The following is a 142,572-nucleotide window of genomic DNA, read 5'->3' as shown; positions in this document are numbered from 1 at the left end:
AAGATAAGGTACAGGAAATAGTATAAGGGCAGACTAGATGGATCATGAGGTCTTTTTCTGCCGTCAGACTTCTATGTTTCTATGTTTCTATTGTTTTTCTCTGCGAAGAAGAATGTTTTCCAAGCCCTAAGTGTTGCAGGCTTTTTAAAATTGCTCTACTTGCTCCAAATGTTTCTTTCCAGGTGCTAACGATGTTCCCAGCTCTTACTGACTTGCAAGCTCTTTCATTGTTACTCTCTCTGAAATTTTTTAAAAAACCTGTTTTATCCCCTAAAATAATATTTTCTCACATTACTTCTAACCGTCCCCTTGTGTCCCCTTGTTCTTGTGTTCACCTTCCTATTAAAAACACTTCTCTCCTGAACCTTATTTAACCCTTTTTTTGTAGCCTGTCTTTGGACCAATGTTCCCTCTATTTTTTTTTCGGTCTGGGATGAAAAGTATCATGTCTGAGCGGCAAATTTTCATGCCTGGGTGTGGATCGGTTAGAAACCCGGTAGTTAAGCGAATCTGGCTTCTCCGCCCCCCCTCCCCCATTGTCTTTGCTTGTTAGATGGTCGCAAAAGGGAGTCACGTGACTTCAAGACATAGAAATAGGAACACGGCGGCCAAGTTTTGATCCTGCAATCTGGGGCTGCTGCAAAGGTCATAAGTGTGAAAAAGGGGCATAAGTAAATGAACCGTTGTAAGTCGAGGACAACCTGCCTTCCCCCCTAGATGTTTTCTGTGGAGCTTCAAACTGGACTCCTGATCTGCTTCTAAAAGAGGGCACTGGACTGACAGATCATCCTCGACTTCTGTTCTGACCCCAATGGAGGCCCACGTTTCTATCTCCAGAGTAAGACAGTTACTAAGTGAGTTCTGCCTCACTTTACCACCTTTCTTGCCACGGTTGTTAAGTGAATCCCTGCAGCTGCTTGTAAGAAGATCCCAAAAGAGGCTCACATAACACTGGGACATGGCCACCATCATAACTACGTTGTCAAGTGTCCAAGGTTTGATCCAATAACCCCTTTATATTTCTAACAAAGTCCTTCCTTCCTAGAAGGAAGAATAGAAAGAATAAAATGGAAAAGAGGATTAAAAGGGGATACAAAATAAATGAAAAAGAAAAGGGTTCGGTTCAAAGTTCTGCTCAGATGAAAGAAATTGGAGTTTGAGAAGGGCTGATTAAGCTTGGAGTATTGTTTTTTTGCTCTTTTCTTAACTTTAATTACTTTTTCTATTTAGATATATGAATTTAGGAATTTGTGATCTGTTTTGAACAAGTTAGCAGTATTGATTATAATAAGATATGTAGTAGGTGATACTGATTTGGATTAATGCATAAATGGAATTGAATTTAGAATTATTGGGAAGATTAATGATGTTAATGATTTTTAATTGATTGAAAATAGAGAATATTTAGTCCCTCCCCTTTTTTTCTTTTCTCAAATTGACTGAAATGTAAGATGAATCATTAAGTAAGAAATGTAGATAAGTATTAATTGGCTAAATGTTAGATGGGCTGAAATAATTTTTAAATTTGGGATTAGGTACATGTGCTATTTAGAGGGGGGAAGAAGTCTGAAATTTGTATATGTTTATATTTTGTTTTTAATTTTCTTTTGTTAACATCTGATGGGCTATACAAGGTTTTCTTGGTTTATAGAAAAATGTATAAAGAAAAAAGGAAGCACTTTGGCATAATGGTTAATAAGCTAGAAATATAATTTGTGTACTTTTTGAAGGAACATCAAGGAGGGAATTTAATTAAAAGAAAACGTATGTAACTGGATGACAAAATTATATAAAAAAAACTTTTGCAACTGTTTTGATGATTGATATTAGTTGCTAACAAAATACTGCATTTTATTCATGGAAAATTAGATGGTACACTGTATTGTTTGAATATATGTTGAGAGGAAAAAATATTAACACCCCCCCAAAAAAGTGTTTCCTTCCTTTGTTCCTCTACTCATTTCATTCTTCCTTGTTCCTTCCATTTTCCCTCCTTCCTTCCTCACTTCTCTCTTTCCCTCCCTCTTTTCCCCTTTTCTTTCTTTCTCTCAAGTTCTCTCTCTCTCTCTTTTCCCTTTCTCTCATTCTTTCCCTCCAGGTCTCTCTCCTTTCTCTGTGTTTCTCCCTCTCTCCCCCTTTCTCTCTCTCATTTGTTTCTCCTCCCTTTTTGCTCTCATTTCTCTCACTTTCGTTTCTGTTTCTCTCTCTCTTTCCTCTCTCTTTTTCTTTCTCTCATCACAATCCAGAAGCAGGGGCTCCAGGATTGGGGTGGGGGCTGATGGAACCGAGCCCCCTCGCCTGCTTTTCCTCAGCTGCCACCGCGCGCCCCGGGTCACTTGCCCGTATCACACTCCCGTTTCGGATGCCCGTGGCGACTAGCTGCCCCCATGCAAACTGAGGGTGGTGCTGGCAGGGACCCCGCAAGAAACGCCCACTGCAAGTGACACGGGGCGCGAAGCGGCAGCTGAGGAAAAGTAGGCGTCCCTCGGCACTCTGTGTATCCAGACTCTGGAGAAAGCCCACAGGGCAGCCTTGATCGGCACAAGGGGGCTCGGCTCCATAAGCCCCCACCCCAATCTTCTCCCTTTGTGGGTGCCTTTGGGAGGTCATATGTGAGGTTGGTGCACGCGACGGCAGCTGCACGATGACAGCGCACAACGGCAGCCCCAGACAGAGCCGGAGAAGCTGGGCGGGGCTCAGAGCCCACGGGAGTTTCCCCCTGGCTGACAGTTTGGGGGGGCAGATCAGTGTTGGGCAGGTAGAAACGGCACCAGGCGTTTGGTTTTTGTGTGCACGCCTCCGGAACCAAGCCCGTTAGAGGGAACAGTGCTTTGGACCCATTCAATTTTATCAATATCTTTTTGTAGATGAGGTTTCCAGAACTGAACCAGTATTATTCCAAATGTGGTCTCACCAGCTTTCTATACAGTGGTATCACCATCTCCTTCTTCCTGCTTGTTATATCTCTAGCTATGTAGCCAAGCATTCTACTAGCTTTTCCTACCACCCGACCACACTGCTCACCCATTTTGAGACTGTCAGAAATCACTACCCCTAAATCCTTTTCTTCTGAAGTTTTTGCTAACACAGAACTGCCAATGCAATACTCAGATTGAGGATTCCTTTTCCCCAAGTGCATTATTTTACATTTGGAAACATTAAACCTCAGTTTCCGTTGCTTTGACCACTTATCTAGAAAAGCTAAATCCTTTATCCTCTTTTTGATTAGAGTCTCCATCATTTTAACTATAACTGATGTCAACCTACCTGGCCTGTAGTTACCAGCTTCTTCTCTACTGCCCTTCTTGTGGATAGGCACAACACTGGCCATTCTCCAATCCTCAGGAACATCTCCTGTTAACAGGGATTGTTTAAACAAATCAGTCAGGGCGGTAGCAATGACAGATCTGAATTCTTTAAGAACTCTGGCGTGGATGCCATCTGGACCCATTGCCTTATTTGTCTTTAATCGTTCAAGTTCTTCTAAGACATCGGCCTCCGAGATCACTGGAGCTGAATCCATACAGCTGGAAGCAATGTTATATCCACCCTTAGTATTACTGTATATTGTAAGCTGCCTTCTGAGAAAACTGAACAGAAGTAGCTATTCAAATGGTCAGCAACCTCCTTGTTGCCATCAATGTATGTATCATCCCCAGTACTAAGTTTTGTGATGCTGCAGTTTTTCTTCTTCCTATCACTAATATACAGTGATACCTCATCTTACAAACGCCTCGTCATACAAACTTTTTGAGATACAAACCCGGGGTTTAAGATTTTTTTTGCCTCTTCTTACAAACTATTTTCACCTTACAAACCCACCACCGACGCTGGGATGCCCCGCCTCTGGACTTCCATTGCCAGTGAAGCACCCCTTTTTGTGCTGCTGGGATTCCCCTGAGGCTTCCCTCCATGGAAAACCCCACTTCTGGACTTCAGTGTTTTTGTGATGCTGCAGGGGAATCCCAGCAGGGGAATCCAGCAGTGCAAAAACAGCTGCTTCGCTGGCAATGGAAGTCCCGAGGTGGGGTTTCCCATGGAGGGGAGCCTCAGGGGAATCCCAGCAGTGCAAAAAACAACGCTTCAGCTGGCAAAAGGGGTGAATTTTGGGCTTGCACGCATTATTCGTTTTTCCATTGATTCCTATGGGAAACATTGTTTCGTCTTACAAACTTTTCACCTTAAGAACCTCGTCCCGGAACCAATTAAGTTTGTAAGACAAGGTATCACTGTATCTGAAAAAGGTTTTATCCCCCTTCTTTACAGATTTGGCAATTTCTTCCTCTTTTGAGGCTTTAGCATCATATATTATCTGTTTCGCCTCCTTCTGTCTCATTTTATACACCTCTCTATCAGCTATACTTCCAGACTCTTTATACCTCCTATAGGCAGCCTTTTTTTCATTGACTATAGTGCTTACATCATTGCTAAACCATATTTGCCTTACATACAGTCCAGTGGCTTTTAAGGTGGCCTTTTTTAATACAGTCCATGCAAATTTATTGATTTATCATTTATTTATTAATTCAATTTCTATGCCGCCCTTCTCCTGAGACTCATTCATTCACTGGGGTGGGAGGGAGAGTTATTAAAATTTAAATGGCCCAAGGCCTGTCAGCATGGGTAGGTCTTTAATACTTTAGGGAAGGCAGGGAGAGTGGGGGCAGTGTGGATCTACAGGGGGCTGGGGCCACCACAGAGAAGGCCCTTCCCCTAGGCCCCGCAAGACGACATTGTCTGGCTGATGGGACCTGGAGAAGGCTGACTCTGTGGGACCTGACCAGCCACTGGGACTCATGCGGCAGAAGGCGGTCCCATGCCATGTAGGGCTTTGCGGGTGAATCAATATTATCCAACCAAATATTATCTAAATGTTTTGAATAAATAGATTTAGCCCTCGGGATTTGAGTGTCTTGTATTTTGCCAAGAGCACCGAGAAGAGCCAGAAAGAGGATTAGGGGACTGAAGGCTAAAACATACAAAGAAAGGTTGCAGGAACTTGGCATGGCTCGTTTGATGAAAAGAAGGACCAGGGGAGACAGTATAGCAGCCTTCCAGTATCTCAGGGGCTGCCCCAAAGAAGAGGGAGTCAGGCTATTTGGGTAGAACAAGAGGCAATGGGTGGGAAATGATCAAGGATTCTGGAAATAAGGAGAAATTTCCTAACAGTGAGGAAAATTAACCAGTGGAATGGCATGCCACCAGAAGTTGTGGGTGCTCCACCCTTGGAGGTTTTTAAAAGAGGTGGTCTGAAGTGGTCTAGGGCAGTGATGACAAACCTATGGCATGTGTGCCACAGGTGCCATGAGGAGCCATATGTGAGGACACACAAGATGTTGCCCTGTGTCACCTCCAGCCTGCCAAGCTGGTTTTTGGCCTTCCAGATGTTCTGCCGGTGTGTCCCAACCGCCTGTAATTACAGGGTAATTAGTCCAAAAAGACACACACCACACGATAGAAGGAAAACCAAAAGTCTTTATCAACAGAAAAGCAGAAAAAACTCCCTTTTTAAATGTCAAAGGGATTTTCTGGTACACACAAGGCACAGGTTAAATGCAATCCAATTTCTCACCCAGTAACTGGGAAATTGAGTCCAATTCCAAAGTCCAGAAGGCCACACACAGTCTTGAACATGGAAACAGCAAAACCACGATCTTGACGAAACAATGAATCAGATAAATTTCCACAAGGCTAAACCAGCATGCTGCTCTTTTTATCTGTAGCACTAATTATAGCAGCCCCACCCAACCACAGGTGGCCTCACTTATCTCCTATAGTAATCCTTCAGTTGTTCTCTCCTATGCATCCCTCTATGCATGCATTTGTCCGTCATACGTTCTTGTTCAGAATCCAGGGATGATAAGAATGATTGATCTCCTCCTGGGCTGTCTACCAAACTCCCCTCTTCCCTGCTACTCATGCTTCCTTCATCAGAAGAGCCTTCATAGGAAGATTCTATTGGGAGCAAAACAGGCCTATGGCATGTGGATGTTTCCCCCACATCCACCTCCACATTCCTTGGGGCAGGAGCTGGGTCAGAGCCAACCACAACACCGGAGGGCTGGGGAGGCTGTTTTTCACCCTCCCAGGCTTCAGGGAAAACTCCGGAGCCTGGGGAGGCCAGAAAATGGTCCAACGGGTCTCCTGGAAGTCTGGAGGCTTCAACAAGACCTGCGTGCATGGTGGGAAGTGTGGGTGTGTTTGCACATACGTGGGGGAGGGCATGTGGGCCGGTGCATGTGTGCTATTGTCCACATACAGGCCCTTTTGGCACCTGGCCATCACTGGTCTAGGGTCTCCTGCTTGAGCAGGAGGTTGGACCAGAAGGCCTAATCTTCTCATGGACCGGAGGCTAAATCGTGTGAAGAACGTTTGCACGAAGTGGACATGGCTAGTTTGATGATGAGAAGGACCAGGGGGGACAGGAGAGCACCTTCCACTATCTCAGGGGTTGCCCAAAGAAGAGGGAGTCAGACTATTCTCCAAAGCACCTGAGGGTAGAACAAGAAGCAATGGGTGGAAACTAAACAAGGAGAGAAGCAACTTAGATCTCCAAGGCAGGGCCCCGATGTAGCCGGACTAGATGGCCGTCTATTGGATCAGTCTATCTGGCTGGGGTGGTATAGAATTCCTGCTTGAGGAGAGTGTTGGACTAGATGCCCTGCAGGGTCCCTTTCAACTCGAATGAATGAATGAATGAATGAATACCTTCTGCTGTCACTTTGAACCCCCAGGTTACAGCCTCTTCCTGGTTGCGGCACATGAGTTCGGCCATGCGCTCGGCCTGGAGAATTCCAGCATCCGGGAAGCCCTGATGTTCCCCATGTACACCTACCTGGCCGACTTCCAGCTGCATGTGGACGACATCAATGGAAGGTGTGGGGGGGCTGCTGGGGGGGCAGATATGCAGCTGATGGCCCAGAGATATGAGTAGTGGTGCTGATAACCAGATACATGAAGTGTGTAAATATTACTTACAGTTAAATCAGTCAACACATATACAATACTATATCTTACATGTTCAGAGAGAGGGAGGGAGGGAGGGAGGGAGAGAGAGTTCGTTCTGTCTCCCTCTTATGGCTAACTGTGGTGCTACCTCTTAAAGCTATAGCATTATAATTCATTTAAACATACATTGATAGTTTTTTTCTATATTGCCAAACCCAACCAGTGATGTACATAGTACTCATAGGCTCCTCCCTCTCTCCCCCACCACTAGGCGAAGGATCGGGCCCACAGCCCACAGTGCCCATCCCCCCTTCTCAGGCCCCCACCAAAGCCGAGGACGATGATGACTCTTCCGTGACCGAGACACCTGCAGTGGATGGCCGGAGCAGGGCCTGCCAGGTGGAGAGCTTCAACGGGGTGGGCAAGATCCATAAGGCGCTGCACTTCGTCAAGGATGGGTGAGAGGCAAGGCAGGAGGGGGGGCTGGGCCTGGGTCTGCCTGCACCCACGGGCACCGCAGGGGAAACTGAGGCCAGGCTGAGCTGCCTTTCCTGCGCAGGCAATACTGGAAAATGTAGGGCACAGGACTGGGCCCCAGGAAGGTTGACCTCCTGGAGGGCCCCCTGCGGATCCAGAGCACCTGGCCAGCCCTCCCAGATATGATTGACGCGGCTTTCCAGGACCCTCTGACCAAGAGGCTCATCTTCTTCTCAGGTGAATCCCCCCATCCCACACAAAGGGCCCTTATGGGGGCAGCCCTCTGGCTCTCTCTACGTGGAGGGCCCTCAAAGCCGGCTCCTCTTCCCAGGGAGTGGCCCCTGCTCAGCCAACCCACTTTCCTTTGGCAGGCCAGAGCTTCTGGGTGTACCAGGGGGCCCGGGTCATTGGCCCTCGGAGCCTTGAGAAGCTGGGCATCGGGAGAGACGTGCACAAGATTGTGGGGAGCCTGATGCGGAAGGGGGGGAAGGCCCTGCTCTTCAGCGGAGATCAGTTCTGGAGGTACGTGGCCCAGGAGGGGGCCACAACATGGGAGCCAAAGGCTGGGTGAGGGGACGGAGCTGCTCAGCCTCCAGGAGCCCCAGGCAGCGGCCTCCCCAGGGAACGACTGCACCCTTAGCCAGCCCCCAGCCCCTTTCGCCTGAGCTCAACTCCCATGGCTACTTTGCCTGGTTTGTCCTGGCTCTCTGCGCTGGGGGGAGAAAGAAAGCAGAGCTTGGATGACCCATCTCTGCACAGGTAGAGGTGCCCTCGGGGGCATCTGGAGGGCACCTGGTGGGTCCTTGCTAGCTTTTCTTCCCTCCCCCCAACTAGGCTGGATGTGAAGAAGGAGCAGGTGGACAAGGAGTACCCCCACTACATTGACAGCCTCTTTCCTGGGGTCCCCACTGATGCTAACCTGGTCTTCCAGCACAAAGGTAAGAGGGGCAGGAGGGGGGACATACCCCCCTTTATGGGTCCTCTACAGGGGGCCTCTGTCGTGCAAGCGGGCAGCCTCGGACGTTCCTCCCTGGTCCCACAAGCAGCAGTGGGTGGGTGGGGTTCCTCTTTTGGGGCTGCAGAAGACAGATTCATTTATCTATTTATCTATTTATTTATTGGACTTTTCTACCGTCCATCTCTGAGGACTCAGGGAGGCTCACAACATACAATAAAACAATACATAACATTTTGGGTCCAATTAATTAAATATATACAGTGGTACTTCATGATACGAACCCCTTACCATACGAACAACCCGAGATACGAACCCGGGGTTCGGAAATTTTTTGCCTCTTCTTACAAACTTTTTCCGTCTTACAAACCCGCCGCTGTTGCCGAGAAGCCCCCCCGCCCGGCTGTCGCTTTTTGAAACAGCCAGGGGGATCTCAGCATCCACCTGAACCCAAAAGCCAAACCTAAACCTCTGGGTTTGGCATTTGGGAGGCCGCCAAGAAGCCCCCCGGTTGTTTCAAAAGATGACAGCCGGGCGGGGGGACTTCTCGATGGCCTCCCGAACGCCGAACTTGGAAGTTCGGCAAAGGTTCGGGTTGGGGAGGCCGCTGAGAAGCCCCGCCACCCGGGTGCCACCTTTTGAAACAGCTGGGGGGCTTCTCGGCGTCCTCCTAAACCCGAGCACCAAACCTGAACTTCTGGGTTTGGGAGAAAGCTGAGAAACGCCCGGCTGTTTCAAAAGGTAACAGCTGGGCGGCGGTGGTTTTTTGCGGGTTTTTTTCGTTGTACGCATTAATTCATTTTACATTGTTTCCTATGGGAAACAATGTTTCGTCTTACGAACTTTTCACCTTACGAACCTCCCCCGGGAACCAATTAGGTTCGTAAGACGAGGTATTACTGTAATCTAAAACTACAACCCCTAAAAAACCCAGTCCTTCTGATTCAATCAGTTTCTCTCAGTCCATTCATCGGCCAGGGGGCAAGAACCTAATGGCCCCAGGCCTGGCAACATTAATGAGTCCTGAGACTCTTGCAGAAGGCAAGAAGGGTGGGGGCAATACGGATCTCCCGGGAAAGCTAATTCCAGAGGACCGGGCCCCCCACAGAGAAGGCTCTTCCCGTAGGCCCCGCCAACCGGCATTGTCTAGTTGATGGGAGGTGGAGAAGGCCGACTCTGTGGGACCTAACTGGTCACTGGGATTCATGAGGCAGGAGGTGGTCCCGTAGGTATTCTGGCCTGATGCCATGTAGGGTTTTATAGGTCATAACCAATACTTTGAATTGCATCTGGAAACCAATTGGCAGCCACTGAAGGCCACGGAGTTTTGGAGAGACAGGTACATATCTGGGGAAGCTCAGACTGCTCGCGCGGCTGCATTCTGCACAATTTGCAGCTTCCGAACACTCTTCAGAGGTAGCCCCATGTAGAGAGCATTGCAGAAGTCGAACCTTGAGGTGATAAGGGCATGAGTGACCGTGAGCAAAGTCTCCCTGTCCAAATAGGGCCGCAACTGGTGCACCAGGCAGACCTGGGTGGACATCCCTCTCGCCACAGCCAAAAGATGGTGTTCTAAAGTCAGCTGTGAATTGAGGAGGATGCTCAAGTTGTGAACCCTCTCTGAGGGGGTCAATGATCCCCCCCGAGTGGTGGATGGACAGATGGACGTGTCCTTGGGGGGGGCAGTACTCACAGCCACTCCGTCTTGCCAGGATTGAGTTTGAGCCTGTTGGCACCCCATCCAGACCCTGACAGCCTCCAGACACTGGCACATCACTTCCACTGATTTACTGAGTGGACACGGTGTGGAGATGTATAGCTGACTATCATCAGTATATTGATGGTAACCGACCCCGTGCCCTCGGATGATCTCACCTAGTGGTTTCATGTAGATATTAAACAGCAGGGGGGAGAGGACCAACCCCTGATGTACCCCACAAGGCAGGGACCTAGGAAGCGACCTCTAAACCCCCCCCCCCACTAACACCACAGTGCCCTCCGCTCACCTTAACCATCATCCGTTTCCCCTCTTCCAGGGAGGTTCCACTTCTGCCGTCACCCCTTCTGCTGGCAAATGAGCCCCCGCTACCAGGTGACCCGGGTGGGCTACTTCAAGCAGGACATCCTGAAGTGCCCTGAACAGTGAGAGATGACCACGCCCCACTTGGACTCTGCTTCGGAATGCCTCTGGATGCAGCTTCAGCCTCTCCTTGGCTGGCCAGCCGATGGGGCAGCCTCTCTGCTTAGTGGGCCAAATGCTGCCCTGGCCCTTCGGCCTCCTATGGGTCCCAGAAGACTTGTCAGGGAGAGGGAGGGACTGAAGTGAGGGGGAGAGTTCTCAGCTGTGCCCCCCAGATCCACTGAATGGAGTGGAAAGCTCCGGCCACAAGCCCTCCCCCCATGCACTTCTATTTATCAATTTTTTTTTAATTTTATTTTATCAAATTGCTCAGGATCGCTTGCTATCACTTGCTCAGGAAGCAGAGAGGGGAGGAGGAGGGTGACTTTGGGGGGGAGGGGGGTCTTCACAGCTTTGCATCTATTTGTGATTGGAGTGGGGGCTGTCATCTGACACCCCCACTTTGCTTCCTCTTGTCTGTGAGAGCTGGATATTTTAAAAATTAAAGTTTTGTACATAAAACTGTGTGACCATTGTGTGAACTCTCCTTTGGTGATTGATTAGTAGTTTCATGAAGAAGGAAACATGATTTATAAAGCGGCTCAGGAAAAATATGATAAAGACCATCCTCCACAGCAATTGGGGAGACATAGTCCCGGAAGTCAAACCCATCTGGGACCTTAACGTGTCATCAGATAGACAGGAAATGACTCAAGTGAGAGAATGCCTAATGGCTGGAATGAACATAGGGGTTCCCAAACCCCATAATATAAAGGGAGCTCATCAGGTTACTCAGGATAAAGGTGAGGGTCCCATAGAATTTCTTAGAAGACACAAGGAGGCTTTCTGTAAATATGGAGGGATAGATTCAGATGCAGAGGAACATGAGAGGGTTCATAAACTACTTTCGTAAACTACTCAAGACTCATTTATACCACCAGGCATGGGGGAGTTGAGATATTCCTTCCCCCTAGGCCATTACAAGTTATGCATGGTATGTTTGTGTGTAGGTTTGGTTTTATAATAAGGGTTTTTAGTTGTTTTATTATTGGATTGTCACATGCTGTTTTTATCATTGTTGTTAGCTGCCCCGCGTCTACGGAGAGGGGCGGCATACATATCCAATAAATTATTATTATTATGAGGGAAATGTGAAGGTGCAATTTGTAGTAAATTCAAGTCCTGGCATATAGGCGAAACTTCAGAAAATGAATTGGGAAACCCTAAGTTTGGATGCCCTTCTTAAAAGGGCTCAAGAGGTTTCTGTGAATTGGGAAGCTGAGGTCCAGAAGAAGAAGATGGGGGTTCGGACAGCCCTGCTGTAGGAAACAAAGAAACAGAATGAGGCTATGACAAAATTGGTGGAGGAAATGAAGACGGCAGTGACAGGGATTCCTAATAAGGTTCTTACAGGAACCAGAGGAGGAGGACGTGGAGGGAATTTTGGCTAGAGAGGTAGAGGGAATTGGGGGGGGGGGGGAAATTCCTGAAGAGGTTTTCCGAGTACTTTCTGGAGACAACGAGGTGGTATGGGATCCAATTATGGACTCACTCGAAGAGATTGTTTTAAGTGTAGAGAGTTGGGACATTTCACAAGAGAATGCCTGAACCAAAGGAAGATTGAGCAGGTGAATAGGATGATGGAGGGAGATGGATGTAATAGATCAGCCCAATATTAGGGGTGTCAGGGATCTCTGATTATAATGGCCTGCCAGGAACCCTTGATGAATCTAAAGGTGGGTGAAGAGATTTTACCTTTCCTAGCGGATATCAGAGATTCACACTCCTCCATGAGTCATCTAACCCCCTCTCTTCAAATTGACCCTAATAGAATAGGGCCACAAGTAACTGGAGTGGGTGGAACTGGAGTAGGAGTGCAACAATTATTACCTATTGAAGTACAATATGAAGATCAGAAAATAGCCAGAGTGGTTTTCTTATACATCCCTTCAGCAGGAATTAACATATTAGGATGAGACATGATGACCAGGTTACAAATATCCATTCAATTTCAACCTGAATACACACGAGTGTATGTTTAAACTGAAGAAGTAGAAGAACAGATTGACCGTATAGCCTGGACAGCTAAAGGAAATGGGGGGGGGGGAGAGAGATATCCCTCCCATTGAGATTAAATTAAAACCAAATGAGGAACCAGTTCATGTAAAACAATATAATATTTCTCAAGAGGAGAGGCTAAGGTTACAGCCAGTCATTGCTCACAGTAGCTCATGCCCTCATCACCTCAAGGTTCGACTACTGCAATGGTCTCTACATGGGACTACCTTTGAAGAGTGTTCGGAAACTTCAGATTGTGCAGGATGCAGCCACGGGAGCTATCGTAGGGTTACCTAGGTTTGCCCATGTCTCTCCAACACGCCGTAGCAGGCTATCAGTTTCTGGTCGCAATTCAAAGTGTCGGTAATGACCTTTAAAGTCCTGCATGGCATCATGCTTGTGGGTGATTCGACCGTTAGAGGTGTTGATTTGGGACAGAGCAAGGATGTGGTTAAGGTGCTGAGCTGTCTCCCAGGGGCCATTGCCAGCAGGGACAGGAGGCGGATTACAAACATTGTTAAGACTGTGAGTAAAGGTAATAACGTTGATGTGGTGGTGCATCTTGGCACAAATGATTTGTCCCAGAGAAATGTTTTTTTTTTTAATTTTTTTTATTATTTTTCATAAAAACAAACAAATACATACAAACAATAAACATAAAGTGGGGGTATATTTCCCCCGCTTCTTATGAAAGTATACATTCAAATATAGAAAAAGAATACATAATTAAATATATGTTAACTATTATAATAAAAAAAGTTAATAAATTTGAGTTAAAGTTTTACAGATCTTGATGTGAGTGTTAAGTAGGGTTAGTATAACATAATTACCAAAAAATACCTTTAATATAATCCTAATTACTATAGTAAAATAGTGTCAAACCTTCAATCCAAACAATAAAACTAAATTCAACTATTATACATCGAGGATCTTGGTATGTTGCTTATACTTATACATACATAGACTACTATATCATAATCGTCAAAAAATCCTTTTAAACTAATATTAATATTATTATCACCTAGGTAAAAACTACTACAAAAAAAACAACTAAAGATATATCTTATTTTTTCTTATCTATCCATTTATAAACATTGTTCCATGTTTCATAAAATTTAGTATCCTCTTGATCGTTTAATCTTCTTGTCATCATATCCATTTCAGCGCAATCTAATATTTTAGCTATGACCTCTTCTTCCTTGGGGATTTCCTCCCCTTTCCAATTTTGCGCATATATTATTCTAGCCGCAGTTAATATGTGTATAATTAAATAAAAAATTTCTTTCTTGTAGGTCAGATTTGTGACACCTAGTAAGTAAAATTCCGGGGTATTATCTATATCTTGCTTTATTATTTCTTTTAATATTTTTTCAATCATTTTCCAATATATTTTTGCTTTACCACATGTCCACCATTGATGATAATAAGTTCCTATATCCTTCTTACATTTCCAGCATATTGGGGATGTTTTGGGAAACATTTTTGCTATCCTATTTGGTGGGAGATGCCATCTATAAAACATTTTAATTTGATTTTCTTTTAGGGAAACTGATTTAGTCATTTTCCAATTGTTAATCCATACTTTCTCCCATGTGTCTATATCTATTTCCTTGCCAATATTTCTACACCATCTTATCATAGTATCTTTTAAAGTCAACTCTATATTTTTATGAGCGATAAGTAATTTATATATTTTCCCTATCATTTTTGTTGAATTAGTGGTAATTAAAGTAGTTAAAGGATTCTTACTTTTATTAAAAATGTAAAGAGTTTTATCCTTCTGATATCTAGATCGGATCTGGGCGTAGTGCCACCAATCTATTATTATCCCTTCTTCTTGTAATTCAATTCTAGATTTAAGCTTCATCTGATCATTTAATAGTTCTTTATATCTATAAGTTATTTTCTTATCCTTTATAGACTTTGGATGTGTTATTGCTTCTAAAGGAGCTAGCCAGTCTGGGATACTTAAAAAATGATTTTTCTTTATGTCTTTCCATACTTCTAATAAGTATTTCCTTAATGTATGCCTTTTAAAATATGAATGGTTTTTGTCCTTATCATACCATAAAAATGCGTGCCATCCAAGCATTAAATCATGTCCTTCTAGGTCAAGTATTCTTTTATTATCTAAAATTATCCAATCTCTAAGCCATGTTAGTGCAGCGGCCTGATAATATAGTTTCCAATTTGGAAGGCCAAATCCTCCTCTTTCTTTAATATCTTCTAAACAATTCATTTTTATCCTTGCTTTTTTACCTTGCCATATAAATTTTTTAACTAAGTTTGTTAAAGTTTTTAAAAAGATACCCCCTGGGTTTATTGGTATTGTCTGAAAAAGAAATAAGACCTTGGGTAAAATGTTCATCTTGATTGTTGCAATTCTTCCTAAGAAAGATATTTTCAAATTATTCCACATTGCTAAGTCTTTTTAAATTTCTGCTAGTAATTTCATATAATTATCATTTTTTAATGTTATTGTTTTCGCTGTTAAATTTATTCCTAAATATTTTACCTTTTTTACAGTCTTTATTCCAGAAATACTTTCTAATTTAGTTTCTAGTGTTTTGTTCATATTTTTGGTCAAGTAATGTGTTTTACTTTTGTTTATCTTTAAACCTGCTACGTTTCCATATTGTTCAATGGTTTGTAGTAAGGTAGGAACTGTTGTAGTCGGTTCTTCTATTATAAACATTAGATCGTCTGCAAAGGCCTGAAGTTTGTAGGTTTCATCTCCTACGGTTAAACCTTTTATTTTGGGGTCCGCTCTTATTTTAATTAATAAGGTTTCAAGGGTCATAATAAATAACAATGGTGATATAGGACATCCTTGGCGAACTCCCTTATTTATGTCAAGTATTGGTAATTGGCTGTTATTCAATATTATATTCGTTGTTTGTTTTGAATATATGGTATCTATTAGGTTAACAAATTTTGGGCCAAATCTCATTTTATTTAATTGCATTTTTATAAATATCCAATTAACGTTGTCGAAGGCTTTTTGAGCGTCCAAAAACATTAAAGATGCCGTCTTGTCTGGGTGTTGTTCATAGTACTCTAGTATATTTATTACAGTTCTAATATTATTTTTAATTTGTCTCCCTGGAAGAAACCCATTTTGGTCTTGGTGTATTATTCCATTTATAACTCTTTTGAGTCTCTCTGCATAAATGGCAATAAAGATCTTATAATCTACATTTAATAATGATATAGGCCTATAATTTTTAATTTTTTCTGGTTCTGTACCCTGTTTATGTATTAAGGTTGTCAGTGATTCTGACCAAGATTTGGGGATTTTTCCCTCAAGTCTACATAAATTAAAAATTTCTAACATATGGTTTCTTATTGTTTCGTTGTCTATCTTATACCATTCTGCAGGTATGGCATCTGGGCCTGTGGCCTTGTTGCTTTTCTGTTTTTTAATTGTTATTAGGAGTTCCTCCATTGTTATTGGTCCATCCATGGTGGCCTGTTGGTCTTCTGTTATTTGTGGTAAATTTGAAGCCTCTAAATAGTTAAAAACTTCATCTTCAATAACATGATCTTTAGCATATAATTCTTTATAAAAATTATACACAATGTCTGCCTTACCTTCTGTGTCATATTTTATTTTGCCATCTTTATCTTCTAATTTTTGGATTAATTTTGATTGACTCTGTTTTCTAAGTTTATATGCTAGCCATCTGCCAGGTTTATTTGCATGTTCAAAATATTGTTGCTTTGCTCTTTTGATCTTTTCGGTTAGTTGGTTTTGTTCTATAACTCTAATTTTATGTTTAATTACATTTATTTCTGTCTTTAGATCTCTGTTCTTAATGTGTTGCTGCGATAAGGATTCTAATTGTTTTAGTTCATTTGTTACTTGTAAGTACTCTAATTTCTTTTCCTTATTGTGTTTTGCTGTATAGGATATTGTTAAACCTCTTATATACGCTTTAACTGTATCCCATAAATTCTGTGGAGTAGTGTCTGATGTTTTATTAATTTCAAAAAATATTTTTAATTCCTTTTCAATCCAATCCTTATATTTCTTATCATTTAATATATACCTATTCATCCGCCAGTTGTTCTGTTTATTATTCATCGTAATATAGACCACTATTGGGTTATGATCAGCCCATGTATTAACGTCTATCTCGACTTCTCTTATTTGTTCTGCCACCGTTTTTGGTGCCCATAACATGTCAATTCTCGTCCAAATTTTGTGAGGATTGGAGTAAAAGGTAAATTGCCTTTTGTGAGGGTGTCTTTCCCTCCAAATGTCGCTTAGTAATAATTCCGCTTTCATTTTTTGAAAAGTACTAGGTAGCAAATTTCTTCTTGTTTTTTTGCCTTTTCCCCTATTTTTATTACCTCCCCCTCCTGAGTGGTCTAATTGTCTATTCGCGATAGCATTGAAATCACCTATTATCAATAAATTATCAATAGCTAAATCTATTATTGTTTGGTGTAAATTTTTATAAAATGTCATTTGGTCTTCATTGGGAGCATAAATAGAAACAACCACTAGAGGTCTAGGTTCAATATCTACTTGTACAATCAATATCCTACCCTCTTTATCCTTATATATTTGTTTGGAATTTATAGAATTCTTGACATACATCACTACACCTCTTTTTTTTTGGTCTGCTAATGCAGCATACATTTTTCCAATTTTGGGATTCAACAGTAATTTTTGGTTATCTTTTTTAATATGAACTTCTTGTAGTATTGCAATCTGAACATTTTGGTTTCTAATTTTAGAAAAAATTTGCTTCCTTTTTCTTGGTTCGTTAAGTCCATTAACATTTACGGAAAAGATTTTTAAGTCTTTATTCGTTGTCATTTAATGGGTTTTTTGGTTTCTCGCTGAGGTTGAACTCTTCTAGCACCTTGGTCCTGCTCTATTACTTGGGCAGTTGCCCCCAAGTTTTCTTCTTGCTGAGTTGGTAATTTTTCCCCTGGTTGCTGTTGAACTAGTTGTAATTGGACCACTTGTTGGTTACTTGCGTAGTCGGAGTGGCCCAAACCGCTCTGTTCAAGAAAGTACATGGCTTGTTCTACGTTTTCCAGTTTGTACCTTGTAGAACGCCATGTCAGAGAAAGTCCTTGTGGAATAAGCCAACGATAAGTAATGTTTTCTTTGATCAAAATTTTAGTTAGAAAGTGATAATCTCTTCTGTTTTCTCTGACACTTCTTGGAACTTGCTTTAGTATCTTTATTTCTACTCCCTGACGTTGGGGCGGGGAGTTTCTTGAATGATGAAGTATCTCATCTCGCAACGCCTTTCTTGTAAACTTAATATGTATCTCTCTTGGGAGGTTGTGCCGACGGATATAGCTATTCGAGATTCTGTAAACTTCATCGATTTCTCTCTGTAAAGCTATGGGGTCCTCTTGAAGTATAGCTCCAATAATTTCCGCCATAGTCGCTTTTAAGTCTTCATCTTTTTCCTCTTTTATATTCTGAAATCGAAGTCCGTACGAAGCTCGTTGCATCTCCAGCTGGATAATAGATTCATCATATCTTCTGTATCTCTCATCGGCTCTCCCTTCAAGATAATCCATTCTTTTCTCATTTTTATCAGATTGTTCTTCAACTTTTTTAACTCGGTCGTCACTTTCTTGAAGTGTTTGTTGGATCTGCTTTATCTGGTCTTTCATCTCACCCATATCAGCTTTCATTTGGGCCATCTCCACTTTAAATTCTGCCAAGTCAGCTTTTATGGCTTCTCTTTGTTGTGTTGCCTCCTCCTTTATGGCTTCTCTTTGTTGTGTTGCCTCCTCCTTTATGGCCTCTCTTTGTTGAGTGGCGTCTTCTTGTGATTTGACCATGAAGTCCTTCAAAGTGTTCAAAGTCTCATGTATAGTTGCAAGATTGGACTGCATTGTTTTGTCTTTGTCTTTGTCTTTGGTAGACATGGTTAACACTTGATGCGAAGGAGAAGAATGCGGTGACACTTGTGGGGATAGGGTAGTTGGTGTAGTTTGTTTTTTTGTTGTTTTAACAAGGGTTGAGGTGTGGGACATTATCAAATTAGAATCCACTATTTCAAATTTTAAAGTTAGTTTCAATTTTATATGTAGTGAAAAGGAAAAAAAATTACTATAAATTCCAAATCTGTTCAATGTATTTTGTTTCCCTTATAATATGGCTATACCAATTCAATAACAATTCAATTAATAACAGAATTCAAAAAAAGAAGGGAGAAGAAAGAAAAGGAAAAAGAAATATTATTATTTAGTGCCACAGAAAAGAAGAACAGATATTAGCCTTTTCAAGTAAAAGGAAGACAAAAAGTAAAAGAAGGGAAGGAATATCAACTATATGTAGAAAACAAGAGAAAAAAAGTTGGAGGGGAAACTTTAGGAGGAGGGAAGAAAAAAGAGAAGGGAAAAAAAATGAAGTAAAAAGAGTTGTTCAAAAAGAAAAGGAAGGGGGGTAATATTTTAGTTCAACTATTTAGAATAGAGCAGGAACCCAAGGTTTATTAACAATGCATATAGTTCAAACCAAACTTCTTCTAGTAACAGAAATGTCCAAGAATAGGGAAGAAAGTCAAAGAAAAATCAGGAAAAAACAGATAATTATTCAAAGACACAATAACAGTATTGTATACTTAAGTTCTTCTTATAAATCCTGTAGTTTTGCTAGGAAGTAGAGATGAAAATCCAAATCTCAAAGGGTAAAATTATATTTGATTTCAATTCAAAATTCAAAGAGTGAAACAAATCCAAGGCTTGCTTGTGTTCAAAATGAAGTCAGTTTATTTTCCAAATTCAAGACAGGAACAAAGAAACAGATCCCAAGATGGAGTCAAGTTAATTTCCGTGCAGCAGGCAGATGTTAAACCAAAGAGTTCTCAGCAAATAATCCAAAAGGTGTCAGCAAATAATCCAAAAGGCTCAGCAAGTATTCCAAATAGGTTAATCCAACAATAAGTAATCCAAAAAAGAAGTGATTTCAATCTCTTCTAGATTCCATTTAGTTCATAATTATTAAGTTATTTCATGTTGTAAAAAGGAGCAGCAGAAGAAAAAAAAAAAAGGCAGCAAGACTGTGTTCCTCCGCTTCAAAAATTAAGTCCAGAACATTATGATTTTAAAAGTCTATCAACAACAAATTCTGATCATCACTAGGAATTTCCTTTAGCAGTTAAAATTTTCTAAATAGTCATGTCAAATTTAAACTATTTTGTTAAACCATAAAGTCAGAAAATTATTTTATAGGTTCCAAAGTTCACGTTCAAGATGGAAAAGTAAAAGTGAAGAAAAAAATTAGGTCCGGCTGTTATTTGCGGATGAGTTTAAACAAGAAAAAACTTTCACTTTCGCCCTAGAGAAAAAAAAACTTTTACTTAGAACTTTTACGATCTTCTGGCTTTAAACACGAAACACAATGGAGATTTTTACCTTAGGTCCTTTCTCTGCTATATTCTTTTTCAATGTAGATGTAGATATTTATACTTTCACTTCTTTGATTTTTGCTCTTCCCGCTGAGTGAGGGGAGAAAGCGCTGGCCGGTCCTCTTAATCAAAGAGGAGCGGTTCTCCCGTCTCCGAAGCTGCGGGGCGAACCGCTGCCTCCGGAGTCCTGGCGATGGGTCCTCGGGCAGAGGAGAGCCCCCTGTTCATGGATCGGGCCATCCGGGCCCGATCCGATCGCAAATGCGACCTTCGGAGGGGGTAGAAAGGATTCGCCTGGCAGAGCCCTGCCAGACACGTCCCGCCGCGATCTCCACCAAACCAGAAGCCTGTCCCAGAGAAATGTTAATGTAGTAAAAAGAGATTTTCAATGTCTAAGTGTGGAGCTGGGTAAAATAACTGATTCAGTGACTTTCTCAGAGGTGTTACCGGTTTGTGGCCAAGAGGATAAAACAACGTGTATCAGAGAGTTTAATGTGTGGTTAAGGCAGTGGTGTAAAGCTGAAGGTTTTGGCTATGTAAGTCATGATGTCAGTAGGTGGTCTAATAGGGAGTTGTTTAAGAGGGATGGTTTGCATCCATCATATAGAGGTACCCAGGTGCTCGGTGAGGAATTCAGAACTTTTTTGGACAGGCATTTAAACTAGGTAAAGGGGACAGAGATGTAACTGATGTGGGTGATTTCTGTCCCCGACCAATGAGGATAAAGCAGTTTTTGGAAGCTTATGAAAAGGGAGCTGCAAATAATATAGATGTAGTTGTTGATAATAAGGGGCAAACTAATAACGAAAATAATGTTCTTCGGGTAATGTGCACAAATGCTCGAAGCTTGAGCAACAAGCTCTGTGAATTAATGGCCATAATATATAGAGATAATTTGGACCTGGTTGCCATAACTGAGACATGGTTTAAGGATTCTAATGAATGGGAAATATCCATACCAGGATATACACTGTATAGGAAGGATAGAATAGAAAGAAGGGGAGGTGGAGTAGCCATTTATATTAAAGAAAGTCTAAAAGCAACACTAATTCAAAATACGTGTCAAGATCTAGAGACTCTCTGGATTTGCATGCAAAATAAAGAAGGTTCTGTCATTAGAATTGGGGTGATCTATAGGCCTCCAGGGCAATCCGAGGAATATGACAACAAGATGGTGGATGAAATTACCCAAATGGCAGTAAAGGGAGATATTGTGGTTATGGGTGATTTCAACATGCCTGATGTTGACTGGAATATCCCCAGTGCCCTTATATGCAAAAGTAAGAATATAGTAGAGGCCTTTACAGGAGCAGCTCTGGCACAGCTGGTTAAGACACCAACTAGAGGGGAGAATATTCTAGATTTAGCTTTTATGAATGGGAATTGGGTTTCAGATGTCAAGGTGGGAGAAAATTTAGGTTGCAGTGACCATCTATGTTTCTGGTTTGATGTAAAAACTCATTGTGAGCAATCCTATAATGCAACCAAAGTATTGGATTTCAGAAAAACAAATTTTAATGCAATGGGAGAATATTTAGATAATGAATTAAAGGGGAGGGATAAAATGGCAGGAGCGAGCATCCAGTGGACTGTATTAAAAAAGGCCACCTTAAAAGCCACTGGACTGTATGTAAGACAAATAACTAAAGGTAAAAGGAAGAAGAAACCGCTACGGTTTAGCAATGATGTAAGGGCTATAGTCAATGAAAAAAAGGCTGCCTATAGGAGGTATAAAGAGTCTGGAAGTATAGCTGATAGGGAGGTATATAAAATGAGACAGAAGGAGGCGAAACAGATAATATATGCTGCTAAAGCCTCAAAAGAGGAAGAAATTGCCAAATCTGTAAAGAAGGGGGATAAAACCTTCTTCAGATATATTAATGATAAGAAGAAGAAAAACTGCGGCATCACGAAGCTTAGTACCGGGAATAATACATGCATTAATGGGAATAAGGAGATCGGTGACCATTTCAATAGCTACTTCTGTTCAGTTTTCTCAAAAGACACCTTACAAAATAATACTATAGAGGGATATAGCATTGCTTCCAGCTGTACGGATTCAGCTCCAGTGATCTTAGAAGCCGATGTCTTAGAAGAACTTGAACGATTAAAGATAAATAAGGCAATGGGTCCAGATGGCATCCACCCCAGAGTTCTTAAAGAACTCAGATCTGTCATTGCTACCCCCCTGACTGATTTGTTTAACCAATCCTTGTTAACAGGAGAAGTTCCTGAGGATTGGAGAATGGCCAGTGTTGTGCCTATTCACAAGAAGGGCAGTAGAGAAGAAGCTGGTAACTACAGGCCAGTTAGCTTGACATCAGTTGTAGTTAAAATGATGGAGACTCTACTCAAAAAGAGGATAAATCAGCACCTAAAAAACAATAACTTATTAGACCCAAATCAGCATGGCTTTACTGAAGGCAAATCATGTCAGACTAATCTCATTGATTTCTTTGACTATGTCACAAAGGTGTTGGATGAAGGTGGTGCCGTGGATATTGCCTACCTGGACTTCAGCAAAGCCTTTGATACGGTTCCACATAAAGAGCTGATAGATAAATTAGTGAAGATTGGACTTAATCCCTGGATAGTTCAATGGATTTGCAGCTGGCTGAAGCGTAGACATCAGAGAGTTATTGTTAATGGCGAGTATTCTGAGCAGAGTCAGGTTACAAGCGGTGTGCCACGAGGATCTGTTCTGGGTCCTATTCTTTTTAATATATTTGTGAGTGACATAGGGGAAGGTTTGGTAGGGAAGGTTTCCCTATTTGCCGATGACTCTAAAGTGTGCAATAGGGTTGATATTCCTGGAGGCGTCTGTAATATGGTAAATGATTTAGCTTTACTAGATAAATGATCTAAGCAATGGAAACTGCAGTTTAATGTTTCCAAATGTAAAATAATGCACTTGGGGAAAAGGAATCCTCAATCTGAGTATTGTATTGGCAGTTCAGTGTTGGCAAATACTTCAAAAGAAAAGGATTTAGGGGTAGTGATTTCTGACAGTCTCAAAATGGGTGAACAGTGCAGTCAGGCGGTAGGGAAAGCAAGTAGGATGCTTGGCTGCATAGCTAGAGGTATAACAAGCAGGAAGAGGGAGATTATGATCCCACTATATAGAATGCTGGTGAGACCACATTTGGAATACTGTGTTCAGTTCTGGAGACCTCACCTACAAAAAGATATTTACAAAATTGAACGGGTCCAAAGATGGGCTACAAGAATGGTGGAAGGTCTTAAGCATAAAACGTATCAGGAAAGACCTAATGAACTCAATCTGTATAGTCTGGAGGACAGAAGGAAAAGGGGGGACATGATCGAAACATTTAAATATATTAAAGGGTTAAATAAGGTCCAGGAGGGAAGTGTTTTTAATAGGAAAGTGAACACAAGAACAAGGGGACACAATCTGAAGTTAGTTGGGGGAAAGATCAAAAGCAACATGAGAAAATATTATTTTACTGAAAGAGTAGTAGATCCTTGGAACAAACTTCCAGCAGATGTGGTAGATAAATCCACAGTAACTGAATTTAAACATGCCTGGGATAAACATATATCCATCCTAAGATAAAATACAGAAAATAGTATAAGGGCAGACTAGATGGACCATGAGGTCTTTTTCTGCCGTCAGACTTCTATGTTTCTATGTTTCTATCAGACCAGAATACCTCCGGAACCGTCTTCTGCCGCACGAATCCCAGCAGCCAATGAGGTCCCACAGAGCTGTCCTTCTCTGGGTCCCGTTGACTAAACAATGTCATCTGGCAGGCTCCAGGGGAAGGGCATTCTATGTGGTGGCCCCAGCCCTCTGGAATCAACTCCCCCCAGAGATCAGAACTGCCTCCACCCTCCTTGTCTCTTGCAAATTACTTAAGACCCACCTATTTTGCCAGGCATGGGGGAATTGAGACATCTCCCCCAGGCTTTTATAGTTTTATTTATAGTATGCGTGTGTTGCATGTTTTTTAAATTATGGGTTTTAAGATGCTTTTTTAAAATTAGATTTGTTTACATTGTCACACTGTTTTATTATTGTTGTGAGCTGCCCCGAGTCTTTGGAGAGGGGCGACATACAAATCTAATAAATTATTATTATTATTATTATTAAGTCCAGGGACCTCCACTGCCAGCCCAGCTACCTCCTTGAGCAGCACAGGCAGGGCTGTTGACATACAGCTGCGAGGCAGGTACATGAGCAACAAGCCCACCGGAACCCCTAGGTCCAACTTCACAAAGAGGGACTCAAAACCTGCAATCTTAGGAGCAGTGAGTCTGCCTAGGCAAACTCTATAATAGCCAGCCCTCCTCACCTTCCATGGGGTTGTGGTTGGGCCAAACCTGAATCCCAGCTGGGCAAATTTCAGAAAGACGAACTCCTCCCTCTGGGCCCAGCCAGGTCTCCGTCACACAAACCAGGTCGGCCTCCTCTTCCAGGATCAAATCCTAGATGAGGAGAGCTTTATTTACAACTGACCTGGCATTAAGTAGCAGCAGCCTGAGCCAAGGGCCAGGATTTCGCTCATCACCAGTATCCCGTGTTGAGGACATGGGGCCAGAACAAGGGATCGCTTTCAAACAGAGAGCTCTTGTTCCCCGAAAGCGGCCTACTCCATGTCTCCCGCCATATCTGCCTCTCCCCAGCAGAACCGGAATATTTTGGCCCTCCACCACCCTAGAGATAGACTCCCCCATCCCTCCCACCTCTACGTCACCAGGTAAGCTGACCTTTCCATTCATAACGTTACTCTCATTCATGTCATACATAAATAGAAGAGAGCAGTTACGGAGGTATTACAAGAGATAAGAGAGTTCACCGGTGGTTGGGTGGGGTTCAACAATTAGGGCTGATGATAAATGGGCAGCGTGCCAGCCTCTCAGTGTGGAAGATTATCTGTTTGTGCTTGTGGATTTGCCTCCACTCTCTGGATTCTCCAAGGACCCTGTGCTTTGATATCTGGACTCTGAATGTAAATCATAGTTAACCGTGTGAGTTAAACCAAAGTCTGAAGGAGTGTAGCTGTGACAAATTCACAACTACTTGTTAATTGCTTTGAGTTTGGTTTTTTTGTTATTTCACTGTCTTCAAGTCTGTTTGTTTTACACGTGAGCCCTTTGACCCCAAAGAGAGGGTTTTGCTTCTATTTTTCTGTGCATAAAGAAGGTATTGTTGACTTTTCATGTGTGTGTGTGTGTGTGTGTGTCTGTTTTGGCTACTTTTGCATTCAATTAGAGGCTCGTGCCAAGAGCTGGCAGAAAAACTACAGATGTTAAAAACATATAAGAATAAGGTATAATTAAAAAAACAAAGACCTTGACCCTTCAGAGAATGACCAGGATTTTGCATATGTCCACAGATATGGTCTTTTCCTTAATATTTCACTTCCTCCTCCTTCTCTTAAGACTTTAAAAACAGAAATAGAATAAGAGGAGATGCAGTTATCATGGTCATAATCTCTCTGACCCACAATCCACAACTGTCTCTTAGGGACAGAGTTCTGCCAGGGAACACGTAGCATATTGAGGAGAGGACAGAAGACTCTCAATATAAGGTGAGTGGGGGGCTGTAGTTCGTTCTATATCCCCCTCTTCCACATTGGTGGAAGAGGAGGGATATAAGCCGTAAGTCAGCTTTTTCATTATTGTTGTAATTTTGGTCACTAAATGAATGGTTGCAAGTTGGGGAGTATCTGAAATACAATTTGTGGACCCATTTAACATCATAGGTTTTCCCAAGTGGCCTGGCTGGACATCTTTTTCACAATTAAAAGTGGGGCATTGGTGGCTTTTCTCAGCTGCAGGTCCCCCCATGCCAGGCCCAGGATGGAAAGAAGCCCCCTCCCCAAGACTGGCACCAACCTCCAGCATGATTTCTCCCCCCCCCCAGTAAGCAGTTACACCCCAATGGACAGAAAACATCAAGAGATGAAACAGAATCTAACTTTTATTTCCCCCCAAAAAATAACAGCACTGATACGAGGCACCTTGTCCAATTTACAGCAACCCAGGCAATACTCCAAGTGAACACCAATGTGTGTGTGAGAGAGAGGGGGGGGAGGGAGAAAGAGACGGGGGAGGGAGAGAGGGGGGCATGAGCGGAGGCATTTGGAAGCAGAGTCCTGGTGGGGGTCTGGTCCTCTCTCCCTGTTCAGGGCACTTCAGGATGTCCTGCATGAAGTACCCCACGCGTGTCAACAGGTAGAGGGGGCTCCTTTGCCAGCAGACGTGGGACCTTCCTGGAAGAGGGGAAACCAGTGAGGGGGAAGGTGAGCGGAGGGCACTGCGGAGCAGCTGCAAGGAGGGAATGGCAGGGACCCTCAGGGGAAAGCCCCTCCTGTGGGGCCAAGGAGGCTGGGCTGAGGAGGGGACTGGGGTTTAGGGGCAGCACCCCCATTCCTGCCAAGGCTCTGGGAATCTCCCCCCTAAACCGGATCCAGAGCTTCCTGGGGGGTCAAAGGGGATTCTTCCTCCCTGCAGGCCTTGGATGGCTGGGGGGCATCCACCTGGCAGCCCCTTCACCTTCTTCTCAAAGTTGCCTTATTCCCTGGGAGGGAGGGAGGGAAAGTCTCTTGAGGGGGGGCAGCTTCCCCACTGACATAGATGCAAGTGCCAGAGGTGGCCGGCAGTCTCCTGCCCATATCTTTGCATCCCAGAAGGGAGTCAGGGGAGGGGGCAGAAAGAGCCCCCAGGCCACAAGCATCAAGAGGAGGAGAAGTTCCCCCTCACTCCCAGCAATTGAGTCCCTCCCAATGAGCCTCTTCCTCTACACTGAGGAGGGGGCTCTATACACCTAATCCAGCCATTCAGGCATGCCCCCCTCCGGCTTCGCCACTCACCCGTCCTAGAAGAAGTCCAGCGCCTCGTCAACCACAGAGGAGGAGTCCTCAGCTTCGGTACGGGCCTGAGAAGGGGAGAGGGGCGCCTGGTGCTGACCACCCGATTTTTTACCTAGTGGAGGGGGAGAGAAGAGGGACCCTGTTAGCACTATGTACATAACTGGTTGGGTTTGGCAACATATAAAGAAATTATCAATGCATGTTAAAATGGATTATGTGACTGCTGTAGTAGAAACTGTGTGTTAAATGCTGGTTTTTGTATTTGTAAGCTGAACAAGTAAGATATAGTATTGTATATGTATTGACTGATTTAACTGTGTATGGCTAGGATTGTTCTTGACTAAGATATTTGCCAAAGTAAGTAATATTTTATACACTTCATGTATCTGGTTATCAGCACCACTACTCATATCTCTGGACCATCAGCTGGATATCTGCCCCCTCCATGTTTCCTCTGTGCATCCTTGCTAACTCCAGGGTTACTCTGCACACTTAACAGAGCAACACAAACATCAGGGGTCCAGATTTGGGGGTGGGAGGAGACGGCAGAAAAGTCCCTGCCCTAGTGCAGAAACAGCTCAAGAGGGGAGCCAAGGAGGTGGGGGGGGTCTCCTTTGAGGGCGGGGATTGCTAGTGGACTGGAGGAATGGGTCCCTCCACATCCTGGTAAATGAACGTGGGCTTCATGTTGTCCATGGAAGGGGCTTGCGGACCAGGGTCACTCAGGACACAGTGGGTAAACAGGACCCTCCAGCCCAGAGCCCCCCCGATTAATTCGAGAGCTTCCCAGGCAGGGCCACGTGGCTGCCTGATTCAACCCCCCCAGCAGCCCTCCCCCACCTCCTGCTCACCATAGAGAAACTGGATTCCTTCGATGTCGTCCGAATGCAGCTTGAAGTCGGCCTGGTAGGAGTATATGGGGTACATCAGGGCTTTCTGGATGGTGGAGTGACTCAGGCCGAGCGCATGGCCGAACTCATGTGCCGCAACCAGTAAGAGGCTGTAATCTGGGGTTTCAAAGTGACAGCAGAGGGTATTCATTCATTCATTCATTCATTCATTCATTCATTCATTCATTCATTCATTCATTCATTCATTCATTCATACAAGTTGAAAGGGACCTTGCAGGGTATCAAGTCCAACCCCTGCTCAAGCAGGAACCCAACACCACCCCAGCCAGATAGACTGATCCAACAGACTCCCATCTAGTCTGGAGGCCTCAACTGGGGCCAACAATCCCTGGGGCCCCTGGGTCATCCTCTCCCCTCACCACCCCTCCCCCTGCTGAGGAAGGCAGCCCTTCCCCTAGGCCACAGGTGGGGAATGTTGGCTCTTCTGTGACATGTGGACTTCAACTCCCAGAACTTTTGAGCGAGCCTGATTGGCTGAGGAATTCTGGGAGTTGAAGTCCACAAGTCATAGGGGTGCAGTGGTTAGAGCGCAGAACTGCAAGGTACTTCTACTGCTCACTGGCTGCCAGCAGTTCAACACATGGTGGGCAGCAAAGAGATACGGCAAAAGTGGATGGAGTGCCGCTAACCTCCCTCTGAAATGGCACCTATTGATCTACTCACAATTGCTTGCTTTCCATCAGGAGCTGGAGCAAAGGATGGGACCTCACCCTGCCTGTCGCACGGCACTCGGGCCGTCATCTGACAAGCTGAGTGTTGTTCATGGCCGAGCTGTTCACGCCCGGTGGGTGTGCTGAGCCCCCTCCCCACCAGCTTCCCTTGGGGGGCCAGTGAAAGGAGCTTCCCCCCTACCTCGGCCAGGGCAAAAGCCCCACTTCTGGTCTGTGTCGAAGTCGCTGGTGGTGGCACACCAGAGCCTCCTGTCGGTCCGTCTCTCCCTGGTGAACCGGGAATCAGGCGGACAAAGCTCCAGGGCCCAGAGGAGATCCAGGCAGAAAGGGGGCCCACTCACCGACCTCACTGCCCAGCGTCCAGAGCTCATCATCGTCAAAATGGACATCCCCACCGATTGAGGCTTTGCCAGGAGGGAAGGCATGGGCCAGAACTCCATTCTTTCCATCAAAAGATAGGTTGTCACCGTGGTCTGTTGGGGGGGGGGGAAGAGAGGTCATAATCTGAGCAGGAATTTTATGATTATGATTATGATTATGATTATCTGGAGTTGGAAGGGCCCTTGTAGGTCATCTAGTCCAACCCCCTGCTCAGGCAGGAGTCCACACAAACACACACAGATATACAGTGGTACCTCATCATACGAACTTAATTGGTTCCAGGAGAAGGTTTGTAAGGTAAAAAGTTCATAAGATGAAACAATGTTTCCCATAGGAATCAATGTAAAAGCAAATAATGCCTGCAAATCCTTCAGGAAAATCCCAAACTTTAGAAGGGAGGCGAAGAGAGGGCAGGGAGGAGCAGCTAAAGGGGGCGGGTGGAAGAAGCAAGGCTAGGCTAAAGGGTGAGTGGGAAGGAAGAAGGGCAAGGGGGGCACCCCTCCCTTTTCTTTCTTCAAAAGACACCCTTTCAATTCCTTTGCAAGCACGTTGTTCTCTGCAAACTTTTTCCTCCCACAAGCTGCCCCTCCCTTTTCTTTCTTCAAAAAAGGGGAAAAAAAGAAACCCCTTCATCCCAGCAGCAGCTGCTTGCGTTCGTAAGGTGAAAATAGTTCAGAAGAAGAGGCAAAAAAATCTTAAACACCGGGTTTGTATCTTGAAAAGTTCGTTAGAAGAGGCGTTCGTAAGATGAGGTACCACTGCATATGTAAAATATTTTTGCTGATAATGAAAAGGAAGGGAGATCTACAATAGATCTATTTGGGGCTTATTAGCCTTCATCAGGTAGCCACACCCTTACTGGGATTTGAACCAAGGGCCTCTGGCTTGTAAGTCTTAGCCATTAGGCTACAGGCTCATCCCCCGTATCAGCTTGTACCAGGGGAGGGTTATGTGTGATTTTTTTTTGTCCAGTCACCCTGGTATATTGAAGGAGCATCACAGCTTCCTTTTTGCCTCTCGGCCCCACCAGGAGTCAAATTCAAAGGCAGATAAACTTTTTTATAGCTGACAACTATAATCTATAGGTGTAACATTATTGCTGATAAGGAAAAGGAAATGAAAAATTATATACAATGGTACCTCTACTTAAGAACTTAATTCAGGAGGAGGAAGAAGAGGAAGACGTCAGTCACTGCCAAAGACAGAAGGTCAGGGGAGGGGAATCAAAAAATTTAAAGAAAGAGGGACTCTGAGGCGGCAAAGAGGAGCACGCCCCTCCCATACACCCGGCGCAAGGCTGCCTCCCATACGCTGCGGCGGAGAGAGAAAAACCCAGGTGGGTGAGAGGGGGGAACCTCCCGCTCCTTTGACCAAAAGGCTGCTGCTCCTGCTACCTGCTGAAGGGCTTCCCTCTCCTCTCACTCACTCCCTTTGTAGCCGTTGCCTTTCCTTCACTGTGGTGACTCCTCGGTTTGGCTGAAGCTGACTTGATTCAGCTGGGGTGCCTTTCCACACCCAGACGCTCCAGGAGGCAACCTGCGCCGGGTGTATGGGAGGCAGCGCAAGGGAGTCACCACAGCGAAGTGCCCAGAGAAAGGAAAATGCTTTATTTGCTCTGGGCTGCCAAAGCCTCCTTAAGCGCCACTGAAAGGCTCCTCTGGCAGCCCAGAAAATTCCGAGGTGGCTGGGATTAAAGGGGGAATGGCAGGAAACTGGCCGGGGACATTTTTCCGGCCTCGGGTTCTCAAGTAAAAAATGTTTCTTGAGAAGAGGCAAAAAAATCTTGAACACCCAGTTCTTATCTAGAAAAGTTCTTAAGGGGGGTGTTCTTAAGTAGAGGTACCACTGTATTTACATATTTTTGCTGCTAAGTGAAAAGGAAGGGAGCCTCTGATAGATCTATTTCAACCTTGCTAGGTATCATCAGACAGACATACCCTTACTGGGATTTGAACTTGTAGCCTTCTGCATGAACAGCAGGATATTAATTATATATATATGCACCAAGACAAATTCCTTGTGTGTCCAATCACACTTGGCCAATAAAAATTATATTTTATTTTATTCTATTCTATTCTAATATTATATATATATATATATACAATTCTTTTAGGCCTGCAGACAGATGTGAGAGGTGTGATGCCAGCTGCCTCCTCCCCTCCCCCTCACCTCGGGTTCCAAACTGGATGAGAATGTCCACCTCCCCATCCTGTTGGCTGGTGATGGTGAGGGGCGTCACCTGCATCCAGACATCAAAGGCTCGGGTGAAGGTGTCATCGATGGTGGAGCTATCCAGGTCAGGGGAATAGTTGACCACCCTGCCGAAGAGTGGAGGAGGCTCAGAGGCTTAAATCAAGCCCCACCTCCAGACCCCCTCCTCACACACACACCACAAACACACACACAGAGAGGAAAGCACAGGTGTGCCTGGAGGGAGGGCAGCCTTCCCAAGTCTGCTGTGCCCCCCCAAGGAGTCTTGGGGTCCCCTCCGCTTGCAACCTGACACGGAGCCACGAACCCGCCAAAGGTGCCTGCTGGCTCACCGGTACGTGAGGTCCGTGTGGTCCCACTTGCCCCGTGTCTTGTAGCCACCCACGTCGGGGACCCCGCAGCGGGGCATGCGCATGGCCGTGAGGGTGACGGCGTCCAGCTCCCCTGTTTCCGGCAAGCCCAGCCGCTTCTGCATGGCCTTCAGGGGGGTCTCCAGCATCATCTGTGCCTCAGGGTTGGTCGCCTCCAAGTACCCGTAACGCTGGAGGTAGCTCTGCGGAGAGAGAGAGAGAAGTGGGCGGAGGGGCTCTGGGCAGAAAGCGGCGGGTGGGCGGAGGGGCCGGGCCCTGGGCTTGACCCCCAACCCTCCTCCCGGGACCGGATCCCCCGGATCGCCTCCACAGTCCCCGCGAGTCCCAGGGGGGCTGCCTTCCCACAACCTGACCTGGGTCGGGCGAGCGGAACGCACCGCCACTTAAGGCGCCCGGCGCCAGCGGGGGACTCGAGGCAACCGGGCGCCCCAGAGGGACAGCGGCGCCCCTCTCGCCCTCCAGCCGCGCTCGGGCTCTCTCGGGCTCCGGCGGAGTAGGAAGGCGGGTGTGTGTGTGTGTGTTTGTTTCCGTCCAGCGGAAGCGCCGCCGGAGCGCGCAGCTCGGAGACTCACGGCGGCCAGCTCCCGGTCGCTCAGGGCGCTAAGGGCGTCCCCGGGGAAGGTGATGACCACGGGGCCCTTCCCTTCCGTCGGGGCGGCCCGCGGGCAGGGCAGCGGCGGGAGCGCCAGGAGGAGGAGGAGGAGGAGGCCGGCCGGGGCTGGGAGGCTCATGGCTGCAGAGGGTCTCGGGCAGGGCGCGTCTCTCCTTTCCGGGCTCTGCGGGAAGCGCGAAGCTCAGGCGAGCACAGCCGTCTGCAGCCCGACTGCCGGCGGGGCCCTTTATGGTCGGCGGGGAGAGAGGAGGAGACGGGGGGCGGAGGCTGAGCCAGCCGCGGTCCCTCCCCCGGTGGAAGAGGGGCAGAACCGGTGGGGCGCTGCCCCTTCTCCGCCTGTTCTCACCAGGAAACGCGAAAGGCGGCCGACACCAGCCAAGGGGTCCAAGAGGGCGGCCGTCCGCCTCCATGGGGGGCTCGGAGGCCGCTACAGCTAGGAACCCCCGGCCCCCGCCGCATCTGCCTCCCGAGTCCTTCGTGGGGTCACCCCGGAGTCCTTCGTGGGGTGACCCCGGAGCCCTTCAGGCGCTGCCCCACTCGCCCCTCCCGCCCTCTGATATTTATGTACTACACAGGGCTACCAAGAAATACTTTTTCTGACCTTGTACTTTTCTTTTTCTTTTTTTGAAAAAAAAAATTATGGGTTTTAAATATATTTTAAAACACAAATAAATAACAACAAAAGACAGACAGGTTACACTAAAACATCAGCAGCAATGACAACAAATTATAATATCAGCAAACATTCAGTATTTCTGCATTGCTACATCCGATATTTCATCAAGTCCTATAATAATATACATATGAATGTATTACAGTAATATCTGTATTATTTCATACAACCACAAAATCCCTATTCAAGTCATTCATATTCACATATTAATTGTCTTTATTTTACTAATCTTTATATATCTTTTGTAATTTTTATATTTCTATGTCTTGACTCTCAATCCATCTGTGCCATTGTGTCCATATTTCATGATACTCAGAATCTTTTTGGCCCCTTAGTTCCATCGCCAGTTTATCCATTTCAGAAATATTATATATTTTATTAATTACTGCTTTTTCTGAGGGAATTTTTCTATTTTTCCAATATTGGGCAAAGGCAATTCTGGCCCCAGTTGTAGTATGAAATATTAGATATTTATCGGCTTTACTATATTGCTTTTTTATCAATCCCAATAAGAACAATTCTGGTAAGAATTCTATCTTTCTTTCTATTCTCTCTTGTAACCATTTGTGGATTTTATCCAGAATTTTTTGTCTCAACCACCACATGTGAAAGAAAGTGCCATTGTTTTTTTTACACTGCCAACAATTTGGGCTCAATTTGGGATATATCTTAGCATTTTATAGTAATTTTCATAGAAACATAGAAACATAGAAGACTGACGGCAGAAAAAGACCCCATGGTCCATCTAGTCTGCCCTTTTACTATTTCCTGTATTTTATCTTACAATGGATATATGTTTATCCCAGGCATGTTTAAATTGTTTGTTCCAAGGATCTACTACTCTTTCAGTAAAATAATACTTTCTCATGTTGCCTTTGATCTTTCCCCCAACTAACTTCAGATTGTGTCCCCTTGTTCTTGTGTTCACTTTCCTGTTAAAAACACTTCCCTCCTGAACCCTATTTAACCCTTTAACATATTGAAATGTTTCGATCATGTCCCCCCTTTTCCTTCTGTCTTCCAGACTATACAGATTGAGTTCATTAAGTGTTTCCTGATACGTTTTATACTTCAGACCTTCCACCATTCTTGTAGCCCGTCTTTGGACCCGTTCAATTTTGTCAATATCTTTTTGTAGGTGAGGTCTCCAGAACTGAACACAGTATTCCAAATGTGGTCTCACCAGCGCTCTATATAAGGGGATCACAATCTCCCTCTTCCTGCTTGTTATACCTCTAGCTATGCAGCCAAGCATCCTACTTGCCTTTCCTACCGCCCGACCACACTGCTCACCCATTTTGAGACTGTCAGAAATCACTACCCCTAAATCCTTCTCTCCTGAAGTTTTTGCTAACACAGAACTGCCAATGCAATACTCAGATTTAGGATTCCTTTTCCCCAAGTGCATTATTTTACATTTGGAAACATTAAACTGCAGTTTCCATTGCTTTGACCATTTATCTAGTAACGCTAAATCTTTTACCATATTACAGACCCCTCCAGGAATATCAACCCTATTGCACACTTTAGAGTCATCGGTGTTGTATCCTGAAATGGCTACCTTGTATTTCCTGTAAATAGTTTGTTCCTCTTTCCAGCGCTGTCTGAGCCGAAGCAGGAAGTCGCTTCTGATTGGCTCAGACGCGGCTGGCTCTTGCTTTGGCGGGAACCGCAAATGTATAAAAGAAGCGGTTTCTCCAAGCAGAGTCAGTCGGTACTCGCTGAATTGTCACTTTGCCTTGCTGAGCTGTCACTTGTTCTCTGAGCTGAATAAAAGTACCGATTGCTTGAACCCTGTTTCTGGGTCTACTTCACTGGCGACGAACGGACGGAAGAAACATCGCGTGCAACATGAACAAAGTCCAGATCGGCCAGGCTCCGGAACTCTTCGATCCCGAAAAAACGTCCTGGGACGAATACATGGCCACCTTCGAGATCTTCCTCGAGGCGGCGGGAATACAGGACGCCAAAGCCGATCGCAGACGGGCTATCTTTCTTTATTACTGCGGCCCAGAAATCCGTGGCCTTGCCCAGACTCTCACCGACCCGCAGCCAGCAAGAACCGTAGCTTGGGACGTCCTACAGGAGAAGCTAGCGAGCCATTTCAAACCGACCAAACCAGCCATGGTTTTTCGGCATCAGTTTTCCATGATGGCTCAGAAGGAAACTGAATCAATCAACCAGTTTACAACGCGACTTCGGACGGTACTTGCTCAATGCAAGTTTAAAGACCCGGAAGCTCGCCTCACCGACGCCCTGGTTTTTGGCATGAAAAGCGCCACAGTGAGAAACAAACTCCTCACCGAAGAAGAGCCGACTCTACAAACCGTGATTAAACTAGCGCAAACCACAGAAGCCGCCGACGCAGCAGCTAGAGAATTGAAAGAACACGGAAGGCGAGAACTCATTGCCAAGATTGACTCCGCGTCTCCCCGCGCCGTGGAATCAGACGACCCCAGCCAACCAGCTCACAACGGGGACAACTGCTTCCTGGTACAAGACCAGCCGAGACACCACAGAGCTACTCACCCAGCCCCCTGCGCGGGCTGCCGAGGAAACCACCAGCGCCATCGATGCCCTTTCCGAGACGCTACATGCCACCGCTGCAACCGTCGAGGCCACATCGCCATCGCATGCAGAGCAACGGCACCAGAAGAGACATTCGCCACACCGCAATACCAACGACCACAAACCCAGACCCCCCAACCGCGAGAAAAGAGACCGTTCCGCAATTCGGGTCAAAGAAACTACTCAACCGCTAACCGCGACTACTATAGAGGTAACACTCAATTTTCCGTGAATAACACGACAACAAAAAAGGGGGCTAAAATTGTTATCTCACTGTTACTAAATAACCAACCTTGCTCAATGGAGCTTGATACGGGATCTAGATATACCATCATGCCTTGGGAGAAGTTTAAACTGTATATGCCTAATATGTCTAAATCTGATCTAAATCAAACCTCTTTAGTGATCAGAGATTTTCAAGGGGGGGTAATCTCGGTCCTGGGAACAGCAAATGTACCTATTGTATTCAAGAATGTTAAATGTACCCTACCCATGCTTATTGTAACGGGGGCTAAGCACTCTCTTTTGGGTTTAGCTTGGATGGAACCGTTGGGGATCGAAATTTCGGGTGTGTGTAATGTAAACTGTGATAATATGCCTAACTTTGTGCAAGAGTTCCCTGAAGTGTTCAGCCCCACCTTAGGATTGTATAAGGGGCCCCCTATATCCTTTTCTATTGACCCCAAGGTCCCACCAGTCAGGCTAAAACCTCGCAGGGTCCCCCTTCCGCTTCTCTCCAAACTAGACCTGCAGCTTGATAAACTCATAAGCCAAGGTATTTTGGTCCCTGTGGAACAGGGGCCATGGGAAACTCCCATAGTTACGCCTCTGAAGCCAGATGGTTCTTTAAGGGTTTGCGCTGACTACAAATCTACCCTGAATAAGGCCCTCCAACACCACCCCTACCCCATCCCGGTTGTACAACAACTCCTACACTCCCTGGGGGAAGGGAAAAGGTTCGCAAAGATCGACCTCGCGCAAGCTTACCAGCAACTCCCGGTCGATGAACAAACAGCAAACGCACAAACAATTGTAACGCACAGGGGGGCTTTCAAATGCACGAGGTTACAGTTTGGGGTAAGCATAGCCCCAGGAATATTCCAGAGCATTATGGAACGCCTATTGTCAGGGGTAAATGGGGCCATTCCATATTTTGATGACATCTTAATTGCAGGGGAAAACCAGGAACAAGTAAACAAAAGAATAAGGGAAGTACTTAAGAGGTTACAGGACAAAGGCTTAAGAATCAAGCCTGACAAATGTGTCTGGGGAACCAACAGTATAGAATTCCTAGGATATAAAGTAGACAAAGAAGGGATCCACCCCACAACAGAGAAGCTGAGAGCCATTAGGGAAGCCCCAGAGCCACGAGATAAGAATGAGCTGCAGGCATTTTTAGGCCTTCTTAATTTTTATTCCGTTTTTTTAAAGCAGAAGGCAACAGTAGCAGAGCCTCTACATCGTTTACTCCAGAAGGAAGCCCGCTGGACCTGGGGGGAAACTGAACGTGAAGCTTTTTTCCAAATAAAGCAATTATTAACTTCTAAAAGTGTAGTAGTCCAATATAGTGCTTCGCTACCCATTAGGCTCACGTGCGACGCTTCACCGTACGGCATAGGAGGAGTCCTAGCTCACGTTCTGCCTAATAAGACAGAGGCCCCAATAGCATTTTTCTCAAGAACCATGACCAGCACAGAGAGGAATTATAGCCAGTTAGACAAGGAGGCTCTAGCTTTAGTGGCAGGGGTAAAGAAATTTCACAATTACATTTTTGGTAGAAGTTTCGAATTAGTCACTGACCACAAGCCTTTACTAGGTCTGCTAGCCCCCAACAAGCCCACTCCGCCTTTTATGTCTCCAAGACTGATCAGATGGGCTCTTTTCCTCTCAGGGTACCAGTATGATCTCACCCACAAGGGGGGGAAGGAAATCAATCACGCAGACGGCCTCAGCAGGTGCCCCATAACAGACTTAGTGGAGGACCCTGCTCCTTCCACAGATGTACTAATGATAGAACTCGAGGATAACCCACTAACCACAGCCAAAGAGGTAGCTGCACACAAACAGCAAGATCAAATCCTTAAACAAGTGGTAAACTGTGTACTTAAGGGGTGGCAAAATGGTGCTGTGAAACCTGAATTGTGTGACTTCAAAACCAAAAGACTTGAGTTATCTTTTGTAAAGGGCTGTCTGTTGTGGGGGGATAGAGTGATCATCCCCAAAAGCCTGAGGGAAAAGGTACTCAAAATGTTACATGTGGGCCATCCTGGGATTGTCAGGATGAAGAGCCTAGCAAGAGGGCATTTATGGTGGCCAGGCCTGGATGCTGATATTGAGAACTGGGTTTCGAAGTGTGAACCATGCCAAGAGTCACGGCCTAATCCCCCCAAAACAACTCCGGCTGAGTGGGAGCAGCCTATGGGTCCTTGGTCAAGAGTCCACATTGATTTTGCTGGTCCAGTGGGGTCCCAGTATTTCTTAATAGTGGTTGATGCGTTCTCCAAATGGGTGGAGATAATAGCAATGAACAACATCACCACAAGTGCCACCATCAAAGTTTTAAGCAGACTGTTTGCCTCCCATGGGTGCCCAGATATCTTAGTGTCTGACAATGGGCCACAGCTAACAGCCAGACAATTCGAATTGTTCCTAGATGGCCTAGGGGTCAGGCATGCCCTCATCTCGCCTTACTCGCCTTGGGCTAACGGATTAGCAGAACGTTACGTTCGTGTGGCAAAGGAGGCATTGCGCAGGTCAGGCCCTGGGGATGTACAACAAAACTTGGACCAATTCTTACTCACCCAACACATCACCCCTAACTCGCACACACATGTAAGCCCTGCAGAGTTATTAATGGGGAGGAAATTAAGGTCACCACTGGATAGGTTGAACCCAAGGTTCTGTAATAATAATAATCAAATGTGTGTAAAACCTGAAAGAGAAATGTATTTGGGACAAAATGTATATGTAAAAAGTTTTGATGGAAATGTAAACTGGATGAAAGGAATTGTTGTTAAGCAAAATGCTCCAAAAACTTATATTGTAAAACTAGAGGATGGTCGTTTGTGGAAACGACACATAGACCACATTCGGAAGCGAACTGAAAACCAATTGCCACAAACCGCTGACATGGACTCTCCCCCTTCAACAGACTTTAACACACTGCCCGAGTTAAGAAATACGCAAAGAGACTTATCGGGCCAGGGGGAACCATCCAGCGACGCCGAGCCATCCTCATCCTCCGAAGCCTTCGTTGGGCCCGCCAGGCCAAGTCCGCCGCGCCGGGAGAACAGCGACGAGCCATCCTCCACAGTCGGTGTCGAAGGAGAAATTGAACTGCGCAGGTCAGAGCGAGCTCCACGGAGGCCCCACCGATTGGACGACTTTGTCACATGGCTTTCATGATGGATGTGTCCAACTATGAGGGGAGGGGTGTTGTATCCTGAAATGGCTACCTTGTATTTCCTGTAAATAGTTTGTTCCTCTTTCCAGCGCTGTCTGAGCCGAAGCAGGAAGTCGCTTCTGATTGGCTCAGACGCGGCTGGCTCTTGCTTTGGCGGGAACCGCAAATGTATAAAAGAAGCGGTTTCTCCAAGCAGAGTCAGTCGGTACTCGCTGAATTGTCACTTTGCCTTGCTGAGCTGTCACTTGTTCTCTGAGCTGAATAAAAGTACCGATTGCTTGAACCCTGCTTCTGGGTCTACTTCAATCGGCAAATAGGCAAACCTTCCCTACCAAACCTTCCCCTATGTCACTCACAAACATATTAAAAAGAATAGGACCCAGAACAGACCCTTGTGGCACACCGCTTGTAACCTGCCTCTGCTCAGAATACTCGCCATTAACAATAACTCTCTCTTTTCCTTATAAGATACTGATTTTGATATTTTTAAATTTCTATTCCATATTTGTTCCCAGTCTGCCAAGTGAATATTGTAAACAGTGTTCTGTACCCATGTCACCATAGGCGCTTTTACCACATCTTCAGGTCTTTCATATTGTAGTATATATTTTGGAAATAATTTTATTTTCAGGTCCAGTTAGAAGTTTATCTAATATAGGTGTTGTGTTTATCCCATGTCCCTTCATGTCCTTTTTATACCTGGATTGTATCTGACTATATGGCCACCAATCAATAATTATATTTTGAGCATCCAGTCCGGTCCAATATATCTTTATAGCTTTTTATTTTCTCTAAGTACATTCAGATACATTATAGCTTCCATCACTGATCACCAGTTTGGTATTTTATAGTAATGCTTTGTATAAAAATTCTGCCCATATTATAATAATTGTGTCTCTGATTGTTCCCTGAAGTAGGTGGGATTTTCCCTTCATTCCTGGTTCTAGGTCGTGTCCTTCTAATGTCAAAATTCTGTTGTTGTTGCTCAAATGAACCCAATCTCTAATCCAAGCCAACGTTGCTTCAATTGGATGTAATTTCCAATCTGGAATACCAAGACCTCCTCTACTTTTGGCATCTTGTAAATCGGTCTTTTTTATTCTTGGTTTTTTCTTTTGTCAAATAAACATTTTTGCATTTTTGTCTAAGGTTGTAAAATATTTTCTCTCTAGTTTAAGTAGAACAACGTGAAATAAACACAATCATTTTGGGAGTGTATTCATTTTAATTATTGCTATTCATCCCAACAGTGATAATTGTAAATTCCCCCATTTTTTAAAGTCCAATTTTTGTACCTTGTACTTTTCTGAATCATTTTTTTTGTTTTATTTAAAAAATGTCTATAGTTTCTCGGTAGCAGCTACAGTTTCCAGTGAGCAGCATCGTTAGTATAAGGGATAGGAAATATATTGGCCACATTAAGAAACATTGAAAATGCATAAAATGACATCATAACAAAAATGCTTCCATATCAGAAACTTTATGATAACTAAGCATATTTTTGGAATCAGCACATAAAACTCCATAGAACTGACATGTTACCTTTGCTGATGATTTTTTTGTGCTGACCACTTCTATGTCGTCCACTCCCGATGGGACTCAGGGCAGCCTGGCAGGACAGAGGGGATGGGGACCCTCAGAGGGTGGGCTGGGACAGGAAAGGGGTCACCTTGGACTGCTAGCTGGACCAGTCTTCCAGAGCCTCCAACGGCCTCCAGCTGCCTGGGCATTATTCTGGCCCAGAGCCTCCTCTTTGTCCAGCCAAGCTCCCGCAGAGTCCCTGGGAGAGCGCTCAGAGGCAGCCCCTGCTCTGTCCTGGGCTGGGGGAGAAACTCCCGGAGCCCTTTCCTTCCTGCCTCCCTCCGTCCCTCCACCAAGTGGACATAAATACCTTAGAAAGTGTCCAGCGATAGTTTATGAGAGGAGCCCCCCACTCCTCTACCCGCAACAGAATCCCCTACGGAACCAGGCTTGAAATGCTGGGCTTAGAAAGCTGAGAACTACGTCGCCTTAAACACGACCTAAGCAAAGCCCATAAAATCATCTGCTACAACGTCCTTCCTGTCAACGACTACTTCAGCTTCAACCACAACTACACACAAGCACACAACAGATACAAACTCAAAGTGAACCGCTTCAAACCGGACTGCAGGAAATACAACTTTAGTAACAGAGTAGTGGATGCTTGGAACTCCCTACCTGACTCTGTAGTATCGTCACCTAACGTCCAAAGCTTTTCCCTTGGACTGTCCACTGTTGACCTCACCCCATTCCTAAGGGGTCAGGAAGGGGCCTGCATAAGTGTTTAATGTTTGTTTGTTTATTATCAATTAGACTTCTATGCCGCCCTTGTCAGCTGACTCAGGGTGGCGTTTGCCTCTTATTATTACCCATCTCATGTACATAAACAGCATTATATCTGTGTATACCACCAATGCATTCTTGATAAGAACAACTATATTAAACCAAGTGGGTGGTCACCCCTCTCCTGGACGAAGGGCCTGGCACCTGGGGCAGCTGGCTGGTCTGTGAGGGGGGCAACCCTGGGCGCGTTTACCAGGACAGACAAGGAACTTGTGGGGCATCCTGGATGGTGGGGGCTGCCCTGCTTCTGCCCTCCCAGCCAGCTCCTCCAAAGCCCCAGGGGGAGGGCAGGGCAGGACTGGGGGACTTTAGCCCCTCCACACACCCGTCCCCTTGCCCTGCACAAGCCTGCCGGCTGAGGCCTTTGTGGCCATTCCAGAAAGACGGTGGATTGGGCCCTCAAAGGGAATTCTTTCTTGTCCTGCCCTCAGGAGAATAGCTTGACTCCCTCTTCTTTGGGGCAGCCCCTGAGATACTGGAACGCTGCTATCATGACTCCCCTGGTCCTTCTTTCCATCAAACTAGCCATGCCAATTTCCTGTAACTTTTCTTCGTAGGTTCCAGTCCCCTAATCCTCTTTCTGGCTCTTCTCGGTGATCTTGGCACAGTGGACTTGGCAAAATGCAAGACACTCAAATCCCGTGGGCTAAATCTATTTATTCAAAACATTTAGATAATATTTGGTTGGATAATATTGATTCACCCGTAAAGCCCTACATGGCATGGGACCAGATTACCTATGGGACCGCCTTCTGCCACATGAGTCCCAGCGGCTGGTCAGGTCCCACAGTCAGCCTTCTCCAGGTCCCGTCAGCCTGACAATTCGTCTTGCGGGGCCTAGGGGAAGAACCCTCTCTGTGGTGGCCCTAGCCCTATATAATGAGCTGCCCCTCTGGAGATCCACCCTGGCCCCACCCTGCTTGCCTCCCGTAATCTTTGAAAGACCCACCCGTGCTGAGAGGCTTGGGGCCGTTGAAATTTTAATACTTTGGCCGCCCAGTGAGTGAATGTGTGACGCATGAGGTCTGAATCTGTTGGGCTGGTTTTTAACTCTGGGGATTTTATTTTGTAATTTTATATAGATTCCTCTCATGTTTATACTACTTGTTGTAGGCCGCCCTGAGTCTCAGGAGAAGGGCAGCATAAAAAGTGAATTAATACATTAATGATGAATAAATAACTTTGCTCCGTAAGTGAAGAGAATGCCTGCATGGACTCCGCACCAGGGCCGAGGGGAGCAAAGGGGTGATCCCATTTGGGTCTTGTGAAATATGCGCTAAGGTAAATGTAAATAGTTGAAGTGGTTGGTGCATTCTGATTGGCTAAGAGTTTGACAGTAGGATTTTAGTGGGAAAAATAAAGCATAAAAGGAGCGCACTGGCACTGTTTATTCCAGTCACGTTCTTACTCGAAGTCACTTAGAAAAAGAGCTGTCCTGTCCTTACAAATAAAAAGAGCTTTAAGAACCGACTGTATCAATATTTTTCAGGTCTTCTTTGAGCCCTTGGACCTGCTTTCCTCTTTTCCTGTTCTGCCTTCCGTCTTCCCTCCTCCTTTCTCAAGTTCGGCCCCTTCCCCCTCCCTTCCCCCAGAGCCTGCTTCTCCTGGCCTCTGTCAGCCCGAGACTCTCGATTTGAGTTGACCCACCACAAGGAGAATTGCACCGTTGGAACTGGGGAGGGCTGCAGGAGAGGGAAAAACTACTAGCCACAACAAGTTCTTTCCAGAGATTCAAGGTCATCCCTTGTTCAGCACCAGCTGGAAGTTACAAGGGAGGATCATGGATGTTGAGAGAACCAGAGTGGTTCATGTGAAATGGCGGTTAAGATGAAACATTGTTTCCCATAGGAATCAATGTAAAAGCAAATAATGCATGCAAACCCATTAGGAAAATTCAAACCTTCCTAGCTTGCCCCAAATTCCTCCAAAAATCGCCACTACAAAAGCTTCTTATCTTGCCCCAAATTCTCCCAAATATAACCATTCCAAATGTTTCCTATCGTGCCCCAAATTCCTCCAAAAATCACAAATCGAAAAGCTTCCTATCTTGCCCCAAATTCCTCCTAAAATTGCCACTCGAAAAGTTTCCTATCTTGCCCCAAATTCTCCCAAAAATCACCATTCCAAAAGCTTCCTATCTCGCCCCAAATTCTCCCAAAAATCACCATTCCAAATGCTTTCTATCTTGCCCCAAATTCTTCATATCCTTTGGCTAATACCAACTTCAAGACTCCTTTCCAGAAGCTGTGAAATTTTGTGAGAGTCTTGAGTGTAAGTGGGGTGCAGTCTGTCAAGTTGGGAGCGCAGTCTCCTCCCCATGAGGAGTCCTGCAGGCCTTTTATTTGTTGTGGTGCGTGTGCCATGCCAGGAGGAATTGGTCAATTCTTTCCTGCCAATGCCCTGGGGCACACCTGCTGAGGGCTTCCTTGGTGACCCTCACCATGCATTCTACATGACCATTACTCAAAGGACAGTACGGCAAACTTAAGGTATGTCTGATGCCCAGTTCAGCTAAGAAGAGTTGCCCAGTTAATTGTGGATCGTTGTCTGACACTATTACATCAGTAGGCTCAAACTCAACCCTGACAAGATGAAGTGTTTTCCCGAGGGCAATTCCATCTGTCCGTCCTTTACACTGGGGGGGAATTATTGACCCCCTCGGAGAGGGTCCGCAACTTGGGCGTCCTCCTTGATCTACCTCTAACATTAAAACATCATCTTTCAGCTGTGGTGAGGAGGGCGCTTGCATAGGTCCGCCCTCACTCATGCCCTCATCACCTCGAGGTTCGACTACTGCAACGCTCACTACATGGGGCTACCTTTGAAAAGTGTTTGGGAACTGCAGATCGTGCAGAACACGGCCGTGAGAGCTATCATGGGGCTACCTAGATTAACCCACATCTCTCCAACACTCCGTGGCCTGTACTGGCTGCCGATTAGTTTCTGGTCACAATTCAAAGTGTTGGTAATGATCTATAAAGCCCTCCATGGCATCGGACCAGAATACCTCTGGAACTGTCTTCTGCTGCACATATCCCAGCAACCAATAAGGTCACACAGAGTTGGCATGGCCTTCTCCAGGTCCCATCGACTAAACAATGTCATCTGGCAGGCCTTCTCTGTGGTGGCCCCGGGCCTCTCAAATCAACTCCTCCCAGAGATTTGCACTGTTCCCACCCTCCTTGCCTTCCGAAAGAGCCTAAAAGCTCATCTTTGTCACCAGGCCTGGGGTTACTGGATCTTCCCCAACGTGGTTTTGCGAATCAGCGATCAGTATTCAAACCTTAAGGGACAGACACATGGCATAAAAATAGATCCATCCTAAGATAAAATACAGGACATAGTATAAGGGCAGACTAGATGGACCATGAGGTCTTTCCCTGCCGTCAACCTTTTATGTTTCTATGGTTCTATAAAAACATTTTAATTTAAAATAATTGGAGCCAGCTGTACATTCATAGTCCGATCTCGCTAGTTAACCTCACCAAGGTCAGTGGCCCCAGGCCTGTTGGAAAAGCCAGGTCTTTACAGCCTTTCGGAAGGCCAGTAGGGGTGGTGGCAATGTGGATCTCAGGAGATAGCTGGTTCCGAAGTGTCGGGGCAACCACAGAGAAGGCACCCCCACATGGACCCACCAACCAACATTGTTTAGCTGACAGGACCTGAAGTAGACAAACCCTGTGGGATCTAACTGGTCACTGGGAGGTATGTGGTAGAAGCCGGTCACAAAGATAGTCTGGCCCTGAGCCATGGAAGGCTTTAAATGTAATGACCAACACCTTGAATTATGACCGGAGACCGATGGGAAGCCAGTGCAGCTCGCAAATAATTGATGAAGTGTGGGTGCACCTGGGCATATCAACAACCACTGGCGCAGCTGCATTCTGGACCCACTGTAGTCTCTGAACATTCCTCAAGGGTAGCCCCATGTAGAGCGCATTGCAATAATCTAGCCGTGCGGGCATAGGTGACTGTGAGAAGAGTCTCTCGATCCAGGTAGGGTCTCAATTTGTGCACTAGTCCAACCTGTGCAAAGGTTCCACCCAGCCACAGCTGTCAGGGGTTGGTCTAACCCTAGCTAGGAGAACACCCAAATTGCAAACCCATTCTGAGGGGGGTAGTTCCTTCCCCCACCCCAGAACCAAAGATGGACAGGCAATGTGATCTTTGGGAGGCAGTGCCCACAGTCATTTGGTCTTGTCAGGGTCCAGTCTGACCTTGTTGACTCCCATCCAGACCTTCCCCTCATCCAGGCATGGGCACCTCGGACAATAACCTCTTTTTGCTCTTTTATTATGCCTTAAGTTGGTCAATATTTATGTTATCAGAATGAAGTTAGACTTAAGTAAAGTAAATGTTGTATCATATATAAACAGGAGGTTTAAAAGAACTGGATGAGTGGGTTTTGATTATTATAATAACAATTTCTTTTTGTGTTTGATTTTTTTGGTTATGTTAGATGAATGGAATATATAAATGGGGTATAAATTGATATAAATTTGACTAATTGACCAATGTTAGGTAATGGTAATAATCTATATAAATTTATGTAATTTGAATGAAGATTACCATATTTTTGGAGTATAAGACGCACCCTTTTCCTCCCTGAAAGAAACTGATAATTTGGGTGCCTCTTATACTCTGAATGTAGAGTTTTTCCCCCAGCCCTAACTACCTGCTCACAATCTTCCCAGCTCTTTCACTGTTACTCTCTGCAAAGAATGTTTTCCAAACCCTGTCTTTCTAGATTTTTTTCATTGCTTTACTTGCCCCAAATGTTTCTTTCCAACCCTCACCAGGTTCTATTAATGTTTCCAAGCTCTTTCAGACTAATGTCAGACTAATCTCATTGATTTCTTTGACTGTGTCACAAAGGTGTTGGGTCAAGGTGGTGCCGTGGATATTGCCTACCTGGACTTCAGCAAAGCCTTTGATACGGTTCCACATAAAGAGCTGATAGATAAATTAGTGAAGATTGGACTTAATCCCTGGATAGTTCAGTGGATTTCAAGCTGGCTGAAGCATAGACATCAGAGAGTTATTGTGAATGGCGAGTATTCTGAGCAGAGTCAGGTTACAAGCGGTGTGCCACAAGGGTCTGTTCTGGGTCCTATTCTTTTTAATATGTTTGTGAGTGGCATAGGGGAAGGTTTGGTAGGGAAGGTTTGCCTATTTCCCGATGACTCTAAAGTGTGCAATAGGGTTGATATTCCTGGAGGGGTCTGTAATATGGTAAATGATCTAGCTTTACTAGATAAATGGTCAAAGCAATGGAAACTGCAGTTTAATGTTTCCAAATGTAAAATAATGCACTTGGGGAAAAGGAATCCTTAATCTGAGTATTGCATTGGCAGTTCTGTGTTAGCAAAAACTTCAGAAGAGAAGGATTTAGGGGTAGTGATTTCTGACAGTCTCAAAATGGGTGAGCAGTGTGGTCAGGTGGTAGGAAAAGCAAGTAGGATGCTTGGCTGCATAGCTAGAGGTATAACAAGCAGGAAGAGGGAGATTTTGATCCCCTTATATAGAGCACTGGTGAGACCACATTTGGAATACTGTGTTCAGTTCTGGAGACCTCATCTACAAAAAGATATTGACAAAATTGAACGGGTCCAAAGACAGGCTACAAGAATGGTGGAAGGTCTTTAGCATAAAACGTATCAGGAAAGACTCAATGAACTCAATCTGTATAGTCTGGAGGACAGAGGGAAAAGGGGGGACATGATCGAAACATTTAAATATGTTAAAGGGTTAAATAAGGTTCAGGAGGGAAGTGTTTTTAATAGGAAAGTGAACACAAGAACAAAGAGACACAATCTGAAGTTAGTTGGGGGAAAGATCAAAAGCCACGTGAGAAAATATTATTTCACTGAAAAAGTAGTAGATCCTTGGAACAAACTTCCAGCAGATGTGGTTGGTAAATCCACAGTAACTGAATTTAAACATGCCTGGGATAAACATATATCCATCCTAAGATAAAATACAGGACATAGTATAAGGGCAGACTAAATGGACCATGAGGTCATTTCATGCCGTCAATCTTCTATGTTTCTATGGTTCTATAAAAACATTTTAATTTAAAATAATTGGAGCCAGCTGTACATTCATGGGCTGATCTCGCTAGTTAACCTCACCAAGGTCAGTGGCCCCAGGCCTGTTGGAAAAGCCAGGTCTTTACGGCCTTTTGGAAGGCCAGTAGAGGGGGTGGCAGTGTGGATCTCGGGAGATAGCTGGTTCCGGAAAGTCGGGGCAACCACAGAGAATGCACTCCCCCACGGACCCACCAATCAACATTGTTTAGCTGACAGGACCTGAAGTAGACAAACCCTGTGGGATCTAACTGGTCACTGGGAGGTATGTGGCAGAAGCCAGTCACAAAGATAGTCTGGCCCTGAGCCACAGAGGGCTTTAAAGGTAATGACCAAAATCTTGAATTATGATCGGAGACCAATGGAAAGCCAGTGCAGCTCACAAAGAATTGGTGAAGTGTGGGTGCACCTGGGCGTATAATCTAGCCGTGAGGTGATAAGGGCATGGGTGACTGTGAGAAGAGTCTCTCGATCCAAGTAGGGTCGCAATTGGTGCACTAGGCAAACCTGTGGAAAGGTTCCACCCAGCCACAGCTGTCAGGGGTTGGTCTAACCCTAGCCAGGAGAACGGCCAAATTGCAAACCCATTCTGAGGGGGTAATTCCTCCCCCCTCAGAACCAAAGGTGGACAGGCAATGTGATCTTTGGGAGGCAGTGCCCACAGCCATCGGGTCTTGTCAGGGTGAAGTCTGATCCTGTCGACTCCCATCCAGACCTTCCCTTCATCCAGGCATGGGCACCTCGGACAATAACCTCTTTTTGCTCTTTTATGATGCCTTAAGTTGGTCAATATTTATATGTTATCAGAATGAAGTTAGACTTAAGTAAAGTAAATGTTGTATCATATATAAACAGGAGGTTTAAAAGAACTGGATGAGTGGGTTTTGATTATTATAATAACAATTCCTTTTTGTGTTTGATTTCTTTTGTTATGTTAGATGAATGGAATATATTAATGGGGTATAAATTGATATAAATTTGACTAATTGACCAATGTTAGGTAATGGTAATAATCTATATAAATTTATGTAATTTGAATGAAGATTACCATATTTCTGGAGTATAAGACGCACCCTTTTCCTCCCTAAAAAAAACTGATAATTTGGGTGCTTCTTATACTCTGAATGTAGAGTTTTTCCCCCAGCCCTAACTTGCTGCTCACAATCTTCCCAGCTCTTTTACTGTTACTCTCTGCAAAGAATGTTTTCCAAGCCCTAAGTCTTTGCAGGGTTTCTTCCATTGCTCTAACTTGCTCCGAGTACGTTTCTTTCTAGCTGTAACCAGATGCAAATGATGTTCCCAAACTCTTACCGGATTTTAAGCTCTTTCATTGTTACTCTCTGCAGAGAATGTTTTCCAAACCCCGTCTTTGTAGATTTTTTTCATTGCTTTACATGCTCCAAATGTTTCTTTCCAGCCCTCACCAGGTTCTATTAATGTTTCCAAGCTCTTTCATTGTTACTCTCTGCAGAGAATGTTTCCCAAGAATGTTTCCCAAGCCCTATCTTTGTAGGGTTTTTTTTCCACTGCTCTACTTGCTCCAAATGTTTCTTTCCAGCCCTAATCCGGTAAGAGTTGGGAACAGCAGTAGAGAAGAAGCTGGTAACTACAGGCCAGTTAGCTTGACATCAGTTGTAGTTAAAATGATGGAGACTCTACTCAAAAAGAGGATAAATCAGCACCTAAAAAACAGTAACTTATTGGAACCAAACCAACATTCCTTTACTGTGGGCAAATCATGTCAGACTAATTTCATTGAGCATCATATATTATCTGTTTCTCCTCCTTCTGTCTCATTTTATAAACCTCTCTATCAGCTATACTTCCAGACTCTTTATACCTCCTATAGGCAGCCTTTTTTTCACTGACTATAGCCCTTACATCATTGCTAAATCATATTTGCCTTACATACAGTCCAGTGGCTATTAAGGTGGCCTCTATTAATACAGTCCATGCAAATTTATTTATTTATCATTTATTTATTAATTCAATTTCTATGCCGCCCTTCTCCTGAGACAAATGTATTCACTGGGGTGGGGGGAAAGTTATTAAAATTTAAATGTCCCAAGGCCTGTCAGCATGGGTGGGTCTTTAAAACTTTAGGGAAGGCAAGGAGAGTGGGGGCAGTGTGGATCTACAGGGGTCTGGGGCCACCACAGAGAAGGTTCTTCCCCTAGGCCCCGCAAGACAACATTGTCTGGCTGATGGGACCTGGAGAAGGCCGACTCTGTGGGACCTGACCAGCCGCTGGGACTCATGCGGCAGAAGGCGGTCCCATAGGTAATCTGGTCCCATGCCATGTAGGGCTTTATGGGTGAATCAATATTATCCAACCCAATATTATCTAAATGTTTTGAATAAATAGATTTAGCCCACAGGATTTGAGTGTCTTGTATTTTGCCAAGTTCACTGTGCCAAGATCACCGAGAAGAGCCAGAAAGAGGATTAGGGGACTGGAACCTACGAAGAAAGGTTACAGGAACTGGGCATGGCTAATTTGATGGAAAGAAGGACCAGGGGAGACAGGATAGCAGCCTTCCAATATCTCAGGGGCTGCCCCAAACAAGGAGTCAGGCTATTCTCCAAAGCACCTGAGGGTAGAACAAGAGGCAATGGGTGAGAAATGATCAAGGATTCTGGAATTAAGGATAAATTTCCTATCAGTGAGGAAAATTAACCAGCAGAATGGCATGCCACCAGAAGTTGTGGGTGCTCCACCCTTGGAGGTTTTTAAAAGAGGTTGTCTGAAGTGGTCGAGGGCAGTGGTGGCAAACCTATGGCATGTGTGTCACAGGTGCCATGAGGAGCCATATGTGAGGACACAGAAGATGTTGCCCTGTGTCACCTCCAGCCTGCCAAGCTGATTTTTGGCCTTCCAGATGTTCTGCCGGTGTGTCCCAACCACCTGTAATTACAGGGTAATTAGTCCAAAAAGACACACACCACACGATAGAAGGAAAACCAAAAGTCTTTATCAACAGAAAAGCAGAAAAAACTCCCTTTTTAAATGTCAAAGGGATTTTCTGGTACACACAAGGCACAGGTTAAATGCAATCCATTTTCTCACCCAGTAACTGGGAAATTGAGTCCAATTCCAAAGTCCAGAAAGGCCACACACAGTCTTGAACAGGGAAACAGCAAAACCACGATCTTGATGAAACGATGAATCAGATAAACTTCCACAAGGCTAAACAAGCATGCTGCTCTTTTTATCTGTAGCACTAATTACAGCAGCCCCACCCAAGCACAGGTGGCCTCACTTATCTCCTGTAGTAATCCTTCAGTTGTTCTCTCCTATGCCTCACTCTACGCATGCGTGGGTCCTTCATACGTTCTTGTTCAGAATCCAGGGATAATAAGGATGATTGATCTCCTCCTGGGCTGTCTGCCAAACTCCCCTCTTCCCTGCTACTCACGCTTCCTTCGTCAGAGGAGGCTTCGTTGGAAGATTCTATTGGGACAAAACAGGCCTATGGCATGTGGATGTTTCCCTCATATCCACCTCCACATTCCTTGGGGCAGGAGCTCGGCCAGAGCCAACCACAACACCAGAGGGCTGGGGAGGCTGTTTTTCACCCTCCCAGGCTTCAGGGAAAACTCCAGAGCCTGGGGAGGCCAAAAAATGGCCCAACGGGTCTCCCTGAAGTCTGGAGGCTTCAATGAGACCTGCGTGCATGATGGGAAATGTGGGTGTGTTTGCACATACGTGGGGGAGGGCATGTGGGCCGGTGCATGTGTGCTATTGTCCACATGCAGGCCCTTTTGGCACCCGGCCATCACTGGTCTAGGGTTTCCTTGTTGGGTCAGAAGGCCAAATCTTCTAATGGACCGGAGGCTAAATCGTGTGAAGAACAGTTGCAGGAACTGGGCATGGCTAGTTTGATGATGAGAAGGACCAAGGGAGACAGGCTAGCACCTTCCAATATCTCAGGGGTTGCCACAAAGAAGAAGGAGTCAGGCTATTCTCCAAAGCCCCTGAGGGTAGAACAAGAAGCAATGGGTGGAAACTAAACAAGGAGAGAAGCAACTTAGAACTAAGGAGACATTTCCTGACAGTCAGAACAATTCACCAGTGGAACAGCTTGCCTCCAGAAGTTGTGAATGCTCCAACACTAGAAGTTTGTAAGCAGATGTTGGATGACCATCTGTCTGAAGTAGTGTAGGGTTCCCAGCCTAAGCAGGAGGTTGGACTAGAAGACCTCCAAGGTCCCTGCCAACTGTGGTGTTGTTATTATTTACCCCCAAGGCCCCTTCCCACTCTCTCCTTCTGTGGATCAGTGCTCGGTTAACCTGGATTTAGCACCAATCAATACGCAACCACAGCCACCCAGCATGCTCCCCTTGAAAAGCTTGTCTGAACAAATCACAAAGGGCCACCTTCACACACCTCCAGCCCCAAATAAATGAATGCAGCACCCCAGACTGACCGTCCGTGCAGCAGGCCAGAAGAGCCAACCCCGTTTCTGCTTCAGGCTGAGCCCCAAGTGCAGCATAGAAGTCTAATTAATAGTAAACAAAGAAAGAAACAAAGAAACGTTAGAACAGGGGATGGAAGGCACGCGGTGGTTACTAAAGATGTATTTCCTGCAGTCGGGTTTGGAGCGGTTCACTTTGAGTTTGTATCTGTTGTGTGCTTGTGTGTTGTTGTGGTTGAAACTGAAGTAGCCGTTGACAGGAAGGACGTTGTAGAAGATGATTTTATAGGCTTTGCTTAGGTCGTGTTTAAGGCGACGTAGCCTCTCAGCTTTCTAAGCCCAGCATTTCAAGTCTGGTTCCGTAGGGGATTCTCTTGTGGGTAGAGGAGTGGGGGGCTCCTCTCATAAACTATCGCTCAACACTTTCTACGGTATTTATGTCCACTTGGTGGAAGGAGGCAGGAAGGAAGGAAGGAAGGAAGGAAGGAAGGAAGGAAGGAAGGAAGGAAGGAAGGAAGGAAGGAAGGAAGGAAGGGCTCCAGGAGTTTCTTCCCCAGCCCAGGACAGAGCAGTCAAAAAGAGCAGTCAAAAAGAGGGTAGTGAAAATATTTACAGAATTATTGACCAATATCACTGCTGTACGCAGATTATAAGGTCTTCATGTCGATACTAGCAGAAAGAACTAAAAAAAAAAAATTTCAACTCCTACCCTCAAAACGTCGCTACAGAGCACCACACACTAAGACAACTAGACACAAGAACAGTTTTCCCCCGAATGCCATCACTCTGCTAAACAAATAATTCCTTCAACACTGTCAAACTATTTACTAAGTCTGCACTACTATTACTCCTAGTTTTTTCTCATCATTCCTATCACCCTTTTCCTCCCACTTAGGTCTGTATGACTATAACTTGTGGCTTGTATCCTTAAGATTTGTTATTAATATTGATTGTTTTTCCATTGCTCATTTGACCCCTATGACAATCATTAAGTGTTACCACATGTTTCTTGACAAATGTATATTTTCTTTTATGTACACTGAGAGCATTTGCACCAAGACAAATTCCCTGTGTGTCCAATCACACTTGGCCAATAAAGAATTCTATTCTATTCCATTCCATTCCATTCTACTCTATTCTATTGTCAGCAGAGAAAAAATCATGAGCAAAGGTAACATGTCAGTTCTATGGAGTTTGATGTGCTGATTCCAAAACTATGCTTAGTTTTCCTCTATCGCATAAAGTTTCTGATAAGGAAGCATTTTTGTTATGAGGTTACTTTTACATTTTCTATGTATGTGGGAATTACTGTTTTCTTAATGTGGCCAATATATTTCCTATCCCTTATAATAACGATGCTGCTCGCTGGAAACTGTAGCTGCTACCCAGAAACTATAGACATTTTTGAAATCAGAACAGAAAAATGATTCAGAAAAGTACAAGGTCAAGTGCGATGGCTAGAAAAAGTATTTCTTGGTAGCCCTGTGTAGTACATAAATATCAGAGGGCGGGAGGGGCGAGTGGGGCAGCGCCTGAAGGGCTCCGGGGTCACCCCACGAAGGACTCGGGAGGTAGATGCGGCGGGGGTCGGGGGTTCCTGGCTGCAGCGGCCTCCGAGCCCCCAGTGGAGGCGGACGGCCGCCCTCTTGGACCCCTTGGCTGGTGACGGCCGCCTTTCGCGTTTCCTGGTGAGACCAGGCGGGGAAGGGGGCAGCGCCCCGCCGGTTCTGCCCCTCTTCCACCGGGGAGGGACGGCAGCTGGCTCAGCCTCCCACCCGCCTCCTCCCCCCTCCCCGTCGACCATAAAGGGCCTCGCCGACAGTCGGGCTGCAGATGGCTGTGCTCGCCTGAGCTTCGCACTTCCCGCAGAGCCCGCGAAGGAGAGACGCGCCCTGCCCGAGACCCTCCGCAGCCATGAGCATCCCAGCCCCGGCCGGCCTCCTCCTCCTCCTCCTCCTGGTGCTCCCGCCGCTGCCCTGTCCGCGGGCCGCTCCGACGGAAGGGAAGGGCCCCGTGGTCATCACCTTCCCCGGGGACGCCCTTAACCCCCAAAGCGACAGGGAGCTGGCCGCCGTGAGTCTCCGAGCTGCGCGCTCTGGCGGCGCCTCCGCTGGACCGAATCACGCCCCCCCCCCGCCTTCCTACTCCGCCGGAGCCCGAGAGAGCCCGAGCGCGGCAGGAGGGCGAGAGGGGCGCCGCTGTCCCTCCGGGGCACCCGGTTGCCTCGAGTCCCCCGCTGGCGCCGGGAGCCTTAAGTGTCGGTGCGCTCCGCTCGCCCGACCCCGGTCAGGTTGTGAGAAGGCAGCCCCGCCAGGGACTCCCGGAGACTGTGGAGGCGATCCGAGGGATCCGGTCCCGGGAGGAGGGTTGGGGGTCAACCCCAGGGCCCACCCGCCGCTTGACCATAGAGCCCTTCCCCTGACAGCTAGCGCCCGTTTCTCTCTCTCTCTCTCCGCAGCGCTACCTACAGCGTTACGGGTACTTGGAGGCGACCAACCCTGAGGCGCAGATGATGCTGGAGACCCCCCTGAAGGCCATGCAGAAGCGGCTGGGCTTGCCGGAAACAGGGGAGCTGGACGCCGCCACCCTCACGGCCATGCGCGCGCCCCGCTGCGGGGTCCCCGACGTGGGTCGCTACAAAACCTTCGAGGGCAGGCCCACGTGGGACCACACGGGCCTCTCGTACCGGTGAGCCAGCAGGGGCCCCTGTGTCTAGCCGCAAGCGGATAGGGACCCCAAGATTCCTGCGCGGGGGTGCAATAGACTGGGGAAAGCTGCCCTCCCTCGAGGCCCACCTGTGCTTCCCCGTGTTTGTGTGTGTGAGGAGGGGGCTGGACGGGGGGCTTACTTGAAGGTGCCAGGCAGCCTCTGAGCCTCCTCGACTCTTCTGCAGGGTGGTCAACCATTCCCCTGACCTGGATAGCTCCATCATCGAGGACGCCTTCGCCCGAGCCTTCGATGTCTGGAGCCAGGTGACGCCCCTCACCTTCACCCAACAGCAAGATGGAGAGGTGGACATTCTCATCAAGTTCGGAACTCAAAGTGAGTGGGAGGGGAGGGTGGAGGTGGGGGTAGCTGGGATCGCCCTCTCCCCTATCTGTCTGGAGACCTGAAAGAATTATATATATAATTAATATCTTGCCATGCATGCAGAAGGCTACAAGTTCAAATCCCAGTAAGGGTATGTCTGTCTGATGATAACTAACAAGGTTGAAATAGATCTATCACAGGTTCCCTTCCTTTTCACTTATCACCAAAAATATATAAATATATAGTTTTTCATTTCATTTCCATTATCAGTAAAATTATGTTACACCTATAGATTATAGTTGTCAGCTATAAAAAAGTATATCTGCCTTGGAATATGACTCCTGGTGGGTCCGAGAGGCAAAAAGGAAGCTGTGATGCTCCTTCAATATACCAGGGTGACTCAACAAAAAAAAAAAATCACACATACCCCTCCCCTGGTACAAGCTGACACAGGAGATGAGCCTGTAGCCTAATGGCTAAGACTTACAAGGCAGAGGCCCCAGATTCAAATCCCAATAAGGGTGTGGCTACCTGATGAAGGGAAATAAGCCCAAAATATAGTAGTCTACCTTCCTTTTTATTATCAGCAAAAATATCTTAGATATGTGTGTGTTTGTTTGTGTGTCTGTCTGTCTCTCTCTCTGTGTGTGGACTCCTCCCTGAGCAAGGGGTTAGACTAGATGACCTACATTGGTCCTTACTTGTTTTGGGGTTGCCATGTAGTAAACTACCAATGGAAGTCTGTGACTGTAAAGATTTAATATGTCTTTAAGACCTTTGACTGGTTTGGCCATGAGGGCGCCAGCACTGTTCCCTGTGTGTGTGTGGGGGGGGAGGTTATCTTTGAGAAACTGTGTGTGTTTTGTAAGCTATTGCTACTATTTGCACACTGTCTGTGTCTTTTACTGGCTAACCCACATAATTACACCACTGCTATCATTCTGCAGTGTATATGACTAAGATTTCGCACAGGGCTGCACCGAGGCATACTACTGCTGCTGCTGCTGCTGCTGCTGCTACTACTACTACTACTACTACTACTACTACTACTAATAATAATAATAATAATAATAATAATAATAATAATTCCTGCTCAGATTGTGACCTCTCTCCTCCCCCACAGACCACGGTGACCCATACAAATTTGACGGTGAGGGTGGAGTTCTGGCCCATGCCTTCGCTCCTGGTGGATACTCAATCAATGGGGATGCCCATTTTGATGAAGATGAGTTCTGGACGCTGGGCAACGGGGTCGGTGAGTGGACCCCCTTTCCGGCTGGAGCTTCTCTGGGCCCTGGAGCTTCGTCCGCCTGATGCCCAGTTCTCCTTTTTCTTCTCTGAGCAGTGTTGAAGACCTACTTTGGCAATGCCAATGGTGCTCCGTGCCACTTCCCCTTCGTCTCCAATGGCAACAGCTACTCCTCCTGCACCACCGATAGGAGACAAGACGGGCTGCGCTGGTGTGCCACCACCCCCAACTTTGACCAGGACCACATGTACGGCTTCTGCGCCAGTGAACGTGAGTGGCCAGGACTTGGGAAGACGGAAAGGGGGGGGGGGATGGAATGGAATTGGACAGGGCAGAATAGGAATAGATCTCTGAGGTCTTCTAGAGATGGGGTGGCTCAATGGTTAGAGTGCAGCACCGGTTAGAGCTGGTGGTGAGGTTTGAACTGTTGAACTACAGCTAGCAGTTAGCTGAAGTAGTCTGCAGTGCTGCACTCTAACCACTGCGCTACCCCAGCTCTTAAAGACTGTGGGGAGATGTGTGATGGCCAAAAGGGGGCATCTGCCTTTGGAAAGTTGCACAGTCCCTCCCAGGGGGGAAAGGAGGGGGAGCAAACAGGGCCCCAATGACAATCTAACCAGGAGCTGGTGGGCGGGGCTTCTTAAAGTGTCCCTCCCCTCAAGCAATGTGCTTCTTGTTTAGTTGTGAGTCACTTACATGATTGGGTGGCTATAAATTTAAGGAATGAACAAATAACAAGTGGGGCTGAGCTGCCTCCCCAGGGAAGGCAATGGGGGAAGTTTGGTTCCCTGGAATTATTGGTCGAATCCCTTTTTCCTGGCTGCTTTGCTAGTCCTCTTCACCTTCGATGGGAACAGCAATGGGGCGAGGTGCGTCTTCCCCTTCGTCTTCAACGGCACATCCTACCAGGGATGCACCACCGACGGGAGCACAGACGGCTCCCGCTGGTGCGCAACCACCGCCAACTATGACCAGGACAAGAAATACGGCTTGTGCCCGAATAGAGGTACGTGGGACCACGTGGCATTCAGGATGGGGTGCAGGGTGGGGAAAGCACTCTGCACGTGCTCAGAGACACCCTCAGTTTTGGCATTAGTGGGGGGGGGGGCCTGCAGCTGCAGAGCCCATGGACCAGCCCTGAGATTCTCACCTTCAGCTTTGGGCAGTGAAGGGCTGCAAAAACATTTAACTACCATGCTGTGGGCGTGGCTTATTTTGTGGGTGTGTCTTGCCATCCATGTGACCAGGGGTTGCTTGATGATCATGTGACTGGAGGATGGCTTAAAGGTCGTGTGACTGGCATAAGGGTGGCCAAATTGATGTCACTCACATCAAGGGTTGGGTTTAGGGTGCCTGGCCTCTCCTCACCTCAAAGAGAGACAATTTCCCTCTCTATTTACTATGACTGAACATCAAAAATGTACTATTTAATTCTACCCTAATGGCAGTAAAGGGAGATATTGTGGTTATGGGTGATTTCAACATGCCTGATGTTGACTGGAATATCCCCAGTGCCCTTACATGCAAAAGTAAGAATATAGTAGAGGCCTTTACAGGAGCAGCTATGGCACAGCTAGTTAAGACACCAACTAGAGGAAAGAATATTCTAGATTTAGTTTTTACGAATGGGAATCGGGTTTCAGAGGTCAAGGTGGGAGAAAATTTAGGTTGCAGCGACCATCTATGTTTGTGGTTTGATGTAAAAACTGATTGTGAGCAATCCTATACTGCAACCAAAGTATTGGATTTCAGAAAAACAAATTTTAATGCAATGGGGGAATATTTAAATAATGAATTAAAGGGGAGGGATAAAATGGCAGGAGCGAGCACCCAGTGGACTGTATTAAAAAAGGCCATCTTAAAAGCCACAAGACTTTATGTAAAGCAAGTAACTAAAGGTAAAAGGAAGAAGAAACCGCTATGGTTTAGCAATGATGTAAGGGCTATAGTCAATGAAAAAAAGGCTGCCTATAGGAGGTATAAAGAGTCTGGAAGTATAGCTGATAGAGAGGTGTATAAAATGAGGCAGAAGGAGGCGAAACAGATAATATATGCTGCTAAAGCCTCAAAAGAGGAAGAAATAGCAAAATCTGTAAAGAAGGGGGATAAAACCTTCTTCAGATATATTAGTGATAGGAAGAAGAAAAACTGCAGCATCACAAAGCTTAGTACCGGGAATAATACATGCATTAATGGGAATAAGGAGATCGCTGACCATTTCAATAGCTACTTCTGTTCAGTTTTCTCAAAGGACACCTTACAAAATAATACTATAGAGGGATATAGCATTGCTTCCAGCTGTACGGATTCAGCTCCAGTGATCTTAGAAGCCGATGTCTTAGAAGAACTTGAAAGATTAAAGATAAATAAGGCAATGGGTCCAGATGGCATCCATCCCAGAGTTCTTAAAGAACTCAGATCTGTCATTGCTACCCCCCTGACTGATTTGTTTAACCAATCCCTGTTAACAGGAGATGTTCCTGAGGATTGGAGAATGGCCAGTGTTGTGCCTATCCACAAGAAGGGCAGTAGAGAAGAAGCTGGAAACTACAGGCCAGTTAGCTTGACATCAGTTGTAGTTAAAATGATGGAGACTCTACTCAAAAAGAGGATAAATCAGCATCTAAAAAACAATAACTTATTGGACCCAAATCAGCATGGCTTTACTGAAGGCAAATCGTGTCAGACTAATCTCATTGAGTTCTTTGACTATGTCACAAAGGTGTTGGATCAAGGTGGTGCCGTGGATATTGCCTATCTGGACTTCAGCAAAGCCTTTGATACGGTTCCACATAAAGAGCTGATAGATAAATTAGTGAAGATTGGACTTAATCCCTGGATAGTTCAGTGGATTTCAAGCTGGCTGAAGCATAGACATCAGAGAGTTATTGTTAATGGCGAGTATTCTGAGCAGAGACAGGTTACAAGCGGTGTGCCACAAGGGTCTGTTCTGGGTCCTATTCTTTTTAATATGTTTGTGAGTGACATAGGGGAAGGTCTGGTAGGGAAGGTTTGCCTATTTGCCGATGACTCTAAAGTGTGCAATAGGGTTGATATTCCTGGAGGGGTCTGTAATATGGTAAATGATTTAGCGTTACTAGATAAATGGTCAAAGCAATGGAAACTGCAGTTTAATGTTTCCAAATGTAAAATAATGCACTTGGGGAAAAGGAATCCTAAATCTGAGTATTGCATTGGCAGTTCTGTGTTAGCAAAAACTTCAGAAGAGAAGGATTTAGGGGTAGTGATTTCTGACAGTCTCAAAATGGGTGAGCAGTGTGGTCGGGCAGTAGGAAAGGCAAGTAGGATGCTTGGCTGCATAGCTAGAGGTATAACAAGCAGGAAGAGGGAGATTGTGATCCCCTTATATAGAGCGCTGGTGAGACCACATTTGGAGTACTGTGTTCAGTTCTGGAGACCTCACCTACAAAAAGATATTGACAAAATTGAACGGGTCCAAAGACGGGCTACAAGAATGGTGGAAGGTCTCAAGTATAAAACGTATCAGGAAAGACTTAATGAACTCAATCTGTATAGTCTGGAAGACAGAAGGAAAAGGGGGGACATGATCGAAACATTTAAATATGTTAAAGGGTTAAATAGGGTTCAGGAGGGAAGTGTTTTTAACAGGAAAGTGAACACAAGAACAAGGGGACACAATCTGAAGTTAGTTGGGGGAAAGATCAAAGGCAACATGAGAAAGTATTATTTTACTGAAAGAGTAGTAGATCCTTGGAACAAACTTCCAGCAGACGTGGTTGGTAAATCCACAGTAACCGAATTTAAACATGCCTGGGATAAACATATATCCATTGTAAGATAAAATACAGGAAATAGTAAAAGGGCAGACTAGATGGACCATGGGGTCTTTTTCTGCCGTCAGTCTTCTATGTTTCTATGTTTCTATGTATAAATGCCATAGCTGTACCTAGATATTATATACAGGCACGCAAAAATATGCATTGTCTACTATACAAACACACACATGTGCACACACAGCTCTTGTAAAATTATAGACATTCAACCTCATTTACTGCAATAGGAAAAAGATACCCAGAGCCCAGAAGGGAAAAAAAGAGAAAAAATCCAATTATTTCTACCAGTTCTGCGTACCTAACCCATCACTGGCTTTGGGGCTTCGGTGGTTCCTATTGGGCCGTTTCAACCGCTGGGGGCCATGGCTGACCACTTCCCTTCCCCCCTGCAGACACGGCCGTGACTGGCGGGAACTCCCAGGGCGAGCCCTGCGCCTTCCCCTTCATTTTTGGGGGCAGGTCGTTCAGCAGCTGCACCACGGAGGGACAGGCTAACGGGAGGCTCTGGTGTGCCACCACCAGGAACTACGACACAGACCAGAAGTGGGGCTTTTGCCCTGGCGAAGGTAGGGGGAAAGCTACTTTCACTGGCCCCCTGGGAAGACGGTGGGTAGGGGGCTCAGCACACACACCCACTGGGCACGAGTAGCTCGGCCATTAACAATACTGAGCTTGTCAGATGACGGCCCGAGTGCCGTGCGCCAGGCAGAGTGAGGTCCCATCCTTTGCTCCAGCTCCTGATGGAAAGCAAGCGTGAGTAGACCAATAGGTACCATTTCAGAGGGAAGTTAGCGGCATTCCATCCGCTTTTGGTGCAAGGGGCTTAGAAGCATTGCCTTTGTCATGGTCAGACCATTTCCTTCTGCGGCTTGATTTCCTGGCTCCAATCCTCCCCCACAGGGAGGTGGAACCAATTCGGAGGTTCTGCCCCAGACACCTGATGGACCCAGAGGGCGCTTGGGGTTTTACCAGATTCACTCGTCCACAGCTCGGCGGAGTCTTTCGCTGAGGCCTGGAACAAGGCTGCAGCAGAGACTCTTGACCGAATTGTGCCAATGTGACCTCTCTTTGGCACTAGACCCCGTAGAGCTCCATGGTTCAACGAGGAGCTCAGGGAGTTGAAATGCCAGAAGAGATGTCTAAAGAAGCGATGGAGAAAGAGTAAGTCTGAATCCGATCGAACACTTGTAAAAGCTTTTATTAAGACTTACAAAGTGGCGCTCAAGGCAGCAAGATGCGCGTGGCATGTCACCTTGATTGCATCAGCGGAATCTTGCCTGGCCGCTCTGTTTAGAGTGACCCTCTTCCTTCTAAATCAGGGGGGAGTTGGGGAGCCCTTGCAGGGCAGTTTGGAGGAATTTAACTCATTTTTCGCTGATAAAGTCGCTCGGATCGGGCGGACCTCAACTCCAATTGTATAGCAGTATCAGCTGACAATGAGTCAGTCGAGGTGACTGGGGCTAAACGTATTTGTCTATCTGTCTGGAAGGAGTTTGACTTGGTGACACCTGATGAAATGGACAAGGCCATTGGGGCTGTGAGTTCCGACACCTGTTTATTGGTACCGTGTCCCTCTTGGTTGGTTTTGGCCAGCCGAGAGGTGACACGGAGCTGGGTCCAGGAGATTGTCAACGCCTCTTTGGGGAGGGGGTCCTCTCCAGCTCCTTATAAGGAGGCACTTGTGCGCCCCCTCCTCAAGAAGCCTTTCCTGGACCCAGCCATGCTTAATAACTACCGTCCAGTCTCCAATCTTCGCTTTATGGGGAAGGTTGTTGAGAAGGTGGTGGCGCTCCAACTCCAGCGGTCCTTGGAAGAAGCCGATTATCTAGGCACTCAGCAGTCTGGACTCAGGCCCAGCTACAGCACGGAAACTGCTTTGGTCGCATTGATGGATGATCTCTGGCGGGCCCGGGACAGGGGCTTATCCTCTGTCCTGGTGCTTCTTGACCTCTCAGCGGCTTTCAATACCATCGACCATGGTATCCTTCTGCACCGGCTGGAGGGGTTGGGAGTGGGAGGCACTGTTCTCCAGTGGTTCTCCTCCTACATCTCCGGTCGGTCGCAGTCAAAATTAGTGGGGGGGTCAGAGGTCGCTCTCTAGGTCTCTCCCTTGTGGGGTGCCTCAGGGGTCGGTCCTCTTCCCCCTGCTATTTAATATCTACATGAAACTGCTGGGTGAGATCATCCAAGGGCTTGTGGTGAGGTACCATCAGTATGCCGATGATACCGATGATACCCAGTAATACATCTCCACCCTATCTCCAGTCAACAAAGCAGTGGAAGTGATGTGCCAGTGTCTGGAGGCTGTTGGGGTCTGGATGGGTGTCAACAAACTCAACCTCAACCCAGACAAGATGGATTGGCTGTGGGTCTTGCCTCCCAAGGACAATTCCATCTGTCCATCCATTACCCTGGGGGGGATTATTGACCCCCTCAGAGAGGGTTCACAGCTTTGGCGTCCTCCTCGATCCACAGCTAACATTGGAACACCATCTTTCAGCTGTGGTGAGGGGGGCATTCGCCCAGGTTTGCCTGGTGCACCAGTTGCGGCCCTATTTGGATAGGGAGTCATTGCTCACAGTCACTCATGCCCTCTATCGCAAAGTCTTACAAAGTTTTACAAAGTCAGCATATATTGCCCCAACAATTGGGGTCCTCATTTGACCCACCTGGGAAGGAAGGAAGGAAGAGAGGGAGGGAGGGAGGGAGGAAGGAATAGCAATAGCATTTAGACTCATATCCTGCTGCCTAGTGCTTTCCCAGCCCTCTCTAAGCGATTTACAAAGTCAGCATATATTGCCCCAACAATCGGGGTCCTCATTTGACCCCCCTGGGAAGGAGGGAAGGCTGAGTCAATGTTGAGCTTGGGGTGATTCGATCTGTCAAACTGCTGGCAGCCGATTAGCAGCAAAAATATCTTGCAGTGCTGCACTCTACCCACTCCACCACCAATTTACACTCTAATCACTGCACCCTATGACTTGTGGACTTCAACTCCCAGAATTCCTCAGCCAATCATGCTAGCTCAAAAGTTCTGGGAGTTGAAGTCCGCATGTCACAGAAGAGCCAACATTCCCCACGTGTGGCCTAGGGGAAGGGGTGCCTTCCTCAGCAGGGGGAAGGGTGGTGAGGGGAGAGGATGACCCAGGGACCCTAGCGATTGAGGGCACCAGGTAAGGCCTCCAAGGCAGGGCCCCAATCTAGCCGGACTAGGTGGCAGTCTATCTGGCTGGGGTGGTGTTGAGTTCCTGCTTGAGCAGGGGGTTGGACTAGATGACCTGCAAGGTCCCTTTCAACTTGAATGAATGAATGAATGAATGAATGAACGAACGAATACCCTCTGCTATCGCATCGAACCCCCAGGTATCAGCCTCTTCATTGTTGCGGCACATGAGTTTGGCCATTCGCTTGGCCTGGACCACTCCAATATCACGGGAGCCCTGATGTACCCCACGTACGCCTACCAGGCCAACTTCCAGCTGCATTTGGACGACATCAAAGGAATCCAGGATCTCTATGGTGAGAAAGGGTGTGGGGGACTGCTGGGGAGGTTGAGTCAGGCAGCCACGTGGCCCTGCCTGGGAAGCTCTCGAAGGAATCGGAGGGCTCTGGGCTGGAGGGTCCTGTTTACCCACTGTGTCCTGAGTGACCCTGATCTGCAAGCCCCTTCCATGGACAACATGAAGCCCATGTTTATTACCATGATGTGGAGGGACCCCTGGAGGTCCTCCAGTCCACTAGCAATTCCCGCCCTCAAAGGAGACCCTCCCCACCTCCTAGTCTCCACTCTTGAGCTGTTTCTGCACTAGGGCAGGGACTTTTCTGCCGTCTCCTCCCACCCCCAAATCTGGACCCCTGATGTTTGTGTTGCTCTGTTAAGTGTGCAGAGTAACCCTGGAGTTAGCAAGGATGCACAGAGGAAACGTGGAGGGGGCAGATATTCACCTGATGGTCCAGAGATATGAGTAGTGGGGCTGATAACCAGATTCATGAAGTGTATAAAATATTACTTACTTTGGCAAATATCTTAGTCAAGAACAATCCTAGTCATACACAGTTAAATCAGTCAATACATATACATTACTATATCTTACTTGTTCAGCTTACAAATACATAAACCAGCATTTAACACACAGTTTCTACTACAGCAGTGACAGAGAACATAACAGTAATAGCAGAGAATAATCAAAGAGAGAGAAGGGGATGCTGCTGGCTCCCTCTTGTGGATAATTGCAACACTAAGTCTTAAAACTATAATATGCATTGATAGTTTGTTTATATGTTGCCAAACCCAACCAGTTATGTACATAGTGCTAACAAGGTCCCTGTTCTCTCCCCCTCCACTAGGTCAAAACCCTGGTGCTCAGCACCAGGCGCCCATCTCCCTTTCTCAGGCCCGCACTGAAGCTGAGGACTCCTCCTCTGTGGTTGATGAGGCGCTGCACTTCTTCTAGGACGGGTGAGTAGCTAAGCCAGAGGGGGGCATGCCTGAATGGCTGGATTCAGTGGATAGAGCCCCCTCCTCAGTGTAGAGGAAGAGTCTCATTGGGAGGATCACAATTGCTGGGAGTGAGGGGAAACTTCTCCTCCTGTTGATGCTTGTGGCCTGGGGGCTCTTTCTGCCCCCTCCCCTGACTCCCTTCTGGGCTGCAAAGTAGATGGGCAGGAGACTGCTGGCCCACCTCTGGCACTTGCATCTATGTCAGTGGAGAAGCTACGGGGCCTCCAAGGGTCTTTCCCTCCCTGCCCCCCAAGGGAATAAGGCAACTTTGGGGGGAGAAGTTGAGAAGAAGGTCAGGGTGCTGCCTGGTTGATGCCCCCAGCCGTCCAAGGCCTGCAGGGAGGAAGAATCCCCTTTGACCCCCCTAAAGCTGAGAGATGGTGGGAGCTCTGGGTCTGGGAAGGAGCTATGGATCCAGTTTAGGGGGGAGATTCCCAGGGCCTCGGCTGGAATGGGGGTGCTGTCCCTGAACCCTGGGCCTCTCCTCAGCCCAGCCTGCTTGGCCACACAAGACGGGCTTTCCCCTGAGGGTCCCTGCCATTCCCTCCCTGTGGCCACTCCGCAGTGCCCTCCACTCGCCTTCACCCTCATTGATTTCCCCTCTTCCAGGGAGGTCCCACTTCCGCAGTCTCCCCTTCTGCTGGCAAATGAGCCCCCTCTACCTGTTGACCCGCATGGGGTACTTCAAGCATGACATCCTGTGCCCTGAACAGTGAGAGACGACCCACCGCCCACCTGGACTCTCCTTCCAAATGCCTCTCGACGCAGCTTCGTCCCCTCCCTGGCCGACCAGCCAATGGGGGCAGTGTCCACCTTGCTATCTTTCATCCTTCAACTATGCTTTATCTGTCATAAGTAACGGGGGTGGGTAGGTGTTTGGGGATTTGGGAGGGGATGTTTACTGGTGGGGTCCCAGTAAGTTTTGTTACTTCTGGTGAAGGCCAGGGGAGTTTCGTTACTCATGAGAAAAGGAGATAAGGAGGTCCATTAGTGGTGTGCATGAGCATGATGCTACGGTGAATATACATCCACCCAATGAAGATGGACAATGGGGGTTGTCTGTTTCCCAAAGGGGGGCATGTGGGATACTTTGATATGGGCAACTATCGCGTCTTTTTCCACAGACTTTGCTTTGCTTCTGCGGCATTCATTTCTGATTTAGTAAAGTTTATCTTCGAAGTTCAAAATGGACTCTGAGTTTTACTTTTCTTAAATACTGAGTGGAGCTATCCTGACATTGTCCTGAAAACTGATGAGTGGTTCCTGACCCATGATTCGGAGTGCAGTTGATGTGATGAGCTAGCGTGGATAGGGTCTATGTTGTATGTCCCATCCTCCCTAAGGTTAACAGTATTGGAAAGAGCCCACAACTCTAAGGTCATGGGTCATTTTGGGTTCGTGAAAACCTTGCATTTATTGAGAAGGCAGTTTTGGACATTGAGACTTACGTGGGCAGTTGCCCCATGTGTGCTACTGCAAAAAGGGCCCTTGGCCGGCCACAGGGACTGTTACAGAATGTGTCAAGGCCTGGGGCACCCTGGAAGGAAATATCAATTGATTTTATTGTGGAACTGCCAGAGAGTGGGGGGGGAAACGTTGATCTGGGTTGTTACTTTTTTCCAAACAGGTTCCATTCGTGGCTTGCCCAAAAATCCCTTCCTCTAAAGCATTGGCTAAGCTGTTTATTCAGCATGTGTACAGGCTTCATGGGGTTCCCAACTGGGTTATCTCAGACCGAGGGGGTTCAATTCACTTCAGGATTTTGGAAGGAGTTCTTGGCCCTATTTGGCACCACACAGGGGTTAAGCTCCGCACATCACCCGCATACTAACGGGGCATGTGAGAGGGCCAACTTGGTATTAGACCAGTACCTCCGCTGCTATCTAAATTATCAGCAGGACAATTGGAGTGAACTTTTACCTTTTGCAGAAGTGGCCTATAATAATTCGCTACACAGTAGCACAGGATTCGCCCCATTCAAATTTATTTATTTATTATTTATTTATTGGCATTATATGCCACCTCTCTCCATGGACTCTGAGATTTACTTTTCTTAAATACTGAGTGGAGCCATCCTGACAGGCAGCCTCTCTGCTTGGTGGGCCAAATGCTGCAATGGCCCCTTGCCCCCATGGCCCCTGGAAGGCTTTCCAGGGAAAGGGAGGGGCTGTGCTGTGCGGGGGGAAGAGTCCTTAGCCGTGCCCCTCCCAGATCCATTGAATGGGGTGTGAAGCTCGGGCCACAAGCCCTCCGCCCCCCGCACCTCTATCTATCAATTTTTTATTCTATTTTATCAAATTGCTCCGGATTGCTTGCTATCAAATGCAGAGAGTGATAGCCCTTTTAGACTTATATACCTGAACGGATTGAGCCCCTGCAACCTCTCTTAATCCCTCTTAAACAATTCCCTATTAGACCACCTACTGACATCATGACTTATATAGCCAAAACCTTCAGCTTTACACCACTGCCTTAAACACACATTAAAATCTCTGATACAAGTTGTTTTATCCTCCTGGCCACAAACTGGTATCACCTCTGAGAAAGTCACTGAATCAGTTATTTTACCCAGCTCCACACTTAGACATTGAAAATATCTTTTTACTACATTAACATTTCTCTGGGACAAATCATTTGTGCCAAGATGCACCACCACATCAACGTTATTACCTTTACTCACAGCCTTGACAATGTTGTAATCCGCCTCCTGTCCCTGCTGGCAGTGGCCCCTGGGAGACACCTCATCAGCTTCACCACATCCTTCCTCTGTCCCAAATCAACCCCTCTAACAGTTGTCACCCACAAGAAAATGTGCCCCATTTGTATTTCTACTAACTGCACTTGATGGTTTGGTGACACTATGCACCTCACTTACAACAACTTCCCCTTGGAACATCCCCTCATTCTCTGCCTCAGGGGCCTCGCTAATATCTACAGCATCCTTACCATTTAAATCCGTAAGAACATTATAGGAATTCGATACAGAGAGACCAAAATTGCTGTGTTTTTGCTCCACTGCATGTAATCTTCCTGAGCCAACAGTTGTCCACACAGTCCTCCTCCTCGGGGGGCACTGTGGAAGTGGAGGCTGCACACATGGCTTCATTAGAGCATGTGGCTGGGACAATCTTTCCACTTCTGACTGCAAGCTACAAACTAAGGATTGCAATCTCGATATCTTGCCATATAAACTAGATGTCCTTATGCAAAGAGGGCAGCACCCCAAGTTCCACATGGTACTACGGAACACAACAGCCAAACAAGTGTTACACTGCACCATGTCAGACACCTTAACAATTTATTGAAATGCAAGTACTTAGCAAGAAAATCAATGTAAGAACATAAGAAGAGGCATGCTGAATCAGGCCAAAGCCCATCGTCCATCATTCTGTGTCACACAGTCGCCTCCCAATTGTCCATGGGATCTTGAGCAGAAAGAGAAGGCAAGACCCTCCCTTTCCCTTGACCCCCAACAAGTGGTACTCAAGGGGATCCTGCCTGCCTCAACCAACATAGAGGCAACACTTGGACATCCGTTTCAATAACCATTTATATGTTTGGCATCCATGAATCTGTCTAATCCTGCCTTGAAGCTATCCAGGCTGACAGCTGTCACGACCTCTTCTGGAAGTGAATTCCATAAACCAATGACCCTCTGGGTGGAGAAATATTTCTCTTTATTTGTCCTCACTTTCTTACCTATGAGCTTTAGGGAGTGCCCCCTTGTCCTAGTATTGTGTGATAGAGAAAAGATTTTTTCTCTATCCACCTTTTCTATCCCATCCATGATTTTATACACTTTGATCAAGTCACCCCTTCAACGCCATCTTTCAAGGCTGAAGAGACCAAGGCGTTGTAACCTGGTATCATAAGGGAAGGGTTCCATTTCCTTTATCATTCTTGTGGCCCTTTTTTGCACCTTTTCCAGTTCCATGATATCCTCCTTGAGGTGCAGTGTCCAGAACTGTAAACAGTCCTCCTAGTGTGGTCTCACCATCGATTTGTACAGAGGCAACACAACCCTTGCTGACCTATTTTCGATTCCCTTCCTAATCACGCCAAGCATGGAATTTGCTTTTTTTACTGCTGCTGCGCACTGGGTTGACCTCTTCATTGAGCTGTCCACCAAAACCCCAAGGTCTCTTTCTTGGGTTGTCTCGGAAAGGACAAAACAATCCCTATCACTACCAAACTTCTGCTGGTTTTGGTTCATAGTTATATGATTCGTGCACCATTATTTTTCTCTCCTCCTTCTCTCACTAGGTCTCGGGTCCCAGCCAGGAGCAGTTTTTCTGACCTCTGTGATCTGAAAGTGCGATTTAAAATGGCCTTTCCCTCCTTTTTAAGGTCAACTGAACTAATGAAGAAGCCAGTGAATCCCTGTAGCAGATTGGCCCACATGATTGTGGGTTTGGTGATGTGAAATGAACCTTAACCTGGATGGGGAACTGAAGAGGAATTCAGTGTTGGAATAACGGCCATTAATCCAAAATGGCCATGTTAATAAATCGAACCTTGTGTGAGAGCACAGGAGTGGAATATTTCTCAGATGCTATTTGGTTCCCTGACAGCAAATTCCAACACTCCTTTGGAAGAGAATGGAAGGGAGAGAGTTAACCAAGAACCTGGAGGTGGAAGAGCTTGGACTTTTCAACCTCCCTCTCCTGAAAGATCCAGCCAGAATTCAACAATACAATGGAAACTGCTTTGGTCGCATTGATAGATGATCTCTGGCGGGCCTGGGACAGAGGTTTATCCTCTGTCCTGGTGCTTCTTGACCTCTCAGCGGCTTTCGATACCATCAACCATGGTATCCTTCTGCGCCGACTGGAGGGGTTGGGAGTGGGAGGCACTGCCCTTCAGTGGTTCTCCTCCTACCTCTCCAGTCGGTCGCAGTCCTCCAGTTGACCTCCAGGTTTCTCCCTTGTGGGGTGCCTCAGGGGTCAGTCCTCTCCCCCCTGCTATTTAATATCTACATGAAACCGCTGGGTGAGATCATCCAAGGGCATGGGGTGAGGTATCATCAGTATGCCAATGATACCCAGTTATATATCTCCACTCCATGTCCAGTCAACGAAACAATGGAAGTGATGTGCTGGTGCATGGAGGCTGTTGGGGTCTGGATGGGTGTCAACAAGCTCAAACTCAACCCAGACAAGACGGAGTGGCTTTGGGTCTTGCCTCCTAAGGACAATTCCATCTGTCCATCCATTAGCCTGGAGGGGGGAATTATTGACCCCCTCAGAGAGGGTTCGCAACTTGGGCATCCTCCTCGATCTACAACTAACATTGGAACACCATCTTTTGGCTATGGCGAGGAGGGCGTTTGCCCAGGTTCACCTGGTGCACCAGTTGTGGAAGTCATTGACTGGGAGTCACTGCTCACAGTAGCTCATGCCCTCATTACCTCAAGGTTCGATTACTGCAATGCTCTCTACATGGGGCTATCTTTGAAAACTGTTCGGAAACTTCAGATCGTGCAGAATGCGGCTGCAAGAGCCATCGTGGGGCTTCCCAGATTCGCCAACATTTCTACAACACTCCGTGGCCTGCACTGGTTGCCAATCATTTCCTGATCACAATTCAAAGTTTTGGTTATGACCTTTAAAGCCCTACATGGCACTGGACCAGAATACCTCCAAAACCGCCTGCTACTGCACAAATCCCAGGGACCAATAAGGTCCCACAGAGTTGGCCTTCTCCGGGTCCTGTCGACTAAACAATGTCGTTTGGCGAGCCCCAGGGGAAGAGCCTTCTCTGTGGCAGCCCCGGCACTCTGGAATCAACTCCCTCCAGAGGTTAGAACTGCCCCCACCCTCCTTGTCTTTCGTAAATTACTCAAGACCCACCTGTATCGCCAGGTATGGGGGAACTGAGACACCTTCCCCAGGCTTTTATACTTTATGTTGGGTATGTATGTGTTGTTTGGTTTTAAATGATGGGATTTTATGTTTTTTTTCTCTTTTAATATTAGATTTGTCCCACTGTAACATTGTTTTTATTATTGTTGTGAGCCGCCCCGAGTCTTCGGAGAGGGGCGGCATACAAATCTAATATATTATTATTATTATTATTATTATTATTATTATTATTATTATTATTATTATTATTATTAAGCACTGTGCCTCAGAGCCAGACATGACCAGGCAGGGGAAACCTTTACTTTTGTATGTGTGCACGCACCCACACCAAGTGTGTTGGGAAGAGTCTACGGCAGTCCAGGCCAGGGGTAGGCCAAGTTGGCTCCCCTACAGCCTTAGCATTTTAGCCATAGCATTTAGACTTATATACTGCTGCCCAGTGCTTTTCCAGCCCTCTCTCAGCGGTTCCAGAATCAGCCTCTTGCCCCCAACAATCTGGCTCCTCATTTGACCCTCCTGGGAAGGAAGAAAGAACGAAGGAAGGAAGGAAGGAATAGCAATAGCATTTAGACTCATATCCTGCTGCCCAGTGCTTTTCCAGCCCTCTCTAAGCGGTTTACAAAGTCAGCATATATTGCCCCAACAATCGGGGTCCTCATTTGACCCACCTGGGAAGGAGGGAAGGCTGAGTCAATGTTGAGCTTGGGGTGATTCCATCTGTCAAACTGCTGGCAGCCGGTGAGCAGCAAAAATATCTTGCAGTGCTGCACTCTACCCACTGCGCCACCAATGCTCACTCTAATCACTGCACCCCTATGACCTGTGGACTTCAACTCCCAGAATTCCTCAGCCAATCAGGCTAGCTCAAAAGTTCTGGGAGTTGAAGTCCGCATGTCCCCACGTGTGGCCTAGGGGAAGGGGTGCCTTCCTCAGTAGGGAGAAGGGTGGTGAGGGGAGAGGGTGACCCAGGGGCCCCAGGATCCTAGGCAGGGGCCCGATCTAGCCAGACTAGATGGGAGTCTATTGGATCAGTCTATCTGGCTGGGGTGGTATAGAATTCCTGCTTGAGCAGGGGGTTGGACTTGATGCCCTGCAAGGTCCCTTTCAACTTGAATGAATGAATGAATGAATGAGTTTGGCCATTCACTCGGCCTGAATCACTCCAATATCACAGGAGCCCTGATGTACCGCACGTATTCTTACCAGGCTGACTTCCAGCTGCATTTGGACGACATCGAAGGAATCCAGTTTCTCTACGGTGAGCAGGAGGTGTGTGGGGAGGGGGCTGCTGGGGGGGGGGGTTGAATCAGGCAGCCACGTGGCTCTGCCTGGGAAGCTCTCGAAGGAATCGGGGTGGCTCTGGGCTGGAGGGTCCTGTTTACCCACTGTGTCCTGAGTGACCCTGGTCCACAAGCCCCTTCCATGGACAACATGAAGCCCATGTTCATTTACCATGATGTGGAGGGACCCATTCCTCCAGTCCACTAGCAACCCCCGCCCTCAAAGGAGACCCTCCCCACCTCCTGGACTCCACTCTTGACCTGTTTCTGCACTAGGGCAGGGACTTTTCTGCTGTCTCCTCCCACCCCCAAATCTGGAGCCCTGATGTTTGTGTTGCTCTGTTAAGTGTGCAGAGTAACCCTGGAGTTAGCAAGGATGCACAGAGGAAACGTGGAGGGGGCAGATATGCAGCTGATGGTCCAGAGATATGAGTAGTGGTGCTGACAACCAGATACATGAAGTGTATAAAATATTACTCACATTTAAATCATTCAACACATATACAATACTATATCTTACATGTTCAGAGAGAGAGGGAGGGAGGGAGGGAAAGAGAGATGCCTCTGTCTCCCTCTTCTGGCTAACTGTGGTGCTACCTCTTAAATCTATAGTATTATAATTCATTGAAACATACATTGATAGTTTTTTTATATATTGCCAAACCCGACCAGTTATGTACATAGCACTCATAGGCTCCTCCTTCTCTCCCCCACCAGTAGGCGAAGGATCGGGCCCACAGCCCACAGCGCCCATCTCCCCTTCTCAGGCCCCCACCGAAGCCGAGGACTCCTCCTCTGTGGACGACGATGACTCTTCCGTGACCGAGACACCTGCCGTGGATGGCCGGAGCAGGGCCTGCCAGGTGGAGACCTTCAACGGGGTGGGCGAGATCCAGAAGGTGCTGCACTTCTTCAAGGATGGGTGAGAGGCAAGGCAGCAGGGGGGCTGGGCCTGGGTCTGCCTGCACCCATGGGCACCACAGGGGAAACTGAGGCCAGGCTGAGCTTTCCTGCACAGGCAATACAGGAAACTGTCGGGCACCGGTCTGGGCCCCTGGAAGGCTGACTCCCTGGAAGGCCCCTTGCAGATCCAGAGCACCTGGCCAGCCCTCCCAGATGTGATTGACGCGGCTTTCCAGGACCCTCTGACCAAGAGGCTCTTCTTCTTCTCGGGTGAATCCCCCTCCCCACACAAAGGGCCCTTATGGGGGCAGCCCCCTGGCTCTCTCTATGCGGAGGGCCCTCAAAGCCGGCTCCTCTTTCCAGGGAGTGGCCCCTGCTGAGCCAACCCCCTTTCCTTTGGCAGGCCAGAGCTTCTGGGTGTACCAGGGGGCCCGGGTCATTGGCCCTCGGAGCCTTGAGAAGCTGGGCATCGGGAGAGATGTGCACAAGATTGTGGGGAGCCTGACGCGGAAGGGGGGGAAGGCCCTGCTCTTCAGCGGAGATCAGTTCTGGAGGTACGTGGCCCAGGAGGGGGCCACGACATGGGAGCCAAAGGCTGGGTGAGGGGACGGAGCTGCTCGACCTCCAGGAGCCCCAGGCAGCGGCCTCCCCCAGGGAATGCCATCCACCAGCCCCTTTGGCCTGAGCTCCCCTCCCATGGCTACTTTGCCTGGTTTGTCCTGGCTCTCTGCGCTGGGGGGAGAAAGAAAGCAGAGCTTGGATGACCCATCTCTGCACAGGTAGAGGTGCCCTCGGGGGCATCCAGAGGGAACCTGGTGGGTCCTTGCTAGCTTTTTTTCCCACCCCCCACTAGGCTGGATGTGAAGAAGGAGCAGGTGGACAAGGGGTACCCCCAATACATTGACAGCCTCTTTCCTGGGGTCCCCACTGATGCTAACCTGGTCTTCCAGCACAAAGGTAAGAGGGGCAGGAGGGGGAACGTCCCCCCTTCATGGGTCCTCTACAGGGGGCCTCTATCGTGCAAGCGGGCAGCCTCGGACGTTCCTCCCTGGTCCCACAAGCAGCAGTGGGTGGGTGGGGTTCCTCTTTTGGGGCTGCAGAAGACAGATTCATTTATCTATTTATCTATTTATTTATTGGACTTTTATGCCGTCCATCTCTTAGGACTCAGGGCGGCTCACAACATACAATAAAACAATACATAACATTTTGGGTCCAATTAATTAAATATATAATCTAAAACTAAAACCCATAAAAAACCCAGTCCTTCTCATTCAATCAGTTTCTCTCAGTCCATTCATCGGCCAGGGGGCAAAAACCTAAGTGCCCCAGGCCTGGTGATATTAATGAGTCCTGAGACTCTTGCAGAAGGCAAGAAGGGTGGGGGCAATACAGATCTCCTGGGAAAGTTGATTCCAGAGGACCAGGGCCCCCACAGAGAAGGCTCTTCCCGTAGGCCCCACCAACCAGCATTGTCTAGTTGATGGGAGGTGGAGAAGGCCGACTCTGGGGGACCTAACTGGTCACTGGGATTCATGAGGCAGGAGGCGGTCCCGTAGGTATTCTGGGCTGATGCCATGTAGGGCTTTATAGGTCATAACCAATACTTTGAATTGCATCTGGAAACCAATTGGCAGCCAGTGAAGGCCACGGAGTGTTGGAGAGACAGCTACATATCTGGGTAAGCCCAGACTGCTCACGTGGCTGCATTCTGCACAATTTGCAGCTTCCGAACGCTCTTCAGAGGTAGTCCCATGTAGAGAGCATTGCAGAAGTCGAACCTTGAGGTGATAAGGGCATGAGTGACCATGAGCAAAGCCTCCCTGTCCAAATAGGGCCACAACTGGTGCACCAGGCGAACCTGGGTGAACATCCCTCTCTACACAGCCAAAAGATGGTGTTCTAAAGTCAGCTGTGAATTGAGGAGGATGCCCAAGTTGTGAACCCTCTCTGAGGGGGTCAATGATCCCCCCGAGTGGTGGATGGACAGATGGACGTGTCCTTGGGGGGGCAGTACTCACAGCCAATCCGTCTTGTCAGGAAGGTGTTTGAGCCTGTTGGCACCCATCCAGACCCTGACAGCCTCCAGACACTGGCACATCACTTCCACTGATTTATTGAGTGGACACGGGGTGGAGATGTATAGCTGACTATCATCAGTATATTGATGGTAACTGACCCCGTGCCCTCGGATGACCTCACCTAGTGGTTTCATGTAGATATTAAACAGCAGGGGGGAGAGGACCAACCCTTGAGGTACCCCACAAGGCAGGGACCTAGGAGGCGACCTATAACCCCCCCTAACACCACAGTGCCCTCCGCTCACCTTAACCATCATCTGTTTCCCCTCTTCCAGGGAGGTTCCACTTCTGCCGTCACCCCTTCTGCTGGTTTTCTTATACATCCCTTCAGCAGGAATTAACATATTAGGATGAGACATGATGACCAGGTTACAAATATCCATTCATGTTTTAACTGTATGTTTTAACTGAAGAAGTAGAAGAACAGATTGACCGTATAGCATGGACAGCTAAAGGAAATGGGGGGGGGGAGATATACCTCCCATTGTGATTAATTTAAAACCAGATGAGGAACTAGTTCATGTAAAACAATATAATATTTCTCAAGAGGAGAGGCTAAGGTTGCTGCCAGTCATTGCACACAGTAGCTCATGCCCTCATCACCTCAAGGTTCGACTACTGCAATGGTCTCTACATGGGACTACCTTTGAAGAGTGTTCGGAAACTTCAGATTGTGCAGGATGTGGCCGCAGGAGCTATCGTAGGGTTACCTAGGTTTGCCCATGTCTCTCCAACACTCCGTAGCTGGCATTGGCTGCCTATCAGTTTCTGGTCGCGTTTCAAAGTGTCAGTAATGACCTTTAAAGCCCTACATGGCATCGGACCAGAATACCTCCGGAACCGTCTTCTGACGCACGAATCCCAGCGGCCAATGAGGTCCCACAGAGTTGGCGTTCTCTGTGTCCCGTCAACTAAACAATGTCGTCTGGCAGGCCCCAGGGGAAGGGCCTTCTCTTTGGTGGCCTCAGCCCTCTGGAATCAACTCCCCCCCAGAGATCAGAACTGCCCCCACCCTCCTTGTCTCTTGCAAACTACTTAAGACTCACCTATTTCACCAGGCATGGGGGAATTGAGACATCTCCCTCAGGCTCTTTTAGTTTTATGTATGGTATGCGTGGGTTGCATGTTTTTTAAATTATGGGTTTGTAGATGCTTTTTTAAAATTAGATTTGTTTACATTGTCACACTGTTTTATTATTGTTGTGAGCCGCCCCGAGTCTTCGGAGAGGGGCGACGTACAAATCTAATAAATTATTATTATTACTAAGTCCAGGGAACTCCACTGCCAGCCCGGCTACTTCCTTGAGCAGCGCAGGCAGGGCTGTTGACACACAGCTGGGAGGCAGGTACATGAGCAACAAGCCCACCCGAGCCCTTAGGTCCAACTTCACAAAGAGGGACTCACAACCCGCAATCTTAGGAGCAGCGAGTCTGCGTAGGCAAAGTGACTCCCTGGGTATAATAGCCAGTCCTCCCCCCCTTCCCTGAGGTTGTGGCGGGGGCCAAACCTGAAACCAATTTGGGCAAATTTCAGAAAGACGAACTCCTCCCTCTGGACCCAGCCAGGTCTCCGTCACACAAACCAGGTCGGCCTCCTCCTCCAGGATCAAATCCCGGAGGAGGAGAGCTTTATTTACAACTGACCTGGCATTAAGTAGCAGCAGCCTGAGCCAAGGGCCAGGATTTCACTCGTCACCAGTATCCCGTGTTGAGCACATGGGGCCGGAACAAGGGATCGCTTTCAAACAGAGAGCTCTTGTTCCCCGAGAGCGGCCTACCCCATGTCTCCTGCCATATCTGCCTCTCCCGAGCAGAACCGGAATATTTTGGCCCTCCACCACCCCAGAGACAGACTCCCCCATTCCTCCGGCCTCTACGTCGCCAGGTAAGCTGACCTTTCCATTCATAACATTACTCTCATTCATATCATACATGAATAGAAGAGAGCAGTTACAGAGGTATTACAAGAGATAAGAGAGTTCACCTGTGGTTGGGTGGGGTTCAAGCAATTAGGGCTGCTGATAAATGGGCAGCGTGCCGGCCTCTCAGTGTGGAAGATTATCTGTTTGTGCTTGTGGATTTGCCTCCACTCTCTGGATTCTTCAAGGACCCTGTGCTTTGATATCTGGACTCTGAACGTAAATCATAGTTAACCTGATGGACCCAGAGGGCTTTCAGACGGCGCTTGGGGTTATTCCAGAGGCACTCGTCCACAGTTCGGCGGAGTCCCTCGCTGAGGCCTGGAACAGGGCTGCGGCAGGGGCTCTTGACCGGATTGCGCCTTTGCGACCTCTCCGCGGCGCTAGACCCTGTAGAGCCCCATGGTTCAACGAGGAGCTCCGGGTGTTGAAACGCCAAAAGAGACGTCTAGAGAAGCGATGGAGGAAGAGTAGGTCCGAATCTGATCGAACACTTGTAAGAGCTTTTATTAAGACTTACAAAGTGGCGCTCAAGGCGGCAAGATGCGCGTACCATGCCACCTTGATTGCATCAGCGGAATCCCGCCCGTCTGCTCTGTTTAGGGTGACCCGCTCCCTTCTTAATCAGGGGGGAGTTGGGGAGCCCTTGCAGAGTAGTGCCGAGGAGTTTACACGTTTTTCGCTGATAAAGTCGCTCGGATCCGGGCCGACCTCGACTCCAATTTTAAAACAGAGTCGACTGACAACGAGTCAGTCGAGGTGACTGGGGCACGTACTTGTCCACCTGTCTGGGAGGAGTTTGATCTGGTGACACCTGAGGAAGTGGACAAGGCCATCGGAGCTGTGAGTTCTGCCACCTGCTTACTGGATCCGTGTCCCTCCTGGTTGGTCTCGGCCAGCAGGGACGTGACACGGAGCTGGGCCCAGGAGATTACCAACGCTTCCTTGGGGAGGGGAGTTTTTCCAACACTCTATAAAGAAGCGCTCGTGCGCCCCCTCCTCAAGAAGCCCTCCCTGGACCCAGCCGTACTTAATAACTATCGTCCAGTCTCCAACCTTCCCTTTATGGGGAAGGTTGTCGAGAAGGTGGTGGCACTCCAGCTCCAGCGGTCCTTGGAAGAAGCCGATTATCTAGGTCCCCGACAGTCAGGTTTCAGGCCCGGTTACAGCACGGAAACCGCTTTGGTCGCGTTGATGGATGACCTCTGGCGGGCCCGGGACAGGGGTTTATCCTCTGTCCTGGTGCTCCTCGATCTCTCAGCGGCTTTCGATACCATCGACCATGGTATCCTTCTGCACCGGTTGGAGGGGTTGGGGGTGGGAGGCACTGTTCTTCAGTGGTTCTCCTCCTAACTCTCTGACCGGTCGCAGTCGGTGTTAGTGGGGGGTCAGAGGTCGGCTCCGAGGTCTCTTCCTTGTGGGGTGCCTCAGGGGTCGGTCCTCTCCCCCTTGCTATTTAACATCTACATGAAACCGCTGGGTGAGATCATCCAAGGACATGGGGTGAGGTATCATCAATATGCCGATGATACCCAGCTTTACATCTCCACCCCATGCCCAGTCAACGAAGCGGTGGAAGTGATGTGCCGGTGCCTGGAGGCTGTTGGGGCCTGGATGGGTGTCAACAGACTCAAACTCAACCTGGATAAGACGGAGTGGCTGTGGGTTCTGCCTCCCAAGGACAACTCCATCTGTCCATCCATCACCCTGGGGGGGGAATTATTGACCCCCTCAGAGAGGGTCCGCAAGTTGGGCGTCCTCCTCGATCCACAGCTCACATTAGAAAACCATCTCTCAGCTGTGGCGAGGGGGGCGTTTGCCCAGGTTCGCCTGGTGCACCAGTTGTGGCCCTATCTGGACCGGGACTCATTGCTCACAGTCACTCATGCCCTCATCACCTCGAGGTTCGACTACTGTAATGCTCTCTACATGGGGCTACCTTTGAAAAGTGTTCGGAAACTTCAGATCGTGCAGAATGCAGCTGCGAGAGCAGTCATGGGCTTACCTAGGTATGCCCATGTTTCACCATCACTCCGCAGTCTGCATTGGCTGCCGATCAATTTCCGGTCACAATTCAAAGTGTTGGTTATGACCTTTAAAGCCCTTCATGGCATCGGACCAGAATATCTCCGGAACCGCCTCCTGCCGCACGAATCCCAGCGACCGATTAGGTCCCACAGAGTGGGCCTTCTCCGGGTCCCGTCAACTAAACAATGCCGGTTGGCGGGTCCCAGGGGAAGAGCCTTCTCAGTGGCGGCACCGGCTCTCTGGAACCAACTCCCCCCGGAGATTAGAACTGCCCCTACTCTTCCTGCCTTCCGAAAACTCCTTAAGACCCACCTTTGCCGTCAGGCATGGGGAAACTAAACATCTCCCCTGGGCACGTTAATTTATACATGGTATGCTTGTATGTGTGTTTGCTATTACATGGGGTTTCTCTTAAATCGTTAAACATTTTAATTAATTGGATTGTTGTGACTGTTTTTTACTTGTTGTGAGCTGCCCCGAGTCTTCGGAGAGGGGTGGCATACAAGTCCAACTAATAAATAAATAACCGTGGGAGTTACACCAAAGTCTGAAGGAGAGTAGCTGTGACGACTTCACAACTACTTGTTAATTGGTTTGAGTTTGGTTTTTTTTTGTTATTTCACTGCCTTCTAGTTTGTTTGTTTTACATGTGAGCCCTTTGACTCCAAAAAGAGGGTTTTGCTTCTATTTTCTGTGGATAAAGAAAGTATTGTTGACTTTTGTGTGTCTGTTTTGGCTACTTTTGCATTCAATTAGAGTCTCGTACCAAGAGCTGGTAGAAAAACTACAGATGTTAAAAACATATAAGGATAAGGTATAATTAAAAAAACAAAGACCTTGACCCTTCAGAGAATGACCAGGATTTTACATATGTCCACAGATATTGTCTTTTCCTTAATATTTCACTTCCTCCTCCTTCTCTTAAGACTTTAAAAACAGAAATATAATAAGAGGAGATGCAGTTATCATGGTCATAATCTCTCTGACCCACAATCCACAACTGTCTCTTAGCGACAGAGTTCTGCCAGGGAACACGTAGCATATTGAGGAGAGGACAGAAGACTCTCAATATAAGGTGAGTAGGGGGTGTAGTTCCTTCTATATCCCCCTCTTCCACATTGGTGGAAGAGGAGGGATATAAGTCGTAAGTCAGCTTTTTCATTATTGTTGTAATTTTGGTCACTAAATGAATGGTTGCAAGTTTGGGAGTATCTGAAATACAATTTGTGGACCCATTTAACATCATAGGTTTTCCCAAGTGGCCTGGCTGGACATCTTTTTCACAATTAAAAGTGGGGCGTTGGTGGCTTTTCTTGGCTGCAGGTCCTCCCATGCCAGGCCCAGGATGGAAAAAGGCCCCCTCCCCAAGACTGGCACCAACCTCCAGCATGATTTCTCTCCCCCCCCCAATAAGCAGTTACACCCCAATGGACAGAAAATAAGCAAGAGATGAAACAGAATCCAACTTTTATTTCCCCCCCAAAAATAACAGCAGTGATACGAGGCACCTTGTCCAATTGACAGCAACCCAGGCAATACTCCAAGTGAACACCGATGTGTGAGAGAGAGAGGGGGGGAGGGAGAAAGAGAGGGGGAGGGAGAGAGGGGGGCATGAGCTGAGGCATTTGGAAGCAGAGTCCTGGTGGGGGTCTGGTCCTCTCTCCCTGTTCAGGGCACTTCAGGATGTCCTGCGTGAAGTACCCCACGCGTGTCAACAGGTAGAGGGGGCTCCTTTGCCAGCAGACGTGGGACCTTCCTGGAAGAGGGGAAACCAGTGAGGGGAAAGGTGAGCGGAGGGCACTGCGGAGCGGCTGCAAGGAGGGAATGGCAGGGACCCTCAGGGGAAAGCCCCTCCTGTGGGGCCAAGGAGGCTGGGCTGAGGAGGGGACTGGGGTTCAGGGGCAGCACCCCCATTCCTGCCAAGGCTCTGGGAATCTCCCCCCTAAACCGGATCCAGAGCTTCCTGGGGGGTCAAAGGGGATTCTTCCTCCCTGCAGGCCTTGGATGGCTGGGGGGCATCCACCTGGCAGCCCCTTCACCTTCTTCTCAAAGTTGCCTTATTCCCTGGGAGGGAGGGAGGGAAAGTCTCTTGAGGGGGGGCAGCATCCCCACTGACATAGATGCAAGTGCCAGAGGTGGCCGGCAGTCTCCTGCCCATCGGCTTTGCATCCCAGAAGGGAACCGGGTGAGGGGGCAGAAAGAGCCCCCAGGCCACAAGCATCAAGAGGAGGAGAAGTTCCCCCTCACTCCCAGCAATTGAGTCCCTCCCAATGAGCCTCTTCCTCTGCACTGAGGAGGGGGCTCTATCCACTGAATCCAGCCATTCAGGCATGCCCCCCCTCTGGCCTCGCCACTCACCCGTCCTAGAAGAAGTCCAGCGCCTCGTCAACCACAGAGGAGGAGTCCTCAGCTTCGGTTTGGGCCAGAGAAGGGGAGATGGGCGCCTGGTGCTGACCACCTGATTTTTTACCTAGTGGAGGGGGAGAGAAGAGGGACTCTGTTAGCACTATGTACATGACTGGTTGGGTTTGGCAACATATAAACAAACTATCAATGCATATTTCAATGAATTATAACACTATGGCATTAAGAGTTAGTGTTGCAGTCAGCCACAAGAGGTAGCAAGCAGCATCCCCTTCTCTCTCTCTTCAAGTTCTCTGTCACTGCTGTAGTAGCAACTGTGTGTTAAATGCTGGTTTGTAAGCTGAACAAGTAAGATATAGTATTGTATATGTATTGACTGATTTAACTGTGTATGGCTAGGATTGTTCTTGACTAAGATATTTGCCAAAGTAAGTAATATTTACACACTTCATGTATCTGGTTATCAGCACCACTACTCATATCTCTGGACCATCCACTGGATATCTGCCCCCTCCACATTTCCTCTGTGCATCCTTGCTAACTCCAGGGTTACTCTGCACACTTAACAGAGCAACACAAACATCAGGGGTCCAGATTTGGGGGTGGGAGGAGACGGCAGAAAAGTCCCTGCCCTAGTGCAGAAACAGCTCAAGAGGGGAGCCCAGGAGGTGGGGAGGGTCTCCTTTGAGGGCGGGGATTGCTAGTGGACTGGAGGACCTCAAGGGGTCCCTCCACATCATGGTAATAAACGTGGGCTTCATGTTGTCCATTGTTCTTGTGTTCACTTTCCTATGAAAAACACTTCCCAGGAGGGAAGTGTTTTTAATAGGAAAGTGAACACAAGAACAAGGGGACACAATCTGAAGTTAGTTGGGGGAAAGATCAAAAGCAACATGAGAAAATATTATTTTACTGAAAGAGTAGTAGATCCTTGGAACAAACTTCCAGCAGACGTGGTAGATAAATCCACAGTAACTGAATTTAAACATGCCTGGGATAAACATAGATCCATCCTAAGATAAAATACAGGAAATAGCATAAGGGCAGACTAGATGGACCATGGGGTCTTTTTCTGCCGTCAGACTTCTATGTTTCTATGAAGGGGCTTCCAGACCAGGGTCACTCAGGACACAGTGGGTAAACAGGACCACAAGCCCTGATCCACCCCGATTCCTTCGAGAGCTTCCCAGGCAGGGCCACGTGGCTGCCTGATTCAACCCCCCCAGCAGCCCCCTCCCCCACCTCCTGCTCACCGTAGAGAAACTGGATTCCTTCAATGTCGTCCGAATGCAGCTTGAAGTCGGCCTGGTAGGAGTAAATGGGGAACATCAGGGCTCCCGTGATATTGGAGTGCTCCAGGCCGAGTGAATGGCCTAATTCATGTGCCGCAACCAGGAAGAGGCTGATACCTGGGGTTTCGAAGCGACAGCAGAGGGTATTCATTCATTCATTCATACAAGTTGAAAGGGACCTTGCAGGGCATCTAGTCCAACCCCCTGCTCAAGCAGGAACCCAACACCACCCCAGCCAGATAGACTGATCCAATAGACTCCCATACAGTCCAGCTAGATTGGGGCCCTGCCTTGGAGGCCTCACCTGGGGCCCACCATCCCTGGGGCCCCTGGGTCATCCTCTCCCCTCACCACCCTTCCCCCTGCTGAGGAAGGCACCCCTTCCCCTAGGCCACACGTGGGGAATGTTGGCTCTTCTGTGACATGCGGACTGCAACTACCAGAACTTTTGAGCTAGCCTGATTGGCTGAGGAATTCTGGGAGTTGAAGTCCACAAGTCATAGGGGTGCAGTGATTAGAGTGAGCATTGGTGGTGCAGTGGTTAGAGCGCAGAACTGCAAGATACTTCTACTGCTCACTGGCTGCCAGCAGTTCAACAGATCGTGGCCAGCAAAGAAATACGGCAAAAGCGGATGGAGTGCTGCTAACTTCCCTCTGAAATGGCACCTATTGATCTACTCACAGTTGCATGCTTTCCATCAGGAGCTGCAGCAAAGGATGGGACCTCACCCTGCCTGTCGCACAGCACTCGGGCTGTCATCTGACAAGCTGAGTGTTGTTAATGGCTGAGCTGTTCATGCCTGGTGGGTGGGTGTGCTGAGCCCCCTCCCCACCAGCTTCCTTTGGGGGGCCAGTGAAAGGAGCTTCCCCCCTACCTCGGCCAGGGCAAAAGCCCCACTTCTGGTCTGTGTCGAAGTTGCTGGTGGTGGCACACCAGAGCCTCCCGTCGGTCCGTCCCTCCCTGGTGAACGGGGAATCAGGTGGACAAAGCTCCGGGGCCCAGAGAACATCCAGCCAGAAAGAGGGCCCACTCACCGTCCTCACTGCCCAGCGTCCAGAGCTCATCATCGTCAAAATGGGCATCCCCATTGATTGAGGATTTGCCAGGAGGGAAGGCATGGGCCAGAACTCCATACTGTCCATCAAAATTTTCATTGTCACCGTGGTCTGTTGGGGGGGGGGGGAGAGGTCACAATCTGAACAGGAATTATATTATTATTATTATTATTATTATTATTATTATTATTATTATTATTATTATTAGTAAGTAGAGTTGGAAGGGCCCTTGTAGGTCATCTAGTCTAACCCCCTGCTCAGGCAGGAGTCCACACACACACACACACACACACACACACAGATATATATGTAAAATATTTTTGCTGATAATGAAAAGGAAGGGAGACTACAATAGATCTACTTTGGACTTATTAGCCTTCATCAGGTAGCCACACTCTTACTGGGATTTGAACCAAGGGCCTCTGCCTTGTAGGTGTATATGCTCATCTCCTGTGACAGCTTGTACCAGGGAAGGGTTGTGTGATTTTTTTTTTGTCCAGTCACCCTGGTATATTGAATGATCATCATAGCTTCAATTTTTGCCTCTCGGCCCCACCAGGAGTCAAATTCAAAGGCAGATAAACTTTTTTATAGCTGACAACTATAATCTACAGGTGTAACATCATTGCTGATAAGGAAAAGGAAATGAAAAATTATATACAATGGTACCTCTACTTAAGAACTTAATTCAGGAGGAGGAAGAAGAGGAAGATGTCAGTCGCTGCTGAAGACAGAAGGTGAGGGGAGGGGAATCAAAAAAATACAAAACTTTAAGGCTTTTTTTTTAAAAAAAGAGGGACTCTGAGGCGGCAAAGAGGAGCACGCACCTCCCATACACCCGGTGCGAGGCTGCCTCCCATACGCTGCGCCAGAGAGAGGAAAACCCAGGTGGGCGAGAGGGGGGAACCTCCCGCTCCTTTGACCAAAAGGCTGCTGCTGCTGCTGCTCCCTGCTTCCTCTTCCTTCCCATGCTGAAGGGCTTCCCTCTCCTCTCACTCACTCCCTTTGTAGCCGTTGCCTTTCCTTCACTGTGGTGACTCCTCGGTTTGGCTGAAGCTGACTTGATTCAGCTGGGGTGAAGCGCCCCCTTTTGCCTTTCCACACCCAGACGCTCCAGGAGGCAACTTGCGCCGGGTGTATGGGAGGCAGCGCAAGGGAGTCACCACAGGGAAGTGGTTTATTCCCTCTCCAAGTGCCCAGAGAAAGGGAAATGCTTCGTTCTCTCTGGGCTGCCAAAGCCTCCTTAAGCGCCACTGAAAGGCTCCTCTGGCAGCCCAGAAAAGCCTGAGGTGGCCGGGATTGAAGGGGGAATGGCAGGAAACTGACCGGGGACATTTTTCCGGGCTCGGGTTCTCAAGTAAAAAAGGTTTCTTGAGAAGAGGCAAAAAAACATTGAACACCCAGTTCTTATCTAGAAAAGTTTCATATGTATTTACATATTTTTGCTGCTAAGTGAAAAGGAAGGGAGCCTGTGATAGATCTATTTCAACCTTGCTATGTATCATCAGACAGACATACCCTTACTGGGATTTGAATTTGTAGCCTTCTGCATGAACGGCAGGATATTAATCATATATATATATATACAGTATAATTCTTTTAGGCCTGCAGATAGATGTGAGAGGTATGATCACAGCTGCCCCCCTCCCCCTCACCTCTGGTTCCAAACTGGATGAGAATGTCCACCTCCCCATCCTGTTGGCTGGTGATGGTGAGGGGCGTCACCTGGCTCCAGGTATCAAAGGCTCGGACAAAGGTGTCATCGATGGTGGAGCGATCCAGGTCAGGGGAATAGTTGACCACCCTGCCGAACAGTGGAGGAGGCTCAGAGGCTTAAATCAAGCCCCGGCCTGCAGCCCCCTCCTCACACACACACCACAAACACACACACACAGAGGAAAGCACAGGTGTGCCTGGAGGAAGGGCAGCCTTCCCAAGTCTGCTGTGCCCCCCCCCCCAGGAGTCTTGGGGTCCCCTCCGCTTGCAGCCTGACACGAGGCCACGAACCCACAGAAGGTACCAGCCGGCTCACCGATAGGTGATGTCCGTGTGGTCCCACTTGAGGTCGCCCGCGAAGGTCGTGTAGCGACCCACGTCGGGGACCCCGCAGCGGGGCGCGCGCATGGCCGTGAGGGTGGCGGCGTCCAGCTCCCCTGTTTCCGGCAAGCCCAGCCGCTTCTGCATGGCCTTCAGGGGGGTCTCCAGCATCATCTGCGCCTCAGGGTTGGTCGCCTCCAAGTACCCGTAACGCTGGAGGTAGCGCTGCGGAGAGAGAAAGAGAGAGAAACAGGCGCTAGCTGTCAGGGGAAGGGCTCTACGGTCAAGCGGCGGGTGGGCCCTGGGGTTGACCCCCAACCCTCCTCCCGGGACCGGATCCCTCGGATCGCCTCCACAGTCCCAGGGAGTCTGTGGCGGGGCTGCCTTCCCACAACCTGACCTGGGTCGGGCGAGCGGAGCGCACCGCCACTTAAGGCGCCCGGCGTTAGCCGGGACTCGAGGCAACCGGGCGCCCTGGAGGGATAGCAGCGCCCCTCTCGCCCTCTAGCCGCGCTCGGGCTCTATCGGGCTCCGGCAGAGTAGGAAGGCGGGGGGGGGGGGGGGGGGGCGTGTTTCCGTCCAGCGGAGGCGCTGCCAGAGCGCGCAGCTCGGAGACTCACGGCGGCCAGCTCCCGGTCGCTCCGTGGGCTGAGGGCGTCCCCGGGGAAGGTGATGACCACAGGACCCTTCCCTTCCGTCGGGGCGGCCCACGGGGAGGGCAGCGGCGGGAGCGCCAGGAGGAGGAGGAGGAGGCCGGCCGGGGCTGGGAGGCTCATGGCTGCGGAGGGTCTCGGGCAGGGCGCGTCTCTCCTTCGCGGGCTCTGCGGGAAGCGCGAAGCTCAGGCGAGCACAGCCGTTTGCAGCCCGACTGCCGGCGGGGCCCTTTATGGTCGGCGGAGAGGGGGGAGGAGGCGGGGGGAGGCTGAGTCAGCCGCGGTCCCTCCCCCGGTGGAAGAGGGGCAGAACCGGCGGGTGCTGCCCCTTCCCCGCCTGGTCTCGCCAGGAAACGCGAAAGGCGGCCGTCACCAGCCAAGGGGGCCAAGAGGGCGGCCGTCCGCCTCCACTGGGGGCTCGGAGGCCGCTGCAGCCAGGAACCCCCGACCCCCGCCGCATCTGCCTCCCGAGTCCTTCGTGGGGTGACCCCGGAGCCCTTCAGGCGCTGCCCCGCTCGCCCCTCCCGCCCTCTGATATTTATGAACTACACAGGGCTACCAAGAAATACTTTTTCTGACCTTGTACTTTTCTTTTTCTTGAAAAAATAAATATTGGTTTTCAAATATATTTTAAAACAGACAAATAAATAACAACAAAAGACAGACAGGTTACACAAAAACATCAGCAGCAATGACAACAAATTATAATATTCAGTATTTCTGCATTGATACATGCGATATTTCATTAAGTCCTATAATAATATACATGTGAATTGATTACAGTAATATCTGTATTATTTCATACAATCACAAAATTCCTATTCAAGTCATTCATATTCACATATTGTCTTTATTTTACTAATCTTTATGTTTGTTTATGTTTATTTAGATTTGTATGCTGCCCCTCTCCGCATACTCTTTTGTAATTTTTATATTTCTATGTCTTGACTCTCAATCCATCTGTGCCATTGTGTCCATATTTCATGATACTCAGAATCTTTTTGGCCCCTTAGTTCCATCGCCAGTTTATCCATTTCAGAAATATTATATATTTTATTAATTACTGCTTTTTCTGAGGGAATTTTTCTATTTTTCCAATATTGGGCAAAGGCAATTCTGGCCCCAGTTGTAATATGAAATATTAGATATTTTTCGGCTTTACTATATTGCTTTTTTATCAATCCCAATAAGAACAATTCTGGTAAGAATTCTATCTTTCTTTCTATTCTCTCTTGTAACCATTTGTGGATTTTCGTCCAGAATTTTTTGTCTCAACCACCACATGTGAAAGAAAGTGCCATTGGTTTTTTTACACTGCCAACAATTTGGGCTCAATTTGGGATATATCTTAGAATTTTATAGTAATTTTCCTTATAAGATACTGATTTTGATATTTTTAAATTTCTATTCCATATTTGTTCCCAATCTGCCAAGTGAATATTGTAACCAATGTTCTGTGCCCATGTCACCATAGGCGATTTTACCACATCTTCAGGTCTTTCATATTGTAGTATATATTTTGGAAATAATCTTATTTTCAGGTCCAGTTAGAAGTTTATCTAATATAGGTGTTGTGTTTATCCCATGTCCCTTCATGTCCTTTTTATACCTGGATTGTATCTGACTATATGGCCACCAATCAATAATTATATTTTGAGCATCCAATTCTGTTGTGATTCAGTCTGAGGCTCCTCAGGGAATGGCTGGAACTCTGCCGGCTCCATGCTCAGAGGGGGAGGACAAGGAACAGGAGGAGGAGGAAGACCAGGCAGACGGGGAAGAGGAATGTCAGGACGAGGAGGAGGGAGAGCAGCCTGAGACCCCCGGGGGGGAGCTCTCCCCAGCGAGTAGCCTGGAGTCATTAGATGAGAACGCACAAGCCATCATAGATATGAGGCAGAGAAGTGCAGCACAACGAAGGGCCCAATTAGCCAGGTATTTTCATCCCTAATAGGCAACAGCTGGGTTTGGGTGTGGTTCTCCTCAGCAAGGTTGAAAAGGCAGGCCCGCCCTTCCTGTATTGTGGAGAGTTATCTTTTCGGAGTCCTGTGACCTTGCTTCGATCCTTGGCGTCTCTGATTCTGGCTTATGGCCTCAAAGGCTGAAAACTTGGGGGAGGCGTGGGTTTTATTATCTACAGTGGTGTGTGTGCCAGCAAGAAGCCTGTTGTATTGTCTGGTCGTCGTGACTCTTCTGTGAAGCTTCATAGCATTCCAGTTTGTAAGAACAGTTTTTGTTATCTGTGTTTGTTTTCAAAGATATAAAATGACTTTGCTTTTTACCAGCGTGTCTGGATACTCTTTTTAGTTGGTGTTGACGTCTGGGGGAACCCAGACAGAACAAATTCTGCTATAGTTTTTAGGGGGTTTTTTGGTTTGATTTCAAAAATGTCTATAGTTTCTCAGTAGCAGCTACAGTTTCCAGTGAGCAGCATCGTTAGTATAAGGGATAGGAAATATATTGGCCACATTAAGAAACATTGAAAATGCATGAAATAACACCATAACAAAAATGCTTCCATATCAGAAACTTTATGGGATAGAGCAAAACTAAGCATATTTTTGGAATCAGCACATCAAACTCCATAGAACTGACATGTGACCTTTGCTGATGATTTTTTTGTGCTGACCAGTTCTATGCTGCCCACTCCCGATGGGACTCAGGGCAGCCTGACAGAACAGAGGGGATAGGGACATTCAGAGGGTGGGCTGGGCCAGGAATGGGGTCACCTTGGACTGCTAGCTGGACCAGCCTGCCCGAGTCTACAATGGCCTCCAGCTGCCTGGACATTATTCTGGCCCAGAGCCTCCTCTTTGTCCAGCCAAGCTCCCCCAGAGGCCCTGGGAGAGCGCTCAGAGGCAGCCCCTGCTCTGTCCTGGGCTGGGGGAGAAACTCCCGGAGCCCTTTCCTTCCTTCCTCCCTGCCCCCCTCCACCAAGTGGACATAAATACCTTAGAAAGTGTCCAGCGACAGAATCCCCTACGGAACCAGACTTGAAATGCTGGGCTTAGAAAGCTGAGAGCTTTGTGGCCTTAAACACGACCTAAGTAAAGCCCATAAAATCATCTTCTACAACGTCCTTCCTGTCAACGGCTACTTCAGCTTCAACCACAACGACACACAAGCACACAACAGATACAAACTCAAAGTGAACCGCTCCAAACCCGACTGCAGGAAATACAACTTTAGTACCCGAGCAGTGGATGCCTGGAACTCCCTACCTGGCTCTGTAGTATCGTCACCTAACGTCCAAAGCTTTTCCCTTAGACTGTCCACTGTTGACCTCACCCGATTCCTAAGGGGTCAGGAAGGGGCCTGCATAAGTGCAGCCATCCACCCCCTGTCCTAATGTTTGTTTGTTTCTTTATTATCAATTAGACTTCTATGCAGCCCTTGTCAGCTGACTCAGGGTGGCGTTTGTCTCTTATTATTACCCATCTCATGTACATAAACAGCATTATATCTATGTATACCACCAATGCATTCTTGATAGGAACAAATATATTAAACCAAGTGGGTGGTCGCCCCTCTCCTGGACGAAGGGCCTGGCACCTGGGGCAGCTGGCTGGTCTGCGAGGGGGGCAACCCTCGGCGCTTTTACCAGGACAGACAAGGAAGTTGTGGGGCATCCTGGATGGTGGGGGCTGCCCTGCTTCTGTCCTGCAACCTGCCCTCCCAGTCAGCTCCTGCAAAGCCCCAGACGGGGGACAGGGCAGGACTGGGGGACTTTAGCCCCTCCACACCCCCATCCCCTTGCCTTGCACAAGCCTGTCGGCTGAGGCCTTTGTGGCCATTCCAGAAAGACGGTGGATTAGGCCCTCAAAGTGAATTCCTTCTTGTCCTGCCCTCAGGAGAATAGCTTGACTCCCTCTTCTTTGAGTAAAGCCCCTGAGATATTGGAACGCTGCTATCCTGCCTCCCCTGGTCCTTCTTTTCGTCAAACTAGCCATGCCAAGTTCCTACAACCTTTCTCCGTAGGTTCCAGTCCCCTAATCCTCTTTCTGGCTCGTCTCGGTGCTCTTGGCAAAATACAAGACACTCAAATCCCGTGGGCTAAATCTATTTATTCAAAACATTTAGATAATATTGGGTTGGATAATATTGATTCACCTGTAAAGCCCTACATGGCATGGGACCAGATTACCCATGGGACCGCCTTCTGCCACATGAGTCCCAGCGGCCGGTCAGGTCCCACAGAGTCGGCCTTCTCCAGGTCCCGTCAGCCAGACAATGTCATCTTGCAGGGCCTAGGGGAAGAGCCTTCTCTGTCATGGCCCTATGGAATGAGCTGCCTCCCCAGAGATCCACACTCCCCCACCCTCCCTGCCTCCCATAATCTTTTAAAGACCCATCTGTGCTGAGAGGCCTGGGGTCATTGAAATTTTAATACTTTGGCCGCCCAGTGAATGAATGTGTGACGCATGAGGTCTGAATCTTTTGGGCTGGTTTTTAACTCTGGGGATTTTATTTTGTAATTTTATATAGATATAGATCCACTGCTGACCTCACCCGATTCCTAAGGGGTCAGGAAGGGGCCTGCATAAGTGCAGCCATCCACCCCCTGTCCTAATGTTTGTTTGTTTGTTTATTATCAATTAAACTTCTATGCTGCCCTTGTCAGCTGACTCCGGGTGGTGTTTCCCTCTTATCAGTACCCATCTCATGTACATAAACAGCATTATATCTATGTATATCAACAATGCATTCTTGATAAGAACAAATATATTAAACCAAGTGGGTGGTCGCCCATCTCCTGGACGAAGGGCCTGGCACCTGGGGCAGCTGGCTGGCCTGTGAGGTGGGCAACCCTGGGCGCTTTTGCCAGGACATACAAGGACGTTATGGGGCATCCTGGAGGGTGGGGGCTGCCCTGCTTCTGCCCTGCAACCTGCCCTCCCAGCCAGCTCCTCCAAAGCCCCAGGGGGAGGGCAGGGCAGGACTGGGGGACTTTAGCCCCTCCACACACCCGTCCCCTTGCCCTGCACAAGCCTGCCGGCTGAGGCCTTTGTGGCCATTCCAGAAAGACAGTGGATTGGGCCCTCAAAGTGAATTCCTTCTTGTCCTGCCCTCAGGAGAATAGCTTGACTCCCTCTTCTTTGAGTAAAGCCCCTGAGATACTGGAACGCTGCTATCCTGCCTCCCCTGGTCCTTCTTTCCATCAAACTAGCCAGGCCAAGTTCCTGTAACCTTTCTTCGTAGGTTCCAGTCCCCTAATCCTCTTTCTGGCTCTTCTCGGTGCTCTTGGCACAGTGGACTTGGCAAAATGCAAGAAACTCAAATCCCATGGATCAAATCTATTTATTTAAAACATTTAGATAATATTGGGTTGGATAATATTGATTGACCCGTAAAGTCCTACATGGCATGGGACCAGATTATCCATGGGACTGCCTTCTGCTGCATGAGTCCCAGTGGCCGGTCAGGTCCCACAGAGTCGGCCTTCTCCAGGTTCCATCAGCCAGACAATGTCATCTTGCGGGGCCTAGGGGAAGAGCCTTCTCTGTGGTGGCCCTATGGAATGAGCTGCCCCCCCGGAGATCCACCCTGCCCCCACCCTGCCTGCCTCCCATAATCTTTGAAAGACCCACCCATGCTGAGAGGCCTGGGTCATTGAAATTTTAATACTTTGGCCGCCCAGTGAATGAATGTGTGACGCATGAGGTCTGAATCTGTTGGGCTGGTTTTTAAATCTGGGGATTTTATTTTGTAATTTTATATAGATTCCTCTCATGTTTATACTACTTGAGTCTCAGGAGAAGGGAGGCATAAAAAGGGAATTAATGAATAAATGATAAATAAATAACTTTGCTCCGTATCTGAAGAGAATGCCTGCATGTACTCCACACCAGGGCCGAGGGCGGCAAGGGGGTGATCCCATTTGGGTCTCCTTTGAGCCCTTGGACCTGCTTTCCTCTTTTCCTGTTCTGTCTTCCGTCTTTCTCCTCCTTCTCCTCTCAAATTCGGCCCCTTCCCCCTCCCTTCCCCCGAGCCAGCTTCTCCTGGCCTATGTCAGCCCAAGACCCTCGATTTGAGTTGGCCCGCCACAAGGAGAATTGCTCCATGGGAACTGGGGAGGGGAGAAGGGAGAGGGAAAAACTATTAGCCACAACAAGTTCTTTCCAGAGATTCAAGGTCATCCCTTGTTCAGCACCAGCTGGAAGTTAGAAGGGAGGATCATGGATGTTGAGAGAACCAGAGTGGTTCATGTGAAATGGGGGGATAAGATTAAACATTGTTTCCCATAGGAATCAATGTAAAAGCAAATAATGCATGCAAACCCATTAGGAAAATCCAAACCTTCCTATCTTGCCCCAAATTCCTCCAAAAATTGCCACTACAAAAGCTTCCCATCTTGCCCCAAATTCTCCCAAAAATCACCACTTGAAAAGCTTCCTATCTTGCCCCAAATTCTCCCAAAAATCACCACTTGAAAAGCTTCCCATCTTGCCCCAAATTCTCCCAAAAATCACCACTCCAAATGCTTCCCATCTTGCCCCAAATACCTCCAAAAATCACCACTTGAAAACTTCCTATCTTGCCCCAAGTTCTCCCAAAAATCACCACTTGAAAAGCTTCCTATCTTGCCCCAAATTCTCCCAAAAATCACCACTTGAAAAGCTTCCTATCTTGCCCCAAATTCTCCCAAAAATTACCACTTGAAAAACTTCCTATCTTGCCCCAAGTTCTCCCAAAAATCACCACTTGAAAAGCTTCCTATCTTGCCCCAAATTCTCCCAAAAATCACCACTTGAAAAGCTTCCCATCTTGCCCCAAATTCTCCCAAAAATCACCACTTGAAAAGCTTCCCATCTTGCCCCAAATTCTCCCAAAAATCACCACTCCAAATGCTTCCCATCTTGCCCCAAATACCTCCAAAAATCACCACTTGAAAACTTCCTATCTTGCCCCAAATTCTCCCAAAAATCACCACTCCAAATGCTTCCCATCTTGCCCCAAATACCTCCAAAAATCACCACTTGAAAAGCTTCCTATCTTGCCCCAAATTCTCCCAAAAATCACCACTCCAAATGCTTCCCATCTTGCCCCAAATACCTCCAAAAATCACCACTTGAAAAGCTTCCCATCTTGCCCCAAATTCTCCCAAAAATCACCACTTGAAAACTTCCTATCTTGCCCCAAATTCTCCCAAAAATCACCACTTGAAAAGCTTCCCATCTTGCCCCAAATTCTCCCAAAAATCACCACTCCAAATGCTTCCCATCTTGCCCCAAATACCTCCAAAAATCACCACTTGAAAACTTCCTATCTTGCCCCAAATTCTCCCAAAAATCACCACTTGAAAAGCTTCCCATCTTGCCCCAAATTCTCCCAAAAATCACCACTTGAAAACTTCCTATCTTGCCCCAAATTCTCCCAAAAATCACCACTTGAAAAGCTTCCCATCTTGCCCCAAATTCTCCCAAAAATCACCACTCCAAATGCTTCCCATCTTGCCCCAAATACCTCCAAAAATCACCACTTGAAAACTTCCTATCTTGCCCCAAATTCTCCCAAAAATCACCACTTGAAAAGCTTCCCATCTTGCCCCAAATTCTCCCAAAAATCACCACTTGAAAACTTCCTATCTTGCCCCAAATTCTCCCAAAAATCACCACTCCAAATGCTTCCCATCTTGCCCCAAATACCTCCAAAAATCACCACTTGAAAACTTCCTATCTTGCCCCAAATTCTCCCAAAAATCACCACTTGAAAAGCTTCCCATCTTGCCCCAAATTCTCCCAAAAATCACCACTTGAAAACTTCCCATCTTGCCCCAAATTCTCCCAAAAATCACCACTCCAAATGCTTCCCATCTTGCCCCAAATACCTCCAAAAATCACCACTTGAAAACTTCCTATCTTGCCCCAAATTCTCCCAAAAATCACCACTTGAAAAGCTTCCTATCTTGCCCCAAATTCTCCCAAAAATCACCACTTGAAAAGCTTCCCATCTTGCCCCAAATTCTCCCAAAAATCACCACTTGAAAAGCTTCCCATCTTGCCCCAAATTCTCCCAAAAATCACCACTCCAAATGCTTCCCATCTTGCCCCAAATACCTCCAAAAATCACCACTTGAAAACTTCCTATCTTGCCCCAAATTCTCCCAAAAATCACCACTCCAAATGCTTCCCATCTTGCCCCAAATACCTCCAAAAATCACCACTTGAAAAGCTTCCTATCTTGCCCCAAATTCTCCCAAAAATCACCACTCCAAATGCTTCCCATCTTGCCCCAAATACCTCCAAAAATCACCACTTGAAAAGCTTCCCATCTTGCCCCAAATTCTCCCAAAAATCACCACTCCAAATGCTTCCCATCTTGCCCCAAATACCTCCAAAAATCACCACTTGAAAACTTCCTATCTTGCCCCAAGTTCTCCCAAAAATCACCACTTGAAAAGCTTCCCATCTTGCCCCAAATTCTCCCAAAAATCACCACTTGAAAAGCTTCCCATCTTGCCCCAAATTCTCCCCAAAAAATCACCACTCCAAATGCTTCCCATCTTGCCCCAAATACCTCCAAAAATCACCACTTGAAAACTTCCTATCTTGCCCCAAATTCTCCCAAAAATCACCACTCCAAATGCTTCCCATCTTGCCCCAAATACCTCCAAAAATCACCACTTGAAAAGCTTCCTATCTTGCCCCAAATTCTCCCAAAAATCACCACTCCAAATGCTTCCCATCTTGCCCCAAATTCTCCCAAAAATCACCACTTGAAAAGCTTCCCATCTTGCCCAAATTCTCCCAAAAATCACCACTTGAAGAGCTTCCCATCTTGCCCCAAATTCTCCCAAAAATCACCACTCCAAATGCTTCCCATCTTGCCCCAAATACCTCCAAAAATCACCACTTGAAAAGCTTCCTATCTTGCCCCAAATTCTCCCAAAAATCACCACTTGAAAGCTTCCTATCTTGCCCCAAATTCTCCCAAAAATCACCACTTGAAAAGCTTCCCATCTTGCCCCAAATTCTCCCAAAAATCACCACTTGAAAACTTCCTATCTTGCCCCAAATTCTCCCAAAAATCACCACTTGAAAAGCTTCCCATCTTGCCCCAAATTCTCCCAAAAATCACCACTCCAAATGCTTCCCATCTTGCCCCAAATACCTCCAAAAATCACCACTTGAAAACTTCCTATCTTGCCCCAAATTCTCCCAAAAATCACCACTTGAAAAGCTTCCCATCTTGCCCCAAATTCTCCCAAAAATCACCACTTGAAAACTTCCTATCTTGCCCCAAATTCTCCCAAAAATCACCACTCCAAATGCTTCCTATCTTGCCCCAAATACCTCCAAAAATCACCACTTGAAAACTTCCTATCTTGCCCCAAATTCTCCCAAAAATCACCACTTGAAAAGCTTCCCATCTTGCCCCAAATTCTCCCAAAAATCACCACTTGAAAACTTCCCATCTTGCCCCAAATTCTCCCAAAAATCACCACTCCAAATGCTTCCCATCTTGCCCCAAATACCTCCAAAAATCACCACTTGAAAACTTCCTATCTTGCCCCAAATTCTCCCAAAAATCACCACTCCAAATGCTTCCCATCTTGCCCCAAATACCTCCAAAAATCACCACTTGAAAAGCTTCCTATCTTGCCCCAAATTCTCCCAAAAATCACCACTTGAAAAGCTTCCCATCTTGCCCCAAATTCTCCCAAAAATCACCACTTGAAAAGCTTCCTATCTTGCCCCAAATTCTCCCAAAAATCACCACTTGAAAAGCTTCCCATCTTGCCCCAAATTCTCCCAAAAATCACCACTCCAAATGCTTCCCATCTTGCCCCAAATACCTCCAAAAATCACCACTTGAAAACTTCCTATCTTGCCCCAAATTCTCCCAAAAATCACCACTTGAAAAGCTTCCCATCTTGCCCCAAATTCTCCCAAAAATCACCACTTGAAAACTTCCTATCTTGCCCCAAATTCTCCCAAAAATCACCACTCCAAATGCTTCCCATCTTGCCCCAAATACCTCCAAAAATTGCCACTTGAAAACTTCCTATCTTGCCCCAAATTCCTCCAAAAATCACCACTCCAAATGCTTCCCATCTTGCCCCAAATACCTCCAAAAATTGCCACTTGAAAAGCTTCCCATTTTGCCCCAAATTCTCCCAAAAATCACCATTCCAAATGCTTCCCATCTTGCCCCAAATTCTCCCAAAAATCACCACTTGAAAAGCTTCCTATCTTGCCCCAAATTCCTCCAAAAATCACCACTCCAAATGCTTCCCATCTTGCCCCAAATTCTCCCAAAAATCACCACTTGAAAAGCTTCCTATCTTGCCCCAAATTCCTCCAAAAATCACCACTCCAAATGCTTCCCATCTTGCCCCAAATACCTCCAAAAATCACCACTCCAAATGCTTCCCATCTTGCCCCAAATACCTCCAAAAATCACCACTTGAAAAGCTTCCTATCTTGCCCCAAATTCCTCCAAAAATCACCACTCCAAATGCTTCCCATCTTGCCCCAAATACCTCCAAAAATCACCACTTGAAAAGCTTCCTATCTTGCCCCAAATTCCTCCAAAAATCACCACTCCAAATGCTTCCCATCTTGCCCCAAATACCTCCAAAAATCACCACTCCAAATGCTTCCCATCTTGCCCCAAATACCTCCAAAAATCACCACTTGAAAAGCTTCCTATCTTGCCCCAAATTCCTCCAAAAATCACCACTCCAAATGCTTCCCATCTTGCCCCAAATACCTCCAAAAATCACCACTTGAAAAGCTTCCTATCTTGCCCCAAATTCCTCCAAAAATCACCACTCCAAATGCTTCCCATCTTGCCCCAAATACCTCCAAAAATCACCACTCCAAATGCTTCCCATCTTGCCCCAAATACCTCCAAAAATCACCACTTGAAAAGCTTCCTATCTTGCCCCAAATTCCTCCAAAAATCACCACTCCAAATGCTTCCCATCTTGCCCCAAATACCTCCAAAAATTGCCACTTGAAAAGCTTCCCATTTTGCCCCAAATTCTCCAAAAAATCACCATTCCAAATGCTTCCCATCTTGCCCCAAATTCTCCCAAAAATCACCACTTGAAAAGCTTCCTATCTTGCCCCAAATTCTCCCAAAAATCACCATTCCAAATGCTTCCTATCTTGCCCCAAATTCCCCCAAAAATCACCACTCCAAATGCTTCCTATCTTGCCCCAAATTCTCCCAAAAATCACCACTTGAAAAGCTTCCTATCTTGCCCCAAATTCTCCCAAAAATCACCATTCCAAATGCTTCCCATCTTGCCCCAAATTCTCCCAAAAATCACCACTTGAAAAGCTTCCTATCTTGCCCCAAATTCCTCCAAAAATCACCACTCCAAATGCTTCCCATCTTGCCCCAAATTCTCCCAAAAATCACCACTTGAAAAGCTTCCTATCTTGCCCCAAATTCTCCCAAAAATCACCATTCCAAATGCTTCCTATCTTGCCCCAAATTCCCCCAAAAATCACCACTCCAAATGCTTCCCATCTTGCCCCAAATTCTCCCAAAAATCACCACTTGAAAAGCTTCCTATCTTGCCCCAAATTCCTCCAAAAATCACCACTCCAAATGCTTCCCATCTTGCCCCAAATACCTCCAAAAATCACCACTTGAAAAGCTTCCTATCTTGCCCCAAATTCTCCCAAAAATCACCACTTGAAAAGCTTCCTATCTTGCCCCAAATTCTCCCAAAAATCACCACTTGAAAAGCTTCCTATCTTGCCCCAAATACCTCCAAAAATCACCACTTGAAAACCTTCCTATCTTGCCCCAAATACCTCCAAAAATCACCACGTGAAAAGCTTCCTATTTTGCCCCAAATTCTCCCAAAAATCACCATTCGAAATGCTTCCTATCTTGCCCCAAATACCTCCAAAAATCGCCAATTGAAAACCTTCCTATCTTGCCCCAAATACCTCCAAAAATTGCCACTACAAAAGCTTCCCATCTTGCCCCAAATACCTCCAAAAATCGCCACTACAAAAGCTTCCCATCTTGCCCCAAATTCTCCCAAAAATCACCATTCGAAATGCTGCCTATCTTGCCCCAAATTCTCCCAAAAATCACCACTTGAAAAGCTTCCTATCTTGCCCCAAATACCTCCAAAAATCGCCAATTGAAAACCTTCCTATCTTGCCCCAAATTCTCCCAAAAATCACCACTTGAAAAGCTTCCTATCTTGCCCCAAATTCTCCCAAAAATCACCATTCGAAATGCTGCCTATCTTGCCCCAAATTCTCCCAAAAATCACCATTCGAAATGCTTCCCATCTTGCCCCAAATACCTCCAAAAATCACCACTTGAAAACTTCCTATCTTGCCCCAAATTCTCCCAAAAATCACCACTCCAAATGCTTCCCATCTTGCCCCAAATACCTCCAAAAATCACCACTTGAAAACTTCCTATCTTGCCCCAAGTTCTCCCAAAAATCACCACTTGAAAAGCTTCCTATCTTGCCCCAAATTCTCCCAAAAATCACCACTTGAAAAGCTTCCTATCTTGCCCCAAATTCTCCCAAAAATCACCACTTGAAAAACTTCCTATCTTGCCCCAAGTTCTCCCAAAAATCACCACTTGAAAAGCTTCCTATCTTGCCCCAAATTCTCCCAAAAATCACCACTTGAAAAGCTTCCCATCTTGCCCCAAATTCTCCCAAAAATCACCACTTGAAAAGCTTCCCATCTTGCCCCAAATTCTCCCAAAAATCACCACTCCAAATGCTTCCCATCTTGCCCCAAATACCTCCAAAAATCACCACTTGAAAACTTCCTATCTTGCCCCAAATTCTCCCAAAAATCACCACTCCAAATGCTTCCCATCTTGCCCCAAATACCTCCAAAAATCACCACTTGAAAAGCTTCCTATCTTGCCCCAAATTCTCCCAAAAATCACCACTCCAAATGCTTCCCATCTTGCCCCAAATACCTCCAAAAATCACCACTTGAAAAGCTTCCCATCTTGCCCCAAATTCTCCCAAAAATCACCACTTGAAAACTTCCTATCTTGCCCCAAATTCTCCCAAAAATCACCACTTGAAAAGCTTCCCATCTTGCCCCAAATTCTCCCAAAAATCACCACTCCAAATGCTTCCCATCTTGCCCCAAATACCTCCAAAAATCACCACTTGAAAACTTCCTATCTTGCCCCAAATTCTCCCAAAAATCACCACTTGAAAAGCTTCCCATCTTGCCCCAAATTCTCCCAAAAATCACCACTTGAAAACTTCCTATCTTGCCCCAAATTCTCCCAAAAATCACCACTTGAAAAGCTTCCCATCTTGCCCCAAATTCTCCCAAAAATCACCACTCCAAATGCTTCCCATCTTGCCCCAAATACCTCCAAAAATCACCACTTGAAAACTTCCTATCTTGCCCCAAATTCTCCCAAAAATCACCACTTGAAAAGCTTCCCATCTTGCCCCAAATTCTCCCAAAAATCACCACTTGAAAACTTCCTATCTTGCCCCAAATTCTCCCAAAAATCACCACTCCAAATGCTTCCCATCTTGCCCCAAATACCTCCAAAAATCACCACTTGAAAACTTCCTATCTTGCCCCAAATTCTCCCAAAAATCACCACTTGAAAAGCTTCCCATCTTGCCCCAAATTCTCCCAAAAATCACCACTTGAAAACTTCCCATCTTGCCCCAAATTCTCCCAAAAATCACCACTCCAAATGCTTCCCATCTTGCCCCAAATACCTCCAAAAATCACCACTTGAAAACTTCCTATCTTGCCCCAAATTCTCCCAAAAATCACCACTTGAAAAGCTTCCTATCTTGCCCCAAATTCTCCCAAAAATCACCACTTGAAAAGCTTCCCATCTTGCCCCAAATTCTCCCAAAAATCACCACTTGAAAAGCTTCCCATCTTGCCCCAAATTCTCCCAAAAATCACCACTCCAAATGCTTCCCATCTTGCCCCAAATACCTCCAAAAATCACCACTTGAAAACTTCCTATCTTGCCCCAAATTCTCCCAAAAATCACCACTCCAAATGCTTCCCATCTTGCCCCAAATACCTCCAAAAATCACCACTTGAAAAGCTTCCTATCTTGCCCCAAATTCTCCCAAAAATCACCACTCCAAATGCTTCCCATCTTGCCCCAAATACCTCCAAAAATCACCACTTGAAAAGCTTCCCATCTTGCCCCAAATTCTCCCAAAAATCACCACTCCAAATGCTTCCCATCTTGCCCCAAATACCTCCAAAAATCACCACTTGAAAACTTCCTATCTTGCCCCAAGTTCTCCCAAAAATCACCACTTGAAAAGCTTCCCATCTTGCCCCAAATTCTCCCAAAAATCACCACTTGAAAAGCTTCCCATCTTGCCCCAAATTCTCCCAAAAATCACCACTCCAAATGCTTCCCATCTTGCCCCAAATACCTCCAAAAATCACCACTTGAAAACTTCCTATCTTGCCCCAAATTCTCCCAAAAATCACCACTCCAAATGCTTCCCATCTTGCCCCAAATACCTCCAAAAATCACCACTTGAAAAGCTTCCTATCTTGCCCCAAATTCTCCCAAAAATCACCACTCCAAATGCTTCCCATCTTGCCCCAAATTCTCCCAAAAATCACCACTTGAAAAGCTTCCCATCTTGCCCCAAATTCTCCCAAAAATCACCACTTGAAGAGCTTCCCATCTTGCCCCAAATTCTCCCAAAAATCACCACTCCAAATGCTTCCCATCTTGCCCCAAATACCTCCAAAAATCACCACTTGAAAAGCTTCCTATCTTGCCCCAAATTCTCCCAAAAATCACCACTTGAAAAGCTTCCTATCTTGCCCCAAATTCTCCCAAAAATCACCACTTGAAAAGCTTCCCATCTTGCCCCAAATTCTCCCAAAAATCACCACTTGAAAACTTCCTATCTTGCCCCAAATTCTCCCAAAAATCACCACTTGAAAAGCTTCCCATCTTGCCCCAAATTCTCCCAAAAATCACCACTCCAAATGCTTCCCATCTTGCCCCAAATACCTCCAAAAATCACCACTTGAAAACTTCCTATCTTGCCCCAAATTCTCCCAAAAATCACCACTTGAAAAGCTTCCCATCTTGCCCCAAATTCTCCCAAAAATCACCACTTGAAAACTTCCTATCTTGCCCCAAATTCTCCCAAAAATCACCACTCCAAATGCTTCCTATCTTGCCCCAAATACCTCCAAAAATCACCACTTGAAAACTTCCTATCTTGCCCCAAATTCTCCCAAAAATCACCACTTGAAAAGCTTCCCATCTTGCCCCAAATTCTCCCAAAAATCACCACTTGAAAACTTCCCATCTTGCCCCAAATTCTCCCAAAAATCACCACTCCAAATGCTTCCCATCTTGCCCCAAATACCTCCAAAAATCACCACTTGAAAACTTCCTATCTTGCCCCAAATTCTCCCAAAAATCACCACTCCAAATGCTTCCCATCTTGCCCCAAATACCTCCAAAAATCACCACTTGAAAAGCTTCCTATCTTGCCCCAAATTCTCCCAAAAATCACCACTTGAAAAGCTTCCCATCTTGCCCCAAATTCTCCCAAAAATCACCACTTGAAAAGCTTCCTATCTTGCCCCAAATTCTCCCAAAAATCACCACTTGAAAAGCTTCCCATCTTGCCCCAAATTCTCCCAAAAATCACCACTCCAAATGCTTCCCATCTTGCCCCAAATACCTCCAAAAATCACCACTTGAAAACTTCCTATCTTGCCCCAAATTCTCCCAAAAATCACCACTTGAAAAGCTTCCCATCTTGCCCCAAATTCTCCCAAAAATCACCACTTGAAAACTTCCTATCTTGCCCCAAATTCTCCCAAAAATCACCACTCCAAATGCTTCCCATCTTGCCCCAAATACCTCCAAAAATTGCCACTTGAAAACTTCCTATCTTGCCCCAAATTCCTCCAAAAATCACCACTCCAAATGCTTCCCATCTTGCCCCAAATACCTCCAAAAATTGCCACTTGAAAAGCTTCCCATTTTGCCCCAAATTCTCCCAAAAATCACCATTCCAAATGCTTCCCATCTTGCCCCAAATTCTCCCAAAAATCACCACTTGAAAAGCTTCCTATCTTGCCCCAAATTCCTCCAAAAATCACCACTCCAAATGCTTCCCATCTTGCCCCAAATTCTCCCAAAAATCACCACTTGAAAAGCTTCCTATCTTGCCCCAAATTCCTCCAAAAATCACCACTCCAAATGCTTCCCATCTTGCCCCAAATACCTCCAAAAATCACCACTCCAAATGCTTCCCATCTTGCCCCAAATACCTCCAAAAATCACCACTTGAAAAGCTTCCTATCTTGCCCCAAATTCCTCCAAAAATCACCACTCCAAATGCTTCCCATCTTGCCCCAAATACCTCCAAAAATCACCACTTGAAAAGCTTCCTATCTTGCCCCAAATTCCTCCAAAAATCACCACTCCAAATGCTTCCCATCTTGCCCCAAATACCTCCAAAAATCACCACTCCAAATGCTTCCCATCTTGCCCCAAATACCTCCAAAAATCACCACTTGAAAAGCTTCCTATCTTGCCCCAAATTCCTCCAAAAATCACCACTCCAAATGCTTCCCATCTTGCCCCAAATACCTCCAAAAATCACCACTTGAAAAGCTTCCTATCTTGCCCCAAATTCTCCCAAAAATCACCATTCCAAATGCTTCCTATCTTGCCCCAAATTCCCCCAAAAATCACCACTCCAAATGCTTCCCATCTTGCCCCAAATTCTCCCAAAAATCACCACTTGAAAAGCTTCCTATCTTGCCCCAAATTCCTCCAAAAATCACCACTCCAAATGCTTCCCATCTTGCCCCAAATACCTCCAAAAATCACCACTTGAAAAGCTTCCTATCTTGCCCCAAATTCTCCCAAAAATCACCACTTGAAAAGCTTCCTATCTTGCCCCAAATTCTCCCAAAAATCACCACTTGAAAAGCTTCCTATCTTGCCCCAAATACCTCCAAAAATCACCACTTGAAAACCTTCCTATCTTGCCCCAAATACCTCCAAAAATCACCACGTGAAAAGCTTCCTATTTTGCCCCAAATTCTCCCAAAAATCACCATTCGAAATGCTTCCTATCTTGCCCCAAATACCTCCAAAAATCGCCAATTGAAAACCTTCCTATCTTGCCCCAAATACCTCCAAAAATTGCCACTACAAAAGCTTCCCATCTTGCCCCAAATACCTCCAAAAATCGCCACTACAAAAGCTTCCCATCTTGCCCCAAATTCTCCCAAAAATCACCATTCGAAATGCTGCCTATCTTGCCCCAAATTCTCCCAAAAATCACCACTTGAAAAGCTTCCTATCTTGCCCCAAATACCTCCAAAAATCGCCAATTGAAAACCTTCCTATCTTGCCCCAAATTCTCCCAAAAATCACCACTTGAAAAGCTTCCTATCTTGCCCCAAATTCTCCCAAAAATCACCATTCGAAATGCTGCCTATCTTGCCCCAAATTCTCCCAAAAATCACCATTCGAAATGCTTCCCATCTTGCCCCAAATACCTCCAAAAATCACCACTTGAAAACTTCCTATCTTGCCCCAAATTCTCCCAAAAATCACCACTCCAAATGCTTCCCATCTTGCCCCAAATACCTCCAAAAATCACCACTTGAAAACTTCCTATCTTGCCCCAAATTCTCCCAAAAATCACCACTCCAAATGCTTCCCATCTTGCCCCAAATTCTCCCAAAAATCACCACTTGAAAAGCTTCCTATCTTGCCCCAAATACCTCCAAAAATTGCCACTACAAAAGCTTCCCATCTTGTCCCAAATTCCTCCAAAAATCACTACTCCAAATGCTTCCCATCTTGCCCCAAATTCTCCCAAAAATCACCATTCCAAATGCTTTCTATCTTGCCCCAAATACCTCCAAAAATCACCATTCCAAATGCTTCCCATCTTGCCCCAAATTCCTACAAAAAGTGCCACTACAAAAGCTTCCCATCTTGCCCCAAATTCTCCCAAACATCACCATTCCAAAAGCTTCCCATCTTGCCCCAAATTCCTCCAAAAATCACCACTTGAAAAGCTTCCTATCTTGCCCCAAATTCTCCCAAAAATCAACACTCCAAATGCTTCCCATCTTGCCCCAAATTCTCCCAAAAATCAACACTCCAAATGCTTCCTATCTTGCCCCAAATTCTCCCAAAAATCACCACTTGAAAAGCTTCCTATCTTGCCCCAAATTCTCCCAAAAATCACCATTCGAAATGCTTCCCATCTTGCCCCAAATTCTCCCAAAAATTGCCATTTGAAAAGCTTCCTATCTTGCCCCAAATTCCTCATATCCTCTGGCTAATACCCACTTCAAGACTCCTTTCCAGAAGCTGTGACATTTTGTGAGAGTCTTGAGTGTAAGTGGGGTGCAGTCTGTCAAGTTGGGAGCGCAGTCTCCTCCCCATAAGGCATCCTGCAGGCCTTTTATTTGTTGTGGTGTTTGTGCCGTGCCAGGAGGAATTGGTAAATTCTTTCCTGCCAATGTCCTGGGCCAGACCTGCTGCGGGCTTCCTTGGTGACCCTCACCATGCATTCTACTTGACCATTACTCAAAGGACATTACGGTATTTTTAGGGTATGTCTGATGCCCAGTTCAGCTAAGAAGAGTTGCCCAGTTAATTGTGGATTGTTGTCTGACACTATTACATCAACAGGCTCAGACTCAACCCTGACAAGATGGAGTGTCCTCCCGAGGACAATTCAGTCTGTCCGTCCATTACCCGGGAGGGGGTGGGGAAATTATTGACCCCCTTGGAGAGGGTCCGCAACTTGGGCGTCCTCCTCGATCCACAGCTAACATTAAAACATCATCTTTCAGCTGTGGTGAGGAGGGCGCTTGCATAGGTCCGCCCTCACTCATGCCCTCATCACCTCGAGGTTCGACTACTGCAACGCTCACTACATGAGGCTATCTTTGAAAAGTGTTCGGAAACTCCAGATCATGCAGAACACGGCCGTGAGAGCTATCATGGGGCTACCTAGATGAACCCACATCTCTCCAACACTCCGTGGCCTGCACTGGCTGCCGATTAGTTTCTGGTCACAATTCAAAGTGTTGGTAATGACCTATAAATCCCTCCATGGCATCGGACCAGAATACCTGTGGAACTGTCTTCTGCCACACAAATCCTACCAACCGATACGGTCACACAGAGTTGGTCTTCTCCGGGTCCCATCGACTAAAAAAAGTCGTCTGGTAGGCATTCTCTATGGTGGCCCTGGCCCTCTGAATCAACTCCCCCCAGAGATTTGCACTCTTCCCACCCTCCTTGCCTTCCGAAAGAGCCTAAAAGCTCATCTTTGTCACCAGGCCTGGGGTTACTGGATCTTCCCCCAAACAACAAATGTTTTTGGCACGATCATTGAGTGAATGGTAATGGAAGTTTTTAAAGTAGATTTTTATGGATTGTTTTTATGTATTAGAAACATAGAAACATAGAAGTCTGACGGCAGAAAAAGACCTCATGGTCCATCTAGTCTGCCCTTATACTATTTTCTGTATTTTATCTTAGGATGGATATATGTTTATCCCAGGCATGTTTAAATTCAGTTACTGTGGATTTATCTACCACATCTGCTGGAAGTTTGTTCCAAGGATCTACTACTCTTTCAGTAAAATAATATTTTCTCATATTGCTTTTGATCTTTCCCCCAACTAACTTCAGATTGTGTCCCCTTGTTCTTGTGTTCACTTTCCTATTAAAAACACTTCCATCCTGGACCTTATTTAACCCTTTAATATATTTAAATGTTTCGATCATGTCCCCCCTTTTCCTTCTGTCCTCCAGACTATACAGATTGAGTTCATTAAGTCTTTCCTGATACGTTTTATGCTTAAGACCTTCCACCATTCTTGTAGCCCGTCTTTGGACCCGTTCAATTTTGTCAATATCTTTTTGTAGGTGAGGTCTCCAGAACTGAACACAGTATTCCAAATGTGGTCTCACCAGCATTCTATATAGTGGGATCATAATCTCCCTCTTCCTGCTTGTTATACCTCTAGCTATGCAGCCAAGCATCCTACTTGCTTTCCCTACCGCCTGACTGCACTGTTCACCCATTTTGAGACTGTCAGAAATCACTACCCCTAAATCCTTTTCTTTTGAAGTATTTGCCAACACTGAACTGCCAATACAATACTCAGATTGAGGATTCCTTTTCCCCAAGTGCATTATTTTACATTTGGAAACATTAAACTGCAGTTTCCATTGCTTAGACCATTTATCTAGTAAAGCTAAATCATTTACCATATTACAGACGCCTCCAGGAATATCAACCCTATTGCACACTTTAGAGTCATCGGCAAATAGGCAAACCTTCCCTACCAAACCTTCCCCTATGTCACTCACAAATATATTAAAAAGAATAGGACCCAGAACAGATCCTTGTGGCACACCGCTTGTAACCTGACTCTGCTCAGAATACTCGCCATTAACAATAACTCTCTGATGTCTACGCTTCAGCCAGCTGCAAATCCATTGAACTATCCAGGGATTAAGTCCAATCTTCACTAATTTATCTATCAGCTCTTTATGTGGAACCGTATCAAAGGCTTTGCTGAAGTCCAGGTAGGCAATATCCACGGCACCACCTTCATCCAACACCTTTGTGACATAGTCAAAGAAATCAATGAGATTAGTCTGACATGATTTGCCTTCAGTAAAGCCATGCTGATTTGGGTCTAATAAGTTATTGTTTTTTAGGTGCTGATTTATCCTCTTTTTGAGTAGAGTCTCCATCATTTTAACTACAACTGATGTCAAGCTAACTGGCCTGTAGTTACCAGCTTCTTCTCTACTGCCCTTCTTGTGAATAGGCACAACACTGGCCATTCTCCAATCCTCAGGAACTTCTCCTGTTAACAAGGATTGGTTATTAATTGGATTAATTTTATTATTGTCACTTTATATATGTTGTGAGCTGCTCTGAGTCCTCAGATGGGGTGGCATACAAATCCAATTAAATAAATAAATAAATAACTGAAATGGCAGCAACTATTCACAAACAGGCTTTACAGCAAAAATGTGCGCTAAATAAGCCTTTTATATCTCCAGTTCAAAGGTGGAGGCGTGGCTTTATGGCCATTTGAAATTGGTGCAGCGTGGTTGGCCAATCAGCGATCAGTATTCAAACCTTAAGGGAAAAGAACACCTGGGATAAAGATCGATCCATCCTAAGATAAAATACAGGACATAGTACAAGGACAGACTAGATGAACCATGAGGTCTTTTCCTGCCATCAATCTTCTATGTTTCTATGGTTCTATAAAAAACATTTTAATTTAAAATAATTGGAGCCAGCTGTACATTCATGGGCTGATCTCGCTAGTTAACCTCACCAAGGTCAGTGGCCCCAGGCCTGTTGGAAAAGCCAGGTCTTTACGGCCTTTCGGAAGGCCAGTAGAGATGGTGGCAGTGTGGATCTCGGGAGATAGCTGGTTCCGAAGAGTCGGGGCAACCACAGAGAAGGCACTCCCCCACGGATCCACCAACCAACATTGTTTAGCTGACAGGACCTGAAGAAGACAAACCCTGTGGGATCTAACTGGTCACTGGGAGGTATGTGATAGAAGCTGGTCACAAAGATAGTCTGGCCCTGAGCCATGGAGGGCTTTAAAGGTAATGACGAACACCTTGAATTATGACCGGAAACTGATGGGAAGCCAGTGCATCTCACGAAGAATTGGTGAAGTGTGGGTGTACCTGGGCATATCTACAACCACTGGCGCAGCTGCATTCTGGACCCACTGTAGTCTCCGAACATTCTTCAAGGGTAGCCCCATGTAGAGCGCATTGCAATAATCTAGCCACGAGGTGATAAGGGCATGGGTGACTGTGAGAAGAGTCTCTCGATCCAAGTAGGGTCTCAATTGGTGCACTAGTCCAACCTGTGGAAAGGTTCCACCCAGCCACAGCTGTCAGGGGTTGCTGTAACCCTAGCTAGGAGAACGCCCAAATTGTAAACCCATTCTGAGGGGGTAATTCCTCCCCCCCCCAGAACCAAAGGTGGACAGGCAATGTGATCTTTGGGAGGCAGTTTCCACAGCCATTGGGTCTTGTCAGGGTCCAGTCTGATCCTGTCGACTCCCATCCAGACCTTCCCTTCATCCAGGCATGGGCACCTCGGACAATAACCTCTTTTTGCTCTTTTATGATGCCTTAAGTTGGTCAATATTTATATGTTATCAGAATGAAGTTAGACTTAAGTAAAGTAAATGTTGTATCATATATAAACAGGAGGTTTAAAAGAACTGGATGAGTGGGTTTTGATTATTATAATAACAATTTCTTTTTGTGTTTGATTTTTTTTGTTATGTTAGATGAATGGAATATATTAATGGGGTATAAATTGATATAAATTTGACTAATTGACCAATGTTAGGTAATGGTAATAATCTATATAAATTTGTGTAATTTGAATGAAATTACCATATTTCTGGAGTATAAGACGCACCCTTTTCCTCCCTAAAAGAAACTGATAATTTGGGTGCTTCTTATACTCTGAATGTAGAGTTTTTCCCCCAGCCCTAACTAGCTGCTCACAATCTTCCCAGCTCTTTTACTGTTACTCTCTGCAAAGAATGTTTTCCAAGCCCTAAGTCTTTGCAGGGTTTCTTCCATTGCTCTAACTTGCTCCGAGTACGTTTCTTTCTAGCTGTAACCAGATGCAAATGATGTTCCCAAACTCTTACCGGATTTCAAGCTCTTTCATTGTTACTCTCTGCAAAGAAAGTTTTCCAAACACCGTCTTTGTAGATTTTTTTTCATTGCTTTACATGCTCCAAATGTTTCTTTCCAGCCCTCACCAGGTTCTATTAATGTTTCCAAGCTCTTTCATTGTTACTCTCTGCAGAGAATGTTTTCCAAACCCCGTCTTTGTAGATTTTTTTCATTACTTTACATGCTCCAAATGTTTCTTTCCAGCCCTCACCAGGTTCTATTAATGTTTCCAAGCTCTTTCATTGTTACTCTCTGCAGAGAATGTTTCCCAAGAATGTTTCCCAAGCCCTATCTTTGTAGGGTTTTTTTTCCACTGCTCTACTTGCTCCAAATGTTTCTTTCCAGCTCTAATCTGGTAAGAGTTGGGAACAGCAGTAGAGAAGAAGCTGGTAACTACAGGCCAGTTAGCTTGACATCAGTTGTAGTTAAAATGATGGAGACTCTACTCAAAAAGAGGATATATCAGCACCTAAAAAACAATAACTTATTGGACCCAAACCAACATTCCTTTACTGTGCCAAATCATGTCAGACTAACCTCATTGATTTCTTTGACTGTGTCACAAAGGTGTTGGGTCAAGGTGGTGCCATGGATATTGCCTATCTGGACTTCAGCAAATCCTTTGATATGGTTCCACATAAAGAGCTGATAGATAAATTAGTGAAGATTGGACTTAATCCCTGGATAGTTCAGTGGATTTCAAGCTGGCTGAAGCATAGACATCAGAGAGTTATTGTTAATGGCGAGTATTCTGAGCAGAGACAGGTTACAAGCGGTGTGCCACAAGGGTCTGTTCTGGGTCCTATTCTTTTTAACATGTTTGTGAGTGACATAGGGGAAGGTTGGAGAGGGAAGGTTTGCCTATTTGCCGATGACTCTAAAGTGTGCAATAGGATTGATATTCCTGGAGGGGTCTGTAATATGGTAAATGATTTAGCTTTACTAGATAAATGGTCAAAGCAATGGAAACTGCAGTTTAATGTTTCCAAATGTAAAATAATGCACTTGGGGAAAAGGAATCCTCAATCTGAGTATTGCATTGGCAGTTCTGTGTTAGCAAAAACTTCAGAAGAGAAAGATTTAGGGGTAGTGTCTCAAAATGGGTGAGCAGTCTGGTCGGGTGGTAGGAAAAGCAAATAGGATGCTTGGCTGCATAGCTAGAGGTATAACAAGCAGGAAGAGGGAGATTGTGATCCCCATATATAGAGCGCTGGTGAGACCACAGTTGGAATACTGTGTTCAGTTCTGGAGATCTCACCTACAAAAATATATTGACAAAATTGAACGGGTCCAAAGACGGGCTACAAGAATGGCGGAATGTCTTAAGCATAAAACGTATCAGGAAAGACTTAATGAACTCAATCTGTATAGTCTGGAAGACAGAAGGAAAAGGGGGGACATGATCGAAACATTTAAATATGTTAAAGGGTTAAATAAGGTTCAGGAGGGAAGTGTTTTTAATAGGAAAGTGAACACAAGAACAAGGAGACACAATCTGAAGTTAGTTGGGGGAAAGATCAAAAGCAACGTGAGAAAATATTATTTCACTGAAAGAGTGGTAGATCCTTGGAACAAACTTCCAGCAGACGTGGTTGGTAAATCCACAGTAACTGAATTTAAACATGCCTGGGATAAACATAGATCCATTGTAAGATAAAATACAGGAAATAGTATAAGGGCAGACTAGATGGATCATGAGGTCTTTTTCTGCCGTTAGACTTCTATGTTTCTATGTTTCTAACTGGGTGCTAACAATGTTCTGAGCTCTTACCGGCTTGCAAGCCCTTTCATTGTTACTCTCTGTGAAGAAGAATGTTTTCCAAGGCCTAAGTATTGCAGGCCTTTAAAAATTGCCCTACTTGCTCCAAATGTTTCTTTCCAGGGGCTAATGATGTTCCCAGCTCTTACTGACTTGCAAGCTCTTTCATTGTTACTGTCTGTGAACTTTTTTTAAAAGCCTATTTTATCCCCTAAACAGGGGATAAAATAATGTGCTGAAGCTGATCAGACTAAGGACGCTGGCCAGAGGAATACCTGGTCAGCAGATTATTTTCCCTACTTTGCTCTCGCCAAAAACTAAGGTGCGTCTTATACTCTGAAAAATACGGTAATTGGATTTGGATGAAATCTTGAATTAATGAATACATAAGGTACTACCAGGAGGAAGATAAATTATGATGAAAATGAAGGATATGATATTTTAGAAACTTATTAGTTAGGTTATTAACTAGAAAATTATATACACAGAATTTATATTTTATTTGTTATTAAACATTGCTTACCAGTACATTTGGACTTATTAAGAGACAAGGGTTTTAGTTATAAGGAAAATGAATAGAGATAAGTAGGAGGCACTACAGTTTGGATTTAAGAGGTTAGAGATTTACTACTACCATGTTTCCCCGAAAGTAAGACAGTGTCTTACTTTCTTTTTATCCCCAAAAGCCCCACTATGTCTTACTTTCGGGGTATGTCTTATATTGGAAAAAAATTGTCGAATTTTTTTGTTTTAACCATAAAATTAACATTTAGACGTGGTGACGTATGGAGGGGGGGGCGGCGCGGAAGTGGGCAGGAGGCGGCGCTCATTAAGATCAGAGGGAGGTGGCAGATGCGGCGACGTATGGAGAGGGGGACGGCGCAGGCGTGGGCAGGAGGCGGCGCTCATTTGGATCAGAGGGAGGCGGCAGACGCGGTGACGTATGGAGAGGGGGACGGTGCGGACGTGGGCAGGAGGCGGCGCGCAGCTAAATGAGAGGGAGGCGGCAATACCCCCGTGTTTCCCCGAAAGTAAGACATATGTCTTACTTTTGGGTACGGCTTATATTAGCCGAAACCCCTGAAACCCCCGATACGTCTTACAATCGGGGGTGTCTTACTATCGGGGAAACAGGGTAGAAACATAGAAACATAGAAGATTAACGGCAGGAAAAGATCTCATGGTCTATCTAGTCTGCCCTTATACTATTTCTTGTATTTTATCTTAGGATGGACCTATCCACAGAACTAGCCATTCCAAGGGAACGAGAGATCGTTGCTTAATAACAATCCCTTGTTCCGGCTCTGTGTGCTCAACTCAGGGTACTGGTGATGAGTGTAACTCTGGCCCTGGGCTCAGGTTGCTGCTGCTCAATGCCAGGTCGGTGGTAAATAAAGCTCTCCTCATCTGGGATTTGATCCTGCATGTGGAAGCCGACCTAGCATGTATGACTGAAACCTGGCTGGGCCTGGAGGGAGGAGTTCCTCTCTCTGAATTTTGCCCAACCGGGTTTCAGGTATCTCCCCCGGGCCTATACAATTTATGTATGGTATGTTTGTATGTATGTCTGATTAATAATGGGTTTCTAGAAATGTTTTTAAATTATTAGATTTGTTATGAATTGTTCTATTGCTGTTGTGAGCCAACCCGAGTCTACGGAGAGGGGCAGCAATCAAATCAAATCATACATAAATACATAAATACAGTACATAAATACATAAATACATAAATACAGTACATAAATACAGTACATAAATACAGTACATAAATACAGTACATAAATACATAAATACATAAATACATAAATACATAAATACATAAATACATAAATACATAAATACATAAATACATAAATACATAAATACATAAATACATAAATACATAAATACATAAATACATAAATACATAAATACATAAATATATATATGTATATTTATATAAATGTATATAAATGTTTATCCCAGGCATGTTTAAATTGAATTTCTGTTGATTTACCAACCATGTCTTCTGGAAGTTTGTTCCAAGCATCTACTACTCTTTTAGTAAAATAATATTTTCTCATGTTGTTTCTAATCTTTCCCCAAACTAACCTCAGATTGTGTCCCCTTTTTCTTGTGTTCACCTTCCTATTAAAAACACTTCTCTCCTGAACCTTATTTAAACCTTTTTTTGTAGCCTTTGGACCAATGTTCCCTCTATTTTTTTTTCGGTCTGGGATGAAAAGTATAATGTCTGAGCGGCAAATTTTCATGCCTGGGTGTGGATCGGTTAGAAACCCGGTCGTTAAGCAGATCTGGCTTCTCCGCCCCCCTTCCCCCATTGTCTTTGCTTGTTAGACGGTCGCAAAAGGGGGTCACATGACTTCAAGACAGAAATAGGAACACGGCGGCCAAGTTTTGATCCTGCAATCTGGGGCTGCTGCGAAGGTCATAAGTGTGAAAAAGGGGCATAAGTGAATGAACCATTGTAAATCGAGGACAACCTGCCTTCCCCCCTAGATGTTTTCTGTGGATCCTGATCTGCTTCTAAAAGAGGGCACTGGACTGACAGATCATCCTCGACTTCTGTTCTGATCCCAATGGAGGCCCACGTTTCTATCTCCCGAGTAAGAGGGGATTAAAGGGGATACAAAAAATATTTAAAAGAAAAGGGTTTGGTTCAAAGTTCTGCTCAGATGAAAGAAATTGGAGTTTGAGAAGGGTTGATTAAGCTTGGAGTATTGGTTTTTTTGCTCTTTTCTTAACTTTAATTACTTTTTCTATTTAGATATATGAATTTAGGAATTGCTGGTCTGTTTTGAAAAAGTTAGTATTGATTATAATAAGATATGTGGTAGGTGATACTGATTTGGATTAATGCATAAATGGAATTGAATTTAGAATTATTGGGAAGATTAATGATGTTAATGATTTTTAATTGATTGAAAATAGAGAATATTTAGTCCCTCCCCTTTTTTTCTTTTCTCAAATTGACTGAAATTTAAGATTAATAATTAAGTAAGAAATGTAGATAAGTATTAATTGGCTAAATGTTAGATGGGCTGAAATAAGTTTTAAATTTGGGATTAGGTATATGTACTATTTAGAGGGGGGAAGAAGTCTGAAATTTGTTTATGTTTATGTTTTGTTTTTAATTTTCTTTTGTTAACATCTGATTGGCTACACAAGGTTTTCTTGGTTTATAGAAAAATGTAAAAAGAAGGAAGGAAGCACTTTGGCATAATGGTTAATAAGATAGAAATATAATTGGTGTTGTACTTTTTGAAGGAACATTAAGGAGGGAATTTACTGAAAAGAAAATGTATGTAACTGGATGACAAAATTAGAAAAAAAACTTTTGCAACTTTTTTGATGATTGATATTAGTTACTAAAAATACTGCATTTTATTCATGGAAAATTAGATGGTACACTGTATTGTTTGAATGTATGTTGAGAGAAAAAAAATTAACACCCCCCCTCCAAAAAAGTCTTTCCTTCCTCTGTTCCTCCACTCATTTCATTCTTCCTTGTTCCTTCCATTTTCCCCCCTTCCTTCCTCACTTCTCTCTTTCCCTCCCTCTTTCCCCCTTTTATTTATTTATTTCTTTCTCTCGACTTCTCTCTCTCTCTCTCTTTTCCCTTTCTCTCATTCTTTCCCTCCAAGTCTCTCTCCTTTCTCTGTGTTTCTCCCTCTCTCCCCCTTTCTCTCTCTCATTTGTTTCTCCTCCCTTTTTGCTCTCATTTCTCTCACTTTCGTGTCTGTTTCTCTCTCTCTTTCCTCTCTCTTTTTCTTTCTCTCATCGCAATCCAGAAGTAGGGGCTGCACGATTGGGGTGGGGGCTGATGGAGCTGAGCCCCCTCGCCTGCTTTTCCTCAGCTGCCGCCATGCGCCCTGAGTCACTTTATCACACTCCCGTTTCGGATGCCCGTGGCGACTAGCTGCCCCCGTGCAAACTGAGGATGGTGGTGGCAGGGACCCAGCGAGAAACGCCCCCTGCCGGGCAAGTGACACGGGGCGCGCAGCGGCAGCTGAGGAAAAGCAGGCGTCCCGCGGCATCCTGTGTATCCAGACGCTGGAGAAAGCCCACAGAGCTTTGATCGGCGCAAGGGGGCTCGGCTCTATAAGCCCCCACCCCAATCTTCGGCCTTCGTGGGTGCCTTTGGGAGGTCACATGTGAGGTGGGCGCACGCAACGGCAGCTGCACGACGACAGCGCACAACGGCAGCCCCAGACAGAGCCGGAGAAGCTGGGCGGGGCTCAGAGCCCACGGGGGTTTCTCCATGGCTGACAGCTTGGGGGGGGGGCAGATCAGCTGTTTGGCAGGTAGAAACGGTGCCAGGTGTTTGGTTTTTGTGTGCACGCCTGCGTAACCAAGCCTGTTAGAGGGAACAGTGCTTTGGACCCATTCAATTTTATCAATATCTTTTTGTAGATAAGGGTTCCAGAACTGAACCAGTATTATTCCAAATGTGGTCTCACCAGCGCTCTATACAGTGGGATCACCATCTCCTTCTTCCTGCTTGTTATATCTCTAGCTATGCAGCCAAGCATTCTACTTGCTTTCCCTACTGCCTGACCGCATTGTTCACCCATTTTGAGACTGTCAGAAATCGCTACCCCTAAATCCTTCTCTTCTGAAGTTTTTGCTAACACAGAACTGCCAATGCAATACTCAGATTGAGGATTCATTTTCCCCAAGTGCATTATTTTACATTTGGAAACATTAAACTGCAGTTTCCATTGCTTTGACCACTTATCTAGTAAAGCTAAATCATTTGCCATATTATAGATGCCTCCAGGAATATCAACCCTATTGCACACTTTAGAGTCATCGGCAAATAGGCAAACCTTCCTTACCAAACCTTCCCCTAGATCACTCATAAACATATTAAAAAGAATAGGACCCAGAACAGACCCTTGTGGCACACCGCTTGTAACCTGTCTCTGCTCAGAATACTCGCCATTAACAATAACTCTCTGATGTCTACGCTTCAGCCAGCTTGAAATCCACTGAACTATCCAGGGATTAAGTCCAATTTTCACTAATTTATCTATCAGCTCTTTATGTGGAACCGTATCAAAGGCTTTGCTGAAGTCCAGATAGGCAATATCCACGGCACCACCTTCATCCAACACCTTTGTGACATAGTCAAAGAAATCAATGTGATTAGTCTGACATGATTTGCCTTCAGTAAAGCCATGCTGATTTGGGTCCAATAAGTTATTGGTCTTTAGGTGCTGATTTATCCTCTTTTTGCGTAGAGTCTCCATCATCTTAACTACAACTGATGTCAAGCTAACTGGCCTGTAGTTACCAGCTTCTTCTCTACTGCCCTTCTTGTGGATAGGCACAACACTGGCCATTTTCCAATATTTAGGAACATCTCCTGTTAACAGGGATTGGTTAAACAAATCAGTCAGGGGGGTAGCAATGACAGATCTGAGTTCTTTAAGAACTCTGGGGTGGATGCCATCTGGACCCATTGCCTTATTTATCTTTAATCTTTCAAGTTCTTCTACGACATCGGCTTCTAAGATCACTGGAGCTGAATCCGTACAGCTGGAAGCAATGCTATATCCCTCTATAGTATTATTTTGTAAGGTGTCTTTTGAGAAAACTGAACAGAAGTAGCTATTGAAATGGTCAGCGATCACCTTATTCCCATTAATGCATGTATTATTCCCGGTACTAAGCTTCGTGATGCCGCAATTTTTCTTCCTCCTATCACTAATATATCTGAAGAAGGTTTTATCCCCCTTCTTTACAGATTTGGCAATTTCTTCCTCTCTTGAGGCTTTAGCAGCATATATTATCTGTTTCGCCTCCTTCTGTCTCATTTTATACACCTCTCTATCAGCTATACTTCCAGACTCTTGATACCTCCTATAGGCAGCCTTTTTTTCACTGACTATAGCCCTTACATCATTGCTAAATCATATTTGCCTTACATACAGTCCAGTGGCTATTAAGGTGGCCTCTATTAATACAGTCCATGCAAATTTATTTATTTATCATTTATTTATTAATTCAATTTCTATGCCGCCCTCCTCCTGAGACAAATGTATTCACTGGGGTAGGGGGGAAAGTTATTTAAATTTTGTTTTATGAAATTACTAATTTTAAATTGTAATTAGATTGGTGGGCATTGGATTTTTATTATGTACTGTTTTTTATTATTGTTGTGAGCCGCCCCGAGTTTGCGGAGAGGGACGGCATATAAATCCAATAAATCTAATCTAATCTAATCTAAATGGCCCAAGGCCTGTCAGCACGGGTGGGTCTTTAAAACTTTAGGGAAGCCAGGGAGAGTGGGGGCACCACAGAGAAGGTTCTTCCCTAGGCCCTGCAAGATGACATTGTCTGGCTGATGGGACCTGGAGAAGGCCGACTCTGTGGGACCTGACCAGCCACTGGGACTCATGCGGCAGAAGGCGGTCCCGTAGGTAATCTGGTCCCATGCCATGTAGGGCTTTACGGGTCAATCAATATTATCCAACCAAATATTATCTAAATGTTTTGAATAAATAGATTTAGCTCACGGGATTTGAGTGTCTTGTATTTTGCAAAGTCCACTGTGCCAAGAGCACCGAGAAGAGCCAGAAAGAGGATTAGGGGACTGGAACCTACGAAGAAAGGTTACAGGAACTTGGCCTGGCTAGTTTGATGGAAAGAAGGACCAGGGGAGACAGGATAGCAGCGTTCCAGTATCTCAGGGGCTGCCCCAAAGAAGAGGGAGTCAAGCTATTTGGGTAGAACAAGAGGCAATGGGTGGGAAATGATCAAGGATTCTGGAATTAAGGAGAAATTGCCTAACAGTGAGGAAAATTAATCAGCGGAATGGCATGCCACCAGAAGTTGTGGGTGCTCCACCCTTGGAGGTTTTTAAAAGAGGTTGTCTGAAGTGGTCGAGGGCAGTGGTGGCAAACCTATGGCATGTGTGCCACAGGTGCCATGAGGAGCCATATGTGAGGACACAGAAGATGTTGCCCTGTGTCACCTCCAACCTGCCAAGCTGATTTTTGGCCTTCCAGATGTTCTGCTGGTGTGTCCCAACCACCTGTAATTACAGAGTAATTAGTCTAAAAAGACACACACCACACGATAGAAGGAAAACCAAAAGTCTTTATCAACAGAAAAGCAGAAAAAACTCCCTTTTTAAATGTCAAAGGGATTTTCTGGTACACATAAGGCACAGGTTAAATGCAATCCAATTTCTCACCCAGTAACTGGGAAATTGAGTCCAATTCCAAAGTCCAGAAAGGCCACACACAGTCTTGAACAGGGAAACAGCAAAACCACGATCTGGACGAAACGATGAATCAGATAAACTTCCACAAGGCTAAACAAGCATGCTGCTCTTTTTATCTGTAGCACTAATTACAGCAGCCCCACCCAATCACAGGTGGCCTCACTTATCTCCTGTAGTAATCCTTCAGTTGTTCTCTCCTATTCATCACTCTACGCATGCGTGGGTCCATCATACGTTCTTGTTCAGAATCCAGGGATGATAAGGATGATTGAACTCCTCCTGGGCTGTCTGCCAAACTCCCCTCTTCCCTGCTACTCACGCTTCCTTCGTCAGAGGAGCCTTCGTTGGAAGATTCTATTGGGAGCAAAACAGGCCTGTGGCATGTGGATGTTTCCCCCATATCCACCTCCACATTCCTTGGGGCAGGAGCTGGGCCAGAACCAACCACAACACCAGAGGTCTGGGGAGGCTGTTTTTCACCCTCCCAGGCTTCAGGGAAAACTCTGGAGCCTGGGGAGGCCAGAAAATGGACCAACGGGTCTCCTGTAAGTCTGGAGGCTTCAGTGAGACCTGCGTGCATGGTGGGAAATGTGGGTGTGTTTGCACATACGTGGGGGAGGGCATGTGGGCCGGTGCATGTGTGCTATTGTCCACCTACAGGCCCTTTGGGCACCAGACCATAACTGGTCTAGGGTCTCCTGGTTGAGCAGGAGGTTGGGTCAGAAGGACTAATCTTCTAATGGACCGGAGGCTAAATCGTGTGAAGAACTTTTGCAGGAACTGGGCATGGCTAGTTTGATGATGAGAAGGACCAGGGGAGACAGGATAGCACCTTCAAATATCTCAGGGGTTGCCACAAAGAAGAGGGAGTCAGGCTATTCTCCAAAGCACCTGAGGGTAGAACAAGAAGCATTGGGTGGAAACTAAACATGGAGAGAAGCAATTTAAAACTCCAAGTCAGGGCCCTGATCTAGCCGGACTAGGTGGCTGTCTATTGGATCAGTCTATCTGGCTGGGGTGGTATAGAATTCCTGCTTGAGAAGAGTGTTGGACTAGATGCCCTGCAGGGTCCCTTTCAACTCATATGAATGAATGAATGAATGAATGAATGAATGAATGAATGAATGAATGAATGAATGAATGAATGAATGAATGAATGAATAAAGGAATGAATGAATGAATACCCTCTGCTGTCGCTTCGAACCCCCAGGTTACAGCCTCTTCCGGGTTGCGGCACATGAGTTCGGCCATGTGCTCGGCCTGGAGCATTCCAGCATTCGGGAAGCCCCGATGTTCCCCATGTACACTTACCTGGCCGACTTCCAGCTGCATTCGGACGACATCAAAGGAATCCAGTATCTCTACGGTGAGCAGGAGGTGTGTGTGTGGGCTGCTGGGGGGGTTGAATCAGGCAGCCAGTGGCCCTGCCTGGGAAGATCTCGAAGGAATCGGGGGGGGGGGGCGCTCTGGGCTGGAGGATCCTGTTCACACACCGTGTCCTGAGTGACCCTGGTCTGGAAGCCCCTTCCATGGACAACATGAAGCCCACGTTCATTTACCATGATGTGGAGGGACCCCTGGAGATCCTCCAGTCCACTAGCAACCCCCGCCCTCAAAGGAGACCCTCCCCACCTCCTTGGCTTCACTCTTGAGCTGTTTCTGCACTAGGGCAGGGACTTTTCTGCCGTCTCTTCCCACCCCCAAATCTGGAGCCCTGATGTTTGTGTTGCTCTGTTAAGTGTGCAGAGTAACCCTGGAGTTAGCAAGGATGCACAGAGGAAACGTGGAGGGGGCAGATATTCACCTGATGGTCCAGAGATATGAGTAGTGGTGCTGACAACCAGATACATGAAGTGTATAAAATATTACTTACAGTTAAATCAGTCAACACATATACAATACTATATCTTACATGTTCAGAGAGAGGGAGGGAGGGAGGGAGGGAGAGAGAGATGCTTCTGTCTCCCTCTTGTGGCTAACTGTGGTGCTACCTCTTAAAGCTATAGCATTATAATCCATTGTAACATACATTGATAGTTTTTTTATATATTGCCAAACCCGACCAGTTATGTACATAGTACTCATAGGCTCCTCCTTCTCTCCCCCACCACTAGGCCGAGGATCGGGCCCACAGCGCCCATCTCCCCTTCTCAGGCCCCCACCGAAGCCCAGGACTCCTCCTCTGAGGATGACGATGACTCTTCCGTGACCGAGACACCTGCCGTGGATGGCCGGAGCAGCGCCTGCCAGGTGGAGAGGTTCAACGGGGTGGGGGAGATCCAGAAGGTGCTGCACTTCTTCAAGGATGGGTGAGAGGCAAGGCAGGAGGGGGCCTGGGCCTGGGTCTGCCTGCACCCACGGGCACCGCAGGGGAAACTGAGGCCAGGCTGAGCTGCCTTTCCTGCGCAGGCAATACTGGAAACTGTCGGGCACCGGACTGGGCCCCTGGAAGGCTGACTCCCTGCAGGGCCCCTTGCAGATCCAGAGCACCTGGCCAGCCCTCCCAGATGTGATTGACGCGGCTTTCCAGGACCCTCTGACCAAGAGGCTCTTCTTCTTCTCGGGTGAATCCCCCTCCCCAGACAAAGGGCCCTTATGGGGGCAGCCCCCTGGGTCTCTCTATGCGGAGGGCCCTCAAAGCTGGCTCCTCTGCCCAGGGAGTGGCCCCTGCTCAGCCAACCCCCTTTCCTTTGGCAGGCCAGCGCTTCTGGGTGTCCCAGGGGGCCCAGGTCGTTGGCCCTCGGAGCCTTGAGAAGCTGGGCATCGGGACAGACGTGCACAAGATTGTGGGGAGCCTGACACGGAAGAGGGGGGAAGGCCCTGCTCTTCAGCGGAGATCAGTTCTGGAGGTACGTGGACATGGGAGCCAAAGGCTGGGTGATGGGACGGAGCGGCTCGGCCTCCAGGAGCCCCAGGCAGCGGCATCCCCAGGGAATGCCATCCACCAGCCCCTTTGGCCTGAGCTCCCCTCCCATGGCTACTTTGCCTGGTTTGTCCTGGCTCTCTGCGCTGGGGGGAGAAAGAAAGCAGAGCTTGGATGACCCATCTCTGCAAAGGTAGAGGTGCCCTCGGGGGCATCCAGAGGGCACCTGGTGGGTCCTTGCTAGCTTTTTTTCCCCCGTCCCCAACTAGGCTGGATGTGAAGAAGGAGCAGGTGGACAAGGGGTACCCCCAATACATTGACAGCCTCTTTCCTGGGGTCCCCACTGATGCTAACCTGGTCTTCCAGCACAAAGGTAAGAGGGGCAGGAGGGGGAACGTCCCCCCTTCATGGGTCCTCTACAGGGGGCCTCTGTCATGCAAGCGGGCAGCCTCGGATGTTCCTCCCTGGTCCCACAAGCAGCAGTGGGTGGGTGGGTGGGGTTCCTCTTTTGGGGCTGCAGAAGACAGATTCATTTATCTATTTATCTATTTATTTATTGGACTTTTATGCCGTCCATCTCTTAGGACTCAGGGCGGCTCACAACATACAATAAAAAAATACATAACATTTTGGGTCCAATTAATTAAATATATAATCTAAAACCAAAACCCCTAAAAAACCCAGTCCTTCTCATTCAATCAGTTTCTCTCAGTCCATTCATCGGCCAGGGGGCAAGAACCTAATTGCCCCAGGCCTGGCGACATTAATGAGTCCTGAGACACTTGCAGAAGGCAAGAAGGGTGGGGGCAATACGGATCTCCTGGGAAAGTTGATTCCAGAGGACTGGGGCCCCAACAGAGAAGGCTCTTCCCGTAGGGCCCGCCAACCGGCATTGTCTAGTTAACGGCAGGTGGAGGAGGCCGACTCTGTGGGACCTAACTGGTCACTGGGATTCATGAAGCAGGAGGCGGTCCCATAGGTATTCTGGCCTGATGCCATTTAGGGCTTTATAGGTCATAACCAATACCTTGAGTGTTGGAGACACAGGTACATGTCTGGGTAAGCCCAGACAACTCGCACAGATGCATTCTGCACAATTTGCAGCTTCCGAACGCTCTTCAGAGGTAGCCCCATGTAGAGAGCATTGCAGTAGTCAAACCTTGAGGTGATAAGGGCATGAGTGACCGTGCGCAAAGCCTCCCTGTCCAAATAGGGCCACAACTGATGCACCAGGTGAACCTGATTGAACGTCCCTCTCGCCACAGCCAAAAGATGGTGTTCTATAGTCAGCTGTGAATCGAGGAGGATGCCCAAGTTGTGAACCCTCTCTGAGGGGGTCAATGATCCCTCCCAAGTAGTGGATGGACAGATGGACGTGTCCTTGGGGGGCAATACTCATAGCCACTCCGTCTTGTCAGGAAGGTGTTTGAGCCTGTTGGCACCCATCCAGACCCTGACAGCCTCCAGACACTGGCACATCACTTCCACTGATTTACTGAGTGGACACGGGGTGGAGATGTATAGCTGACTATCATCAGTATATTGATGGTAACTGACCCCGTGCCCTCGGATGACCTCACCTAGTGGTTTCATGTAGATATTAAACAGCAGGGGGGAGAGGACCAACCCTTGAGGTACCCCACAAGTCAGGGACCTAGGAAACGACCTCTAACCCCCCCTAACACCACAGTGCCCTCCGCTCACCTTAACCATCATCCGTTTCCCCTCTTTCAGGGAGGTTCCACTTCTGCCGTCACCCCTTTTGCTGGCAAATGAGCCCCCGCTACCAGGTGACCCGGGTGGGCTACTTCAAGCAGGACATCCTGAAGTGCCCTGAACAGTGAGGGACGACCCCCCCCCCACTTGGACTCTGCTTCGGAATGCCTCTGGATGCAGCTTCAGCCCCTCCTTGGCTGGCCAGCCGATGGGGGCAGCCTCTCTGATTAGTGGGCCAAATGCTGCACTGGCCCCTTGGGCCCCCTATGGCTCCCCAGAAGACTTGTCAGGGAGAGGGAGGGGCTGAAGTGGGGGGGAGAGTTCCCAGCTGTGCCCCCCCAGATCCACTGAATGGAGTGGGAAGCTCCGGCCACAAGCCTTCCCTCCCCCTGCACCTCTATTTATCAATTTTTTATTTTATTTTATCAAATTGCTCAGGATCGCTTGCTATCACTTGCCCAGGAAGCAGAGAGAGGAGGAGGAGGAAGACTTTGGGGGGGAGGGGGGTCCTCACAGCTTTGCATCTATTTGTGATTGGAATGAGGGCTCTCATCTGACCCCCCCCTTTGCTTCCTCTTGTCTGTGAGAGCTGGATATTTTAAAAATTAAAGTTTTGTACATAAAAATGTGTGACCATTGTGTGAACTCTCCTTTGGTGATTGATTAGTAGTTTCATGAAGAAGGAAACATGATTTATAAAGCGGCTCAGGAAAAATATGATAAAGACCACCCTCAACAGAAATTGGGAAGGGGAGACATAGTCCCGGAAGTCAAACCCACCTGGGACCATAACGTGTCATCAGATAGAGAGGAAATGACTCAAGTGAGAGAATGCCTAATGGCTGGAATGAACATAGGGGTTCCCAAACCCCATAATATAAAGGGAGCTCATCAGGTTACTCAGGATAAAGGTCACAGTCCCATAGAATTTCTTAGAAGACACAAGGAGGCTTTCTGCAAATATGGAGGGATAGATCCAGATGCGGAGGAACATGAGGGAAATGTGAAGGTGCAATTTGTAGTAAATTCAAGTCCGGGCATATAGGCGAAACCTCAGAAAATGAATTGGGGAACCCTAAGTTTGGATGCCCTTCTTAAAAGGGCTCAAGAGGTTTATGTGAATAGGGAGGCTGAGGTCCAGAAGAAGAAGATGGGTTTCGGACAGCCCTGCTGCGGGAAACAAAGAAACAGAATGAGGCTATGACAAAATTGATGGAGGAAATGAAGACGGCAGTGACAGGGATTCCTAATCTGGTTCTTACAGGAACCAGAGGAGGAGGACGTGGAGGGAATTTTGGCTAGAGAGGTAGAGGGAATTGGTGGGGAAATTCCCAAAGAGGTTTTCCGAGTACTTTCTGGAGAGAACGAGGTGGTATGGGATCCAATTATGGACTCACTCGAAGAGATTGTTTTAGGTGTAGCCAGTTGGGACATTTTGCAAGAGAATGTCTGAACGAAACGAAGATTGAGCAGGTGAACAGGATGATGGAGGGAGATGGATGTTATAGATCAGCCCAATATTAGGGATGTCAGGGATCACCGATTATAATGGCCTGCCAGGAACCCTTGATAAATCTAAAGGTGGGTGAAGAGATTTTACCTTTCCTAGTGGATATGGGGGCTTCACTCTCCTCCATGAGTCATCTAACCCCCTCTCTTCAAATTGACCCTAATAGAATAGGCCCACAAGTAACTGGAGTGAGAGGAACTGGAGTAGGAGTGCAACAATTATTACCTATTGAAGTACAATATGAAGATCAGAAAATAGCTGGAGTAGTTTTCTTATACATCCCTTCAGCAGGAATTAACATATTAGGATGAGACATGATGACCAGGTTACAAATATCCATTCAATTTCAACCTGAATACACATGAGTGTATGTTTTAACTGAAGAAGTAGAAGAACAGATTGACCGTATAGCCTGGACAGCTAAAGGAAATGGGGGGGAGAGAGATATCCCTCCCATTGAGATTAAATTAAAACCAAATGAGAAACCAGTTCATGTAAAACAATATAATATTTCTCAAGAGGAGAGGCTAGGGTTGCAGCCAGTCATTGCTCACAGTAGCTAATGTCCTCATCACCTCGAGGTTCAACTACTGCAATGGTCTCTACATGGGACTACCTTTGAAGAGTGTTCGGAAACTTCAGATCATGCAGGATGCAGCCGCAGGAGCTATCGTAGGGTTACCTAGGTTTGCCCACATCTCTCCAACACTCCGTAGCTTACATTGGCTGCCTATCAGTTTCTGGTCGCAATTCAAAGTGTCGGTTAAGCCCTACATGGCATCGGATTAGAATACCTCCGGAACCGTCTTCTACCGCACGAATCCCAGTGGCCAATGAGGTCCCACAGAGTTGGCCTTCTCTAGGTCCCATCGACTAAACAATGTCGTCTGGAAGGCCCCAGGGGAAGGGCCTTCTCTGTGGCGGCCCCGGCCCTCTTGAATCAACTCCCCCAAAGACCAGAACTGCCCCAACCCTCCTTGTCTCTTGCAAACTACTTAAGACCCACCTATTTCACCAGGCATCGGAGAATTGAGACATCTCCCTCAGGCTTTTATAGTTTTATGTATGGTATGTGTGTGTTGCATCTTTATTAAATTATGGTTTTTTAGATGCTTTTTAAAAATTAGATTTGTTTACTTTGTCACATTGTTTTATTATTGTTGTGAGCCGCCCTGAGTCTTCGGAGAGGGGTGACATACAAATCTAATAAATTATTATTATTATTATTATTATTATTATTATTATTATTATTATTATTATTATTAAGTCCAGGGAACTCCAATGCCAGCCCGGCTACCTCCTTGAGCAGCGCAGGCAGGGCTGTTGACACACAGCTGGGAGGCAGGTACATGAGCAACAAGCCCATCGGAACCCCTAGGTCCAACTTCACAAAGAGGGACTCAAAACCCACAACCTTAGGAGCAGCAAGTCTGCCTAGGCAAAGTGACACCCTGGCTATAATAGCCAGTCCTCCCCTCCTTCCCTGAGGTCGTGGCTTGGGCCAAACCTGAAACCCAGCTGGGCAAATTTCAAAAAGATGAACTCCTCCCTCTGGGCCCAGCCAGGTCTCAGTCACACAAACCAGGTCAGCCTCCTCCTCCAGGATCAAATCCTAGATGAGGAGAGCTTTATTTACAACTGACCCTGGCATTAAGTAGCAGCAGCCGGAGCCAAGGGCCAGGATTTTGCTCGTCACCAGTATCCCGTGTTGAGGAAATGGGGCCGGAACAAGGGATCTCTTTCAAACAGTGAGCTCTTGTTCCCCGAGAGCGGCCTACCCCATGTCTCCTGCCATATCTGCCTCTCCCCAGCAGAACCGGAATATTTTGGCCCTCCACCACCCCAGAGAAAGACTCCCCCATCCCTCCCACCTCTACATCGCCAGGTAAACTGACCTTCCATTCATAACATTACTCTCATTCATATCATACATGAATAGAAGAGAGCAGTTACGGAGGTATTACAAGAGATAAGAGAGTTCACCTGTGGTTGGGTGGGGTTCAAGCAATTAGGGCTGCTGATAAATGGGCAGCGTGCCGGCCTCTCAGTGTGGAAGATTATCTGTTTGTGCTTGTGGATTTGCCTCCACTCTCTGGATTCTTCAAGGACTCTGTGCTTTGATATCTGGACTCTGAACGTAAATCATAGTTAACCGTGAGAGTTACACCAAAGTCTGAAGGAGAGTAGCTGTGACGACTTCACAACTACTTGTTAATTACTTTTGTTATTTCACTGCCTTCAAGTCTGGTTGTTTTACACGTGAGCCCTTTGACTCCAAAAAGAGGGTTTTGCTTCTATTTGTCTGTGGATAAAGAAGGTATTGTTGACTTTTCCTGTGTGTGTGTCTGTTTTGGCTACTATCATGTTTAATTTGAGGCTCGTGCCAAGAGCTGGCAGAAAAACTACAGATGTTAAAAACATATAAGGATAAGGTATAATTAAAAAAACAAAGACCTCGACCCTTCAGAGAATGACCAGGATTTTACATATGTCCACAGATATTGTCTTTTCCTTAATATTTCACTTCCTCCTCCTTCTCTTAAGACTTTAAAAACAGAAATAGAATAAGAGGAGATGCAGTTATCATGGTCATAATCTCTCTGACCCACAATCCACAACTGTCTCTTAGGGACAGAGTTCTGCCAGGGAACACGTAGCATATTGAGAAGAGGACAGAAGACTCTCAATATAAGGTGAGTGGGGGGGTGTAGTTCGTTCTATACCCCCCTCTTCCACAGTGGTGGAAGAGGAGGGATATAAGCCATAAGCCAGATTTTTCATTATTGTTATAACTTTGGTCACTAAATGAATGGTTGCAAGTTGGGGAGTATCTGAAATACAATTTGTGGACCCCTTTAACATCATAGGTTTTCCCAAGTGGCCTGGCTGGACATCTTTTTCACAATTAAAAGTGGGGCGTTGCTGGCTTTTCTCGGCTGCAGGTCCTCCCATGCCAGGCCCAGGATGGAAAGAAGCCCCCTCCCCAAGACTGGCACCAACCTCCAGCATGATTTCTCCCCCCCCGTAAGCAGTTACACCCCAATGGACAGAAAACATGCAAGAGATGAAACAGAATCTAACTTTTATTTCCCCCAAAAAAATAACAGCAGTGATACGAGGCACCTTGTCCAATTGACAGCAACCCAGGCAATACTCCAAGTGAACACCGATGTGTGGGTGTGAGAGAGAGGGGGGGGAGGGAGAAAGAGAGGGGGGAGGGAGAGAGGGGGGCATGAGCGGAGGCATTTGGAAGCAGAGTCCTGGTGGGGGTCTGGTCCTCTCTCCCTGTTCAGGGCACAGGATGTCCTGCGTGAAGTACCCCACGCGTGTCAACAGGTAGAGGGGGCTCCTTTGCCAGCAGATGTGGGACCTTCCTGGAAGAGGGGAAACCAGTGAGGGGGAAGGTGAGCGGAGGGCACTGCGGAGCAGCTGCAAGGAGGGAATGGCAGGGACCCTCAGGGGAAAGCCCCTCCTGTGGGGCCAAGGAGGCAGGGCTGAGGAGGGGACTGGGGTTCAGGGGCAGCACCCCCATTCCTGCCAAGGCTCTGGGAATCTCCCCCCTCAACCGGATCCAGAGCTTCCTGGGGGGTCAAAGGGGATTCTTCCTCCCTGCAGGCCTTGGATGGCTGGGGGGCATCCACCTGGCAGCCCCTTCACCTTCTTCTCAAAGTTGCCTTATTCCCTGGGAGGGAGGGAGGGAAAGTCTCTTGAGGGGGGGCAGCTTCCCCACTGACATAGAGACAAGTGCCAGAGGTGGCCGGCAGTCTCCTGCCCATCGGCTTTGCATTCCAGAAGGGAACCGGGTGAGGGGGCAGAAAGAGCCCCCAGGCCACAAGCATCAAGAGGAGGAGAAGTTCCCCCTCACTCCCAGCAATTGAGTCCCTCCCAATGAGCCTCTTCCTCTACACTGAGGAGGGGGCTCTATCCACTGAATCCAGCCATTCAGGCATGCCCCCCTCCGGCCTAGCTACTCACCCATCCTTGAAGAAGTCCAGCGCCTCGTCAACCACAGAGGAGGAGTCCTCAGCTTCGGTATGGGCCAGAGAAGGGGAGAGGGGCGCCTGGTGCTGACCACCCGATTTTTTACCTAGTGGGGGGGGAGAGAAGAGGGACCCTGTTAGCACTATGTACATGACTGGTTGGGTTTGGCAACATATAAAGAAATTATCAATGCATGTTAAAATGGATTATGTGACTGCTGTAGTAGCAACTGTGTGTTAAATGCTGGTTTTTGTATTTGTAAACTGAACAAGTAAGATATAGTATTGTATATGTATTGACTGATTTAACTGTGTATGGCTAGGATTGTTCTTGACTAAGATATTTGCCAAAGTAAGTAATATTTTATACACTTCATGTATCTGGTTATCAGCACCACTACTCATATCTCTGGACCATCCACTGGATATCTGCCCCCTCCACGTTTCCTCTGTGCATCCTTGCTAACTCCAGGGTTACTCTGCACACTTAACAGAGCAACACCAACATCAGGGGTCCAGATTTGGGAGTGGGAGGAGACGGCAGAAAAGTCCCTGCCCTAGTGCAGAAACAGCTCAAGAGTGGAGCCAAGGAGGTGGGGAGGGTCTCCTTTGAGGGCAGGGATTGCTAGTGGCCTGGAGGACCTCCAGGGGTCCCTCCACATCATGGTAATAAACGTGGGCTTCATGTTGTCCATGGAAGGGGCTTGCGGACCAGGGTCACTCCGGACACAGTGGGTAAACAGGACCACCAGCCCAGAGCCACCCTGATTCCTTCAAGAGTTTCCCAGGCAGGGCCACATGGCTGCCTGATTCAACCCCCCGACAGCCCCCCCCACCTCCTGCTCACCGTAGAGAAACTGGATTCCTTCGATGTCGTCCGAATGCAGCTTGAAGTCGGCCTGGTAGGAGTACATGGGGTACATCAGGGCTCCCTGGATGCTGGAATGCTCCAGGCCGAGTGAATGGCCGAACTCATGTGCCCCAACCAGGAAGAGGCTGTAACCTGGGGGTTCGAAGCGACAGCAGAGTGTATTCATTCATTCATTCATTCATTCATTCATTCATTCATTCATACATTCATTCAATCATTCATTCATTCATTCATTCATTCATTCATTCATTCATTCATTCATTCATTCATTCATTCATTCATTCATTCATTCATTCAAGTTGAAAGGGACCTTGCAGGGCATCTAGTTCAACCCCCTGCTCAAGCAGGAATCCAACACCACCCCAGCCAGATAGACTGATCCAATAGACTGCCACCTAGTCCGGCTAGATTGGGGCCCTGCCTTGGAGGCCTTACCTGGTGCCCTCAATCGCTAGGGTCCCTGGGTCCTCCTCTCCCCTCACCACCCTTCCCCCTGCTGAGGAAGGCACCCCTTCCCCTAGGCCACACGTGGGGAATGTTGGCTCTTCTGTGACATGCGGAGTTCAACTCCCAGAACTTTTGAGCTAGCCCGATTGGCTGAGGAATTCTGGGAGTTGAAGTCCACAAGTCATAGGGGTGCAGTGATTAGAGTGAGCATTGGTGGTGCAGTGGTTAGAGTGCAGAACTGCAAGATACTTCTACTGCTCACTGGCTGCCAGCAGTTCAACAGATCGTGGCCAGCAAAGAGATACTGCAAAAGTGGATGGAGTGCCGCTAACTTCCCTCTGAAATGGCACCTATTGATCTACTCACAGTTGCTTGCTTTCCATCAGGAGCTGCAGCAAAGGATGGGACCTCACCCTGCCTGTTGCATGGCACTTGGGCCGTCATCTGACAGGCTCAGTGTCATTAATGGCCGAGCTAGTCGAGCCCAGTGGGTGGGTGTGCTGAACCCCCTCCCCACCAGCTTCCCTTGGGGGGCCAGTGAAAGGAGCTTCCCCCCTACCTCGGCCAGGGCAAAAGCCCCACTTCTGGTCTGTCTCGAAGTCGCTGGTGGTGGCACACCAGAACCTCCTGTCGGTCCGTCCCTCCCTGGTGAACTGGGAATCAGCTGGACAAAGCTCCAGGGCCCAGAGAAGATCCAGCCAGAAAGGGGGCCCACTCACCGACCTCACTGCCCAGCGTCCAGAGCTCATCATCATCAAAATGGGCATCCCCACTGATTGAGGATTGGCCAGGAAGGAAGGCATGGGCCAGAAGTCCATTCTGTCCATCAAAAGATTGGCTGTCACCGTGGTCTGTTGGGTGGAGGGTAAAGAGAGGTCACAATCTGAACAGGAATTATATTATCATCATCATCATCATCATCATCATCATCATCATCATCATTATTATTATTATTATTATTATTATTATTATTATCTGGAGTTGGAAGGGCCCTTGTAGGTAATCTAGTTTAACCCCCTGCTCAGGCAGGAGTCCACACACACACACACACACACACACACACACACACACACACACACACACACACAGATATATATGTAAAATATTTTTGCTGATAATGAAAAGGAAGGGAGACTACAATAGATCTACTTTGGGCTTATTAGCCTTCATCAGGTAGCCACACCCTTACTGGAATTTGAACCAAGGGCCTCTGGCTTGTAAGTCTTAGCCATTAGGCTACAGGCTCATCCCCCATATCAGCTTGTACCAGGGGAGGGTTATGTGTGATTTTTTTTTGTCCAGTCACCCTGGTATATTGAAGGAGCATCACAGCTTCCTTTTTGCCTCTCGGCCCCACCAGGAGTCAAATTCCATGGCAGATAAACTTTTTTATAGCTGACAACTATAATCTACAGGTGTAACATCATTGCTGATAAGGAAAAGGAAATGAAAAATTATATACAATGGTACCTCTACTTAAGAACTTAATTCAGGAGGAGGAAGAAGAGGAAGATGTCAGTCGCTGCTGAAGAAAGAAGGTAAGGGGAGGAGAATCAAAAAAATACAAAACTTTAAGGCTTTTTTTTTAAAAAAAAGAGGGACTCTGAGGCGGCAAAGAGGAGCACGCACCTCCCATACACCCGGTGCGAGGCTGCCTCCCATACGCTGCGCCAGAGAGAGGAAAACCCAGGTGGGCGAGAGGGGGGAACCTCCCGCTCCTTTGACCAAAAGGCTGCTGCTGCTGCTGCTCCCTGCTTCCTCTTCCTTCCCATGCTGAAGGGCTTCCCTCTCCTCTCACTCACTCCCTTTGTAGCCCTTGCCTTTCCTTCACTGTGGTGACTCCTCGGTTTGGCTGAAGCTGACTTGATTCAGCTGGGGTGAAGCGCCCCCTTTTGCCTTTCCACACCCAGACGCTCCAGGAGGCAACTTGCGCCGGGTGTATGGGAGGCAGCGCAAGGGAGTCACCACAGGGAAGTGGTTTATTCCCTCTCCAAGTGCCCAGAGAAAGGGAAATGCTTCGTTCTCTCTGGGCTGCCAAAGCCTCTTAAAGCGCCACTGAAAGGCTCCTCTGGCAGCCCAGAAAAGCCTGAGGTGGCCGGGATTGAAGGGGGAATGGCAGGAAACTGACCGGGGACATTTTTCCGGGCTCGGGTTCTCAAGTAAAAAAGGTTTCTTGAGAAGAGGCAAAAAATCTTGAACCCCCAGTTCTTATCTAGAAAAGTTCTTAAGGGGGGTGTTCTTAAGTAGAGAGACCACGGTATTTACATATTTTTGCTGCTAAGTGAAAAGGAAGGGAGCCTGTGATAGATCTATTTCAACCTTGCTATGTATCATCAGACAGACATACCCTTACTGGGATTTGAACTTGTAGCCTTCTGCATGAACGGCAGGATATTAATTTATATAAACAATTCTTTTAGGCCTGCAGACAGATGTGAGAGGTGTGATGACAGCTGCCCCCTCCCTTCTCCCTCACCTCCAGTTCCAAACTGGATGAGAATGTCCACCTCTCCATCCTGTTGGCTTGTTATGGTGAGGGGCGTCACCTGGCTCCAGGTATTGAAGGCTCGGAGGAAGGTGTCATCGATGGTGGAGCGATCCAGGTCAGGGGAATAGTTGACCACCCTGCCGAAGAGTGGAGGAGGCTCAGAGGCTTAAATCAAACCCCACCTCCACACCCCCTCCTCACACACACACCACAAACACACACACACAGAGGAAAGCACAGGTGTGCCTGGAGGGAGGGCAGCCTTCCCAAGTCTGCTGTGCCCCCCCAGGAGTCTTGGGGTCCCCTCCGCTTGCAGCCTGACACGGGGCCACAAACCCACAGAAATTGCTCGCCAGCTCACCGGTACGTGAGGTCTGTGTGGTCCCACTTGCCCCCTGTCGCGTAGCGACCCACGTCGGGGACCCCGCAGCGGGGGGCGCGCATGGCAGTGAGGGTGGTGGCGTCCAGCTCCCCTGTTTCCGGCAAGCCCAGCCGCTTCTGCATGGCCTTCAGGGGGGTCTCCAGCATCATCTGTGCCTCAGGGTTGGTCGCCTCCAAGTACCCGTAACGCTGGAGGTAGCGCTGCGGAGAGAGAGGGAGAAACGGGCGCTAGCTGGCAGGGGGAGGGCTCTATGGTCAAGCGGCGGGTGGGCCCTGGGGTTGACCCCCAAACCTCCTCCTGGGACCGGATCCCTCGGATCGCCTCCATAGTCCCCGGGAGTCCCTGGCAGGGCTGCCTTCCCACAACCTGACCTGGGTCGGGCGAGCGGAACGCACCGCCACTTAAGGCGCCCGGCGCCAGCGGGGGACTCGAAGCAACCCGGCGCCCCGGAGGGACAGCGGCGCCCCTCTCGCCCTCCAGCCGCGCTCGGGCTCTCTCGGGCTCCAGGCGGAATAGGAAGCGCGGGGGGGGGCGTAATTCCGTCCAGCGGAGGCGCCGCCAGAGCGCGCAGCTCGGAGACTCACGGCGGCCAGCTCTCGGTCGCTCTGGGGGCTGAGGGCGTCCCCGGGGAAGGTGATGACCACGGGGCCCTTCCCTTCCGTCGGGGCGGCCCGCGAGCAGGGCAGCGGCGGGATCGCCAGGAGGAGGAGGAGGAGGAGGCCGGCCGGGGCTGGGAGGCTCATGGCTGCGGAGGGTCTCGGGCAGGGCGCGTCTCTCCTTTGCGGGCTCTGCGGGAAGCGCGAAGCTCAGTCGAGCACAGCCGTCTGCAGCCCGAATTCCGGCGGGGCCCTTTATGGTCGGCGGGGAGGGGGGAGGAGGCGGGGGGGAGGCTGAGTCACCGCGGTCCCTCCCCCGGTGGAAGAGGGGCAGAACCGGCGGGGCGCTGCCCCTTCCCCGCCTGGTGTCACCAGGAGACGCGAAAGGCGGCGGGCACCAGCCAAGGGGGCCAAGAGGGCGGCCGTCCGCCTCCACGGGGGCTCGGAGGCCACTGCAGCCAGGAACCCCCGGCCCCCGCCGCATCTGCCTCCCGAGTCCTTCGTGGGGTGACCCCGGAGCCCTTCAGGCGCTGCCCCGCTCGCCCCTCCCTCCCTCTGATATTTATGTACTACACAGGGCTACCAAGAAATACTTTTTCTGACCTTGTACTTTTCTTTTCTTTTTCTTGAAAAAATAAATATTGGTTTTCAAATATATTTTAAAACAGACAAATAAATAACAACAAAAGACAGGTTACACAAAAACATCAGCAGCAACGACAACAAATTATAATATCAGCAAACATTCAGTATTTCTGCATTGCTACATCCGATATTTCATCAAGTCCTATAATAATATACATATGAATGTATTACAGTAATATCTGTATTATTTCATACAACCACAAAATCCCTATTCAAGTCATTCATATTCACATATTAATTGTCTTTATTTTACTAATCTTTATATATCTTTTGTAATTTTTATATTTCTATTTCTTGACTCTCAATCCATCTGTGCCATTGTGTCCATATTTCATGATACTCAGAATCTTTTTGGCCCCTTAGTTCCATCGCCAGTTTATCCATTTCAGAAAAATTATATATTTTATTAATTACTGCTTTTTCTGAGGGAATTTTTCTATTTTTCCAATATTGGGCAAAGGCAATTCTGGCCCCAGTTGTAATATGAAATATTAGATATTTATCGGCTTTACTATATTGCTTTTTTATCAATCCCAATAAGAACAATTCTGGTAAGAATTCTATCTTTCTTTCTATTCTCTCTTGTAACCATTTGTGGATTTTATCCAGAATTTTTTGTCTCAACCACCATATGTGAAAGAAACTGCCATTGTTTTTTTTACACTGCCAACAATTTGGGCTCAATTTGGGATATATCTTAGCATTTAATAGTAATTTTCCTTATAAGATACTGATTTTGATATTTTTAAATTTCTATTCCATATTTGTTCCCAGTCTGCCAAGTGAATATTGTAACCAGTGTTCTGTGCCCATGTCACCATAGGCGCTTTTACCACATCTTCAGGTCTTTCATATTGTACTATATATTTTGGAAATAATTTTATTTTCAGGTCCAGTTAGAAGTTTATCTAATATAGGTGTTGTGTTTATCCCATGTCCCTTCATGTCCTTTTTATACCTGGATTGTATCTGACTATATGGCCACCAATCAATAATTATATTTTGAGCATCCAATTGTGCTCTAGCTTTTAGTTTCCCAGTCCGGTCCAATATATCTTTATAGCTTTTCATTTTCTCTAAGTACATTCAGATACATTATAGCTTCCATCACTGATAACCAGTTTGGTATTTTATAGTAATGCTTTGTATAAAAATTCTGCCCATATTATAATAATTGTGTCTCCGATTGTTTCCTGAAGTAGGTGGGATTTTCCCTTCATTCCTGGTTCTAGGTCGTGTCCTTCTAATGTCAAAATTCTGTTGTTGTTGCTCAAATGAACCCAATCTCTAATCCAAGCCAACGTTGCTTCAATTGGATGTAATTTCCAATCTGGAATACCAAGACCTCCTCTACTTTTGGCATCTTGTAAATCAGTCTTTTTTATTCTTGGTTTTTTCTTTTGTCAAATAAACATTTTTGCATTTTTGTCTAAGGTTGTAAAATATTTTCTCTCTAGTTTAAGTAGAACAACGTGAAATAAACACAATCATTTTGGGAGTGTATTCATTTTAATTATTGCTATTCATCCCAACAGTGATAATTGTAAATTCCCCCATTTTTTAAAGTCCAATTTTTGTACCTTGTACTTTTCTGAATCATTTTTTTTTGTTTTATTTAAAAAATGTCTATAGTTTCTCATTAGCAGCTACAGTTTCCAGTGAGCAGCATCGTTATTATAAGGGATAGGAAATATATTGGCCACATTAAGAAACATTGAAAATGCATGAAATGACATCATAACAAAAATGCTTCCATATCAGAAACTTTATGGGATAGAGCAAAACTAAGCATATTTTTGGAATCAGCACATCAAACTCCATAGAACTGACATGTTACCTTTGCTGATGATTTTTTTGTGCTGACCACTTCTATGCCGTCCACTCCCGATGGGACTCAGGGCAGCCTGACAGGGCAGAGGGGATGGGGACCCTCAGAGGGTGGGCTGGGACAGGAAAGGGGTCACCTTGGACTGCTAGCTGGACCAGCCTGCCTGAGCCTACAATGGCCTCCAGCTGCCTGGGCATTATTCTGGCCCAGAGCCTCCTCTTTGTCTAGCCAAGCTCCCCCAGAGGCCCTGGGAGAGTGCTCAGAGGCAGCCCCTGCTCTGTCCTGGGCTGGGGAAGAAACTCCTGGAGCCCTTTCCTTCCTTCCTCCCTCCCTCCCTCCACCAAGTGGACATAAATACCTTAGAAAGTGTCCAGCGATAGTTTACGAGTGGAGGCCCTCACTCCTCTACCCACAACAGAATCCCCTACGGAACCAGACTTGAAATGCTGGGCTTAGAAAGCTGAGAGCTACGTCGCCTTAAACACGACCTAAGCAAAGCCCATAAAATCATCTGCTACAACGTCCTTCCTGTCAACGACTACTTCAGCTTCAACCACAACTACACACAAGCACACAACAGATATAAACTCAAAGTGAACCGCTCCAAACCCGACTGCAGGAAAGACATCTTTAGTAACCGAGCAGTGGATGCCTGGAACTCCCTACCTGACTCTGTAGTATCGTCACCTAACGTCCAAAGCTTTTCCCTTGGACTGTCCACTGTTGACCTCACCCGATTCCTAAGGGGTCAGGAAGGGGCGTGCATAAGTGCAGCCATCCACCCCCTGTCCTAATGTTTGTTTGTTTGTTTATTATCAATTAGACTTCTATGCCGCCCTTGTCAGTTGACTCAGGGTGGCATTTGCCTCTTATTATTACCCATCTCATGTACGTAAACAGCATTATATCTGTGTATACCACCAATGCATTCTTGATAAGAACAAATATATTAAACCAAGTGGGTGGTCGCCCCTCTCCTGGACAAAGGACCTGGCACCTGGGGCAGCTGGCTGGTCTGTGAGGGGGGCAACCCTGGGCGCTTTTACCAGGACAGACAAGGAAGTTATGGGGCATCCTGGATGGTGGGGGCTGCCCTGCTTCTGCCCTGAAACCTGCCCTCCCAGCCAGCTCCTCCAAAGCCCCAGGGGTTCCAGTCCCCTAATCCTCTTTCTGGCTCTTCTCGGTGATCTTGGCACAGTGGACTTGGCAAAATGCAAGACACTCAAATCCCGTGGGTCAAATCTATTTATTCAAAACATTTAGATAATATTTGGTTGGATAATATTGATTCACCCGTAAAGCCCTACATGGCATGGGACCAGATTACCTATGGGACCGCTTTCTGCCGCATGAGTCCCAGCGGCTGGTCAGGTCCCACAGAGTCAGCCTTCTCCAGGTCCCGTCAGCCTGACAATGTCGTCTTGCGGAGCCTAGGGGAAGAGCCTTCTCTGTGGTGGCCCCAGCCCTATGGAATGAGCTGCCCCCCTGGAGATCCACACTGCCCCCACCCTGCCTGCCTCCCATAATCTTTGAAAGACCCACCCGTGCTGAGAGGCCTGGGGCCATTGAAATTTTAATACTTTGGCCGCCCAGTGAGTGAATGTGTGATGCATGAGGTCTGAATCTGTTGGGCTGGTTTTTAACTCTGGGGATTTTATTTTGTAATTTTATATAAATTCTTCTCATGTTTATACTACTTGAATCTCAGGAGAAGGGCAGCATAAAAAGTGAATTAATACATTAATGATGAATAAATAACTTTGCTCCGTAAGTGAAGAGAATGCCTGCATGGACTCCGCACCAGGGCCGAGGGGGGCAAGGGGGTGATCCCATTGGGGTCTTGTGAAATATGCGCTAAGGTAAATGTAAATAGTTGAAGTGGTTGGTGCATTCTGATTGGCTAAGAGTTTGACAGTAGGATTTTAGTGGGAAAAATAAAGCATAAAAGGAGCGCACTGGCACTGTTTATTCCAGCCGCGTTCTTACTCGAAGTCACTTAGAAAAAGAGCTGTCCTGTCCTCACAAATAAAAAGAGCTTTAAGAACCGACTGTATCAATATTTTTCAGGTCTTCTTTGAGCCCTTGGACCTGCTTTCCTCTTTTCCTGTTCTGCCTTCTGTCTTTCTCCTCCTTTCTAAAATTCGGCCCCTTCCCCCTCCCTTCCCCCGGAGCCTGCTTCTCCTGGCCTCTGTCAGCCCGAGACCCTCGATTTGAGTTGGCCCACCACAAGGAGAATTGCACCGTGGCGACTGGGGAGGGGAGGGCTGCAGGAGAGGGAAAAACTACTAGCCACAACAAGTTCTTTCCAGAGATTAAAGGTCATCCCTTGTTCAGCACCAGCTGGAAGTTACAAGGGAGGATCATGGATGTTGAGAGAACCAGAGTGGTTCATGTGAAATGGGGGGATAAGATGAAACATTGTTTCCCATAGGAATCAATGTAAAAGCAAATAATGCATGCAAACCCATTAGGAAAATCCAAACCTTCCTATCTTGCCCCAAATTCTTCCAAAAATCGCCACTCGAAAAGCTTCCTATCTTGCCCCAAATTCCTCCAAAAATGACCACTCCAAATGCTTCTGAGCAGAAACAGGTTACAAGCGGTGTGCCACAAGGGTCTGTTCTGGGTCCTATTCTTTTTAATATGTTTGTGAGTGACATAAGGGAAGGTTTGGTAGGGAAGGTTTGCCTATTTGCCGATGACTCTAAAGTGTGCAATAGGGTTGATATTCCTGGAGGTGTCTGTAATATGGTAAATGAATTATCTTTACTAGATAAATGGTCAAAGCAATGGAAACTGCAGTTTAATGTTTCCAAATGTAAAATAATGCACTTGGGGAAAAGGAATCCTCAATCTGAGTATTGTATTGGCAGTTCTGTGTTAGCAAATACTTCAGAAGAAAAGGATTTAGGGGTAGTGATTTCTGACAGTCTCAAAATGGGTGAGCAGTGCAGTCAGGCGGTAGGGAAAGCAAGTAGGATGCTTGGCTGCATAACAAGCAGGAAGAGGGAGATTGTGATCCCACTGTATAGAGCGCTGGTGAGACCACATTTGGAGTACTGTGTTCAGTTCTGGAGACCTCACCTACAAAAAGATATTGACAAAATTGAACGGGTCCAAAGACGGGCTACAAGAATGGTGGAAGGTCTTAAGCATAAAACGTATCAGGAAAGACTTAATGAACTCAATCTGTATAGTCTGGAGGACAGAAGGAAAAGGGGGGACATGATCAAAACATTTAAATATATTAAAGGGTTAAATAAGGTTCAGGAGGGAAGTGTTTTTAATAGGAAAGTGAACACAAGAACAAGGGGACACAATCTGAAGTTAGTTGGGGGAAAGATCAAAAGCAACATGAGAAAATATTATTTTACTGAAAGAGTAGTAGATCCTTGGAACAAACTTCCAGCAGACGTGGTAGATAAATCCACAGTAACTGAATTTAAACATGCCTGGGATAAACATATATCCATCCTAATATAAAATACAGAAAATAGTATAAGGGCAGACTAGATGGACCATGAGGTCTTTTTCTGCCGTCAGACTTCTATGTTTCTATGTTTCCTATCTTGCCCCAAATTCTTCCAAAAATGACCACTCCAAATGCTTCCTATCTTGCCCCAAATTCTTCCAAAAATGACCACTCCAAATGCTTCCTATCTTGCCCCAAATTCTTCCAAAAATGACCACTCCAAATGCTTCCTATCTTGCCCCAAATTCTTCCAAAAATGACCACTCCAAATGCTTCCTATCTTGCCCCAAATTCTTCCAAAAATGACCACTCCAAATGCTTCCTATCTTGCCCCAAATTCTTCCAAAAATGACCACGCCAAATGCTTCCTATCTTGCCCCAAATTCTTCCAAAATTGACCACTCCAAATGCTTCCTATCTTGCCCCAAATTCTTCCAAAAATGACCACTCCAAATGCTTCCTATCTTGCCCCAAATTCTTCCAAAAATGACCACTCCAAATGCTTCCTATCTTGCCCCAAATTCTTCCAAAAATCGCCACTCGAAAAGCTTCCTATCTTGCCCCAAATTCTTCATATCCTCTGGCTAATACCGACTTCAAGACTCCTTTCCAGAAGCTGTGACATTTTGTGAGAGTCTTGAGTGTAAGTTGAGTGCAGTCTGTCAAGTTGGGAGCACAGTCTCCTCCCCATAAGGCATCCTGCAGGCCTTTTATTTGTTGTGGTGTTTGTGCCGTGCCAGGAGGAATTGTCAATTCTTTCCTGCAAATACCCTGGGGCAGACCTGCTGAGGGCTTCCTTGGTGACCCTCACCATGCATTCTACTTGACCATTACTCAGAGGACAATACGGCAAAATTAGGGTATGTCTGATGCCCAGTTCAGCTAAGAAGAGTTGCCCAGTTAGTTGTGGACCGTTGTCTGACACTATTATGTCAACCGGCTCAAACTGAACCCTGACAAGATGGATTGTCCTCCCGAGGACAATTCCGTCTGTCCATCCATTACCCTGGGGGGGGGGGGGGAATTATTGACCCCCTCAGAGAGGGTCCACAACTTGGGCGTCCTCCTCGATCTACAGCTAACATTAAACATCATCTTTCAGCTGTGGTGAGGAGGGCACTTGCATAGGTCCACCCTCACTCATGCCCTCATCACCTCGAGGTTCGACTACTACAACGCTCACTACATGAGGCTACCTTTGAAAAGTGTTCGGAAACTTCAGATCGTGTAGAACACGGCCGTGAGAGCTATCATGGGGCTACCTAGATTAACTAACATCTCACCAACACTCTGTGGCCTGCACTGGCTGCCGATTAGTTTCTGGTCACAATTCTAAGTTTTGGTAATGACCTATAAAGCCTTCCATGGCATCGGACCAGAATACCTGTGGAACTGTCTTCTGCTGCACAAATCCCAGCAACCGATAAGGTCACACAGAGTTGGCCTTCTCCGGGTCCCATCGACTAAACAATGTCATCTGGCAGGCCTTCTTTGTGGCGCCCCCAGCCCTCTCGAATCAAGTCGCTCCAGAGATTTGCACTGTTCCCACCCTCCTTGCCTTCTGAAAGAGCCTAAAAGCTCATCTTTGTTGCCAGGCCTGGGGTTACTGGACCTAGCCCCAATCAACAAATGTTTTTAGTACGATCGTTGAATGAATGGTAATTGAAGTTTTTTAAAATAGATTTTTATGGATTGTTTTTATGTATTAATTGGATTGATTTTATTATGGTCTCTTTATATATGTTGTGAGCTGCTCCGAGTCCTCGGAGAGGGGTGGCATACAAATCCAATTAAATAAATAAATAAATAAATAACTGAAATGGCAGCAACTATTCACAAACAGTCTTTACAGCAAAAATGTGCGCTAAATAAATCTTTTATATCTGCAGTTCAACGGTGGAGGCGTGGCTTTATGGCCATTTGAATTTGGTGCCACATGGTTAGCCAATCAGCGATCAGTATTCAAACCTTAAGGGACAGAACACCTGGGATAAAGATAGATCCATCCTAAGATAAAATACAGGACATAATATAAGGGCAGACTAGATGGACCATGAGGTCTTTTCCTGCCGTCAATCTTCTATGTTTCTATGGTTATATAAAAACATTTTAATTTAAAATAATTGGAGCCAGCTGTACATTCATGGGCCGATCTCGCTAGTTAACCTCACCAAGGTCAGTGGCCCCAGGCCTGTTGGAAAAGCCAGGTCTTTAGGGCCTTTCAGAAGGCCAGTAGGGGTGTTGGCAGTGTGGATTTCGGGAGATAGCTGGTTCCGAAGAGTTGGGGCAACCACAGAGAAGGCACTCCCCCGTGGATGCACCAGCCAACATTGTTTAGCTGACAGGACCTGAAGAAAACAAACCCTGTGGGATCTAACTGGTCACTGGGAGGTATGTGTTAGAAGCTGGTCACAAAGATAGTCTGGCCCTGAGCCATGGAGGGCTTTAAAGGTAATGACGAACACCTTGAATTATGACCGGAGACCGATGGGAAGCCAGTGCATCTCACGAAGAATTGGTGAAGTGTGGGTGTACCTGGGCATATCTACAACCACTGGCGCAGCTGCATTCTGGACCCACTGTAGTCTCCGAACATTCTTCAAGGGTAGCCCCATGTAGAGCGCATTGCAATAATCTAGCCGTGAGGGCATGGGTGACTGTGAGAAGAGTCTCTCAATCCAAGTAGGGTCGCAATTGGTGCACTAGGCAAACCTGTGGAAAGGTTCCACCCAGCCACAGCTGTCAGGGGTTGGTCTAACCCTAGCTAGGAGAACGGCCAAATTGCAAACCCATTCTGAGGGGGGTAATTCCTCCCCCCCCACAGAACCACAGGTGGACAGGCAATGTGATCTTTGGGAGGCAGTGCCCACAGCCATTGGGTCTGGTCAGGGTCCAGTCTGAGCCTGTCGAATCACATCCAGACCTTCCCTTCATCCAGGCATGGGCACCTCGGACAATAACCTCTTTTTGCTCTTTTATTATGCCTTAAGTTGGTCAATATTTATGTTATCAGAATAAAGTTAGACTTAAGTAAAGTAAATGTTGTATCATATATAAACAGGAGGTTTAAAAGAACTGGATGAGTGGGTTTTGATTATTATAATAACAATTTCTTTTTGTGTTTGATTTTTTTGGTTATGTTAGATGAATGGAATATATTAATGGGGTATAAATTAATATAAATTTGACTAATTAACCAATGATAGGTACTGGTAATTATATAAATTTATTTAATTTGAATAAAGATTACCATATTTCTGGAGTATAAGACGCACCCTTTTCCTCCCTAAAAGAAACTGATAATTTGGGTGCGTCTTATACTCTGAATGTAGGGTTTTCCCCCAGCCCTAACTACCTGCTCACAATCTTCCCAGCTCTTTCACTGTTACTCTCTGCAAAGAATGTTTTCCAAGCCCTAAATCTTTGCAGGGTTTTTTTTGCTTTACTTGCTCCAAATGTTTCTTTCCAGTCCTAACCAGGTTCTGTTAATGTTTCCAAGCTCTTTCAGACTAATGTCAGACTAATCTCATTGATTTCTTTGACTATGTCACAAAGGTCTTGGGTCAAGGTGGCGCCGTGGATATTGCCTATCTGGACTTCAGCAAAGCCTTTGATATGGTTCCACATAAAGAGCTGATAAATAAATTAGTGAAGATTGGACTTAATCCCTGGATAGTTCAGTGGATTTCAAGCTGGCTGAAGCGTAGACATCAGAGAGTTGTTGTTAATGGCGAGTATTCTGAGCAGAGTCAGGTTACAAGCGGTGTGCCACAAGGGTCTGTTCTGGGTCCTATTCGTTTTAGTATGTTTGTGAGTGGCATAGGGGAAGGTTTGGTAGGGAAGGTTTGCCTATTTGCTGATGACGCTAAAGTGGGCAATAGGGTTGATATTCCTGGAGGCGTCTGTAATATGGCAAATGATTTAGCTTTACTAGATAAGTGGTCAAAGCAATGGAAACTGCAGTTTAATGTTTCCAAATGTAAAATAATGCACTTGGGGAAAAGGAATCCTCAATCTGAGTATTGCATTGGCAGTTCTGTGTTAGCAAAAACTTCAGAAGAGAAGGATTTAGGGGTAGTGATTTCTGAGACTCTCAAAATGGGTGAGCAGTGTGGTCGGGCAGTAGGAAAAGCAAGTAGGATGCTTGGCTGCATAGCTAGAGGTATAACAAGCAGTAAGATGGAGATTGTGATCCCCTTATATAGAGTGCTAGTAAGACCACATTTGGAATACTGTGTTCAGTTCTGGACACCTCACCTACAAAAAGATATTGACAAAATTGAACGGGCTACAAGAATGGTGGAAGGTCTTAAGCATAAAACGTATCAGGAAAGACTTCATGAACTCCATCTGTATAGTCTGGAGGACAGAAGGAAAAGGGGGGACATGATCGAAACATTTAAATATGTTAAAGGGTTAAATAAGGTCCAGGAGGGAAGTGTTTTTAATAGGAAAATGAACACAAGAACAAGGGGACACAATCTGAGGTCAGTTGGGGGAAAGATGGAAAGCAACGTGAGAAAATATTATTTTACTGAAAGAGTAGTAGATCCTTGGA

At 46.8% G+C, this 142,572-nt stretch overlaps 5 protein-coding genes across 5 annotated transcripts; 2 read left to right on the top strand and 3 right to left on the bottom strand.

Annotated features, from left to right (window-relative positions):
• Nucleotides 1–4,619: 4,619 nt before the first annotated feature.
• LOC139163453 (matrix metalloproteinase-9-like) lies at nucleotides 4,620–10,772 on the top strand. Its single transcript, XM_070744253.1, has 7 exons — nucleotides 4,620–4,623; nucleotides 6,735–6,878; nucleotides 7,220–7,365; nucleotides 7,527–7,662; nucleotides 7,797–7,947; nucleotides 8,260–8,363; nucleotides 10,417–10,772. The coding sequence occupies exons 1-7, from the start codon at nucleotides 4,620–4,622 to the stop codon at nucleotides 10,524–10,526; spliced, it is 795 nt and encodes a 264-aa protein (XP_070600354.1). The 3' UTR covers nucleotides 10,527–10,772.
• A 15,096-nt stretch (nucleotides 10,773–25,868) lies between these two features.
• LOC139163543 (collagenase 3-like) lies at nucleotides 25,869–32,180 on the bottom strand. The gene is made up of 7 exons (XM_070744375.1): nucleotides 31,896–32,180; nucleotides 31,285–31,505; nucleotides 30,911–31,059; nucleotides 28,702–28,833; nucleotides 27,630–27,785; nucleotides 26,779–26,890; nucleotides 25,869–26,178 (listed from the first exon to the last, which is right to left on the bottom strand). Exons 1-6 carry the CDS (start codon nucleotides 32,052–32,054, stop codon nucleotides 26,784–26,786), a joined length of 924 nt encoding a protein of 307 aa, XP_070600476.1. The 5' UTR covers nucleotides 32,055–32,180; the 3' UTR covers nucleotides 25,869–26,178; nucleotides 26,779–26,783.
• A 21,133-nt stretch (nucleotides 32,181–53,313) lies between these two features.
• On the top strand, nucleotides 53,314–121,923 carry LOC139163540 (matrix metalloproteinase-9-like). The gene is made up of 13 exons (XM_070744372.1): nucleotides 53,314–53,518; nucleotides 53,904–54,133; nucleotides 54,339–54,487; nucleotides 55,599–55,730; nucleotides 55,821–55,994; nucleotides 56,557–56,730; nucleotides 59,932–60,105; nucleotides 62,903–63,058; nucleotides 71,902–72,103; nucleotides 72,200–72,354; nucleotides 72,488–72,638; nucleotides 72,938–73,041; nucleotides 121,814–121,923. The coding sequence occupies exons 1-13, from the start codon at nucleotides 53,360–53,362 to the stop codon at nucleotides 121,921–121,923; spliced, it is 2,070 nt and encodes a 689-aa protein (XP_070600473.1). The 5' UTR covers nucleotides 53,314–53,359.
• On the bottom strand, nucleotides 79,660–85,708 carry LOC139163541 (collagenase 3-like). The gene is made up of 7 exons (XM_070744373.1): nucleotides 85,482–85,708; nucleotides 84,857–85,086; nucleotides 84,480–84,628; nucleotides 82,804–82,935; nucleotides 81,730–81,885; nucleotides 80,471–80,582; nucleotides 79,660–79,868 (listed from the first exon to the last, which is right to left on the bottom strand). Exons 1-6 carry the CDS (start codon nucleotides 85,635–85,637, stop codon nucleotides 80,476–80,478), a joined length of 930 nt encoding a protein of 309 aa, XP_070600474.1. The 5' UTR covers nucleotides 85,638–85,708; the 3' UTR covers nucleotides 79,660–79,868; nucleotides 80,471–80,475.
• Nucleotides 121,924–126,594: 4,671 nt separating the features above from the next.
• On the bottom strand, nucleotides 126,595–132,287 carry LOC139163452 (interstitial collagenase-like). Its single transcript, XM_070744252.1, has 7 exons — nucleotides 132,058–132,287; nucleotides 131,453–131,673; nucleotides 131,080–131,228; nucleotides 129,323–129,454; nucleotides 128,133–128,288; nucleotides 127,281–127,392; nucleotides 126,595–126,679 (listed from the first exon to the last, which is right to left on the bottom strand). Exons 1-7 carry the CDS (start codon nucleotides 132,214–132,216, stop codon nucleotides 126,595–126,597), a joined length of 1,014 nt encoding a protein of 337 aa, XP_070600353.1. The 5' UTR covers nucleotides 132,217–132,287.
• Nucleotides 132,288–142,572: the final 10,285 nt, after the last annotated feature.

Source organism: Erythrolamprus reginae, chromosome 3 (genome assembly GCF_031021105.1).
Source record: "Erythrolamprus reginae isolate rEryReg1 chromosome 3, rEryReg1.hap1, whole genome shotgun sequence".
Taxonomy (NCBI): Eukaryota; Metazoa; Chordata; class Lepidosauria; order Squamata; family Dipsadidae; genus Erythrolamprus; species Erythrolamprus reginae.
The sequence above is the reverse complement of the archived record's forward strand: the minus strand, read 5'-3'. Positions and strand labels throughout refer to the sequence as shown.

Excerpts from the sequence above, each read along its gene's own strand:
- LOC139163540 (XM_070744372.1), top strand. The coding sequence starts at position 53,360 with ATGAGCATCCCAGCCCCGGCCGGCCTCCTCCTCCTCCTCCTCCTGGTG. Across the intron at positions 55,731-55,820 it reads GACGCTGGGCAACGGGGTCG|TGTTGAAGACCTACTTTGGC; the intron begins GTGAGTGGACCC and ends TTCTCTGAGCAG. Across the intron at positions 72,639-72,937 it reads AGCGGAGATCAGTTCTGGAG|GCTGGATGTGAAGAAGGAGC; the intron begins GTACGTGGCCCA and ends ACCCCCCACTAG.
- LOC139163453 (XM_070744253.1), top strand. Across the intron at positions 7,663-7,796 it reads GAGGCTCATCTTCTTCTCAG|GCCAGAGCTTCTGGGTGTAC; the intron begins GTGAATCCCCCC and ends TTCCTTTGGCAG. Across the intron at positions 8,364-10,416 it reads CCTGGTCTTCCAGCACAAAG|GGAGGTTCCACTTCTGCCGT; the intron begins GTAAGAGGGGCA and ends CCCCTCTTCCAG.
- LOC139163541 (XM_070744373.1), bottom strand. The coding sequence starts at position 85,637 with ATGAGCCTCCCAGCCCCGGCCGGCCTCCTCCTCCTCCTCCTGGCGCTC. Across the intron at positions 82,936-84,479 it reads CATCCAGTTTGGAACCAGAG|ACCACGGTGACAATGAAAAT; the intron begins GTGAGGGGGAGG and ends CCCCCCCAACAG. Across the intron at positions 81,886-82,803 it reads GACGCTGGGCAGTGAGGACG|GTATCAGCCTCTTCCTGGTT; the intron begins GTGAGTGGGCCC and ends TCGAAACCCCAG.
- LOC139163543 (XM_070744375.1), bottom strand. The coding sequence starts at position 32,054 with ATGAGCCTCCCAGCCCCGGCCGGCCTCCTCCTCCTCCTCCTCCTGGCG. Across the intron at positions 31,506-31,895 it reads GCGACCGGGAGCTGGCCGCC|AGCTACCTCCAGCGTTACGG; the intron begins GTGAGTCTCCGA and ends CTCTCTCCGCAG. Across the intron at positions 31,060-31,284 it reads CACACGGACCTCACGTACCG|GGTGGTCAACTATTCCCCTG; the intron begins GTGAGCCAGCAG and ends ACTCTTCGGCAG.
- LOC139163452 (XM_070744252.1), bottom strand. The coding sequence starts at position 132,216 with ATGAGCCTCCCAGCCCCGGCCGGCCTCCTCCTCCTCCTCCTCCTGGCG. Across the intron at positions 131,229-131,452 it reads CACACAGACCTCACGTACCG|GGTGGTCAACTATTCCCCTG; the intron begins GTGAGCTGGCGA and ends ACTCTTCGGCAG. Across the intron at positions 128,289-129,322 it reads GACGCTGGGCAGTGAGGTCG|GTTACAGCCTCTTCCTGGTT; the intron begins GTGAGTGGGCCC and ends TCGAACCCCCAG.